Source organism: Myxocyprinus asiaticus, chromosome 17, assembly GCF_019703515.2.
Source record: "Myxocyprinus asiaticus isolate MX2 ecotype Aquarium Trade chromosome 17, UBuf_Myxa_2, whole genome shotgun sequence".
NCBI lineage: Eukaryota > Metazoa > Chordata > Actinopteri > Cypriniformes > Catostomidae > Myxocyprinus > Myxocyprinus asiaticus.
In genome coordinates this window covers 5,713,502-5,857,680 of record NC_059360.1, presented here as the reverse complement: position 1 = coordinate 5,857,680, position 144,179 = coordinate 5,713,502, and the positions used below count along the sequence as shown (strand labels likewise).

The window sequence follows — 144,179 nt, the reverse complement described above, 5'->3', positions numbered from 1 at the left end:
ATCTATTCTAGAGTAAATCTTATGGACTGATGAAAAAAATAATTATAGTTCAAAAGTCTCCAAATATCTGTAAGACCGAGAATTTTACACATCTTGTGAAGGGTCAGTGTTGCTCTAGGGGGCTTGCACACTTTTGCTTCACTATGATCAAGGACTGAGTCCATCCAAAGATTAAAATCTCCTCCCAATATTATATCATGAGGGGTGCCAGTGGCTTGCAACATCCCTTCAAGATCTATAAAAAAGCCCTATCATCAATGTTAGGTGTGTAAATATTAGTCAAAATTAAGCCTTTGCCCCTGAATTTCTGCTAAAACAATAATGACTCTTCCTAATTTATCTTTAATCTGTTTGAGACATTTGAACTGTTGAGACATTTGTAACTGTTTACTTATCAGTGTAATGACTTCCCTGCTCTTACTTGAGCCAGCACTAATGAAAACCTGTCCACCCCATAACTTCCCAAATTTTTCAGCTTCCTGCAGGGAAAGATGCATTTCTTGAAGAAACACTATATCATATTTCTTAGGCTTAAGAAGATAAATAACCTTCCTTCTTTTTATGGGGTGCCCCAACCCATTCACATTCCATGTGGAGAGTGACAATCCACTCATATTAACGTTTTGACATAGGAGAAAAAATAGATTGGGTGTCAAAAACAAAATTATAAAGATCACATTCCAACATTAGAGGGACAATCAAACCCCAAACTTCCCCAAGAACCAAACAAACAGAAAAAATGAAAAATGTGCACATTAACCCTACTCACGACAGCGCTAACTGGCATCCATCCCTCTAAACTCAAACAGTCCATGTACTGAGAGACCCCGCGACACTTTTGCTGTCGGAATGCTCAAGTCCGATGTTTCTATACAGATTTTGTGAGACAGAATTACACAACAAAAGATAATCTATAAAACAGACTCCAGCCAATAGGTGGAATAAACACAAATAATGTGTAGATTCATCCACATAACTGTCCCGAAGTAGTGTTCCTCCACAAAACAAACTTCAGCCGCTAGGTGGAACCAGCACAAAAAACAAACAAACAAACAATTTAAAAAATAAAATAAAATAAATAAACATTTAAAAAGCCGCTCATTTTCCTCGGACAGTCAAACGAATTTTCAGTTTGAAACTGAAATGCTACATGAGTGCAACAAATGACCTAATCACTCCAATTTCTTGCAAGAAATACTCCACAAAACAAACTCCAGCCAATAGGAGGCATAAGCACAAAGAACGTGCAGATTCATCCACAACACTGTCCTGAAGAAGTGTTATTCCACAAAACAAACTCCAGCCGCTAGGCAGAACCAGCACAAAAAGAAAAAAAAAAGTGCTCAGTTCCTCGAACAGTCAAGTGAATGTTCAGTGAGTCAGGCCCACTTGGCTGCAACGTGAGTACCACAAAATAACTTACTCACTCCATTGACTCACTCCATATGAAGGACAATAGTTGCTGTGGGCATGTGAATGTTTTACGGCCATCCTTAGCATCTATTCTCAATTTGGCCGGGAACATCAGTGCAAAAGAAACCTTCCGTTGATGTAAGCGTTTCTTGCATTCCTTGAATCACTCATGTTACAGCTTCACAGTAAGGTTCTCGACCCAATCTCTCTCTCTCTCTCCATCTGACGCTGGCATGGTCCTTTTATGCTGCTCTCCCCAATCTCACTACAATTAGAGACAGGTGTTAGTCATAACTTGGCACAGGTGTATGCACCCTTACCGCTCACTCTCTCCCGACAGACGCTCGACCACACCCCCGCTGCCACACATCCCATCGCCCCAATTCCGGCTGGGGAGACTTCCGGACTGCCAACCACTCCCCCCCATTTCTGGACAGGAAGTCGGGGGACTCCTCCCCCTCCACCACCTACGAGAGTACGGCCCCCAGCCCCCTGTCTGAAGCGTCCGTCTGTAATACAAAAGGGAGAGAGAAATTAGGTGCATGTAAAAGCGGCCCCCCGCAAAATGCGGCTTTAACCCGCGTAAATGCCTGTTGGCACTGCTCCGTCCACTGGACCGGGTCTGGAGCTCCCTTTTTAGTGAGATCAGTCAGCGGGCTGGTGACGTCCGAATAGTTAGGCACAAATCTCCTATAATAGCCAGCCAGCCTACTGTCTCACCTCCTTTTTGGTCTTGGGTCTCGGGCAGGTCACAAAATTACTGCCGTCTTGTCAATTTGGGGACGCACCTGCCCATGGCCCAAGTGGAACCCCAGATACCGTACCTCCATCCGCCCAATCGCACACTTCTTAGGGTTTGCTGTGAGCCCCGCCCGTCGCAGCGACCTCAGAACTGCCCTCAGATGCTGCATATGCCGCTGCCAATCATTGCTATAAATGATGATGTCATCCAAATAGGCAGCGTAAGCCGAATGTGGTCTGAGGATTCGGTCCATGAGGCGCTGAAATGTGACTGGAGCCCCAAACAAACTGAACGGAAGTGTCACACATTGGTGTAATCCGAATGGTGTGAAGAAATCCCTTTTTTCATGGGAAATTGGTGTCAAGGGGATGTGCCAATAACCCTTTGTCAAATCCAGTGTAGAGTAAAAACGAGCAGTGCCCAACCAATCGAGCAACTCATCAATACGAGGCATTGGGTAGACATCAAATTTAGACACCACGTTGACTTTTCTATAATCCACACAGAACCGTACAGACCCGTCGCTCTTAGGCACCAGAACAACCGGGCTGGACCAGTCACTGTGGGATTCCTCTATTACTCCCATATCGAGCACTGCATCCAATTCTTCCAGAACTATTTTTTTTTAATGTTCAGGCAATCGGTAGGGATGGGTATGTACCACCACCCCCAGCTCAGTCTCGATGTGGTGTTGGATGAGGTTCGTGCGACCCGGTAGAGGGGAAAACACATCCGCAAATTCTTGTTGTAGTTTGGCAACCTCTGCAAGTTGGCACAGTGAGAGATGGTCTCCGCAAGTGACCGGGGTGATGTGATTGTGTTTTGTGTTTACCTCCGGCCTGAGCTCCGCCCTCTCCGGAACTACTGTAGCCAACGTCACAGGGGCTGCCTCCCTCCACAATTTCAGGAGGTTGAGGTGATAAATTTGACGTGTGCCCCCTCTATCGGTTCGCTTTACCTCATAATCGAGTTCCCCCACTCGTCGTGTGACCTCAAAGGGTCCTTGCCACTTGGCGAGTAATTTGGAGCTCGATGTAGGGAGTAATACAAGTACCTTATCTCCCGGTGCAAATTCCCTTAGCCGAGTTCCCCTGTTATACAGTTGGCTCTGTCGTTCTTGAGCTTGGAGCAAATTCTCCTGTGTTAGTTGCCCTAAGGTGTGGAGTTTTGCTCTAAGATCAAGAACGTACTGGATTTCACACTTACTGTTCGAAGGTCCCTCCTCCCAAGCTTTGCGTATGACATGAAGCACGCCGCGCGGCCGTCGCCCATATAGCAGCTTGAATGGGGAAAACCTAGTGGAGGCTTGCGGGACCTCTCGGACTGCGAATAACAGGGGATCAAGCCATTTTTCCCAATTTCTAGCATCCTCGTGCACAAACTTATGAATCATGTTTTTGGGGTCACATGACGCCATGCAAGGAGCGGACATGTAAGCAACGAGCTCTGCGCACTTTGCTGAATTTTCAATTATTCTCATGTTATAATCTGGTAAAATTTGATACACCCAGTTGCACATTTGCCCTTTGTTGCAAAACATGGCAAAGAAGTCAAAATCCTCGGGCTCTGGAGACATTAAAAGACACTTACGTGTTCAGGATGAAAGCCCCGACAGGCCTACAGACCAGGGACTCGATTTGGATGGCATGGCGGGAGAAGGAATCCAGCGTCAGTTGTCTAACATGTCGGTGATGTTGACGAAGATTCTTGCTGACTTGGAGGATCTCGCTATAATACGTCAATCGATTACGGCGATGGAAACAAAATTCTCTGAGTTAGCTACAAGAGTGACTGATGTTGAAAAACGAATCGATTTTCTGGAATCTTCAGAGAGGGAATTAACCGCTAATCTGCCCGCGACCAAAGTTGATCTGGAACATCTCCTTGAAAAGCTTGAAGATCTTGAGAATAGAAACCGCAGGAATAATGTTCGAATTGTTGGAATTCCTGAGCATGAGGAGGGCAGAGATATGGTGAAATTCCTAGACGAGTTTTTCCCGAGTCTGCCCGACATAACAGGCCACAAGCTGGAAATCGAGCGAGCTCACAGAGTGCCAGCTCATAGATCTGCTGAGGGAGATAGGCCCAGATCGATTCTGGCCAGATTTCTGAGATCATCCGATAAAGATCTTGTGTTGCACCAGGCGAGGAGCAAAGGGAAGCTTTCTTGGAAGAACCATAATATTTTCTTGTTCCCGGACTTTGCGAGTTCGACAAGAGAGAAACGCGATCGGTTCAAGGAATGTAAGAAACTCTTACATCAGAAAAAGATCTAATTTGCTCTGATGTTTCCAGCCAAACTTTGAATAGAATGAAGGTCGGTCGCAAAGTATTCACATGTCCAAATCAGGCAATATCTTTTATAGAATCAATGTCTGAGTAAACCATTGGATGTTTCTCATGTGAGTGGGCCTGACTCGCTGTACAACTCTTGAGGAAGCTGGGCGACATTTTAGGTTTTTTGCGTTGGCTCCGTCGTGCGGCTGGAGCTTGTTTTGTGAATAACACTTTCCTTAAAGAAACTTTTGCATTTAAGTTCCCGGGCAGATTGAGAGTGGACACTATGGATGACCGCAAAATATCTACATGCTCACACAAAGGATGTCTTTTATAAAGCTGACGAATTGTGTAAGTCATGGTATATACTTTTATGCAGCCTCTGAGTGAATTGACTCGATCATCCAGGGAACCGAGGTGCCTGTTTTGTTTCTTTTTATATTGGTTCCGCCTAGCGGCTGGAGCTTGTTCTGTTGAATAACATTCCTTTGGAACAGCTGTTGATTCATCTGTTCGTTCTTCATGATTACTCCTCCTGCTGGCAGTGATTTGAGTTTTTTTTTTTTTTTTTACGAGACATTGGAATGATTACGTCATCCGTTGAACTCATAACAGCCAGCTCACTGAACATTCGTTTGTCTGTCCGAGGAATCAGAACGGTTTTATATCAGCTGGAATTTATTTTGTGGAAGATCACACCTTTGAGACGGTTCTGTGAATGAATATACACATTCTTTGTGTTCATTCTTCCTATTGACTGGATTTATTTCACAAAGTATTTTCTGTTATGTAATTTTGTCTCACAATTTGTGAGGCAAAATTGAGCAATCCGATGGCAAAGTTGTCATGGGGACTCGAGGGCGTTCATGGACCTTTTGAGTTTAGAGGGATTGTCGCTGGTTAGCGCTGTCGTGCGCGGGGTTAATGTGCATGTTTTTCTTTTTACTATTTGTTTTGTTCGGGGGGATGTTCAGGGTTTGATTGTTTGACTAATGGGGAATGTGGTCTTCATAATTTTGTTTTTGGCACACAATTTATTTTTTCTATTATATCAATATGTCAGTTGTACTATCTCTCTCCACATGGAATGTAAATGGGTTGGGGCACCCCATAAAAAGAAGGAAGGTTATTACTTTTCTTAAACGTAAGAAATATGATATAGTGTTTCTTCAAGAAACACATCTCTCCCCGCAGGAAGCTGAAAAATTTGGGAAGATATGGGGTGGACATGTTTTCTTTAGTGCTGGCACAAGTAAGAGCAAGGGAGTCATTATATTGGTAAATAAACATCTACAATTCAAATGTCTCAAGCAGATTAAAGATAAATTAGGAAAAGTAATTATTGTTTTAGCTGAAATTCAAGGGCAAAGGTTGATTTTGGCCAATATTTACACACCTAACGCTGATGATCAGGGCTTTTTTATAGATCTTGAAGGGATGTTGCAAACCGATGGCACCCCTCATGATATAATATTGGGAAGAGACTTTAATCTTTTGATGGACTCAATCCTTGATCATAGTGAAGCAAAAGTGTGTAAGCCCCCTAGAGCAACACTTCTTGGTCTTGCAGATATTTGGAGACTTTTGAACCCATCCGGTAGGGACTATACATTTTTTTCATCAGTCCATAAGATTTATTCTAGAATAGATTTTTTTTTTATATCCAAATCCCTCATTTCATCTGTTGTTGATTGCTCAATTGGAAACATCTTAGTCTGAGATCATGCCCTGGTGAGTTTAGAGGTGATGCCACATATAGAGAAAAAGAAATCTTATAGTTGGCGCCTTAATGTATCCCTTCTGCAAAATCCTGATTTCCAACAAATGTTAAAGACTGAAATCAATGTTTATATCCTCTGTGGGCATGGCTTGGGAGGCACTTAAAGTGGTTCTAAGGGGCCGGATCATACAGTATGCCTCATTCATCAAAAAATCCAAAGCACGAGAACTTGTGGAGTTGGAAGGAAATATTAAAAGTGCAGAGGCAGAGCTGAAGCGCTGTATGTCAGCTGATGGCCTCAGAGAATTGACCCGATTGAAATATAGATATAATACTATTTTGTTGCAGAAAGTGGAGTTTTGGTTATTCAGGGCAAGACAGTCATACTTTGAGTCAGGTGACAAAGCAGGGAAGCTTTTGGTTAGATATATAAAGCAGAGAGAGTCTTTTTCTACCATTCCCTCAGTGAAATCTGCTGGTGGTGAAATATTTACCTCAGCCATTGATATTAATAATGCCTTTAAAGAGTTCTATATTAATCTTTGTAGTTCCACGTCTTTGTCTACTGATGAAGATATTAGAAACTTTGTGGAACCATTAGATCTTCCTAAACTGACGATTGAGCAAAAAAACTCTCTTGATTCTGAGATAACCTTGGAGGAGCTTGACGAGGTAATTAAGTCCCTACCTACTAGCAAGGCTCTGGAGCCAGATGGTTTTGCCGCAGAATTTTTTAGATCCTATGCTACAGAACTGGCTCCACTTTTGTTAGAAGTTTATACTGAATCATTAAAGAACGGAAAACTTCCTCCAACCATGACACAAGCCCAGATCAGTCTGATTCTTAAAAAGGACAAAGATCAAAATGTGTGTAAAAGTTATCTGATTTCCCTGATCCAACTAGATGTAAAAATATTGTCAAAAATTTTGGCTAATCGATTAAGTAAAGTTATGACATCACTTATACATATAGATCAGGTGGGGTTTATTCGGGGTCGCAGCTCTTCTGATAACATCAGGCGTCTCATCAATATCATGTGGTCAGTGGTGAATGAACAATCTCCAATCGCTGCCATCTCACTTGATGCCAAAAAGGCGTTTGATATGGTAGAATGGGATTATCTATTTAAGATTTTGGAAATATACGGGTTTGGGAGTACATTTATTGGTTGGATTAAGTTACTTTATAGACACCCTGTAGCAGCGGTACAAACAAATGAATTAATCTCAGATTATTTTACTTTGAATAGGGGCACTCGGCAGGGTTGCCCTCTTTCCCCATTATTGTTCTGTCTTGCCCTGGAACCATTAGCAGCTGCGAAAAGAAAGGAGGATGATTTTCCTGGGGAGACAGCGGGAGGTGTGCCGCATAAGCTTCTGCTTTACGCAGATGATATTTTATTATTTGTCTCTGAACCTACTAGATCTATGCCTTGCCTCCACAGAATTATTAATTCCTTTTCCAAGTTCTCAGGATACAAAGTCAATTGGGCTAAATCCAAAGCTTTGGCTCTGACAGCGTACTGTCCAGTAACGGCTTTCCAGCCGGCCATTAAGTATTTGGGGATTTTATTCCCATTAAATTTGTCTGATTTAGTTAGTGTTAATTTTGACCCTTTAATAAAAAGGTTTTCGAGCGATGTCAGCAGGTGGGCTTCATTACATTTATCAATGATTGGGAAGGTTAATGTTATTAAAATGAATTGTATTCCAAAATTTAACTACCTGCTACAATCTCTCCCTGTAGATGTCCCCCTCTCTTATTTCAAGGAATTTGATAGCATAGCGAAGTCCTTCATTTGGAATGGTAAACGTCCCAGATTGCATTTTAATAAGTTACATAGGCCGATAGACAAAGGAGGGCTAGGCCTTCCCAAGATTTTGTTTTATTACTATGCATTCAGTCTCAGACATTTGGCTCATTGATCACTTCCACCTGAGAGAGCCCCTCCCTGGTTTGTTATTGAACAGGCAGTTCTTGCCCCTATGTCGCCATTACAAAGTATCTCTATCAAACTAATCGGAAAAGTTAAGTTACACCCCGTTATTTCGCATTTACACTCGGTATGGACTAAAGTGTCCAGATTGTTTAAATTGGACACTTATTTAAATGCTGCCTTGAGCATATGGCAGAACCCAAGACTGTGTATTGGCAGGTCTCCTTTCTGTTGGCCGGAATGGATTGTGAGGGGGGTTGCTACACTCGGTGACCTATATGAAAGTGGTTTGTTGAGATCGTTTGAAAACTTGGTCCAACATTTTGGGATCCCCAGACCTCAGTTTTATAGGTATTTACAACTGCACCACCTGCTTTGCACTATTTTTGGGAGAAGCACACACCCCCCCCTAAGGAGGCAGATGCTTTGGGAGAGGTGATTGCGGCTTTTGGAAAAGGTCATGAGGCATCAGTGTACTATTCCCTGTTAATTCAGAGTATGGGGGACGGAGCCTTAACGTCTCTCAAGAGAGTATGGGAGAAAGATTTCAACTTGGCATTGGAGGAAGGAGTGTGGGCTAAGATTCTTAAAAACGTTAAGTCTGCATCTAGTGATGCAAGGGTGCGTCTTATACAATTCAAAATTTTGCACAGATTTTATTGGACCCCCTCTAGACTGTATAGGCTTGGTCTTAAAGACACACCCACCTGCTGGAGATGCCAATCAGAGGATGGAGACATGGCCCATGTTTTTTGGTGGTGTGTCGAGATCCAGAAATTCTGGTCGAAGGTTCAGAATTTTGTGTGCGATGTGGTGGGCACTCGGGTTTCGTTTTGCCCCAGATTTTGTGTTCTGGGCGATGGGGTGGTCATCGATGTGGGGGATGGGCATATAGGGAACTGGGTTCTGACATGTGTGATGATTGCCAGGCAGGTTATTTTGAGGGGTTGGAGGTCAGCTGGTGCGCCCCCATATCCGGAGTGGTGCACGGAGGTGGGGAGGGTGGCAGCTTAAGAGGAGGTGTCATCTAGAAGACAGGGTGGCTTGGATAAGTTTGTTCGGAAATGGGGCAGGTATTTGGAGTTTTTGGAGGGCTCTCGGGTGGGGTGTGGAGAGAGTAATGTATTATAGTTTGTATGATTATTATGTGTGTGTATGTATGTATGTATGTGTATATATATATGTATATGTATTTATGTTTGTATATGTATGTATGTATATGACCACAGGGTTGTTTTTTTTTGGGGGGGGGGGGGCGGGGACGGGGAGGGGGGTTGTGGGGTTTAAATATTGATTTTTTATATATACTGTATATATATATATACATATATATATATATATATATATATATATATATATATATATATATATATGTTTACATTTCATTGTAAAAAAATTTAAATAAAAAATAAAATGAATCATGTTTTTAAGGGTTTTATTAAATCGTTCCACCAGGACATATGTTTGTGGATGGTAAACACTGGTGCGGATCGATTTAATGCCCAATAATTCGTAAAGCTCACATAGTGTTCGTGACATAAAGGTTGTGCCCTGATCGGTGAGGATTTCTTTTGGAATCCCCACCCAGGAGATTATTTTGAAGAGTTCCTCCGCAACACTTCGTGCTGAGATGTTGCACAGAGGCACTGCTTCCGGATATCGCGTTGCATAGTCCACTAGGACCAATACAAACGATGTCTGCATGCTGACCGCTCTAATGGCCCAATGAGGTCCATTCCAATTCTCTCGAAGGGGACCTCGATCAGTGGAAGAGGCTGCAATGGCGCTTTTGGGGTGGCCGGTGGATTCACCAACTGGCATTCGCAGCATGCCGCACACCACCTGCGGACATCGCCGCCAATGCCCGGCCAATAAAAATGGACTATTAGGCAGTTCAGTGTTTTTCTTTCCCCTAGATGACCCGCCATGGGATTATAATGAGCCGCCTGGAACACTATTTCCCGACGGCTCCGTGGTATTAAGAGCTGGGTTGTATTTTCCTTTGTTTGAGCATCCTGTGTCACTCTATACAACTGCTCATTTATAATTGCGAAATAAGGATATGAAAGTGCGACATTCGGCCGGAGTTGTTGACCATCCATCACTCTCACTTGGTCATAGGCGTGCTTGAGGGTTTTGTCTCGCGACTCCTCCAAAGGAAAATCCCCTTCGGGAAATCCCCTGAGGATGGGAGGGGCTGCAGCCTCTCCTCCCCCCCCATGTCATCCTGTCTTGGAGCTGATGAAGAAGGCCAGAGCATCACACATTTCTCATCTCGTCGCTTTTGTGCAGGACCCATCCACGCATATTCCCTTTAATACATTTCTGAATTGAGGCGGGAACTAACCACGGCCTCCACTCTATGCTTTGTTCCCCTAAATTTAAAAACAAGGGTCACCACAGGGTAGTGGTGAATATCCCCATGTACACATGTCACCCTCACCCATTTAGCTGTGCCCAAAGCCTCGTGTTGAACCAAGCATTGGTGGATAGTGGTCTGGTTACAACCTGTGTCCACCAAGGCTTGGTGTGTACTCCCCTTGATTCTTACCAGTATCCTGTGACCTCCAGCCCGATCGGGGGCAGCCTGTGGTGCATCAGGGATCCGGACTACAGTTCCCAGCTCCATCACAGTTCACTGATCCTGGAAGTGTTCCGGATCCCCGCAATGTCAGCAGGCCAGCCCAGGTGCTGCACTCGCACTTGTGGGGGCGGGTACATCCACCTGAGGGGGAGAGCGGGTAGACCCTGAAGTCGCCGCGAAAGGGATAAACTGGTGCATGCGAGGAGCCGTCTTCGGCAGCGGTTTCCACGCCTCCGGGGTTCAAGAACAGGGCCTGGAGAGAGGACAGACTGAGAGGGGAGAGGGGAGTGGGAAGAGATGAAAGAAAACACAGGGGGAGGGGAGAGAGAGAGAGAGCGCGCTCCTCCACGCTTGGGCACACCGCCATATGGTCCTCCGCCAGCTGGACCGCTTCCTCCAGCGACGCCGGGCAATGGCACTGGACACACTCAGCCATCCTTTCTGGAAGCTGGCGGATCAGCTGCTCCAGCACCACTTGGTCGACCACTTCCTCGACGTCGTGGTCCCCTGCCCGCAGCCATTTCTGGAAGGCATCACGGAGCCGCTGAGAAAAGGCAAATGGGTGACCGGCCCCTTCCATCTCCATCGAGCAGAACAGTTGATGGTATTTCTCTGGGCTCCGGCCGACCCGCTGCAGGATGGTCTTCTTCAGGTCACCATAGACCAGGAGATTAGCTGCTGGCAGTTGTTGTGCTGCAAGCTGGGCTTCCCTGGACAGCAGAGGGATGAGCTGGGCCATCCACTGAGCATGTGGCCAGCCCCAGATTTCAGCGGTACACTTGAACATGTTCAGGAAGGCTTCAGGGTCATCTTCCACCCCCATCTTCCACCCCCATCTTCAACAGCATGGTCGGGGGCAGGGGGCTGCTGTTGTCCGGGGTTGCTGCCGGGGCTTTCTCCTGGGTGAGGAGGCTCTGAATGACCTGTAGGTCCTCTGCCTGAACTCTAAGGACCTCATGGAAGCAGCATTCTCGATCCTGGCGGAGTTCAAGCAGAGCCTGTTGGTGGGTGTTGTTGGGCCTCATGTAGTCAGATAGAAGACAAAGGCAGGCCTAACACAGTCGTAAAACCTAACTCAGGCCCCCACATACAAGGTCATAAATTATACTGATAAAAATCGCGCCAAAATCAAACAAAGGGAGTCCAAAACAGACTACAAATCCCATGAAGCCTTGCTCACTAAAGGATCGAACTCTCAACTCCTATTGGATGAGGCACACAACAGAACATCCCGCAACCATGACATCATCAGGAGTAGAAATACCTCTGAAATGCTTCCGGGATTTGCTTCCAGCAACTTTGCTTGCGGTGGGTAGATGCAGCTCATCGCTGCTCTCAGGTGCAGTCTCGTGGCACAAGGAAGTAACGTCCGACTTGAAACTGTGGCCATACAATCTCCATCTCATGGAATGAGTTGGGATTACTCTGTGTTCAACCGAACACTCTAACGGATCCGAAGGAGACCGCCGAGCAATCCGCATCTTCATCCGTTTGCCTGCAGAAGTGAAGAGATTAAAGATTTCTCTTCCATCTTCAATCAAGTCGACGTTTCTGATTTCTCCGCCAGCCCGCCGAGAATCAGCAGCCGTACCGCCCGCCGACAGAGCGAGAAAACGGCCTCCCGTCATCACCCAAGCCTCGAGGAACCGAGTCTGAGTTAAAGGACGGATGAACACACATTCCACCTGCATCCTCATGCGATTCAAGTAAGAGGTTTACATCTGGGCAGAGATAGAATATTACAGTGTGTTATTCTTGTGTTTCAAGGTTTTTGCTTGTACAGTTTACGGACCGCCATGTCCGCTCGTTATTAATACTCAGGGTATTAATTATCACGAATTTGGTTTGCTGTATTGTGGTCCAACCACATTGGACTGCTGTGCATTTCCACCATCGCGGGTGAGACCGGCAAACTGAGTTTATCCATTAAAGAATCAAAGACCGGAATGGTTTACGAGCCATCCACCGCGTCTCTGAGTGATAAACTAACAGCTGCTTCCTCTCCCATGATCGCGAAACCGGCTTTGGGGCCGTCACTTTATTCTCTCTCTCTCTCTCGTACTAACCACACACACACACTCGCTCTCTCACACACACACACCCTCATGTGTTATAGGATTATTTTAGTTTCCATATCTAATCATATCACTGTTTAGTTTGTAGTTGTAAGTCGGAAGTTTATTGACTGCATTGTATTAATTATTAATTGATATTACTGCATAAATAAACTTTGTTATATTACAAAGTGAAGTGTTTTGGTTTGTTTTGCATACACCTGTGTCATGCTGACGGGATGTCAGTGCTCGGATTTAAGCCTTCATTCATTGTTTTTTTTCCCGAAAATCGATATTCGGTGCCCCGTCAACGATTCTCATCAATGATCTATTGATTTTAATCATTAATAATTATCTTTGATAACTATTAATTATTGCTAATAACCAAACCTGCTCCTAAACGTAGCACACTACATTTACTGGAGCCCCATATGAGGTTTTAATGAGTTAGATTCAGTTAATTAATTTAAATATTAATTAATAACTAAAGAAATAATTACCAATTATTTCTGATAGTAACACTGATCTAAACAACCAGTAAAGCCCTACAAAATAATTGGTGCCCCGTGTGAGGCATCCTACTTTGTCACAGTGTGTATGCATAAGAATCCAAAGTAATAACTTGAATCATTACTTCAAAGTTTGGTTCTGTTTGACAATTTACTTCTCACAACTTGCCAAACATAAGCCAGTGTGGTGTTAAAGTGCTCTTAAGAGTGAATTAGGGGTTGGTAAATTTACTATAGTCTGCTTAAAATCTGCTGTTGTTGTTATTTAACTCCTAACGCTTTCATCTAGATGTTACAGAGAGGTGCCAAGTCACTTCATTGATGTCCACCAAAGAGAGAACGCAGTGAAATTTGCACGTTACATAACAGTAGCCCGTAAGCCACAGGTCGAAGCCTCTCACCTGTGTGTCAGCATTATAGAAACTGTAAAACAACAAGCTATCAGAGCCACTGTCACAAGAATTTTTACTGCCCCAGTAAAATGAGTTACCAATCACCCCGCATGACTGGAGCTGAAGCTCCACAGAGGTTAGTCGACCCAGCGCTGCAAGATGTGGTCGCTGCTGACCTCCATCTCTCCATAGAGGAAAGAGATAACCTTAATGGCTACAATATTAGTCGTTGTGATGAAGCATTGCAGGAACTTGTTGATTATGTCAACAACCCGGTTGGGAAGCCAAAGAGCACAATCCCGGACCTAGTGGGCTAAATGTTCCTTCTCCATCACCGCAAAACCCAACTGCAAACCGCAGAGCACCAGGCCCAGCTCGCCCAGCTGCAGAGCAGCTACAAAGCAGTGCAGAGGGAAAATCTTAGCCTGCACCAAGACGTTAGGTGCACCCAAGCTGAGAAAGTCCAGGTACAGGAATATAATGCCCAGATGCAGGAGGAAAACGAAACCCTGCACAGGCAGCTTCAAGCTGCCCAGCTAAGAGTAGAGTCAGATCAGGTAAGTGCAGCTGAAATGCACAGCACAACATCTGACATAGAAGAGGGCCCCCTCTTTAGCGCTACGCGTAGAAATGTGCCCCTGAGAAACCCAGGGATACACGCTAGGAGCTGAGCTGCCCCTAGTGGTACAGTCTCTGACTTCATCCTCCAAGACACCTTTCAAGCTCCTCCAGCGGCCCGCTGGTTGGATGCAGGTGCCCCTTCTTACAGTTGCCCCCCTCAGTCAGTTTTCAGTCATGCCACCGTGCATTTCAAACCGACTGATTCCACACCATGGAGGGGGGACAATTATTTCCAAGCCCAGAGTGGTGTAAGCGGCTCAAAGATCCCATTAGTCAGGGAGCCGTTCGCAACCCGGGGTCCACCCCCGCGTGTCGACTGGACTCCTTCCCCACCACGAAGGGGAGGAAGTTGTCCTCATCACTATAGCGATCCGAGTGACTATGGTGTTTCGGATGACTCGGACGACCCGTGGTCATACCGCCACCAACGCTTGCGTATCCGACAACTCAAGTCCCTCGCAGGGGACATAGAATGCTTTGATCCAAGAAATTGAGATTCAAACATCGATAATTATCTTAGGGAAATTGAGCACTGCCTGGTTGACTTGCCTTACGCTTCGTCGCGTGAAAAACTCAAGCTCATATGGAAGACCACGGTAAGGAGTGTCCATGCGTTCATGGAAACGCTACCGACTGGTACACGAAACCGCTACTCAGCTCTGTGTAAAGCCTACGCGAGGAGTATTTGCTGAATATCGACGAAGCCTCCGCTACCATAGCTGCTTTCGCCATCACCCAGAAGAGGCACTTGCCTCCGCGTGAGTATTATAGACGCCTGAGAACCACGTACTTCCAAGGAAGTAACGCACCAGGTCTGGAGGAGGAATGAGCTTTCAAGTCTCTTTTCCTTCACAACCTCCACGAGTGCGTGCGATATGACGTCATGATGCACTGCAGAATGGGCAACCCCACCATGCAGGAAATCAGAAGGTACGCGCAACTGGCATGGGAGACACGCGTGCACCCTGCCCGAGGGCACAAAGGTGACGCCAGAGCCCTGGGGATCCAAGCCTCAGAATATGCAGACCTAGCGCTTGAAGGCAACAAAATGCCTCGCGTTAAGGTGAATGCTAGAACAGGACCCCAGAGGCGCCGATCACCCCACCAGAAGGGTAGGCAACAGAACCGGGGCGGTGGTGACCAGACACACCCCTAGGGTCATGGCAGGCCTAAACAACAAAACGTTCGCCGGCAGAAAGGAAAGGCGCGGTTCGAACGAAAACCCAAATAAGAAGGTGGGTGGGTAGAAAAGGTTTCAAATCCCCTCAGAGAACAAGATTTGAGAAAAGAAATGGAGGATATAAGGAGATGCTTGACTGAGTTAGTAACAAAGCTTGACGTGCTCCGTTGTTCACCAGGTCCGCCGACCTGCTCAAAGGAACATGGCGCTGAAACCTCGTCAGTATGACTAGATGATATACCCCCTCCCATTAACGCCAAAGTTTACTTTGTAGGTCGGGAAAAGGGGAACAAGGTCCAAGTTGCTCCCCAAAACAGTCACTCCTAACATGCCATACCCTCCTTTTCTGACCTTCTTGGGCGATCTGTACCGTAAGGGCAACGCCTCACACATGGGTCATTCCACTCCCACGCACTACCCGACACCGGTTCCGAAATAAGTCTAATGGGTTCCAACACCTTCGTAGAGGTGGCTAGAGCAAAGCTCTCCCTTGGCAAACCGTTATAGACAGAGACCTGCAACGTAAGCATCACAAGCTACACGCAAGATAGGTCGTCTATCACAAAACGGGCCTGGATTGACACCTTTCAAGGGATGATGCTAGTACACCTTGTTTACATATGTCCCATTAATACGGAACCACTGTTAATTAGCCAGGACTTACTGAACCGATTGGCTCCACTCATTGACTGCCATCGTGGACACGTGGGCTCAGGTTGATATACCGAGACCACTTGGTCCAGAAAACAGTTCGCCAGCTTCAGATGAACAAGTCGCCATCATCCAAAAATCCAGCAGAGATGACAACTCCAATAAGAACAATTACAGGTCCTGAATAAAACCCTTCAGGGTACTATAGTCACTGTAAATTTGCACTCCGTTCTTATCAATAACACTTTGCACGCTTTAGGGACTTTTGTCAGAGAAAACAACTTATGCGTGTATCGTTAGAGATCTAATGCAGGACCTCAGGGAAATTAGCTCCTCAGTCAACAGTCTGAGTGGTGGAAGGATTCCAGCTTACCTGGTCTCCCTAGACCTTGTCAAACAAATCCTTAGATCTGCTACTATCTCCATTGTGCAACCTTCACAGATACACCTGGCATATAGTTTTGGCATTGCAATTGCAATCCATGTAAATCCTCAGAACCTCAAAATAGGATTTATCCTCAATCTACCATCATAGGCAGAATATATACAGACTAAAGTCTGTATTTAATGTTGGTTTTCAGAGAGGTAATGCACACATTCACCTCAAAACACCACCAACACTCGCCTACCATGATGAGGACCCCTTGCTCTACCTTATCCCTAACCTTAACATGTGTATCAAGACAAAGGACATTCATTGGGTTTGTCCAAACGCAACCCCTTTGTTAGAGAGGTGACTAACTACCTCTGCGCCTAAGAGCCGAATTCCCTGAACAAGTGTCAAGGTAGCATGTCCATCAAAGATGAAGGAACAGAGACAAGGGTAGAGTGAGCAGGCAATCGCTGGCTTGTTAACACCAGCCACCGAAGTCATATGACTGCCATGATACAGCCACTAAACTAAGGCTACCAAACCAAACTGTGTTTTTAATGGTTCCCCAAGGAGCCACCGTGCACATTGACGATATTGTCCTCCATCATCTCAATGTCGACAAAAATGAAGCAGAAATTGAGATCATGGACCCATTTAGAGGTCACAACCTCACCATTGATGACACCCTTCAACAGCAGCTTCAGGCTGAAGGGACGGAATTAGTGAAGTTCAGTCTCAAACCGACTGGCTTGACCACTATATTTCCTAGTCACATAAGCAGATCGTCATCTTACCAAGAACACCCTATCAGTTTGGTTGCCCTCTGGCTCCTCCTTAGTGGTTGGATCATCGCAATTATTGCACACGCCATGTACAGGTACATTCAACACCTACAGGCCAGACTGGACTCACTCCTCGTATAGCCGCGTTTTACACACCAGTCTGAGCCCATCCCACATGTTAACCCCAATCATTTCCAAGGATAAGCCTTTTAAACTTTAACCCTCCTTTCCTCTAACATTTTGTTCCTAGTAACCAATGTCAGGTTCTACTTTGATTTTGTGTTATGACCAAAGAACAACCAAGGATTGTGTTACGATTAATGCTGTGCCTTCCAATAACTTGAAATGTTTATGTGTGATGAATGTAGTTTTAGTTTTAGCTAGAAGTTCTATGCCCAGATATGCCTCAATCTCTGTCCAGACAATAAAGCCTCTGTGAACTCTAATGAACTGTACGGACTGTGCAACCATTTTCTTTCCTATCCGGAATACATGGATGTGTAACCCACAGGTTACTGTGAACCGACAAGAACTGTCCGGCCCTTCAGTTGCTCTAAAGATGCTGGACAACAACCAACTCTTCAGACCAAAGGGGGTAACGTTGGGCCTCATGTAGTCAGATAGAAGACAAAGCCAGGCCTAACACAGTCATAAAACCTAACTCAGGCCCCCACATACCAGGTCATAAATTATACTGATAAAAATCGTGCCAAAATCAAACAAAGGGAGTCCAAAACAGACTACAAATCCCATGAAGCCTTGCTCACTAAAGGATCGAACTCTCAACTCCTATTGGATGAGGCACACAACAGAACGTCCCTCAACCATGACATCATCAGGAGTAGAAATACCTCTGAAATGCTCCCGGGATTTGCTTCCAGCATCTTTGCTTGCAGTGGGTAGATGCAGCTCATCGCTGCTCTCAGGTGCAGTCTCGTGGCACAAGGAAGTAACGTCTGACTTGAAACTGTGGCCATACAATCTCCATCTCCCTGGACAGGTTGAGATTACTCTGTGTTCAACCGAACACTCTAACGGATCTGAAGGAGGCCGCCGAGCAATTCGCATATTCATCCGTTTGCCTGCAGAAGTGAAGATATTAAAGATTTCTCTTCCATCTTCAATCAAGTCGACGTTTCTGATTTCTCCGCCAGCCCGCCGAGAATCAGCAGCCGTACCGCCCGCTGACAGAACGAGGAAACGGCCTCCCGTCATCACCCAAGCCTCGAGGAACCGAGTCTGAGTTAAAGGATGGATGAACACACATTCCACCTGCATCCTCATGCGATTCAAGTAAGAGGTTTACGTCTGGGCAGAGATAGAATATTATAGTGTGTTATTCTTGTGTTTCAAGGTTTTTGCTTGTACAGTTTACGGACCGCCATATCTGCTCATTATTAATACTCAGGGTATTAATTATCACGAATTTGGTTTGCTGTATTGTGGTCCAACCACATTGGACTGCTGTGCATTTCTGCCATCGCGGGTGAGACCGGCAAACTGAGTTTATCCATTAAAGAATCAAAGACCGGAATGGTTTACGAGCCGTCCACCGCGTCTCTGAGTGATAAACTAACAGCTGCTTCCTCTCCAACGATCGCAAAACCGGCTTTGGGGCCATCACTTTATTCTCTCTCTCTCTCGTACTAACCACACACACACCACCCACCACCCTGATATTATCCTGTAGGATATCTTGATAAACTGCGGAATTCATTTTTTCTCAATGATGGCAAGCAGTCCAGGCCCCGAAGCAGCAAAGCAGCCCCAAATACTTCACCACTGGGATGATGTTTTCATGTTGGTATTTTGTGCCCTTTTTACACCATACGTAGTGCTGCGTATTCTCCCCAAACAATTCAACCTTAGTTTTATCAGTCCACAAAACATTTTCCCAGTAGCGATGTGGAGTGTCAAGGTGGTCTTTGGCAAACTTCAGGCATGCAGCAATGGGTTTTTTTTTTTTTGGGGTGAGGTTGTAAAGCAGCAGCTTTTTTGCAAGGCATGGTCCATGTCAGCTGATGCTTCTTGTCAATAGCAAACTCAAAATGATAGCTTTTTATAACTCAAAGTAGTTCTAACCCACACCTCCAATCTCATTTCATAAATTGGATGCCAGATTTGCCAACTCCTGACTCTAATTAGCTTTTGTTGACATCATTATCCTTGGGGATAATCCTTTTTCCAACCTACACTGTGAATGTTTAAATTATGCTTTCATTATTAGTTAAAACAGGTTGTGTTTTATTCATTATTGTAACTTAGATGAAGATCAAACCAGATTTTAAGACAAATTTATACATAAATGCAGGTAATTCCAAAGGGTTCACATACCTTTTCTTGCCACTGTATTTAGATGACCTGCTACTTTATTGAAATGCTGGACATGATATGTAAGCACACAAATAGTTGAATAGAAGTATTGACTCACAAATGGCTTACTTATTATAGCTGTCTCTGCCTATTAATCTGGGATAGTGAAATTGTTTTTTGAAAAAATGATTCACATTAGCAAAAAAAAAAAAAAAAAGTGACTGTCTTAAAGATACCATGCCAAGGGGGGGTCAAGAGGGATCTTGGGATTTGGTTTCTAGCCATGTTCTTTTGTCTTCAGCAGAGTGATGATATATCAGCCAGGTGGTCACATATCCTGTTGGATCCCACTGGCTTGGAAACAGTCCATGTAGCTTAATAAACATCAAGGTTGATACTCGGTTTAACAATATGCTTGTTTAAGTCATGGTTATTGTCTTGTTCACATGGCTAAAAACATGCAGGGTTAACAAATGTGCAACTACAGGAAAAAAAAAGATGTAACAAAGATTTTCATGAAAGAAAAAACATAATCGTGCCTGGTAACAGTTGAATACTGAACTTTGCTATTTGCTGAGCAATGTGAATGTGCCGCCTGCCTGCGTAAGAGTGTCTTTAAATTGATGCAATACACTGCATATCACTATTTATATTTACATTTAGTCATTTAGCAGACGCTTTTAAAAAGCAACAAATGAGGAACATCACAAGCAATTTGTCATATAGGAGCTAACAATATACGCAGTATCACACTGCCAAGTTCCAAGAATAAGTTAAAGTTGTACAGAAGCTAGAACAGAAGTAACATGCAAAAAAGTAGACAAAAACAGAGGCCCAGATTTATTTTTAATTTAAAAAGGAAGTGCCTTTATGCCTGTGGTTCAGATAAGTGCATCACTCAATGCGTCAGTATACTGCATGATAATAGTGCAAAAAAGAAAAGACAAAGAAAGAGTGAAAAAATCAGCACACTGTTTAAATTTAATCTAAACTGAAATTTAGGCCATGTCCACACTAATCAATTTTTTGTTTGAATACGCATTAATTTAGCTACGTTTGTGGCTCTCATCTACACTGGAATGCATGAAAACAAAGACTTTCGAAAACACTCTCCATAAACACATACTTTGAAAAGAGATGACGTCATGAAACTGAAACTGAAAACGAGTTTTTAAACCTAAACAGATTAGTGTGGATGTGGCTTTAATCTAAGCATAGAATTCTAAATCAGAATCTAAAGAGAGGAATTCCTAATTATTGTATTATACTGTAGTAACTGTATTATCTAAGCTTCAGATGTCCATTTTTGTGTCTGCATGTTGATATCAGGCATACTGAAGAAGTACCGTAAAGTGATTTCTGTGTATATGTTGTTCTTTTTCAAATTTTCCAATCTGATGGTTATTATCTTTTAAAGTTGCACATAACTGGCAAAGTTTAAACTTGTTTTAGTGCAGTGGTTGATTGACAGCTGAATGGGTGGTGCTTCGCTGCTGTCCAGGATGTGAATTTCCAAAATGTCATATGGCAGGGGAAAATTTCTTCATACTCATGAGGAAAGCATTACCTGATTGGTTGGTGAAATGTTTTGGCTCTGACCTGTTATGTTGCTGCACACAACTGTTGTGTAACTTCTGTCAAAGGAGAATACTTAAGCAGTAAGTGATAGGAAGTCCGATTCATTTCTGTGAACCAGCTCTTTCGAATGGTTTGTTACAATGAAAAAAAAAAATTATTTAGCAGTTATAGTACAGTGGCGAGACGCCTATGCGGCAATCAGCTTCACCCCTGGCAACGGCAATCAACGGAGCCTCTCAGGCTGATCACTCGCACCTGCAGCAGATTTTCCCATCAAGAGGAGAGGGATATAAATGCCAGCAGGAGAATCAGAAGACAGAGAAGGACCTGGGAAAGGCATGCATGAAACTAACTGCCTCTTCTGTCTGTTCTAATTACAGGAAGCAACTGACTGCCCTGGGCTCTTCAAACCACCAGTGTTCATCTCCTTTGCCTCCACGCCCAAGACGCTCCAGCAGTTCCCCATACCCAGCATACATTCTGCTGCTACCAGCACAAGCTCCCCTTCACCTCACAAGCCTCTTCATCTTCCTCTTCCTTCTCTAAAAAGTGTGTGGAATTAATAAATTGCCCTCCGGGTGTTGTTCACTCGCTAACCTGTCTCGTTGGCCAGAGCTGGAATTCAGAGGAGCTGCTCTGTCTTCGGGGGGGGCTGCACGGGTGCCCCTTCCTGAGCCGAGTCGAAATGCCCAATAGCTCCTGACCAAACTGATGGATCAGGATGATGTTGAGGTGTACCTGCACACGTTCGAGGTGGTGGCCAAGCACGAGGGGTGGGAACCCGCTATGTAGGCTCAGAATATTGCACCCCTACTGAAGGAGAGATATCTGCTGTTAGTTCTGTGGATGAAGACCGAGCTGCTAATAGAACTGGCCCACTCCCATCCAATGGCCGGACACCTAGGAACAGAGAACACCACCCAATGGATCTGGGATCGGTTTCACTGGCCCGGCATGGATGCTGAAGTTCACTGGTTTTGCTGAAGCTGTGAAGTTTGCTAGTGGACTGCACCCCAGAAGCCATCACCCAGCCCCCTGGTCCCACTGCCAATCATAGAGATGCCCTTTGAGTACATAGGCATGGATCTCGTTGGGTCACTGCCGAAGTCCACCAGGGGACACGAGCATATATTTGTCATCATAGACTATGGCACACGGTAACCTGAAGCCATCCCACTTCGCAAGGCCACCTCAGTGAACATCGGCAAGGAGTTGGTGCTCCTCTTCAGCTGTGTAGGTATTCCAAAGGAAATCCTGATGGACCAGGGCACCCCCTTTGTCTCTCGGCTGATGGTGGAAGTATGCAAGCTCCTAAAGTTCAAACAACTCCGCACCTCAGTCTATCACACCGAGATGGATAGGTTGGTCGAGAGATTCAACCAAACGCTGATGCGGATGCTGCGTTAGGTGATAGCCGAGTATGGGCGCAACTAGGACCTCATGATTCTGTACGTGCCCCAAGCATCCACTGGCTTCACTCCCTTTGAACTGCTGTTCGGCTGTCAGCCGTGAGGACTGCTGGACATTGCAAAGGAGGCCTGGGAGTAGCAGCCGTCCCCCCACCGTTCCGTCATCAAGCATGTGCGGAACATGAGAGAGCGAATTGAGAGGGTCATGCCCCTGGTAAGGGAACACATGGTGGAAGCCCGGTGCACCCAGGAGTGAACTTACAACTGCCCTGCGCAGGCCTGCGAGTTCCACCCCGGAGACCGAGTCCTAGTATTGGTACCGAACGCCTCCTGTAAATTCATGGCATCCTGGCAAGGGCCCTATATGGTGACGGAGAAGGTGGGACCCGTGACCTACCGGTTGAGGCAGCCGGGAAGACAGAGAGCCAAGCAGATCTACTACGTCAACCTGCTGAAGTGATGAATGGAGACTGCTGTCCACCCCACCTTGATTATTATGGTTCTGAAGAGCAACAGCACCTACTGCTTCTGTAAAGACTTCAGGAAGCTGAATGAGGTCTCAACGTTTTTCAGATATCCCATGCCCCGTGTCGACAAAATGATACACCAGCTGAGAAGGGCCCGGTTTGTTTCCACCCTGGACTCGACAAAGGGATACTGGCAAGTATCCACCAGTGTATATATATATATATATATATATATACATTATATATACACACTGTCGCCGGTTTGTGGTTTGTCCCTTCTCAGACCACTGTCGGTAGGTATTCACCACTGCTGACCGGGAGCATCCCACACATATATATATATATATATATATTAGGGGGTCCGATACTGCGCTCATGTACTGGTACTCATACTCGTAAAAATGCTCCGATACCAAAAACCGATACCATCTGACATATGAATGGCATAACGTAAACATTCAGTGCACAAATTAAAATCACGTTATGTCTTAGTGAGATTATTTTACTGCAAAAGCTGGGATTTAATTATATAAATATATAGTTTGCATGAGCGGCGTGCTGCAAATGTGAGCACTTGTGAATGTGTGGAGACAATTTTGTGCTTTAATAATCACTTTGAGTCATATAGTGACCGGCTTCTTCTTCGGTGTCATCTTCTTCTTTGGTGGCGCATCCGGCTTTTCCGGAGCGGGAAGCTCGTCATAACTGACACCTACCTGTCGTAAAATCATCCGTGTCTTCTCTTACAAAACAGCAATTTTATCGTAGTAAACTCCACAAATAGTTCACTCCAAATGGATTGTTTAGTGCAATACATGTTGAAGATTAGTGGGCAGGCAGTCAGTTAATTAAATGACGAGCTGTTTCCTCACAAAAGCAGTTTATTCAGCGTAATGAAGCATCTCCTCCACTGACACCCATTCAAAAACAATGGCCTCTTGTCTCATCGCCAGTGTACTGCCCATAGAATGTCTATGGGACCATTGCGTTATGCTATTTTAGGCTAAGCTAGAAGGCTCCACTATATATAGAAGGGTTCTGGTCAGAGCTACTTGGTCATAACAACACAGAAACACTTCAAATTAAAGCTCCACCAAATAAAAGCTCAATTTAAATAAAACAATTATGACAGAAATGTAACATTTACAGTTATACTACTACTATTACAACTAATAATAATAAATCAATAGTAATTGTATTATATTTAAGCAATATGTTACATCTGTGATGCTCTGTAGTGCAGCACTTTATTTGATAAAATATAACTCCAATGTATTTTAGATTGTGCTGTGAGGTTCTGAATAAAAGCACTTAATTTGATAAAAAATAATACAATGTCATGTTGAAAATTAATTATTATACTTTCATTTGATTAAAGTTTTAATTTATTTATTTATTTAAACACCATTTGATGATAAAATTGAAATAAAAAGTTGATATGCAGTTCAGAAAAAAAAAAGTTATCGGACTCGGTATCGGTGAGTACCAAAAAAAGTAACGGTACTCGTACTCGGTCTAAAAAAAAATTTGTATCAGGAAATCCCTAATATATCGTATACTGGAAGAAAATAAGCTTCTTTCTGCTCTGACAATGTTCCCCAACTCTGAGGATTGGTTTTTCCAGCAGGACAATGCTCCATGCTACACAGCCAGGTCAATCAAGGTGTGGATGGAGGACCACTGGATCAAGACCCTGTCATGGCCAGCCCAATCTCCAGCCCTGAACCCCATTGGAAACCTCTGGAATGTGATCAAGAGGAAGATGGATGGCCACAAGCCATCAAACATGCCGAGCTGCTTGAATTTTTGTGCCAGGAGTGGCATAAAGTCACAAAACAGCAATGTGAAAGACTGGTAGAGAGCATGCCAAGACATATGAAAGCTGTGATTGAAAATCAGGGTTATTCCACCAAATATTGATTTCTGAACTCTTCCTAAGTTAAAACATTAGTATTGTGTTGTTTAAAAATGAATATGAACTTGTTTTCTTTGCATTATTCAAGGTCTGAAAACACTGTATCTTTTTTGTTATTTTGACCAGTTGTCATTTTCTGCAAGTAAATGCTCTAAATGACAATATTTTTATTTGGAATTTGGGAGAAATGTTGTCAGTACTTTATAGAATAAAACAAAAAAAAATCATTTTACTGAAACATACCTATAAATAGTAAATCAAGAGAAACTGATAATTTTGCAGTGGTCTCTTAATTTTTTCCAGAGCTGTGTATATATATATATATATATATATATATATATATATATATATATATATATATGCATCAGATTGTTTTCTCTCACTCCAAGACTGCTTCGATACCTCTCCATCATGAGCATAACGTATGTCAACCTTAATGAACGGTCAGAAAAAAAGATAGTCAAATATTATAAGAAAGAGACTGATCACATATGCTTACTGAAAATGTGAGGATGTACGCAAATGTGGGGAGGTAATTACCACAAGCAAAGATTCATTGTGGAGTTGAATAAGACACGTGGCCACAAACATGACTATCACGTTGCATGCACAGACTGTGGAGACTTCCTATTGTTTTAAATGTGGTCCTTCTCAACACTTTTTTTTAATCCCCTGAAATACTGTAGGCCCTAATGGCAATTTATAACATAACACTTTGTTTCTTATAAACTGTGAAAGTTGCAAGAAAGATAGTTACATGTATGGACTCACGAGTGTTCCAAGGCTCTTATTAATATATGAAAGGTTTTATAACGATGCTTTTGGGAAGCGTGCCATATAATAAAGAACTACTTAGGTGTGACTAATGGTTCTGCTTGGTGCAACCCAGCCAAGGTCTATTTTTATCCATTATATTTGTTTTTGTTTTCCTGATAATTATGTATTGTAGAGGTATTCCATTCCATTTATGAATGTACATTTCATATAGTAAAGTGCGCAATGTGAAAAACCCAGAGTGGATTTCGAGTGGGGCAATTACAGAATGCTTTGAGCAGGGTGCGGAAATCCACTCCGTTTACATACACTGCTTCTGTTCCTGAAGTCTGAAGCATTCAGTGCTACTATTTTTGTTTCCAAAATGGTAATATTTAAAAATTCTATGGCCCCAACAATGATTCCAGCTCAGGGGCCCCCACCCCCTAAGTCCGGCCCTGATTTATATCTCTCTTTAGGCAGACTTGTGAATGGCTTTCGGCTGCAAATGGCACTAAATGAAGCAGCATATAAAACAACAGTGAATGGGTCACACCCACTGTTGACTTGGGCCAGTAGCAGTAAGAAGGTGATTAGCAGCCAGTACAAAGCTTTCCTGAAAGTTCAACTAAAAAACACTTTCTTTTTGGCTAGATTTTATTCGAAATTACATCACACCCATTCGTTCTTCATTTTTTGCAAGAAGCATATTGGCGCCTTTATAGGGCCTATCCAATTGAACTGTACTTTCTCATTGAACATAGTGCATTTGTGACTAAGGGAGCTGCTTATTACATTACAACATAACCATCAGAATATTCAAAAAAGTAACAATAATTGATTAGTTTTGTTTCTTTATTATTCTTAATAATTTATTCATTTCAACCCAGCACTTTATAACACAGCTCTATGAAACATTCAGATATTTATTTTTTATTTCAAACAAAACGCTGCTGGTTTTTGAGAAGGGGTAAAACCTTTGTGTTGCAGGGGTGGCCTTCAAGACCTCCTGTCAACCTGTCACCACCACAGGCAGCTGCCACTTGCTTCATCACCGCTACATGCGTCTCCCACTTGCTCCGTCACTGTAGTAGTGCAGTCTAGCGCAGGGGTGTTGCTAGGGTTGGAAAAAATACGTAAAGGACAAGTAAAGAAAGGGTGTGGTGCTAAACAGTTTTTCACTGTGCCTGAAATAACAGTTTTAACAAGAATACTTGCATAACTTAAAATAAGTAGAAGTGAGCTATCTCTTGGATTCTGACACCATGTTTGATGCTTGATCTGACTAAAAAAAAAGGAAATTAAGAAATTACTGATATGTATTTGTTTACATGGCCTAGAAGTAAATGACCAACTCTATTTTCATTGTATGGATGACACCTGTTAACTTAAACTGGAATATATAAGAAGTCTGGCCCTTTAAAACATAGCTGTCTGCATAAATCAGTCTTCACGCACTGAGCTAATAAAGTGCACGATGTGGTCTTCTGCTGTTGTAGCCCATCCACCTCAAGGTTCGACATGTTGTGCATTCTGAGATGCTATTCTGCACTCTACAATTGTACAGAGTGGTTATCTGAGTTACCATAGCCTTTCTGTCAGCTCGAACCTGTCTGGCCATTCTCTGTTGACCTCTCTCATCAACAAGGCATTTCCGTCTGCAGAACAGAAGGTCCTTCCTCAGGGGAATTCGCCAGGGGGGAGCTGTCGTGAGGAGCGTGAGGTCCGAGCACCACGTCTGGGCGGGCCAGTAGGGTGCTACCAGGATGACCTGCTCCTCGTCCTCCCTGACCTTGCACAGGGTCTGTGCAAGCAGGCTCACTGGGGGAAATGCATATTTGCGAATGCCAGGGGGCCAGCTGTGTGCCAGCGCGTCTATGCCGAGGGGGGCCTCGGTCAGGGCGTACCAGAGCGGGCAGTGGGGAGGATTCTTGGGAGGCGAACAGGTGCACCTGTGCCTGTTGAATCGACTCCAAATCAGCTGGACCACCTGAAGGTGGAGTCTCCACTCTCCCCTGAGGGTAACCTGTTGTGACAGCGCATCCGCTCTAGTGTTGAGGTTGCCCGGGATGTGAGTGGCTTGCAGCGACTTGAAGTGCTGCTGACTCCAGAGGAGGAGACGGCGGGCGAGTTGTGACATACGACGAGAGCGCAAACCACCTTGGCGGTTGACATATGCTACCGTTGTCATGTTGTCTGTCTGAACTAACACATGCTTGCCCTGGATCAATGGCCGAAACCTCCGCAGGGCGAGCAGAATTGCCAAGATCTCAAGGCAGTTGATGTGCCAATGCAGTTGCGGACCCGTCCAGAGGCCGGCGGCTGCGTGCCTGTTGCAAACAGTGCCCCAGCCCATTTTGGAGGCATCTGTCATGACCACGACGCGCCTGGGGACCAATTCTAGAGGAACACCTGCCCGTAGGAAGGAGAGGTCAGTCCAAGGGCTGAAAAGACAGTGACAGACCGACGTAATGGCCACGCGGTGTGTCCCGTGGCGCCATGGCCGTCTCGGGACTCGAGTCTGGAGCCAGTGCTGAAGCGGCCTCATATGCATCAACCCGAGCGGGGTGGCCACCGCCGAGGATGCCATATGCCCCAGGAGCCTCTGAAAAAGTTTCAGTGGAACCGCTGTTCCCTGTTTGAACGCCTTCAAACAGGCCAGAACCAACTGGGCACACTCGTAAGGCGTGCCGTCAAGGAGACTGAGTCCAACTCCAAACCGAGAAAAGAGATGCTCTGAACCGGGAGGAGCTTGCTCTTTTCTCAGTTGACCCGAAGCCCTAGTCGGCTGAGGTGTGAGAGCACCAGGTCCCTGTGTGCGCACAACACATCTCGAGAGTGAGCTAGGATTAGCCAGACATCGAGATAGTTGAGAACGCAAATGCCCACCTCCCTTAACGGGGCAAGGGCAGCCTCTGCGACCTTCGTAAAGACGCGAGGAGACAGGGACAGGCTGAAAGGGAGGACTTTGTACTGATACGCCTGACCCTCGAATGCGAACCGCAGGAAGGGTCTGTGTCGAGGAAGGATCGAGGCGTGGAAGTACGCATCCTTCAGGTCTACCACCGTGAACCAATCTTGATGCTGGATGCTTGCCAGAATGCGTTTTTGCGTCAGCATCTTGAACGGGAGTCTGTGTAAAGCCTAGTTCAGAACTCACAGGTCCAAGATTTTTTTCGGTACGATGAAATAGGGGCTGAAAAACCCCTTCTCCATCTCGGCTGGAGGGACAGGTTCTATCGCGCCCTTCCGTAGGAGGGTAGTGATCTCTGCACAAGGCAGCAGCGTTTTCGTCTTTCACCAAGGTGAAGTGGACACCACTGAACCTGGGCGGATGCCCGGCGAAGTGAATCGCGCAGCCGAGTCGGACGGTCCGAACCAGCCCTCGCGACGGATTGGAAAGCGCAAGCCATGCGTCCAAGTTCCACGCAAGGGGGACCAAAGGGACAACATCATCGGACGTACCAGCAGGTGGGGCCTCGCGGCGGGACGGAGCTCGAGGTGCCACACCACGTCGTGGCCGTGCTGAGTCTAAGGACATCGAAGCACTTACCTGGCTCCTTGTGACCACCCCCGGAACAGCCTGAGATGGGGGAGAGCTGTCGGAGACGATGTAAACCTACAGGCCTTGGATGGGGGCTTTGGGCACCCGTGCCAGGTGGCGGCGCTCTGCAGGCATAGGTGCACCGCGAGCGCCTTTATCCACCGGGGGATTGCCGAATAGCCCTTGGCCGCCCCACCATTGAGGGTAGTGAGGGCGGGGAAGCTGAAAAGATCGGGACCGGGCAGTAAAAAGTGCCTCCCATGACCTTGTCAGCTCTTCATGCACTTCCGGGAAGAAAGGAACGGGGGCGGGGCGTGGCTTTGAGCTGCGCCGCGAGCGCAGGAACCAATCACCGAGCCGTGAGGGTTCAGGGAAGAGCAGTGAGTTTCACTCTAGCCGACGCTCGCGACTGCCCGGGAAAGCATGTCGTCATCTCCGCGTCAGCCTGTGACTGGGCAATCGACCCCAAAGGGAGGAGCCCAGCTGAGGCTTCTGATTGGACGAACCCACTCTCCGATGCTGCGCTCGAGAGCTCATCGCTTTCGCGGGCTCCGAATAAGAGGTCGAAATTGCCGTGAGACGAGCCGGCGGACTCACCTGGAAGCCCAATCGGGGCAGACGAGCGTGCTGGTGAATGGGAGGTCCGCGGGGGGATACCCGGTGAAGGCGGTCCCATTGGGGTCCCCAAATCGCCCCCAGTGCTAGCCGCGCTGGCCTCATACCCGTGGGTAAAAGGACCGAGGCGGGAGCCTCTGGGGTGGCTCGCTTTCTTACAAAGGCGAGCCGCGACCGCAACGTTGCCATGGACATATTCTCGCAATGAGAACATGACCATCCACGAACACTGTCTCCGTGTGAGCAGTGCCCAGACAGGAAAGACAGTGATCGTGACCATCAGAAGGCGAGAGATAATGAGCGCAACCAGGAATAACACACAATCGGAAAAGCATCTTTAAAAAGACGCATCTTTAAAAAGACGTTCCGTGTGTGCGCTCTTTTAGAGAAATATATACTAATTTAGAGGGGAAAAAATGCTCTTTCAGAAAATATACTCTCTAGTTTTTCTGCCGAAGTGCCCAGGGGCGTTCTCTGCAGTGCACCAGTGCAGAGGAGGGAGAAGCCGCTGAAATGCGCCATCAGATCCAGCAGAGGTGAATGAACAGTAGTATTCAGCTCAATGAGCATGACCGTTCGGCTCCGAAGAGAAAATCTGAATGAGTGGTTGCATACCAGCTCCTTTTATACCTGTATGTCCGGGGGAGTGGCATGCAAATACCACTCGCCAATTTTCATTGGCCTTTTATCAAAGACCAGAGGTGTCTCTGGCTCCCAAGAGTGACCCCTAGTGTCACTACATCGACACCAACATTGAGTGAGTGACAGATAGGGAACTGTGGATAGCCAGCCCATTTGCTGAAGCTCCGTTTTGTGACAAGTTTGGGCAAGAGAGATGCGGTGTCCCAAATGGCGCACTATATACTATGCAGTTACTATATCCACTATGCACTCAGCCATGTAGTGTATTAATTTTCAAAGTGTAGTATCATCCTAAATGGAACACTAATGGGTTTTTACTACATGGAAGGACTAGCTGTTTTTCAGCTGAAGGAATTAACGTTGCTGCTAGCTTTATCGTGTTAGCCAAATTCAGTTTAACACTTGCATCTCAAATAATGTACATATTCCCATAGTAAGTCTGATGGTAAAGCATTCAACCTACATTTGTAAGGTGCTGTCTTCACAGAAGTTTTGCTAGTTGTCACATTCACCATTAATTTCAATTGTTTTGTCAGGCTAGTTTCGCAGCCTCATTACTGCGCACCTTCTGCTATGTAGGGAAATCTGCGATCGCTGAGTGCATGAAGTGTCCAACATTCCACACTTTTTTCTTCAGTTGAAGAAGTACAGCATCTGAATACTTATATTACCCTTCTTTTTGCTGCATTTTCAGTGAAAACATTATACTTACACTGCTAAATGGCATAGAATAGTGCAGAAATGTGCGAATTCGGACACACCGTGAGAGAGAGGAAGAGAATCAGCCAAGCAAACAAAACCAAACACAGCTCCACTGAATCGTAATAAACATAACCTATGTGTTTTAAACCTAAATGTGTCTGAGTATTTCTTATGCGTCTGCTATGATGCTTGTGTGTAATATAAACAAAAACTAATGTCTCACTGTCGCAGCGCATGCAAAATAGCATATCATAACTGCTGCCCTGAAACAACTATCTCTGTGGCTCTGTAGGTGGATAAATCTCAGCCCAAAATCTATTAAATTACAATGTTGCTTTTGAGAATATTGGAGCATCCTTTGCCCTTTTCTACAATAATATCAATTTGTTTTTAATCTTGCATACTCTTCTCCATCTGGCTTGGAAAATATTGAATTACATTTGCATCAGGCATGAAACAGCACGATCCAAACCAAGGACTTGTGGATTTACTGCAGATGGAAAGATTGAGAGATAGTCAAGACAAGGGAGCAATTATCCTTGACACTTGATACTATGTGTAGAGAGATGAAGAACAACAGTAATTACTGATGAATTCATGTTACAGTCTTCAACTTACAATTTCAAGAATAGAATAGAATATAAATAGTTAACAGAATAGAGGAAATGCGTTCTGTACAAGTGAATGTGTGCTTTTTCAAACAACAGTGTAATCCTGATCTAAGTCTGAAATCTCAAAGACAAAATTATTCAGTACATATGCAGTACTTTCCTTCATTTACCTAATGGATTACAAGGTCAGCGAGGGAACAACCACATATTCAGTCACGCAAACACACACACACGCACTTGCACATGCAGGCACACACACACACACACACACATAATGGAGCAGACGTAAGCAAGGTGCAAAGGGTATTTAAACCTGTGCCTGTGTGTTTTGTGTGGTTTTGAGCAAGCAGATCGATCACCTCTCACAGGAAGACAAGAACAAAGGTAATATTTCAAATCAAATCACCTGAGCTTAAAGAATATCTTTAAAATGTACCATTGCCACATTACAAATTCTCAGAAGAATGATTATGGTGTGCATGTATATCAATATTATTTAATAATGTTTTTCTATTATAGCCATCATGTATTGGACCCTTAAATATGCTGGAGCAAGTATATTATTGTTGTTAATGCTTATTCAACTCGGACAACTATATCCAAGAAATGATATGACTAACTGTAAGTTTATTATCAATGACATAATTCAACTATTGTGGAGCCACTAAATTTGCTTTTACAATTATAATTTTAGATTTAAAAGCCTATGTTTGTGTCTGTTCATATATAACAGTTGGATGTGAGGAGTGCAAACTCAAGGAGAACAACATTTTCTCAAAGCCTGGGGCTCCTGTCTATCAATGTATGGGATGCTGCTTTTCTAGAGCTTACCCCACTCCCCTGAGATCCAAGAAGACCATGCTTGTCCCAAAAAATATCACGTCAGAAGCTACATGCTGTGTAGCCAAAGAAGTTAAACGGGTACGATAAAAACTAACAACAGCTGCTGACATATAATATTAAATATGACATTGTCAGATTCAAATATGTGGATAACAAATATTGGTTATGTATTTGTCTCCTGCAGGTACTTGTCAATGATGTCAAACTAGTGAACCACACAGACTGCCACTGCAGCACCTGTTACTATCACAAGTCTTAAAGATACATTATAGCATTCCTGATTATATTCTCTTATCTTCCTGTCATTTTTGCTCAAATGCATGTTTTCTTTACTTAAATTAGACTGACTATAATGTTTTTAAGGTGAACATGCTCTTATTATTTTGTTGTATAGCTGTGCCGATATATATTTATGTTCATTAGTTATGCAAATCTTTCAAAGTTCTCTAAACTTTAAACCCTAATGTTGTCATTACTGGAAAATCAAGTTGTTTTAATTAAACATTACTTGAAATGTCAATGTTTTGGGCTCATAACTCAGAGGTTTTAGCTCTATTGTAGTATCATTTATGTTGTTTTTTGTTTTTTTTTTGCAAAAGTTGTTTTGTGTGATACTGCCACCATTACATATATGCATTTCTGTGGAGAATTAAGTTTATGTTATGATTCACCTAGAATCAGTTAAAATATTTATTTGAGCTGTGTTATTGTATTATCTAAATTTGAGTCAATTTAATTACAATTATTAAGCAAAAACTATTAAAATAGCAAGTCCGAGTTTAGTCTACTTGCATAGTTAACTTAAATAATTAAGTTCATTCTATATGAACAGCAAGTTAAAGGGATAGTTCACCCAATAATAAAAATTCAGTCACTGTTTATTCATCCGTGTTGTTACAACCCTATATGACTTTCTTTCTTTTACTTAACACAAGGGAGAAATTGTGAAAAAATTTGTGCTCAGTGATGTCATACAATGGCAGTTTATGGTGACTACCTCTTCAAGCTTCAAAAGAAAAATATAAACAAAAGTATGATTCAGAAGTCTAATAAATTATTCCATGAGACTCATGATTGTTTTGAAAGCCTACAATAAGGTTTGGTGAGAAACAAACCAAAATCAAATGTATTATTTAGTGAAAATGTTCACTGATCGTTGATCTCCTGTGCTTATTCATGGTAGGGCATGAGAGCAACAGTTCACGCAGCTCCCACATTGGGGCATTCCAGCGAAAACTTAATCCTCATTTTGTTTATCTAAAAACAGTTCTGCCACAGTGATAGTGACAAAAGAACACAACACAGCAGCACACAAAACAGAGAACAGAACTTACTAAACATGTCTGAAGAGTTTGTAGTCAAAGTATTGATGCATTTCTATGCCCAGCCTTATTTTTATGAAAGATTTTGGACCGGTGTCAGTTCTAAGTTACTTGCGCGATGCCGAAAATAGAAAACAAACGATCGATAGAATGTACCAAGTCATATAGAGATATAACAACACAGGGGTGAGTAAACAATGACTGCATTTTCATTTTCGGGTTGAACTAATCCTATAAGTGAACTTAATTACACAAGTTTTGGTCATTACTCAATTAAACTGAGGGAACGAGTTACTCAATTCAGTTGAGTAAAGTCAGTTTATTAGGGTTTTCAGTGTATAGATTTTTATAGTTATAACTAATCTCTAGTCTCCTCTATTGTGATTAATTTCCATTTGTAAGTAATACAGAGCAGTAAAAATCACATTTGTAAGTGGAAGCCTACAAACCAATGGATCTTACACTATAATTTAGCGTATAGGCCTGTATCCCCAAACTAAATGCTTTATCCACTTATTCTTCACAATGATAAGAAAAAGGTTATTATTGTAGCCCATATCTGTTTCCAAATCATATAAAGGTTTTATATGTTTTGTCCAACTTTAATGATTATTTCTCATTCCTTTTGAATATAAAAGCCCTCTTTTATTTTAGCGCCCGCTGTCACATTTTTGTTTGCTGTTAAAAGAGTGTAGTGCTGTCACAGAGACCGGTGAGATATCTCAGGACACTTATTTCACTGATATCTTTCAGGGAGAAGGAACATTTTCTACATACCATTCCAAGAAAGAAAGAAAAAAAACGACTTTAAAGACAGAGAACAGAGTAAATTTGTGTGAATAAAACCAACTTTTAAACTGCTTTGTATTTAATAGATGAAATTGTATTCAGACAGAGATAAAGACATAAACGGTGGCCCACACAGCAAAAATAACCACATTTTCATTTAGTTGTATCTTTTAAATCACGATAAAAATCGACTGCAAGCTCTTTTCAGTTGAATCAATTTAGGAATTTTCTGTGGAATGGCGCCTAGCTGCAAAGTTAAATAAACAGAAAATAGGATTTTGTTGTCAACTGTGAAGACTGACTGCCCCCAACGCCTGCGCCATTGTCGGGGCGGTACGCGAAATTCTACTATGAAGAAGGTTACGTTATGAAAGTTAATTAGCTTTAATCAAATTTAATTAATGAGCCACAGTAACCTTCCTATGGCGACTGCTTCGTATATGAATATTAAACAGGTTGGGTCGACGTTGCTCAGTAATCTTCCAATCACGAAGTCTTTCTCTTGCATATTACTTAGGCCTTACCGATACTACTCCATAACTCTATAAAGGTGGAGGCATGGCTCATGAATATTCAGAGTCAAGCCTTGGTCGTAGTAGTTTGAATAATTTGGGCTGCTGTAGAGCGGCGAAGATGGCGGAGGAGGAGGACAGCAGGACCGAGGCTGTGGCCCTCAGACACAGATTTCAGAATCTAATCTCTGAATTAAAATCGAGTTCCCAGTCGCCGCTTGATGCCTCCAATAGCTTTTGTCAGGATTTCTGTCAAGTACGATTTTATTTATGCGTTTTAATGTCTTTGTTCATGGACGATGCTGCATGTTGGCATCGCTGCACAAACGATAAAACTAACAATTGCAATGCATGCAATTATAAATATGAGGGATAAACAACACTCTAAATCAAAGCTGTATGCTGGAAAATAAGGCATGATTGCAATTTTACAGTCAGTAAATCTTGCAGCCATGCAGTTTGTGTGTATGACCACAGCTCCTGGTGGCTAACTCGTTAGCCTATTGTAGCAGCAGCCTTTATTTTCACTCAGAATAAGGATGCATGCACATTTTTTTAGATACTTATGTTATAAATATATAGCTATATAAATGTTAAAGGGTGTAACATCAAATTATGATTTGTTATTCAAGTGTTCTTTATTGGAGAAAACTGCTGCAAAAGTACACAGATAGCGGTTTCTTTTTTTTTTTTATCAGAAATATTATAATCAGAAATGTAACTCATTTGGAAGGATTTATCCATCTGTTACAGATTTCTTTGAGCAGTAGAATAAGTCATGTTAGACACTCTCAACACTATTTGTCTGAGTAGGACGTGGCCTCCTCATCTGTAATGTAACAGGATCATATAATCACTGCAATGTTTTCAGCCTACACTGAAGCCCATATTCCATAGTTATTACCACTATTATAACATCCTTTAATTACTATTGACATAGGGCTGGATGAAATGCTTGCTAGGTCATCCACTCTAGCATCAGTATTTCCAATAATTCACTGGAGAATCACTGATCATCATGCTGAATAACAGTCCCAGAGAATAGAGGCAGGAGTTTCATTGTGGCCTTTGGCCTGATACTGGACTCTTCAGTTACAGTTGTTTTCTTCTTCTTTTTTATGTAATTTTTTTTTACATTTTTATTTATTTTTTGGTCCAGGTTTTGATGAATCATGGAAGTCAGTGGAAACCAGATGAGGATCCGGTGCCTCTTTTGGCAATGTACACAGTAGCTATAGTGTGTTATGCTGAGGCCAGACCGTTCCTCTGCCCTGAGTGTGAACACGTTACAGAGGTGCTAGACAAGTTATCATGGTATGTTTTTATATAGTTTTCTCTCTGTACTTGTAGACCATTATGGGTTTGCATGTATGGTCTGGGGGGTTAAAGTTCAGACTCTCATTCAGACTCTCAGTTAAAATATACTCAGTGTTTTACATGTAATTAAAGCTCAGACTCAAAATAAATAAATAGTTAAGTTAAACCAAAAAAGAAAATTCATTATTTACAGTCCAGGGCCTTAAATTCATTCCCCCCCCCCACACACACGTTCATACAGGTTTGCAACAACACTAAGGTGAGTAAATGATGGCAGAATTTATTTTTTTTGAGTGAACTATCACTTTAAGACTACAAATCAATACTCACCAGTTACATTAAAAATGGATGTTAAATGTTGATAAAATTAATTGAAAATGTTAACAGGAAATCCTGAGAGAGAACCCTGCTTATATAATATTTATATTAAAGACAGATAATAAACATTTGTAGGCTTGGGATCAATGCCTTTTTCTCGAATCGATAATCAAAAGATTTTCTCAATGATTATCGATATATATATCAGGATTTTTTCAGATATAAATAGGGACGCTCGTTACACAATAGTCTTTGTCTCTTCTTACATATTTCTCAACACAACTTTAAAAAATTGAGCAGCAGGGTAAATTAAAGGGGGTCGCACACCAGATGTGTCTGGCGTACAACATGGCGCATACTAAAATTCAAAACAATTATTTATTTTCTACAAAAGGTACACACACCGCCAGCACTCAGTGTCAACAATCTGAAGTGCCACGGACCGCAGCTCACATAGTTTTCCATTATATTTGACCCAAATCATTATCAATGGACAAAGATTATTTACTTTAGCCATCACTGGATGTATTATTGTTTATATGTATCTTTCATATAAACTACACAATGTATTTTCAGTTACAGGTATGTCATTTTGTGGTTTGACAGCTTGAATGAAAGACCTATTCAAGGCTACATACAGAGAAATTGCATAATAAACATCGCCATTTTTAATTGTTCCGTTTGCGCAATTACAACAGTTTTACTAACCTGCAAACTCATCAACGTCACTTAGTTAATTCTTGAAGAAGTACAAACCATCTCCTGTGCCGCTTCAACTCGTCCTGTGTGTGTGTGTGTGTGTGTGTGTGTGTGTCAATAATTGGTATATCGCCCTCTTGTGGTCTCCCAACGCTATTATGCCAGACTGTTAAATAGAGGCCAACTGAGTGTATTAGAAATAGGGCTGGCACGATTATGAAATTTGGGTGACGATTAATTGTCACAAATAATTGCGATTATGACAATTAATTGTCTGTTTTAGGGCTGTGATGATTAATTTGCTCATTAAGGACTTACACTATTAATTGTCATATAAATTGTCATAATTTTTAAGGTGTGCTTTTTTCTGCATGTGTGCTTCATACACCTTAAGAAGTCATTTTTACTTATTTCATTTCAAATATATAAATCAAATAATAAAATAGGAATATAATAAAGGCTTTAAAAACTTAGAAATGACATGAAAAATTATGTTTTAAATGTCAAAATATTTCTAAATACTTAAAATATGTCTCTCTTTTTGGTCAACTTTAGTTTTGGTCAATTTTACATTTACATTTGTTTTTTGAACTCATATATTTTAATAATTTTTCGAAATAAAAACCAAATATAATATATATATATATATAATATATTATATTATATTATGCAATAATATAATATATATATTTCCTAATTTCTTCACTTTCACATGTTATTTTAATGCTCTGATTAAACCCATGAGCCCTTATTTGTCATGAAGTGAAACCTTTGAGATTTCGTTTCATCATTTTATCACTCCACAGAAATAGAGATAAGCGTGCGTCTCCTCCTCTGTCATTGCGTGTATGAACCAGGAACATTTGCCATTACACAATCGTTTAAAGTAATACAAAAAAAAAAAAAACGTTTTTTGCGGCAGTTTGGCGCAAGCCTCTGCTGACAGCAGACCTCTGCGGTGCGGCTCAGTGACACTCAGACTCGGAGTTCAACTGAATGAAACACAAACACACCATTCATGGCATTTATACAGTATATTCGCTTAAAATCCACTTATTTGGGCATTAAAATGTGATTGGAACTTGAATGCCCAATAATCGCAGTTGTCTCAAATAACCGCGATCATACGGTTATTTAATAATCACTACAGGCCTAATTGGAAAGCACGCAAATTTGGCTACTAATTTAAATGTCGGCTAATTTTAATATATCAATGCCTCAAAAATATATAGATAAAATATCGATATTTTGTGACATGCCTAGTCGACGGATATGTTTTTTTAAAAAGTTGCAATAAAGTGCCTTGAAGAGCGCTGTTCGATTCGCTGTTTTGACGTATTTCCTACTCAAACAGGAATTGGGGCGGGACATGTCGAATGATCTGTTTTTAAAAATAGCTAGTAGGCATTAGTTTACAGCCACACTCACTCACACACCTTTCCAAAGTGCTGCTCGTGTCAGAGTCGCTTACCAGGAAAACTTGAGAAGCTATCTCAATACCGGCCCGCTTTTATATTTTATATATATATATATAAAATAATAATCATACACATTTAAAACTAAATCCCTCTCAACTGCCCCTCCCCGAGAGCCTTTCAAAAAGTTCAAATAACTGCCCCACTTCCTATTAAATACCCCCAGGTTGCCTAGCCTTCTATCTGACATTTCTTCAAATGCTGCCACCCTGCCCATCTCCGTGCACCACTCCCAAAATGAGGGCGCTCCAGCCGACCTCCATTCCCTAAGGATAATCTGTCTGCCAATCATAACACTGGCTAGAACCCAATTTCTTATGTATTTATCCCCTATATTAATGACCGCCCTATTGCCTAAAATACAGAGTCTGGGGCAAAATGAAATTTGAGTGCCCAATATGTCACATATAAAACTCTGAACCCTCAACTAAAATTCTTGGATCTTAACACACCACCAAAAAACATGAGTTGTGTCCTCATCTTCTGATTGGCATCGCCAGCAGGTGGGTGTATCTTTAAGACCAAGCCTATACAATCTAGAGGGGGTCCAATAGAATCTATGTAAAATCTTAAATTGCATAAGCGCACCCTTGCATCTCTAGATGCAGACTTGATGTTTTTTTTAGAATCCTAGCTCATACTCCCTCCTCCAATACCAAGTTTAAATCTTTCTCCCATAATCTCTTGAGAGAAGTTGAAGCTCCGTTCCAAAGACTCTGAATTAGCAGGGAGTAATACACTGATGCCTGATGACCTTTTCCAAAAGCAGTAATCACCACTCCCAGAGTTTCTGCTGCTTTAAGGGGTTGTATGCTACTCCCAAAAATAGTACAGAGCAGGTGGCGCAGTTGTAAATATCTAAAGAATTGAGACCTGGGAATCCCAAAATGTTGAACCATATTTTCAAAGGATCTCAACACTCCACTCTCATATAGGTCACAGAGCGTATTAATCTCCCTCACTCAGGAGACTTGTCAATACATAATTTTGGGTTCAGCCATATGGTCGAAGCAACATTTAAATAAATGTCTGAATTAAACATTCTAGACACTTTTGTCCATACTGCCTGCAAATGCGAGATAAAGAGGTGTAACTTAACTTCTCCAGTTAGTTTGATTGAAAGGCTTTGCAATGGTGAGATAGGGGCAAGAACTTCCTGTTCAAAACAAAACCAGGGAGAGTCTCTCAGGTGGAAGCGACCAATGAGCCAAATGTCTGAGACCGAATGCATAATAATAAAACAAAATTTTGGGTAGGCTTAGCCCACCTTTGTTAATCGGCGTATGTAATTTACTGAAGCGTAATCTGGGATGTTGACCATTTCAAATGAAGGAATTTTGGAATACAGTTCATTTTAATAAAATTAACCTTCCCAGTCACAGATAAATGTTATGAAGCCCACCTGCCCACATTGGCTCAAAAACCTTTTTATTAAAGGGTCAAAATTAACTCTTAACTAAATCACACAAATTTGCTGGGAATAAAATACTCAAATACTTAATGCCCTGTTTGCGCCACTGGAAAGCGCCCGGCTGAAAAGCCGTTACCAGGCAGTACGCTGTCAGAGCCAAAGCTTCAGATTTAGACCATTTAATTCTGTACCCTGAGAACTTAGAAAAGGAATGAATAATTCTGTGGGGGCAAGGCATAGATCTAGTAGGGTCAGAGATGAATAATAAAATATCATCACCTCCCGCCACCACCCCTGAAAAATCATCCTCCTTTCTTATCGTGGCTGCTAATAGTTCCAGGGCAAGACAGAACAATAAGGGGGAGAGAGGGCAACCCTATCCAAAGTAAAATAATCTGAAAAGAATCCATTCGTTTGAATCGCCACCGGGTGTCTATAAAGTAATTTAATCCATCCAATAAAAGTATTCCCGAATCCGTACATTTCTAAAATCTTAAAAAGATAATCCCATTCTACCATATCAAACGCTTTTTCGGCATCAAGTGAGATGGCACTGACCGGAGTCTGATCGTTCGCCACTTCCCACATGATATTGATGAACGCCTAATTTTATCAGAAGAGTTACAGCCTCGAATAAACCCCACCTGATCTATATGTATAAGAGATGTCATAACTTTACTCAATCGGTTAGTCAAAATTTTTGACAATATTTTAACATCTAGCTGGATCAGGGAAATTGGACGATACTTACACTCGCTTGGATCTTTGTCCTTTTTAAGAATCAGACTGATCCGGGCTTATGTCATAGTTGGCGGAAGCTTTCCATTCTTTAGTGATTCCGTATAAACTTCTAGCAAAAGTGGAGCCAGTTCTGTAGCATAAGATCTAAAGAATTCAGTGGCAAAGCCGTCTGGCCCCGGAGACTTGCCTGTGGGCAAGGCCTTAATTACCTCGCCAAGTTCCTCCAAGGTTATCTCAGAATCAAGAGAATTTTTTGCTCAGCCGACAGTTTAGGAAGTTTGTTAAAATAATAAGATAAAAATCCTTTAAAAAATAAGATTTAGTGTGTTTTAAATGGTTGATAGCAGTTACTTCTGTTTTTTGTTTAGTCATCCAAATTTAGGACCGTATTTCCTGGAATATACATCACATTTTTTTTTTTTTTTTTTGCATTGACTGAAAGGTCCTTCGACTTATAGTTTCAAAAGTTTAACTCGTAAAGATTCATTGTAATTTTGCAATTTATGTTGGAAATCATGATCTCTCATATTAAAATGAAGACTCCAGTCATATCAGTAACTTATAAAAGCTGTTTTATTATACATTGAGAGGGTCCACATATGGGGGCTGCCATGTTAGAATCACATGACCAGCCGAATACTACTCGCTTAATCTCAGTAACTGTCCTGTTATTTGACTCACACACTTTCACTCATACTGTGAATACTAAATTTTTACAATGGCATCTGAAACTGAAAACCTGATTTTAAATGATGGTGTCAGTGTCCAAGAAAAGTTACTTAGTGCACCTTTATAGTCCGAAGTGATCATTATTTTTACATAATTGATGTCGGCTGGTCAAACAAGCTGCACACCAAAACACAAATGCTTACAAACAGATGAAAACATCAGTCATAGAAACAGTAAAAGCTTTTTAAAGTGGCCTATTCAGAGTATTTTGCCTTTACAAAGTACTTTATCAAGGGCTGAAACTTTGCTTGGTGCAGAACAATCTGGATAATAATATGAAACATTGTAATAGTCCCCCTCTATGCAGCCTGAACTTGTTCAGAAAGTTTAATCTTTGTGAAAGCTGCGCTAAAAACAAGCTAGACACAGCGCAACGAATGAAGCAGAACGCAGGTGTCTCGATATGCATTTTTAAAAATGTGAAGTTCTTTCTAAAAATGTGCCGGTCCTGCGCAAGACAATGAAGGAAAAGCGAGACGCAGTGCAACGGTCAATGACATTCCTCCAGCATGTGTTTACATTGTGCAGGGCTCGACAATAAGGACTGCCTGATGGCCAGGGGCCAGTGTGAGAAAGATTCTGGTCAGTTGCTAGAACTGTCACTTGCCCGATCAGGCCAGTGCTGCATTTATAACATTAGTGCAAGCAAACAACAAGCGAGAGAGCACAAAAATTACACGGAGCGAACGAAGTCTTCTAACCGAGGAGTGAGCGCGAGTATATTTATCTCGCAAAGATGCGCAAATGCATAATATACTGGACGCGCCAAGGCACAGTCGTGTGCACGCACAAGATCGTGCAGACACCGAGTGCACTCTCCTAGCACTGTCCTCGCTCTTTTCCAAGTGTCTTAGCAGCGGCTATTACCAATGTGTAGAAAATAGCTGGAAAAAACCCACTTAATGAATTTCGTAGTGGGATTTAACGTCTTGTGCAACACTTTAAGTATCCCCACACATTCCGTGTTCACAGTGCGCGAAATCCCCACATCTTTCATTTTACATGTTGGTGAAAATTTTCTTTCCGTGCATATGTCTCATCATCTCTCTCCGTGCAGCGTAGACTGTTTAACATGCATGTGCTCTCGTAAAGGGACAGAGGGCAAGTTTTATTCCCACTGTAAAAAAACAAACACATTTTCTCTCATTAATTCGCCTTTAGAGATGAAGCGCCGAATGAGACGTAATAAACTTTGTTAAACCCCAGTTATACACGTATCTGGAAATCACGAGCTGCGCAATATCCAAAATGTAAGTATACATTTAATTAGGTAATGTTTCAAAATGTAAACATTCATTTGACATTATAATGGCGTCTGATATGAAAAGAAGCAAGATCACTATGGCTGTTAGGCTGTTAGAGCTGTTCAGCTGCAGGGTGAAGATGAATATTTGAAACAGTCTACTTCATATCATCCTCATAAAACACCTGTTACTTGTCTAATTTCTGGACCATACAGGTATTTTTGTTTTTGTTCTTTGTATATCAGTCAGTGTTGGTCTTGTTTGGGTTGTCTGATTTCATGTTATATACACATTGTTAATTCACAGATTAGGCCTAATATCTACCTACTGTATATTACACATCACAACCGATTTAGTAGCAAGTCTGTTCTCTCAGCCAATAATCAGATCTTTAACTCAGTGAATAATCTTTGATCCTTCTTGTGAAAACACTACACATGGGCAAATGTTGCATGACAGCATGACTAAACGGGTGACAGAAAACCCATCATCTCCTCCACAGAACTCTTGGCTTAAAAACACGTGTAAATGGCAGGACGGCTGAGGTTAATATGATGTATTTATGAATTTATATCTGTAAAGCAGATATCATATATGGGATTACATAAGGCGTAAATCATACCTTGCAAATTATAAATATGATTCAATTTTGGGGGACATTGTATTTAAAAATGTTTTCTCCCCAATTTGGAATGCCCAATTCCCAATGCGTTCTAAGTCCTTGTGGTGGCGTCGTGACTCGCCTCAATCCGGGTGGCGGAGGTCGAATCTCAGTTGCCTCCGTGTCTGAGACCTCAATCCGTGCAATTTATAATGTGGCTTGTTGAGCACGTTACTGCAGAGACGTAGCACGTATGGAGGCCCACGCTATTCTCCACGGCATCCAAGCCTTAACCCTAACCACACGCCCCACTGAGAGCGAGAACCACATTATAGTGACCACGAGGAGGTTACCCCATGTGACTCTCCCCTCCCTAGCGACCGGGCCAATTTGGTTGCTTAGGAGACCTGGCTGGAGTCACTCAGCACACCCTGGATACGAACTCGCGACTCCAGGGGTGGTAGTCAGCGTCATTACTCGCTGAGCTACCCATATGTAAAAAATATTTATCTTCGGACATATTTTTTAAAGCCATGATGGTAAAAACAGCTATTTGTCATTTTTGTGTTGGGGCCAGTGAAAATTTTGGCAGGGCCAGTAAAAATCTGAAGCACTGGCCCAACCGGGCCAGTAGAAAAATATTTCTTAGCGTTGAGCCCTGCCTTGTTCCAAATTATTATGCTCATGCCATTTTTGTTTGTTTTTCCGAAACAGTATTATTAAGGATTTCATTTTATCCTCAACAATTATTTTACAATGTGGATGTTATTACATGTGAAAGAACTGATAATGTCAACAGCTTTATTGATATTTTGAAAAAAACACAAAATATGTTGTTCCAATAATTATGCAGAATGCACTTTGAAAACATTCAGTGGGTTATAATGAACTCAAAACAGAAATCTGTCATATGTGCTGCATGGACAGATCATCATTTTTCAAAAAATAAACACAATTTAAAACAAAAAACATATTTACAGTTCAAGTTACATATTAATATATGAACTCTTCTTTGAGATGACTTCAACAACTCTCTCATCCATTGAACTTGTAGGTCCATGTATAGTTTCTGCCAGTATTTTATTTGAGGATGGCAGTATTGCCTCCCAGAGCTGTTGTTTGGAGGTATACTGCCGCCCACCCTCATAGATCTTCCTTTTAAGGATGCTCCACAGGTTCTCAATAGGATTGAGGTCAGGGGATGGTGGTGGCCACACCTTGATATTATGCCCATAGCAATCAAGGAGTCAATGGTGATTTTAGCAGTATGGGATGGTGCGTTGTCCTGCATGAAAATCATTTTATTTCAGAAGGCATGATTCTTCTTTTTATACCATAGCAGAAAATGGTCTGTTAGGAACTCCACATATCTTGCAGAGGTCATTTTGACACTGTCAGAGACCCTAAAGGAACCTACCATCTCACTTCCCAATATTCCAGCCCAAATCATCACTCCACCACCTCCTTGCTGACGTCTCAGTCTTGTTGGGACAGGGTGGCCATTCACCAACCATCCAGAACTCCATCCATCTGGACCATCCAGTGTAGCACGGCATTCGTCAGTGAATAATGTAATTCATGTAATTCTGAGCCCGCTGCAAACAGTTGTTTTTGTGAGCTTTGGTTAGGGGTGGCTGAAATGCAGCTTTATGCACAACTGCCAGCCACTGAAGGATCCTGCATCGAGAGGTTCTTGGGACTCCAGAGACACCAGCAGCTTCAAATACCTGTTTGCTTCTCAACAGTGGCAGAAACCTTTCTTAATAAGCCTTTATCTGATCGAATTCTTCTGTGCTGTGAATCACTCACAAATCTTTTGACAGTTCGATGATCTCTATTCAGTTTTCGCGATATATCAGTTGTTTTCATGCCTTTTGCAAGACATTGCACTATTTCATGCTTTTCATCTTCAGAAAGATCTTTCTTCCTCCCCGTATTGCATGAGAACTGTGACTTGCTTAATAATGTGGAACAACCTCTTTAAGTAGGTTTCCTTTTCACTAAGATCACCTGGCAAACTAATTAACTAACCTGTCTGAGATTGATACAGTTATCTTAAAACATATGAGAAATAAAACAAACAAACACTTTCTTTGAAAAACTAAAACCTGAATGTTTATTTTAATGAAATCCTACTGATATGTTATTTGCATAATAATTTGGAACATGGTGTATATAGGAAAACAATGGGAAAACACAGCAGACGCACGCAATTCGGGTTCTCGGGTACCGTTGGGCCCGGGTCAGGTTGCAGACCTCTAATATAGTTGTCATTGTAGCTTTGTAATTTCGAGCTATTAGTAATGTAATTAGTAATAACCTAGTAATGTTTTTGTGAATACTTCTTCTGACACATACAAACATTTCTATCAGTAAAATGTAACCTCTTTTGTGGTGGGGACAGTGGAAATGTTGGCATAGCAAGTGAAAATCTGAACTACTGTCCTGACGGGCCCAAGAAAGAAAAAAAAAGCGTCAGATATGAGCCAAAACTGGGGAATTGCTTGACTGTACACAGCAGACTAAGTGATTTTACTCAGTTGATGTTCTTGTTCCATTTTTAGGAGCTGTCTAAATCTTCTGCTGTCATTCTCTGAACAGTTCCCAGGTGCCTTATGGGAAGAGTTTCAATCTTCTGTCAAGGTCAGAGACAAGATTTACATGTTTTTATGTGGGTTTGCAGACATGGGCAATCAAATAGTGATGCAGAATAATACAAAACATAAATTGACACCCTGTCACACTGTTTATGGGTCTATTCTATTCTATCGTGAAATCACGATTCTTAAAATCGTCTCCGTGATCGTCTCCCATCGATTTTTAATTTAGTTAATAAAATTACACGTTTAGTTTAATATGCTAATCCAACAATAGGTATAGGCTATATTTGTGCCAAGTTTCACATGAACAGGTTTTCTCTCTGGGAAGTTTTGTCTCTTTAATTCTTTACGTTTAGTCTGTTATTGCACTGCTGCTACATTGAGGCGCTGCTTGTTCACTGTCAGATGTCAAATCCTCTACTGTGGGTAATGTTCCTATTATTGTGCATAATTCACAGGTTTATTTGTGAGATACTGTGGAGAGTATTTTTCAGGAGTCATTTTGCAGAATACATGTGTCATTGATAAGTTGTGCTGACTGTTTTAGTTCCTTTGTTGTTTTTTTATTTTGTTTTCAGAAACTAATACACATCGAATTAGCAACTAAATATGGTTCCGCTTAATAATAGGTGTTTTTACTATGTACTCATATTAAAATACTTACAATAAAATTTACTTACTGTGTAACTAGATGTTTGTCCTGCAAAATTCTCATAAGGTTTACATTTGCTACTACTGAGGTGGAGGTACAGCCATTGTTTTGAATTCAGCCAACGGGACATTCATTAGGCTAAATTATTTCCTTTTGCATTCCACAGAAGAAAAAAAGGTCATGTGTTTGGAGCGCCAGGAGAATGAGTAAATGATGACAGAAGTTTCATTTTTCGGTCTGCACGTGTTAATGATTTCTCTTGTGGCAGGTGGCTCATGGTATCTTTCAGGCACATGGGAACTCACAGCTTCACACCCTGTTCAGTCTAGCAGAGTACGGCGTGTGGACTGACACCACGCTGTGTAGCCTTCTCTCAAACAACATGCCTGATGTAGAGAAAGGTCAAATATCCACATAATCCACTGTCTACTGTATAATGTTCTTTTTTGAATATTCTTAGTGTTTGTTTTTGATCATGACTATTTGTTCCGTATTCATTGGTAATAATGACATTAAAGCTGAAGTGTGTAATTTCTGCACCACTAGCGTCACCAAATGGAATTGCAAAAATAAACATTGTTTTCCAACAACTTCCCAGAATACTCCCTCCGTCTGCCATTAGGCAAACAAACATTAAGTCATGCCACTGGTTGAGTCAGTGTTGCTGTGTCTGTCTGGTCGGGATGCTCAAACAAACAAGAAATCTCAATGCTCAAAGACTTTTCAGGGAAATCATCCTACATCTGGCATACTAATTGATGTCGCTACATTTGAAGATTGGATAGAAGCATTTTAACAGAAAAAATTACACACATTAGCTTTAATCTATAATTGTAATGCTACTATTGTTAGCTTGAATTGATGTGTTTTTTTATAGTTCAAGAGTTTTTAGTTCGAGAAGGCCCTGAACTGCTTCATATGCGAGTAAAGCACCTAATCAAACAGAAACTTGTGGAAAAAGCTGCAAGGCTTGCAAGGACCTGCACAAAGTTTCCTGAATTTGGAGGAAAGAAAAATTTCAAACAAATCTACCTTGTATGTCTGTGTGAAATTAAGTCACAACAAGAACTCATGCAAGAGGTGAGGATCTTTTTAAAGAATCAGTTGACTTAAATTGCATTAATGCTGAAGTTTATGCTTATTTAGAAGCCAGCTTTTCTAGTAATGTCATCCACCCCAAATGGTCACTTCATTTTCCTGGCAGAAAACATATCTTGTGTACAGCTAACAGTCTTCCTATTTTTCCCACACTTGCAGAAAGCTTCTAGCTCAAAATATTTTTTAGGTTGCATGCCCTGCATGTTTGTGATCTAGCATTTAGAACTGTGGTTTATTTTGGAGTGTGTTTTTAGTAATAAAAAGGCTCTTTTAGCTTCTCCAGTGACCGTGGGACATTACCTTAATATCCATCCATTATTCCTCCTGCCTGCATAATATTTTCTGTGCCACTGGTTGCCATATAACTTTGGTAACTGTATTCATTTTGTATTGTAGATATTAACTGGTTCTTCTCTAGTCTTGACTTTAGCAGCCCCCTTTTACATAATGTTTTGTATAGTTTTCTTCTGCTTGTCTTTATTTTGTGATTATCAGTCAGCTACTAAGAGGACAAGTAAAACACCCAGAAAGATTTGAGGAGATTTGGAATCATCATTACCTGACTCATCAAATCAATTAAGGCCTTAAAAAGATCACTAGTGGATAATCTGGAAGTAAAAACAGATTTTTTCACATGCCACATATGCTGTTTTATTTTCAATATGGTTAATAAAAAGTAACTAGTAAAATAGTAATGTTTACAGAAATATCAATGATAAGACTGTTAGCAACATGTCAGATTTACAGCTTTCTGTATCTATGAACCTTTTGTCATTGCATTATCTAGGCAATTACCTTTCATGTTTAAGTGTATTCTAAATTCTCTCTTTTATTTTGGGCAGATAAAGGAGGTAGACTGCAAAGATGCTCTGGACATGATTTGTAATTTGGAGTCAGAGGAAGACGAGAAAGGAGCTCTCAGTCTTTGCACAGCATTTTTTAAGCGCCAGCTTCTCAGTGGGGATGTTTACTGTGCCTGGTAAGCCCCTTAAGCTCCAAGTATACTTTGCTTGGAATTATTTGCACTAATAAGGTAGCCCACAAGGTGGCAACACTCATCATAGAGCCTTTGCTGTCACGAAGAAGTGCTAGAAGATGTAATTGCCTCTAAACAACAGGAGACGAAGGTGGAAATTTGTATATATTCCTGCAGAATCAAGTTAAAGACATCTTTATGGGTCTAAACTCCTGAAGAGAAATAGTTCAGTATCTCATAGCAGTCGTGGCGTGCATGTGCCATCTGCCTGTGTATGTGCACACAGTCAAATGAAGTATACTTTGAAAGGTGAGCATTCCACTGTATGAAGACGTTAAACGTTTGCTTCAAAACCGAACTATACTTTGTGCTTTTTTCTTTTTTTTTCACCCTGAATTTTCCTGCGAGTCTTGCCTGTTGTAACAGTCATCACTGTTTAAAAAGTACGTGCAGTAGTAAAAATGAAATATGTTTAATGCTTGAAAATAAGATCATTGTTTTCATTTTTATATTTATAATACTTATATTTGACTACAGTTGTTTAAAAACCAGTGAATGCACTGTTAATTTTAAGTGGATGCATACAAGTATTTATGTGTATCTTACAGGGAGCTGACACTGTTTTGGAGTAAGCTTCTAATTCGGCTAGAATCAAAACAGGTCTTCTTGGAGCAGTGCAGACTGTTATCACGCCTCTCTGGGAGTGTGTACCATATTCTGCTTCTCATCAAAGTTATTCAGGCTGAGGTTAGCAAAGTTTTAGTTTTTATGTGTTAATATTTTTTATGGAAAGTAAGGCAGTGGCACTCAGGTGACAATTACATTTTTTATTCTTCAGGTTGGAAAAGATGGACTTTCAGTGTGCATCGAAATGTGCATTCAAGCACTAAAAATAGGAGTTCATGACAACGAGGACTGCAATATCACTATCTGCAAAACAATCTCTTGTTTGCTGCCTTTAGACTTAGAAGTGAAACGGGCTTGTCAACTCACTGAGTTCCTGGTAAATCCATCTCTGGACTCTTTTTATGCTGTTGAGACACTTTTTAATGAACCTGACCAAAAGATCGAGGAGGAGGATCCACCCATTCTGAACTCACTACGCTGTGACCTGTTGTTGGCCTTAAAGACAAAGTGGCCTTTTGATCCGGAGTTCTGGGACTGGAAAACTCTAAAGCGTCATTGCATTGCTTTGATGAGTCAGGAGGCAACAGCGATATTGTCTGCTGACAAAGTTAGTGACAGTGAAGACAATGAAGGCCAGGATCCTGATGAGAGTGATTTTAGCCATCTACATTTAACCCATAGTCCAACTTATGAGTTAAGTGAAGTTGAAGCAGAACGAAAGAAGAAAAGAGAAATGAAGAAGATGAGAGAGAGGGGATTTGTGTCTGCTCGATTCCGTAACTGGCAAGCTTATATGCAGTATTGTGTGTTGTGTGATAAAGAATTCCTAGGACACAGGATTGTGAAGCACGCATTAAAGCATGTCCAAGATGGGATTTTTCATTGCCCAATATGTACCAAAACATTTGAAACTAGGGCGATTCTAGAGCCTCACGTAGCATCACATGTGAAACAGTCATGTAAGGAACGTCTTGCTGCTATGAATGCAACTAAGAAAGGTCCCAGTCTTGATACCAAGTTGACATCAGCTAGCAGTACCTTAATACAAGACCGTTACATTAATACTGCTGTGCAAGTCAAACAAGGGATAACATTTAGCAGTAACAATTTTTATACTTTAAACAGCACTCCCAGCAAAAATGCGAAAGGTAAAATTAGGGCATCATCTCCAAGACAAGGTGAACCTGTTCGTGATGTTAACAACACTAAAGACTGTTCATGCCCTGTTTCAAGCTGTCAAAAAGTTTTTAAGTACTTCAGGAATTTGGTTGCACATGTTAGGGCCCACAAAAATGAACAGGAAGCAACACATTTCCTAGAGATACAGAGCAAGAAGGCTACCTGCCAGTATTGTCACCGTCAGTTTGTAAATGTGACTCATCTTAATGATCACTTGCAATTACATCGTGGCGAGAAGCCATATTTTTGCTTTCAGTTGGGATGTAATTGCAGCTTTTCCTCTCATACTGAACTTCTTGTGCACAGAAAAGTACATGCTGAATTTCAGGCACAGTGTACATATCCAAACTGTGAGAAAGTATTCAGCGAGAGGTACTTACTGTACGATCATGAAGCACAGCACTACATGGTCTTCTCCTGCAAACGTCAAAACTGTGGCAAGGCATTCCGCACTCTGTCTGAGCTAGATCTGCATCAGAAAGATCACGCAAAGCAGGACCACTCTGCGATTGAGGAGGGCTCACATTCTCAACTGCCATCACCAGCTCAGACTTGTCTTGTCTTAGCACTGTCTCCAAATAGCCAAATAAATAAGGTTTCACAAGAGCCTTGTCTAGTGAAAATGAAATGCTCAGTTAAGCGCATGTTAGATACTGTTAAAGGTTCAGCAGAACAGCCTGAGCATCTTGTATCTTGCACAGCTCCGTTGACAGTAAGCAAAAATGATTTCCAAAAATCTGCCATTGAGCCTGATGTACCCGAGGCATCTTGTTGTCTCGAGAGTGCAAAGCAATTGCATCTTAAACCTTGCTATGTAAAACTGGAGCCTATTCCAATCAAGAGGGATGATCCTACCATTTTAAATGCTCTAAGGAATGCTGACAGTTTTACTCAATCGCTTTTGAAAGATGAGAAGTTGTTTTCTTTCCCAAGTAGTAAGCCCAAAATTTCCACATTGAAGTCTTCTCCCTCTATAACAGAGGTCAACAATGAGGAAAATCTGACTCATGTATGTCCATTCGAAACCTGCACACGAAAATACAGCACCTCAAAAAGTTTATCAAGACATGTTAAAAATGTTCACGCAGAGGCCTTTGAAGAGTGGAAGCTGTCAAAGAAATACAAGAGGATTGCACAAATTGCTGCAAGAAAGGCCTCATCTGAGGACACAAATACCAGTTCCCGGAAACCGAAGAAATGGACATGCCATTCCAAACAAACCTGTCAGCATGATGAGGGAATTGAACAGACTAAATTTCCTGACTCACTGATTCAAAGTCCTGCCTCCATTCTCTCTGGGCATGACAGTATGCAGCCCTTAAGTGCCAAGTTTTGCTCTCAGCTGGAAAGCACTCAAAGTGACACTGCATTACCAAATCAGACAGGACTGATGCAATTACCGATATCTCAGACATGGGCAACACCTTCAGTGGATAACATGGATGCAGGTTTTTCAGTACAGAATCATTACCCTCCTATGATTTTGTCCGAGAACCACGCCAGCCCATCATACCATTCTGGTGCAGTTTTAGATTACGCTTCTGCCTCATCTTATGATGGCATCACACATGTGGATGCCCACACACCCTCAAGTGTGATGAATGAAGCCTCAAAATACGTGTCAAGCTCTCTTAGGGTACTTCATGCCCTTAATTGTGATCAGACTTGTGACTTGTCACAGGCTGAATCAAGTGTTGATCTCGGATACAATCAGACTGGACACAAACATTCCAATGAGATTTCTCTCAGCACGAGTTTGTTGCATACTGGACCTTTGCCGGGGCAGAATTTCAGTCCATATTTTTCAACTTTCCCATCAGAGCCAAGTCCTATTTCAGTGCAGTCGCTGGGAAATTCAAACAAAGAAATGGGCACTGATGCATTATTCTCATCAGATATCAAATGTATGTCAAATCTTGCAACCCCTTATTTTAAGGAACAATCAGAAGATTTCTCCATATCAGCTTTTAATGACGTCCCCCTGATGGATGAGACAAGTCCAAGAGATTTTTGTAATCCTGAATTGTCACTCAATGGAAAAGAAGGACTCCATTTAGATGATCAGATCATTTCAAGTTCTTTTGAAACTACAAAAACCAAGAAAATCAAATCATCTAAGAGAACAAAATGGCCTGCCATAATACAGGATGGGAAAGTAATTTGCTGCAGGTGCTACAGAGAGTTCTCAAGTACAAAGTCACTTGGAGGACATTTATCAAAACGTTCCCAGTGCAAACCTGTTGATGAAATTGATCTTACTGCTGATTTACCGACATCATTTCTTGATTTTCTGAATGATCCTGATATTTCAACAGTACAAATGCCTTTGCCTACAAGTAACATACATGACCAAAATCACGAATCCTTCATCGGTCCACCATTAGAATCAAATATCTTTAATGCTAGCACTATAACAAGCACAACAAACATGCTTGGCACAAATTGCAGCATTCAGAACACTAATATGTCTACTCAAGACCCATATGAAATGATTCAAAATTCCACTTTCTTCCACCCATCTGTACCAGAGAAAGACATAGAAATCAAACATGAAGCTGAAATCACGCCTGCAAATACAGGTGAAGATGGCAAAATTGTAGAAATTGAAATGGCATTGGAACGTCTTGATTTGGTCGATATACTCAATCAGGACACATTTGTATCTAAGAGCAGTGACCTGCTGAATCTAAGCTCTAAAACTGAAACCAGAAATGATCAGTGTCACACAATTAAAGATGACGAAGAAAATAATGAGCAGAAAGTAACTTTAAAGCCTTTTAGATGTAAGGAAGGCTGTGTTTACGGGGCAATGACAAAAGAAGCCCTCTTTAAACACCTTTCCCGGGTACATGATTACAGTGAGGACAGGATAAACGAAATGAAGAAAAACCCTGACAAATTAGCACCCTACAGCTGTCATTTATGTTCGAAGTCATTTACCAGAACCACAGGGCTTAAAATCCACTACAGAAATGTCCATCGTTTTTCAAAAGAAGAATTGTCTTGCCTGAAAATTGGTCTAGGCGGGAAAAAAATCAGAAAATCTACAGCAGAGTCAGAAGGCGTGCATACCAGTCCCATCATTAAACAGGGAACTGACTCTTTACATGAGCAGTATCACCCCCAAATCAATCCAAAATTAACCAACACATCTTTAGATTCATCTGAAGATGTGCAAGGAGAAGCTGCCAGTGATGTCCAAGATGAAGCTGCCAATGTAGCAAGGAGAAATGAAAGCCCTACACAAGACTCCCTCAAAGTTTTCAGCTCTGAGACCTGCAGGACTTTGGAAGAATCACAGATAAATTCAGTATATCTTGGTGTGCTTTCAGATACATTTGTAAAACCGCTGCAGATCCCTTCTGTGAGCACAGAAAATCATGTTACTGACCCAAATGAGCCAGGTATATTTGCAGTGCAAGAGCTGAGTGGTGGAAGTCCCTATCCCTTTGGCACAAGGAGTGCTCCAGACAAAGTTACCGAAGGTGCAACTACACAGTTGAATGGACAAACTGAGACAAATTCAAATGTGGTGATGGACAACATTGATTCTGGTGATTCAAGTGGTACACTGGGTTCGTACAGGCCATACCGATGTGTGATTGAAGGATGTATGGCTGCCTTTTCAATTGAACAAAATCTTATCCTCCATTACAGGGTTATGCATCAGTCAGGAGATGAAAAAACTGCCAGTTCTAAAGAATCTGAAAGGGCTCTCCGAGTGCAGGAATACAAATGTCAAGTCAAAAAGTGCTCAAAAGTTGTGTCGAAGGTCACCAGTTTGTTGAAACACTATCTTTTACTTCACAGATGCACATTGGAAAAAGCAAGTGCATTGTTATCTGGTGTTGAGGTTGGCACATTTCAGTGTGACCAGTCAAAATGTTCGGCTCACTTCACATGTCATTTGAAGTACATTGATCATATCAAAAATGATCACAAGGCAATAAAAGTTTCAGCAGACGGGGACTTTGAGAGCGTGGACCTCACATTTCAATGTAAATTTGAAGGTTGTGACAGGGTTTATACAACCAAGTCAAACCTTCTACGACATCTTATGAAGAAACATCATGTAACTTTTAAAACCATGAAAAAAAATGGGAACGAGGATGATGTTCAAGCAAACAAGTTAAGCACAAGTGCAGATCCTAATGGAAAAGAGAATACTGCAAATAACAACATTAAAGTAAAGAGAAAGAATTCAAAACGGAAAGAGGACAACACACAAAACCATTTGATGACTTTTGTAAAGCCAGCCCTTAAATCCATTGATGAAGCATCTGCCATGTGCAATAAAAGATTTCCTCTACAGTACCCCTGCATGATTCAAAGTTGTGATTCAGTTATGAGTGCAGAGCAGAATATATTGAAACATTATACAACTCATGGTCTCACAGAACAGTTCATTGAGGATCAGAGGGGCCAGTTCATATTTTGCAAGAAAAGCAGTGATGAGACCAGGCCAGATGGTACCTCAAAAGATTCTGAGATGGAGCAAACAGTCCTTCGCGAAGATCAAACAGAGAATTCAAAGGTCAATTTTCAAGATGTAGGCCCAGAAGGTCCTGCAGAAGTTCAGACTGCACCAGACATTCAGACTGCACCAGATAGTACCTCAAAAGATCCTGAGATGGAGCAAACAGACCTTCACGAAGATCAAACTGAGAATTCAGAGGTCAGTTTTCAAGACGTTGGCCCAGAAGTTCCTGCAGAAGTTCAGGCTGCACCAGACGTTCTAGTTCATGAAAGTTCTACTGCCACAACCATGCCGGTAGTCAAAAGGAAAAGGGGTCGTCCACGTAAGTCGGAATGTAGAAACAAAATCTCTCTAGAGAGGAAGCTAAGTCTTAGGAACTGTATGTTGAAAGTCTCAGGATCTATATTGAACTCTTCTTACCATCAAGAGAAGCATGTAGAGAAAGAAGTTGCACTAAAACTTCGCAGGCCTTCAGAATTTGAGACATCCGTCCTAAAGTTCAATAAAGACTCTTCAGCCAAAAACTCTGCCAAGCGAAAAATAAATCCACGTCATTGGAAATCAAAGCAACAGCGGACATTTCAACCAGTCATCCGAGAAAGAGGTGAGGTCGAATGTGTTGTTAATTTCAGAAATCCCCTGAAGATCAAGACTGTGAAGAATGTTAAAATTGTTATGCATGAAAACATTTCCACATGTTCTGATCTTCTGCTAAAACAACTTCAAGACATGCAGCCGATGGTCATCCTGAAAAAGTGGCTGCACAGTTGATGGTTAGGTTAGAGACTGATATTTTTATTATTATTATTATTTTACAAGGCTTTGCACTCAGGACCACATACTGTATGTCACTGTACTGTTTGCTGCTGGCAAGCACATCCAGTTACACTCTTTCACACAGGAGCGCCTTAAGGTACCTCAGGGCCCATGGGCTCACCGTTCCGCGGGGCCTCTCAGCCAGTCGTCCCACGGACTGTTATTCTGTGAACATGCGCTACACAGACACTTGTTTATATCAGCATCTCCCTGCTGAATGCGGTTACATGCACTCTCCTCCTGCGAACGTCGACAAGGGAGAATAGGGTGATGGATGCCGTGAATGAGTTGTGGGCCCCTGGGCTTCAGCCCCTGAGTAAGCCCGTGCATTAATGCGCCCCTGCTTTCACACATTTATAGTAGTTTCAACAAATTGTTTGTTACTAAAATTTGATTAGTGGTTAAAATCTTTTGTACAACATTTTAAATTTTGATGTTCCATTAAGGTTGTGTCTAAAACCATTTTGTATTTCTGAAATTCTCAGATGAAAGAAATAGATGAAATCATTTTTTTAAATGTACAATTTTATGTAGTATAAAAAGGTATGATTGATATATCCCTGTGGGATTTGTATCCTTTTTTGTTGTTGTATAAATATTTATTTTTAACTTAACAGTAGTGTATTAATATACTTGTCTTCCATCTAATATTCAATTAAAATAAATCTGAATGCTCATGTAAATTGTAGCATCCACATGACTACTTGGTGTTGGATTGTGGTATTTTCAGTTTTGAGATTCTTTTGTCCAGAAACCAAGAATGGGGCAAAATGTTGAAGTGTGAACATTCAATTAAGCACATCAATGAAGAACAAAGTACAACATAGAAGAGAAATGGTTACAACATGTTTTAACAATTACAGCAAGTTCCACCACACTGAATGAAAATCAGGTTTGGACATCAGGCGGTCAGGTGGACATGTCTTTACAACCGGTATCTATCCAGCATGTGGTGTGCATTCAGTTTCCATCAATACTGAGAGCTTTCAGTTTACAATTTCATTGTAGCGTGTGCCGCCAAGTCAATATTTGTCACTCGCACATTAGATTTCATCTGTGGTTTAAAGTGTGGGTAGTATAGTTAACAGACAAATCTAAAACAATCACATGTGGATTCAACAGGCATTTTCTCCATGCTGAATTTTTATTTGTACTTTTTTCCCATTTAAAAACGAAGTGTAAAGTAAAAGTCATTGGAGGTGGGGAATGTGATGGGAAAATAATGTGCCAGACTCAAACCGGTGTCTGCCACATGAGCATCAGAACTCTACATTTCATCAGACTATACGTGAAAACTGCTGTGCTGACATGCAGTGTATTGTTATTTAATATGACTGCATATCAAATAGCTAAGTGTCTGCTGAAATGAAATGAAGAATGGCCCAAAGCATGGTAATTATATTTGCTCTGACTCTGAACTTAAATTCATTTTTGTCTTTGTAGAAGAGGTGACAGTTTTCAACTGTCTCACTACACTATATTAAAGAACTGCAAGGCAGCAACTACTTATCCTTATGCCGTCTCAAACTTGTATGACTTTTATTTTTTTGTGGAACACAAAAGATATTTTGAAGAATATATGTTTTTTTTTATTCATACAAGTCAAAAGGTTTAAAATCTTTCAAGCTCCAAAAAAAAAAAAAGACAAGCATCTTAAAGGTAATCCATATGATTCAAGTTGTTTAATCCATCGGTCTGCTCCAAAACCTAGTGAGCTTTCTCCGGAGGCAGAATTTTAAGGCATCATAGGCACGCTCCTGACGCAAAGTGTTTCAAAAGGTAGGTATCTTAACTATGCTGCCTCCTAAGATATCTAGTTTTTGCCAAATTCTAAGGTATCATTGTATTTATCCTTCCTGGGTAAGTGATCCCAGAATGCACTGTGATGAGCTTGGTGGAAAAAAAAATCTAAGATGGCAGACAGAATGAGAGAAATTTTGATTATAATTATACGTATAATCCATTCAATACTCAAATATTGATAAAAAAAATTAATATAGTGTTGTTCCTTTCATGCCTCCTGTATTGAAATAATTTGTGAGTTTCCCTGTGCTGTTTGCGAGAAGAGCGCTACTTGAATATCACGCGTTGCTGCCTTTGTAAAGTGTTCCTAATCGCTCTCCTATGAGTTAGGATGCTGCCACAGAAAACAGCTGCCTATGTAGGTAGGAGACAGCGAGGCAGCTCACTCATTTTTGGAAAAGACCCCATGTCTTCTGGAGCGATACGATTAATAAGAAAAGCTTAATTAGACTTCCTCGCGTATGACGCGTGCACAGAGCTTCTCTTGTGGATTCACCAAGGAGACTGCTGATGTCAAGATTCATAGTGAATAAAGTTACATTTTGGTCTGTTTCTCACCTAAAACCAATTGTATCACTTGCCTTTATGCCCTTTTTGGAGCTTGAAGGTTTTGGACCCCCATTGACTTGCATTGTACAGACATAAACACATATATTCTCCAAAATATCTTTGTGTACATTAGGAGTAAATCAAACTAGACAGCTTAATGGTGAGTAAATAAATGGAAGAATTATTTTTGGGTGAACTATCCCTTTAAGGCTAGAGAAGTACTTTTGAATATCCAGACCACATCACTACTTAGTAATAGTAATTCCTTACATTTATATAGTGCTTTTCTAGGCACTAAAAGCACTTAATACTGTAGAGTGGGAAACTCCCCAAACACCACAAGTGTGCTTGGTGTGGAACCTGCAGACGCTTTACTCAACTATGTTATGCACCAACAAATAGAAGGCGTAAAGGTCTAACCTCAAGGATCCCAATCATAAATGGTTCTCGCAACGTTTGGCAAACAGTCGAAGTCAGACCACATAACAGCTTCCATTTTCAGAAGATCATACTGCTAGCCTATTAAACTAGACTTGTTCTTCATTATTGCTCAATGCATATTTGTATTGCACATGGCATTTTGTAACATTTTCACAGTATGTATGTATTTTTTATTTTATTTTATATAATCATTTAACCCCTTTCCTGCAACCTAAGTTAGTCTAACCTTCATTTTGTGGTTCTATCTTAATTTCCTTTGGGGCTGGCAAAAAACAACTGCCAGAAATTCAACTCAATTTATTTCAATTCACATTGCATATTGTTCCAAAGCAGCTTTACAAAGAATAGTGCCTTACAAATCTCCTAGCAAGTAAGCCAAAGGTGACCTAAAATCCTCACAAGTACATGATGAAGATCCTTTCTGAGGACTAAGACTCAGCTGTGGAAGCCCTCTTCTTAAATTTATACAGAGTGTAGATTAAAATTGGGTCCCATAGCCAAACAAGTTGGGTTACAAAGTATTTTGATCTACGTGTAATTATTTCCTTAGTAAAAGTAACTGAAATTGTTAAGAGCAAATGCGCTCTGTTCAGTGCACTCTTTCACACTGTTGCGCTGGCCGTGACCGTTTTCCTCAATATCATTGATACTCGGTCTCACTGCGATATCAAGCAAGGCAGAGGCATGGCCAGGTGTGGAGGTGATGCGGTCAACGGGTCACTCCACTTGACATCATGACACACCGCTGTTATCGTGCACACTCGCCAAATAGAAAGATGACAAAGTATCAGAAAGAGCGAGGAGCGGCAGCAATGTGTTATGAGAGCAAGTTCAAAGTTTTGAGTCGCTCTTTATGAAAGTACTTTGTACTGTTGCGTGTCATGCAGTTTCTTCATAGCTCAGTCCTTAATAAATAGAAAGACATCAGTTAAGCATGATGAATAATGGTCAGCTTGACACTAATTTAACAATCTTATCTGTTCTGTAGAAAACTTTTACCATGGCAACCAGTATTTTCTGCCAAAATACCATAGGCTACTGAAATTATTGTTAAAATAAAATTTTAAATGCTTGCATTTTTGCATCTTTTCCTGACTAAAAGTTCCCACCAGGTTTATCTTTTTTATTTTGTATTATTTTTATTAACAATACCTGCAGTAACTAAGATATTTTTTGGCAGAACTACGGTTGTCAAGGTACATGTTTGTAGGGGTTACAAAATATGATGCTTTCCAGTTCAAAATGGATGCAACTGATTTCAAATTCAGCATTTCATGATCAAACATAAGAACACGTTACTGAATCTAAATAATGGACTCAAAGACTACAGCAAGACTGCTAGTGTAGTGAGGCAACTGAGTTTTGATTGTTTACAATTATTTGTGGTGGAGGCTTCATAATGGCTGCAAGAAATAGTTCACTACACCTAGAAACTAAATGACGATATAGCTGTATTCCTAACTACTGTATCAGTATTTTATAAGCATTATTAATAATGTAATTCTTATTCTTCATAGAACAATCTTTAAAGAATTGGCCATTTTGTTTTTTTTAAATAAACCACAAAACCATAAACCCTTCAATCAGACTTGTTTTATTTTGTGCTTTTTTTTTTTTGCTCTAGTCTAGTAGCCAGAATATTTATTAGAAAAAGATTTTCATTCAGAAATGGACAAAAGTATTTGTATTCAGTACAGTATGTATCAGACGTTATTACAACACATCTTTTAGAACAAATCACATCTTATCTCTCTGAAGAGGCAAACGAACAAAATAACCTTTGCGAAGAACAAAGACTGAGCTCTTTAGTCCAGTGCAAGCAATCCTGTGTGTAAGGCCACCAACTGCGATATCAATTAAGAAAAGAAATGATCTATTAGAATATGTACCATTTTAAATGGCATAATGTGTTTACTTAAAGGGATAGTTCACTCAAGAATGAACAGTCTCAGACCATTTACTCACACTCATGCCATTCCAGATGTGTATGACTTACTTTCTTCTGCAGAACACAAAGATTTTAAGAAGAATATCTCAGCTCTGTAGGTCCATACAATGCAAGTGAATGGTGACCACATTTCCAAAAGCTCCAAAAAGGAGATGAAGTCAGGATAAAAATAATCCATTAGACTCCAGTGGTCTAATCAATGTCTTCTAAAGTCATCCAGTTGGTTTTGGGTGAGAACAAGCTTGACTACACTTACTGTAGCATCATCTAGCGCTCTGCACGTGTCATGCTCTAGGAAATGTAATCAATCTTAAAAATCACGATTGTGCCTAGAGACTACTATGTCAAGATGTACAGTAAAAAAGGAGTTATATATTGGTGTGTTCTCACCCAAAAGCAACTGGATCACTTTAGAAGACATTGATTAAACTACTGGAGTCATACAGATTACTTTTATAATTTTTTTTTATATCTCCTTTTTGGAGCTTCAAAGTTTTGATCACCATTCATGCATTGTATGGACCTACAGTGAGATATTCTTCTAAAAATCTTTGTTTGTGTTCAGTAGAAGTCATACACATCTGGGATGGCATGAGTAAATGATGAGAGAATTTTCATTTTTGGGTGAAACTTTAAATAGTGAATACATACCCCAATTAAAAATGCTTCATTTAGAAAAGTCCAACAATCTCGCCACTCGCCGGGTCAAGATCAATGTCATAGAAACAGGGACGAGTTGGAAGGCCTGGAATAGTTGGCATCTGCATCAAAAAACAATATTTAAGTTTACAAATGGTACCAAATACCACTTTATTTGCATCATGACAGTGGTTCTTTCTTGAAAATGATTGAATTCATTATTTAAACAGGAGAATTGTTTGGTGGTTGAATAAAGTCTCTCCACACAGCGGTTTCTTTTAAAGTCAGTTTCTTTCGTTTTTTTGTATTACACTTATAAAATAAATGTCAGTATACCATGCAGAAAAGTGAATAATAAAGTATAATGCTACTAACTGTGCCAACTAGAGGGTAGAGAAATCCTGCCCCGACACTTGCACGAATGTCTCGGATTGGAAGAACAAATCCAGTGGGAACACCTTTCTTGTCAGCTTCATGAGAGAGAGACAGATGGGTTTTTGCCATACATATGGGTAAATTTCCAAAACCCTTGAGGGAGACAAAAAGCTGCATGAACATAATGCCAACCTCATGATTAAAGGATTAAATCTGGAATATGTCAACAAATATTCCAATATCTTCTAAATACTCCAAACTACCCCTCTCTTCTTTGACATAAGTTAAAGAAGTGTTATAAAGAAATGTTAGTTGAATGTACTGTGTGCACTTCAAAAGAAGTGTATATTTTAAAACTGTAAATACGGACCTACTTCATTTGTGCATTCTCTACTGGTTGGTATTTTGTTGTCCGGGAAAATACATCATGTGTGTGAATAAATTTGTTTTGTTCCCTCCTTCACGAGATATATATATATATATATATATATATATATATATATATATATATATATATATATATATATATATATATATATATATATATATATATATATACACACACACACACACACACACACACACACACACACACACACACACACACACACACTCATGAACATAAAAAGATTCAACAACTAAGACATAAACTGAACAAGTTTCACAGACATGTGACTAACAGAAATTGAATAATGTGTGCCTGAACAAAGGGGGGGGTAAAAATCAAAAGTCAGTCAGTATCTGGTGTGGCCACCAGCTGCATTAAGTACTGCAGTGCACCTCCTCCTCATGGACTGCACCAGATTTGCCAGTTCTTGCTGTGAGATGTTACCCCCACTCTTCCACCAAGACACTTGCAAGTTCCTGGGCATTTCTGGGGGGAATGGCCCTAGCCCTCACCCTCTGATCAAACAGGTTCCAGACGTGCTCAATGGGATTGAGATCCGGGCTCTTCACTGGCCATGGCAGAACACTGACATTCCTGTCTTGCAGGAAATCATGCACAGAATGAGCAGTATGGCTGGTGGCTTTGTCATGCTAGAGGGTCATGTCAGGATGAGCCTGCAGGAAGGGTACCACATAAGGGAGGAGGATGTCTTCCCTGTAACGCACAGCGTTGAGATTGCCTGCAATGACAACAAGCTCAGTCCAATGATGCTGTGACACACCACCCCAGAACATGACGTACCCTCCACCTCCAAATCGATCCCGCTCCAGAGTACAGGCCTCGGTGTAACGCTCATTCCTTCGATGATAAATGCGAGTCCGACCATCACCCCTGGTGAGACAAAACCGCGACTCGTCAGTGAAGTGAAGGCGGGTTTGTGCCCATAGGCGACATTGTTGTCGGTGATGTCTGGTAAGGACCTGCCTTACAATCTGCAGTCCTCATGCCTCCATGCAGCATGCCTAAGGCACGTTCAGGCAGATGAGCAGGGACCCTGGGCATCTTTCTTTTGGTGTTTTTCAGAGTCTGTAGAAAGGTCTCTTTAGTGTCCTAAGTTTTTATAACTGTGACCTTAATTGCCTACCGTCTGTTAGCTGTTAGTGCCTTAATGACCGTTCCACAGGTGCATGTTCATTAATTGTTTCTGGTTCATTGAACAAGCATGGAAAACATTGTATAAACCCTTTACAATAAAGACCTGTAAAGTTATTTGGATTTTTACAAAATGATCTTGAAAATACAGTGTCCTGAAAAAGGGACGTTTCTTTTTTTGCTGAGTTTATATATATATACATACATACATACATACATGCATGCATGCATGCACGCACACACACACGCACGCACGCACGCACGCAGTTGTGCTCAAAAGTTTGCATACCCTGGCAGAAATTGTGAAATTTTGGCATTGATTTTGAAAAAATGACTGATCATCGTCTTATTTAAGGGTAGAGATCATATGAAGCCATTTATTATCACATAGTTGTTTGGCTCCTTTTTAAATCATAATGATATCAGAAATCACCCAATTGGCCCTGATCAAAAGTTTACATACCCTTGAATGTTTGGCCATGTTACAGACACACAAGGTGACACACACAGGTTTAAATGGCAATTAAAGGTTAATTTCCCACAACTGTGGCTTTTTAAATTGCAATTAGTGTCTGTGTATAAATAGTCAATGAGTTTGTTAGCTCTCACGTGGATGCACTGAGCAGGCTAGATACTGAGCCATGGGGAGCAGAAAAGAACTGTCAAAAGACCTGCGTAACAAGGTAATGGAACTTTATAAAGATTGGAAAGGATATAAAAAGATATCCAAAGCCTTGAAAATGCCAGTCAGTACTGTTCAATCACTTATTAAGAAGTGGAAAATTCAGGGATCTCTTGATACCAAGCCAAGGTCAGGTAGACCAAGAAATATTTCAGCCACAACTGCCAGAAGAATTGTTCAGGATACAAAGAAAAACCCAAAAGGTAACCTCAGGAGAAATACAGGCTGCTCTGGAAAAAAACAGCGTGGTTGTTTCAAAATCAATGCCAAAATTTCACAATTTCTGCCAGGGTATGCAAACATTTGAGCACAACTGTGTGTGTGTGTACATATATATATATATATATATATATACTGAATATTCTTGCTTTAGTGATTTTGCATTGAAAATTAATTTATTTAAAAAAACCGAAAAAGTCAAACTGTACTCCAAATGAAATGACAAAGCTATTAAAATAATGAAGTGATCAATTGCTTTATGGGACAATCGATGAATCAATCATTCATACCTGTTTGCTGTACAACTCCACCTTTTGTTGGGCCTCTGGGAGGAGTTCAATGTCATCTGCACCATAAATCTTCTGTGCAATGTTTCTGATCTTATCTACAATGGGTAGCTGTCAGATACCAACACAAATGGATACGGAATCAATACTAATCTTTCAGTAAACTTACATTACTATTGTGTGTAACACTGCAAACTTGTGAAATGCCTACTATCTAGTAAATTGTTACCTCAGTGTCATAAAGATATTTAAAGCTGCTGGGTGAGTCTGCAGCATTTTGCACTGCTCTGGCGAGATCAACAGCACCAGCACCTCCATCAGCCCAATGAGAGCAGCGCACAGCATCAAACGCTCCTGCCTCTTTGGCCAGTCTACAGATCAGATCCAGCTCAGCATCTGTGTCTGTCCTGTGTACATAAGATTTCAGACAGGATTAATAATTACACAGCAATTTTAGGGTTAAGGCAAAAGTTAGTTTGGTTGTCCACATTGCTGATCAAATTAGTCATCAACAGTCTGTGCAGACTGTCCGCGTGTGGCCCAGATTTTCTAGACATGCGGACAGTCCTCATGTGAGTGCATTATTGATGCATGCACCTGCCATTGACTGTACTAAAAGAATATCACAAAACCATTGTAGTGCGCATGTGTCGAATGCACTTGTATTTACTCCTGGTCAAAAGAGTATAGTTTGATAGTAGGCTTGGAATCGATGCCTTTTTCACACATCGATAATCTGAAGATTTTCCAGATGATTATCAAGAGATATATATATATATATATATATATATATATATATATATATATATAGGGCTGCTCATTGCACAAGTCAACTTTCTGTAGCACCATGGAGCACAACTGATTTTCCATAAAATTTGACCCAAATCATTATCATTGGACAAAGATTATTTACTTTAGCCATCACTGGATGATATATTGTTTATATGTATCTTTCATATAGACTACACAATGTATTTTCAGTTACAGGTATGTCGTTTTGTGGTTTGACAGCTTGAATGAAAGACCTATGCAAGGCTACATACAGAGAAATTGCATAATAAACATCGCCATTTCTAATCGTTCAGTTTGTGCAGTTACAACAGTTTCACTAACCTGCAAACTCATCAACGGCACAGTTCATTCTTTAAGTACCAAAACTTTTGTAAATTTGGACTTACATCTCCTGTGCCGCTTCAACTCGTCCTGTGTGTGTGCTTCAGTAAATGGTATATCGCCCTCTTGTGGTCTCCCAACGCTATTATGTCCAACTGAGTGTTTTGGAAAGCACGCAAATTGGGCTTCTTATTTAAATGTTGGCTAATTTTAATATATCGATGCCTCAAAAATATATTGATAAAATAATGTGCCAATCAATAATCACTATTTTATGACAGCCCTCGCAACGCGGTTGACCGGGTGCGATACGTTTTGAAATGCAGAAAAAAGTATACTCGGGCCTTTAGCGCTATGATGATGCAATTTGATCCTTTGGGGGTAATATATTGCATAAGATTTTATGCAATATATAATTATTAGGATTATTATTATTATGTAGGTTAAGTGTGTAATTTCTGCGCCACTAGTCGCACTAAACGGAACTGCAAAAATAATGACAATCCCCATATGCCTTTGGCCAGCCAAATAGATAGTCTTGCTCCAAACTTGTACCATTGCTTGAGCCAATGTTGTTGCCATGTCAGGCTGGGATGCTCAAACAAACAAGAGTAATGCTGAAAATGTCAACCAACCTATTAATGGCTAACTTTGTCTAGCATTTTCACATTAAGTTAGGATAGAATGAAGTAATATTCAAAAACATTTATTTCTACTGAATAAGTTGAACCAGCAAGTACAGTCTTACTTGAAAGCATTGACAGCTACGACTACTGGCACTCCAAAAAGCTGAGCATTTTCCACTTGTTTCTTCATGTTACTACAGCCAGCTTCCAGCAGCGCCAGGTTCTGAAAGAAATCAGTTCATCATTAAGGTTTATGTTTATTTTTCAACTGATACCTAATAGTCCTGGAAATGTGCTACATTTTAAATCTCTCTTTTAATAATCCCTTTAATAGTGTTTTGACAAAATTGGCCAAACATAGTTTACACTATGTTCTCACTTAACAGGCAATGCAATTTATTGGAACATATTTACACCAGATTTACAGATTATCTCCTTTTTGTACACTCGTTAACAAACTGGCCAGCATTTCTACGCCTCTGCGAAATACTAACCAGAACCATTTCAAAGATTACATATGTTAAAAGATCAAGGAATGGCAGAAAATGAAACACAATCTTACCTCTTCAATATATTCTTTTGGCAGAGGCATGCCAGCCGTCACCTACAGATAAGATACAAAAAGAAAGACAACCCAATACACATTTTACAAACTGTACAAGGTTAAACTGAGCAGGTGAGTATAGCTTATTATAGGTTATATTTTTGTACTACTCTGATGGTTTTAAAAGGTGTTATTATCCTTTTCAGAGCTTCACAGCTGTGGGCACAATGAACTGTTGTCATTTTTTGGGTAAAGTATTCCTTGTCTTTTTTCCTCCAACTAGAAAGAACAGAGATTCATCTCAAACTCACCGTTGGTCCACCACCATGCATCTTCAGTGCTCGAACTGTGGCAACCAGGACCACAACATGAGGTCTGAGCCCCGAGTAACGACACTTGATGTTGAAAAATTTCTCCATACCAATATCTGCTCCAAAACCTGCTTCAGTGACTGCCAAAAATTGACAACAGACTAGTGTAAACTCTCCAAAATACTCACATATAATCAGTCATTCTTCAAACTCGTAATTACATGTCAGAAATGGTTTACTTACGTGAAGGTACAACAAATATCATCACTATAGGAACGGCACTTGTCAAATGAGATTAAAGGCCCAAAACGGTTGTATAATGCTTTTTAAATGGAAAAGTTACCTTTCTAGTTGATCATCTTTTCATTTGCAAACTTTTCTGTTGATTTTTGGCAAGTTTGCTGAATAAATTAACTGGTTGATATAAATTAGGACAAAGATGGAATATTGGCTTTGTTCTGAGTAACTTACCCACAAATCCCTGAGGCCCAACAAGTTTCAAAGCAATTTTATCAGCCAGGATTGAGGAGTTTCCATGTGCAATGTTTGCAAAAGGTCCAGCATGAACAAACACAGGATTTCCCTAAAAAGCAATAAGACAGTTCACTCAACATATTAGTTAATCATGAGAACAATAAATGAAGCCTCAAGGCCTGTGCATTTCGAAGAGATCAGGCATATAAACTTAAATATACACAAAACACGCACCGCAGAACGCACCTCAAGGTCGCGCACCTATCTCTCTCTCTCTCTCTGTTATGAGTCTCTCGTGGTATATTGCAAACATACGAGCAAAATCAGTTAGCATTTGCATTTTTACTAGCTGCACATTAAACAACGCCGCAGCACTGACTTTCCTGTAACACTTTAATGTATTACAACATTTAGTTATAATTAGGACGACCACACATTGAAGGCTTGTTAGTTGACATGTTTATTTTCACACATACACAAAGACATTGAGGGATCATCAGATGTTAATCAGAATCTAAAGAAGATCCCAATCTGCAGTTATTTCAAACACTAGCTGGTGTTTTGAAGTGAGTGAAGTGAGCACAATTATTGGTTTTAATGTCATACATTTATTATTACACATTTTCAGGTGTTAAGCTGCATGCTCAAAACAACGTGACATCACTGCAGCATTTGAAACTACACACTGCTACTCGTTGAAAAAAGTAGCTTGCTGAGCTCCTGTCATACTACTGAAAAAGTAGTTGATACAAAAGCAAAAAAAGGGGTGCTGAAACTAAAGAATGTGGAAATAGCATGGGGGTAATGGTCACACAGTCTAGTTGGGACAATGTTTTTTAATCGTGCTGTCACATACCTGACTGCATCTCTAAACAGACCTGATCTTGTCTTTGCAAAGAGGCTGCAACATTTGACTGTGTCATTGAAATGATGAATTTATTTAATGCATTACCAAATCGCACAATTAAGCAGACATTCAATAAGAGGCAAACATGATCGAAGATATTTCAAGAGAAAGGGTTATTGGCATGTGCCAGATTAGTAAAAAAGTGAAAATGTGGGTATAAACAAGCATTGTTACCTCATACATACAGCAGTTTGAAATTAAGATACTGTTTACAGCATAATGCGGCATACCGTTTTATTTTTTTCATGTTTTTCATCTTGCCGGTTGGTGGTCACAATGACTTTTCCATCAAAGTACCTCGGGAACAAAAGGTGAGGTCAGCAGATTTAGCTGGTTCCCATGGCTGCGCAACATTTGAAGCGTACCTGATGACGGCATAGCTTTGCTGTCATTGTGTCAATCTGACGACAACAATGATTTTTGGTTTAATTTTATTAACACCTTAAAATCCACTAATCCTCATAAATACGTGTTTTTCACATTATAAAAAAAGTCCACGGGCATGATGCGTATATTTTTAACCCTTTAAACTGGGATGGGCCCGCGAGAAGTGTCAAAATATTAAATACAGTCTTGACCCACACAAAATAGGTATTGTTTGAAAGCTTAGAATCTCTACTTTCCACTGCATACTGGTATTATGACTAAAACTGAACAAGTGCTTTGCAATTTGCAGACAAATCAGAAGTGTTCGGTTTTGATGATTTATAATAAGAAAAAAATTGCACTGTACATATTATTGCAATCAGTAAAAACTTTAAACTCATCAAATAGCCACGCGTCATATGTTGTTGGAAAGCTCTCAAAGAGTAGAATACAACCAGACTGTTTGTTTTACTCACAGCGAGTAATAGCCAAGTATGTGTTTGACAATTATGTTGGTGTTACTTATATGCCACTTTTTCGCTTATAACTTCACGAAAAATAAATGGAACAGATATCACATATTACTTTGAGGAGGTGATTGTCTTTCAGACAAATCCACACACAAGGTAATCTGATGCATAGATCATTAGATAATCCACACGAAGCACAATGTTACATATGGCCACCAGAAGATGGCGCCAAGGAAATGACAGACTCAATGAGCACGTTTACATGCACACCAATACGCTGACTACTCTCTAAAATCAGCTTATTTAAAAAAATCTGACAAAGCAATAAATCCACATTTACATTTTAAATAATCGCGTTATTCTCTGCTTTTGATGTCAATCCATGAAAAAAGCATGCGCTCAACACGTGCACAAAAGGCACATTTTGTTCATGTGGTGGAACCCTGAGAAAACTTCTTGATATTTTTGACTAAAACATTCATATTTATAAAAAAAATAAATAAATAAATAAATAAATATATATATATATATATATATATATATATATATATATATATAAATATGAATGTTTTAGTCAAAAATATCAAGAAGTTTTCTCAGGGTTCCACCACATGAACAAAATGTGCCTTTTCATAAAAATGTCAAAATAAATATCAGATGTTTGTTTAAAACTTCACGCTCAGTCTTGAGGGTCTAAAGGTGTCCGCTCTGTTTTATGGTCAACAAACAACAAAATAACTACCTACATGCTGGTCACTTACACCCAGTGACTTTGATTTGGTGAACAAAAGCATTTTTAATCATATTTTAAAACACAATTGTTTCACTGCTTATTTTTTTAAGAAATAACAATAGATTATTCTGCACTAGTCATGCCATCTCTTTTTTCAGGAATTTCAGATTTTAATGAGACTTTTTTTTTTTTTTTTTTACTCAGCAATTGAGAAGTGTTCATCTAGAAGAGGTGTATTCAAGTAAACGGTTTGTGTGAATTGCATTTTTATGTATTTTTAATTTAATAGATCAGGACAAAAATGAACGTCACTGCATTGCCACTTAGAACACATGGCCATAATATGCACCTGTTACCCTCTGTAATTGTATTTTATGATTAATTTTGTGAAAAGAATCCAGGTTATGATCATGAAAAGGTTTTTTTTCTAGATCGCTTGCCCACTGCAGACAAGCATTTTTTCTACTCCAATCTACTACTTGACCATGTTTGAAAGTGCGTGAAATATTTGAAAACTTGTGGCGTAAGTTTCATGTGAACACTAGGAAGGACAAGTCAACCTATTGCAAGCTCTGACACACCTGTTTTACAATGCTTTCAGAAAACCGCCATCTTTTTTCGCAGCGGAGAGAGAGCTCGCGCGCTCAAGGTTGCCAGATTGCAGGACTAAAGTGTCACCCTGGCAGCATATATCCAAAGTGTACAAGCATCCCAATCTGATTGGGGGATTTAACATATAGAAATCTGGAAACCTCACACACGTCGAAATCTAATTCTGACCAGCTAATCGCCCTTATTTAAAGTCTGTTTTTTATCAAACATATTAAAAATGAAATATTATACTTGCATGATTAGTTCTACAATACATGACACAACTGATCTAAAGGGGATGGTAAGGGGGGGATGGTGGTTTAACAAGGGGGATGCTTTTTGGTATTTCTTGCAACAAGGTGGATTCCATCCCCCCTCAACTCGAGCCCTGTGTGTAATTAGTTCTTATGTACAACGATTATGTTTTATTTGTTTGGAGAGGCTTTTGGACACATGGAGACATTTTTGGACACTATGATAAATTATTTTTGTAATGCTATAACTTTTGATTGCTTTGTTGTATCAACACAATTTTTTTCAGATACAGATGACATGATTCGGAACAAAAGAAGTTTTTCAGAGCCACCTTATTTACACCCAGAGATATATAATGTCAAATAAGAAAATAAAATAAAAAAGTACATTTGACAAATTTTTTGTTGTGATTTATACATTTTAAACCTAAATTATTTAAATGAATAAAAAAAAATAAATGTTTTTTTTGTTTTTTGTAAAAAAACTATGATGGAAACAACAACCCAATCTGTCCAAGTGATATTATAACTCCTCTCACCTCTAGTGTCTGCATGAGGTTTGGCTTGATGGCATCTCGCATGAGTACTGTCAGAGCTCCACACACTCCCTAAAACACAAACATTACAGAATCAAACACAGGCTAAATATCTTGACATATTAGTAAGAAAAAATTAAACGTATGGTAGCCGCGCACCAGGTCCTCTGTGGTCACAGGCTGACCACTGCGGCTGGTGGCCACCACCATTTTTGCAAGCCTCTGTCTCATGTCTTCCAGACTGGTGGTGAGAGCCAAAACTGCCATAATCTCACTGGCCACAGTGATGTCAAACTGGGCCTGCAAAACACACAACGTTCTGTGGTTACTGGACCTGGGCTTTGTTCTTTGTACCCGGATTTCACTGTTGACGATTTGACCCAATGGACTGTTGCGTTCTTCAAAGCTTATCTTGAATTTGCTGTAACACCAACAGGTCTGTAAACTCAAACCTGCTTGGGCACAGATTATCTAATGTAAACAGGATTAGCTTGCGCCTTTATAGAAATAGGTGATACTGGAAGTAAGCACCAATGCATCATTCTTACGAGAGCACCCTTTGAATAACAATATTAAAAAACAATATTGTTTGGTAATATATTAAAATGATTTTCGTTGTTTTCTGACCAAAATCTCTGTGATAAGATGCAGCACTTTGACTAAGCATAGCAGACAGGGAGACTTGTGGGAAAAATGACCATAAGCACTAGGCATGTTACGGCACACAAATTTCACAATATGATGCAGAAGCCTCACAATACGATAAAAAAAGGCGCCCACAATTTTTCACAAATTTAACTTATTCAAGGATTTGACAAATGTATTTTAAATCTTATGTGACACAGGCAACATAAAGCAGAGCTCTATGTAGAGAAAAATAAACCTTGAGAGGAACCTGACCTCTGGCTTTACGTTACATGTACATAATACAATATTATTTAGCGGTCTGAGCGAAAACCGATCAGCACATGTAATTCTTTTGCCCTTTTCCCCCAGTTTCACTTTGCATGTAAACTTTAGCAGCCTTACCGGCTTATCCAATGTGTTGTTCTCATAGCCGTTTACATTTCAACGTCAAAAGCAGAGAATAATAAGTCATGTAATCGCAGGTTTCTTACGTTGTCATTTTTTGGAATAAGCTGGTGCGTGTGATCACGCTCAGTTTCGGCTGGCTGTTAATTGCAACATGCTGCTGCTGTTTCTGCCTCGCAAATCCACTGATTTGCTCAGTGATGTCTGCGTAAATAAAACAAGATGTTTGATTTACTGTAGCACCGGGACATGACACCATTGTTTGGCAAATTCGACAAGCTGGAAGGTTACAGTCTACTTGCCGTTTGCCATCGGCCTTCAAGCTCTCAACTCGCCTATGTAGACTAGCTGCTCTGTTTTCCTGTGAGCGTTCATTGGCGTCTCTCCAGGGAGGAGACTGCCTCGCAGCTCTAAATGTTGAATTGCTTGGTTTTAATCACACTTATGTATTTATGTATCGTATGATATATATCAAATTGAGAGCATCGCTTCGTACGATACAATACGATATTTTTTTTATACCCCTAATAAGCGCAACAAATATGTGTCTAAAATTGCTTGTGATATCCGTGAAGCAGGTGCCCCCGCTCCCCAAAATATCACTATGCCCCCCCAAACGCAAGTAAAGCAAACAGTCGAACTGTACCGTCACGACACTAACCCTAAAGAAATACGCTGGAACGGAAGACACACATAACCCACCCCCCTTTTACTACACTACTGTAGTAGTCTTATGATTAATTGGTTACCATTGAGCAAAAAGGCATAAAACAATTCTTGTTATTAATCATTATCAGTCGAAATGAAATATGACTTCTGGGGAACAAAAAAGAATATATTTTAAACCATGTTGCAATCACTGATTTCCATACAATAGCAGGGGATCCTGCTTCAGTTTTTAAAGAGCACCTATTATGGTTTTTCAAATATTTACTTTCATGTAGTGTGTTATATAGCTGTTTGTGAATGTAAAAAAGTCTGCAAAGTTTCAAAAATCAAAGTGTACGACAAATGGAGTTATTTTTTTTATTTTTTTTTATTTTTCCCCCTTTTTCTCCCAATTTGGAATGCCCAATTCCCAATGCGCTCTAAGTCGCGCTCTAAGTCCTCGTGGTCGCATAGTGATTCGCCTCAGTCCGGGTGGCGGAGGACGAATCCCAGTTGCCTCCGCTTCTGAGACAGTCAACCCGCGCATCTTATCACGTGGCTTGTTGAGCGCGTTGCCACGGAGACATAGCGCGTGTGGAGGCTTCACGCCATCCACCGCGGCAACCACGCTCAACTCACCACGCGCCCCACCGAGAGCGAGCCACATTATAGCGACCACGAGGTGGTTACCCCATGTTACTCTACCCTCCCTAGCAACTGGGCCAATTTGGTTGCTTAGGAGACCTGGCTGGAGTCACTCAGCACGCCCTGGGATTCGAACTAGCGAACTCCAGTGGTGGTAGCCAGCGTGTTTTACCACTGAGCTACCCAGGCTGCCGACAAATGGAGTTATTGACTCCCAAAAGAAAGAACCGATTCTGAACATCTGAAACGAGTCGTTAGTAATTCCAGACTTCCTGTACTAACCTACGTAATTTGGTAACAAAAAACCCACCTCTGGTCTTCACTGGCTGCTCGTGAACAGCTTAGACCCGCCCTCAAACACTACACTAAGCGGTAGACCAAATCACAACAGACTGGGACATCTGACCAATCAGAGCAGAGTAGGCTCTCTGAAAGGAGGAGTTTAGAATGAATCCTTTAGAACGGATCATTGAATGAGTCGTTTGAGACACTGGGAAAAAAAGGTAATGCTGCAATTTAAATTATGAGAAAATTAAAGTGTTTTTTGACCTTGGATGCATGTAGATCTATTGTATGAGACCTTTAAAACAAAATTAGGCACATTTAAAAACCATAACAGGTGCTCTTTAAAGCTTATAAAAGCTCCCAAAAGTGTCATAAAAGTACCGTATCTTCCAGAAATAAAGTCGCACCGGGTCAAAAATCACATTGTTGAGAAAAAAAACAAAAAAAAAAAAAAAAAAAACAGATAAGTCGCATCTCTGTATAAGACGCACAGACAGAAGTTGCATGGGGCAGGCACTAAGACCCGGAAGCAGTCACCCAACTTCCATTCAGACGTTCAAATGTCAAATGCGCTCCGTGAAGATTACAGAACCTCAGAATCTACACATCGTATCACAGTGTTTTTGGGCTTATTAAAAATGGGAGGATTTGCTAGAAGTAATCGTGTGTAACAGTTTCTCATATTCTGTTTATGTTTCATGAAAGAAACACGACAAGTCAGTCACATCTGTTTATAACATCAGAAACTCTATGCTGTGCACAAGTAAACAGCTTTTATTTCAGCGAGTAAAACAGTATGCCTGTTGTATTAGATTTATTCATTAACGTTAGCGACAGTCTGTGGATATTTCCAACCCTCTTTGCAATTAATTATCCTGTTCACTGACTGAATGTTTTTACTACAAGTGTGATGAAACGTCATTTTATGGCTATGTGAGGAGTTGCGATTGTCAGCGGTCTAGAGTTTGTTAGAACAATAATGTACTGATGACAGAATATTTAAACTGGTTGCATAAAGTACTTTTTAAGGCAAAATATTCTTAATTGGCAACTTTAAAACGCTTCTACCATCACAATAACTGAAGTTTTCATCTGTTTTGGTATGCGTTTCACCAGCCGACATCAGTCACGTATAAATTATGTATACAAGTCACTTCAGACTGTAAGTCGCAGGACCTTTCAGATGATGAAAAAAACAACGTGACTTATATTCCGGAAAATACAGTAGTCCACGTGGCTCATGCATCATCTTCCAAATCTTCTGAAGGCATACAATCACTTTTTGTATGATGAGCGGAATTTACACACACTTTACTTGTAGAGGGCCTTATGAAATTAAACAATCAAGTAGGAGTGCACCGATTGATCGGCCACCGATCTAAATCATCCGATCTTTGTCTCAAGTCTGTGATCGGCAATCTGCCGATCGTGCCTAGAATCAGGGCCAATATTTTTTGCAGCTCACAGGAAATCACACATACACTGCTACTCTAATGAATGAGCGCTTTCTCAGCCCTTGATGCATGACAGTGTGGCCTCTGGAGGGTGAGTTGTTGGCAAGTATTCACGAATTTAAACTTTCAAACATACTGTTATTCAGATGAATATGCAGGTTTGTTTTTAAAAATGTGTAAGATATACACATTTATGAATATTAAAGTTGCCCATTTTCTAGAGTCATTATGGTAGTAATTCTGACTCGCTGCACTGTGAGCACGGAGAGGATGAAGAGTCTGCAAACGGGTATAAAAATGAATTAAACAACAAATTAACATGCGTATACAAATCTGAGTATATGTGATGTAACGCGAGTCATGACAATCAGACGCTGTGTTGAGCGACAGAGACTGTTTGAGTGATCATGAGCACTTTCAGCTTCACTCCCTTTAATATGCTCACTCGCGGTGTCAGTCAAACATGCACGCTCTCCAGGTGCTCTCAATATCTCATCAGTCACTCATCTCAGCTTTATTCTGTGAGGATCCCATTTTAAATCAGATTAATGTTGGTCACATTACCACTAATCACAGCAATTACATTTTAACCACAATGGCACTTCGTCTTCATGCATTTGCTTAATAATTAGTGATTTGTGTTCAGCAAAACGGCAAAGACAGTAAACAAATCATAGATATTAATGATTTCTCACTGGAGCATTTTTAAGGCTTGTAATGGATATATTTTTCTTATTTCTGAACGCATCTCTGCTGTGTGTGATGCTCTCATGGATTTTACAACTTACCAGTATGTCACAATGACCTTTTGATATTGACAACAGAGCTATTCATAACTGTTTCAAAACAAATAAATGTTAGCAATTGACAATTAAAGTAATTTTAATGTAATTTTGGTAACTTAAAGGTTTCATTTGTTAACATTAGTTAATGCATTAGGTATCAAACAAACAATGAACAATATAATTTTTACAGTCTTTATTATGTCAGTTAATAAAATTACAATTGTTCATTGTTTGTTCATGTTAGTTCATAGTGCGTTAACTAATATTATCTAATACAACTTTTGATTTTTAAAAAAGTAATAGTATATTTTATAACTAACATTAAGTTCATTTGTTCATGTTAACTACAGTAATGTTGTTAAATAATGTTAACAAATAGAACCTTTGTGTAAAGTGTGGGGCATAAACATCTAACAGCACAATTTAACAAAAATAAATAAATAAATAAATAAAAATCTGTATCACCCGATCTTGGTGTTAAAAAAAAAAAAAAATTTGGTGATCATATCGGCATTAAATTTCCTGATCGGTGCACCACTACAATCAAGTGTCTTGAATTTGGCAATCGGAGGGTTTTATTGCTTATTTATTAATATACTTTATATGAACCGTCTGTTTAGGAGTGTGATAAAGCTTACGGTTCTGGTGTAACCTTTCTCAGTTGGAGACTGGCCAATAGTTATTTTTCTCAGGAAACGATCATTTGTGTCCAGCACTGTAAGAAATACAAAAATTACATTTCAAATACATGTATATTCTATAACACTGGCAATGTTTTCAAAGATAAGCAATTTATAAAACATTTTAGATTTACTGAACCCTTCCATGCCGTTCCACGCACTGTAGCACTTAGCGGGTCAAATTGACCCGGCTTGTTAAATCACAGTTCAACAGTCATAGATTCGCACAAAAATGTAATATTAAGTTGATGTAAATTGATGTTAAAAGTTTAAATGAGTCAACTGACTCGTAACTGCATTCATGGGTATTAAAAAAAAAAAAAAAAACACACACTGCACCTCGCTGCCATGTAATGGACTCGGGGTCAATGTCCAGCCTGGCAAAGCGGGTGATCTCTTCCTCCGTTAACATGCTGGGGTCAGTTTTCTCTATGCCTAGTTTCTGTAGGTAGAACACACAACACATGCCACTGCTGAAGGAAAAAAATCAGAGGTAAAGCTTAAAGGGAAGAGTATGAAAAAGGCAAAATAAATATTCTTACTTTAAGTCTGTTGATCTGAACTGGGGAAAAATTCCTCTGATCTCCGCTCAAGGGAACCAAGCGATTAAAGAGAGCCTAGCGCAGTGAGAGATTATATTAAGCCACTGTTTTAGGGTTAATGAATGGATGTATGGAAATTATTTAATCTACAACCAATACCAATCAAAGAGTTATTATAAAGCTGTCATGCACATTAAACTTAAACAAAATCTGTGTTGGTTTTAGTTTCATGCACCTTGTCTTCTGCAGGAACAATCTTATTTTGGGTGAACGCCTATCAGAAGGGGTTTGGGCTGATGGAGTTACGTTATTTAAACATTGAACAACTTGTATGACATTTATCAGGCACTCTAAACATTGTATTGACAATACTAGTATTGAGTCATTTAGAGTCTCTTAATCTCAGGATCTCAGTGCTGGTAACTTCTTTGCCAGAATACTACTCAATGGCTGGTGAGTGAAATCTGAACATTTACAAACCAGTGGCTAAATCACAGACATTTTTATTGACATAATGCGAAATATAGTCGCATATGCAAGTGATTTACTTGCCTTATAAAGGGTTGCCACAGAGTAAAAGATCGATCTTTGGATTTAAGAATTGATATCTTGGGGGCCTGGGTAGCTCACCCAGTATTGATGTTGACTACCACCCCTGCAGTCGCGAGTTTGAATCCAAGGTGTGCAGAGTGACTTCAGCCAGGTCTCCCAAACAACCAAATTGGCCCGATTGCTAGGGAGGGTAGTCACATGGGGTAACCACCTTGTGGTCATGATTAGTGCTTCTCACTCTCAATGGGGCGCGTGGAAATTTGTGCGTGGATTGCACAGAGTCTCTATGGCGTCATGCAAAACGAGCCACATAACTAAAAGTTTTCCTCAATTTGACTTGTTGGGACACCTTCTGCTCTGTATTTTCATATTTTATATAATTTATTGTTACTCACATGTTAGTAACATAATCCTGCTCACTTGATAACCATGCAATCTGCCGCGGTATAAACAGTAGAGCAAAATTTCTACCAGTTGACATTTTTTTTTTTTACTGTTGCACGGTATACACCGTCATACTGTCCAGCCCTAGATGACATTTACTTACAAAAGCTAGCAGCTAATAATCAACACCAGTTGAATCATAACAGCTGAGCAGTACCTTACCTTATCAGACTGGGTGGCTTCATGGAAGATTCGAGCATCAATTGCAGCAGCTACCAGGTTATTAGCTGCTGTGATAGCATGAATGTCACCAGTCAGATGTAGATTAAACTAAAAAAGCAATAGAAGACCATCACTGACACTGAGCTCATGATGATTTCATACATCTGTATTAACTGAACTAACCAAGCTGCTGACATAAAATAATACCTCTTCCATGGGAATAACTTGGGAGTAGCCCCCTCCGGCAGCACCACCTACAGATATGACATTGGGAATTATGTAGCAATTTAAAGCTCTCAAAAACAGTAAACCTGGCTAAATGATCAGAATTTATTGCACATCTAAGGCCGTTTGGCACGTGGTACTGTATGTTGCACCAAAGATTTTGACTTAACTTTAACTTTGATAGTTTACAGTACAGTATGATTAAAACAGTACAACTAGGGGCCTGGGTAGCTCAGCGAGTATTGATGCTGACCACAACCCCTGGAGTCACAGTTGCTAGGGAGGGTAGAGTCACATGGTGTAACCTCCTTGTGGTCGCGATTAGTGGTTCCCGCTCTCAATGGGGCGCGTGGAAAGTTGCGCATGGATCGCAGAGAATAGCATGAGCCTCCACATGCTGGGAGTCTCCGCGGTGTCATGCACAGCGAGCCACGTGATAAGATGCATGGACTGACTGTCTCAGAAGCGGAGGCAACTGAGACTTGTCTTCTGCCACCCGGATTGAGTAACTGTGCCACCTCGAAGACCTAGTAAGTAGTGGGAATTGGGCATGCCAAATTGGGGAGAAAAAGGGGACATTAAAAAAAAACAAAAACAAAAAAACAGTACAACTTACCTTTGATGCCAAACGTTGGTCCTTGTGATGGTTGCCGTACACAAGCAAATGCATTAAGTTTGAGATGTGCGCCAAGTGCTTGAACCAAACCTATTGTAGTTGTGCTCTTTCCTTCTCCAAGAGGAGTTGGAGTGATTCTACATTTAAAAAAAAAAAAAAAAAAAAAAAAAAGTGTATACATTTTTTTTTTAGCTGCAAGCCAAGTATGCCATATCCATTACAAGTCAATTTAATTGCACATTGAGATCAATCTAGGAAAAACGGTCACAAGTAGAAATATAGCTGCAAGAAGTAATTACGGGGCCAAGCATGTAAGGAAATATGATTGGACATCACTGATTATGATTTCGAGAAAAGTAGAACTGCTTATTTTACAATTCAATTCATTATAAATTTTGAACAATAGGTGGCGGTCACCAAATTTATATGGCGCAGTCAGGGTGTGGTGACAATTACTCGTACAAAGTTTTATGTCTATATGCCAAAGCATTGCCGAGATACAGCCTTAGATCCTTTTAGGAGTCTTGCCATCTATTTCCTTGATGCATTATTCGAGAATCGTTTGGTCTGTCAGTATATAAAAGCTTTTGATGACTTCTTGGAGTTGAAAAAGTAGGTCACAATGGTGCACTGGAAGTATGGCCACCATGGCAAATTTGGTATCATCGTACTCAGTTTGACCCAAGTAAGCTAACAACACAAGTCTCATGACAATAGGCCAAATTTTTCTTAAAGTTATAAGCATTTTATTATATCATTTGACCACTAGAAGGCGCTGTCCCCAATATTTTTGAATACCTTCATATCTCTGATGACACAAACCAAATTTCGTAATTATATGCCAATGCATTTCTAAAATACAGAATTTTAAGACCATATTCAAAATAGCAGACACACAAAATTTGATATCATTTGACTCTGTATGACCCAAGAAATCTAAAGAGACCAGTTTCATGATTTTAGGCCTAACTATTTAAAAGTCATAAGCAAAAATCTGCATTTTTCAAAATTTCATGACCACTAGGTGGCACTGTGCTGAAACTGTGCAGGTACACTCAGGTCATGCTTGTGACAATACGCTAAAGCGCTGTGAAGAAACAGCCTCATCCATTTTGGTGTGCTCGCTGTTGAATTTGTTGATGTTGTATACAAAAACGGTTTGGTCTATGATCATAAATTCCACAACTTCGTCATGAACGTCTCTCTAGATAATATGTCAGATATGCTTAAAATCTTGCACATATGGTCAAGGTCAGAAGAGTTACAAAAATAGGTTTTTTAGAAAATTCAAAACACCGAAAAATCTAGTGGGCAGAGCTTCAAAATGAGGCAACCCATTGGGTCTCGGCATGACCCAAAGAATCAGAGTAAAAATAATTTCTAGTTCTTAAGGTTCAAAAGTTATAGGCCTAAATATGTTTGCAACTTTGAACAGTTAAGATGCAAGAGGGTATGAGTTAGAGAACCCAAATTTGGGTCAGTCACATTTGAGTGTCCTTGATCAGTGTGACAAGTTTTATCATTTTTCTATATAGGGTTCTATGGGCTGCCATAGACTTCAAGAGCGGAATAATAATAAGAACACTGACAGATACATTAGGTGCCTACACACCTTCAGTGCTTGGCCCCCTAATTCCTTGTTACATAATACAATTTATAACTTTTACACGATGGGTGGCACTTAGTGTTGGGTTATCTTCTCCATAGTCAGATCGTCCTATCGTCAGCCTGCGAGATCGCCAATGCACGATATTATCGCAAGGAGGGTGGGGCAACAGTCGACTTATTTACTCATTTATCTACTTATTTATTTACTTGTTTATTTACTCATTATTATTTACTTTTATAACGGAAAATGAGAATCATTGTCCATTTTGCGAGCAAAGATGTAGCTGGTGATAAAGAAAAATGTCAATTCGCCTATTTGGCAATATTTCGGTTTTAAACCAGATGCAAAAGGAAAGCCCGTGGATATCACATATTATATTTCGGAGGATTGGAAACTGGACGCAAAATGTCTCGAAACAACATTCATCCTGAAGAAACACACTGCAGAGGTACTGGCTGAGGGGCTGACGGAGGTCATGCACAATTGGGACATAGAGAGTAAAATTTCATGCATCACTACTGACAACGTGGCCAATATTGTTGCGACCATACGAGGGCTCAAATGGCCATGGATAAACTGCTTTGGCCATAACTTGAATGTGGCAGTCAATTATTCACTACAGAAGGAGAAAGCTAAAACTGATCGAGCTTTTGGCATCTGTCGCTGCATTAATAGCACATTTTCTCACAGCTGGCAGAGATGACGAGAGCTCCGCAAGGCACAGGAACAGCTGAATCTACCTCAACATAGTTGATATACCGTCATCAGCATATCTTAATTTATTGGCTTAATATATCTCTTGTTGCCCATACATTGTTAGTAAAAAAACAAAAAAAATAAAAAGAGAACAATGTCAGTCATAGACTAGAAATAGCCTAATCCTAATAGTACACTAATTAAATAATGACAATATTAATATGGCTCAAACAACATCTGTAGTAGAATGTGTCTCATTTATAACAAGCACTCTTGACATAATTTGTGAATATAGGTCTATCACCTTGCAGTTCAATTTTGATGTGGGATGTAGTTTTGTAGTCTGTTTTTAAAACATTTTCAATGAGGAGCAATCCTCATTTTTATAATCCTCACACGTGCGTGTCGGTGTCACAAGTGTCGGTTATATGCGATGTCGATGTGAAACTATGGCAGGGCAAATTAATTGTAATATTAATTTGATATTAATAATAGCCTAATAATAATAATAATTTAATACATTAATGGGAAAACGAGCCAAATATCTTTTTGATATCGTCAAAGACATCAGCTATTGGCGATATCTCTGACTATCGTCGATCCCCGATACCATCGTCTATCGGCACAACCCTAGTGGCACTGTCACCAAATTGTTTCTGCATCCTCAGAATATTATGACAATGACACAAAGTTGTCAATACGTACAAGTATCGCAAAGATACAGTCTAAGTTCTTGTTTGGCATCCTCGCCATAAAATTAACAATGCGTTAATCCCGCAAATGGTTTGGTATATCAAAACTCCTTAAGTAAATTTTGACCAGCACTGTCTAAAGATTATCTGACAAATCCAATGATTTGCATGATCCAATGATCGCTCTAGGATGAGTTAGTTTTCAACAATTCCAAATGGTGGACAGGCATTATGGCCAACTAAATTGATAACAACCCAAGGAAACTAAAGAGACCAAGTGCATGACATTAAACAATCAAATTATTAATTAAAAAGAATTGCCCCTTTGCTAAGCTCCGCCCCCTTTGGTTACGGCTTTTTTTCTTTTTTTGTGATTATTTATTGTTTGTCATTTAAATGCCCTGCATTGTTCTCCTTGTTAACTGTTTTTCATGTGAAGCATTTTAGAATGTCCCGGATAACCATTCCACTGTCAACCAAAGGAGTTGAGACAAGGACTTATCACAGACAAGCCTTTAAGTCACAAACACGCTTCCCTGAAGCGAACACGCACAGCGATAGTGTGTGCGAAACGGGTATGGTTCGAAATGGTTAAAGCGAAAAACCTTTCTGCAGTGCTGGAAGTTTTACACAGGGATGTGTACTAAGTGAGATGGCACCGGTCTACGTGCCCCCTTCTTAAATCTGCCTACAAACTGGCCACCCACCACAGCGTGACCCGTGGCTATTGCTGCCACAATTACTTTAAGCATGGATGGGGTAAGACCTGATCCAGATGCTCATGGAGGAATTGCAGGATTATTTGCAACAGGCAACCAACCAGGTCTTCATTATGAGAAGAGCACCATGTCATGAACAGATTCAAAACACACACACGTGGCACTATGAGTGGCAAGGGAATGTTGTGGGTCACAGAAGAGGAGAGATGCCTTTTAGATACATGCCTCAGTAAGCGTGATGTAATCAGGGCTGAAAATGCATTGCTCGCAACACACATTTGCTGAATTGTAGAATGCGGTGCAAAGGGGCAAGTATAGTTCACTGTGGTGCGCATAATGGCACAAAATACTGTTGACAGAAGTTTGGCCCAGGCTTTTCCAAGGCTGTTCTCCAGCCGAGGGCGAACTATGTGCCCAAGGTTTTGCAAGGTGCCTTGCAAGCATTTTTCCTCCTTCCTTTCAGTCTGAGGGGAACGTGATGTTTTCAAGGTTAAGTCTTCAAAACTATTAAATGAAAAATGAAACTATGGGAATTAGGTAGTGACCAATTTTTTATTTTTTTATTTTATCAAAACATATTTCAGATTCTTCAGATCCTGTGATGCTTAATAATCAATATTGAGGGAGTTCACATGTATGCTGGACACTTGTTGGCTGATTTTCCTTTACTATCTGGTCCAACTCATCCATGCATTTTATTTATCTATCTATCAGCTTGTAAATAAATATATATGTAGGCACAATCTACATCTGTCTACAAACTAATTTCAAGCATTTAAGCATACACTTTTAGATCAAAAGGTTTAAGATCATGAGAAACATTCAGTCAAGTGAGGTCAAACTTTTGACGAAGTGTACACTGACAAGCCAAAACATTATGACCACCTGCCTAATATGCTGTTGGTCCTCCGTGTGCAAACAAAACAGCGCCGACCCATGGACTCTACAAGACCGCTGAAGGTGTCCTGTGGTATCTGGCACCAAGACATTAGCAGCAGATCCTTCAAGTCATGTAAGTTGTGAGGTGGAGCTCCATGGATCGGACTTGTTGGTCCAGCACATCCCACAGATGCTCAATCGGATTGAGATTGACTATTAGCGTACTATTAGATTGGGGAATTTGGAGGCCATCATGAAATCTTCATCATGTTCCTCAAACCATTTCCGAACAATGCGTGCAGTGTGGCAGGGTGCATTATCTTGCTGAAAGAGGCCACTGCCATTAAGGGGTGTACCTGGTCTGCAACAATGTTTAGGTAAGTGGCACTTGTCAAATTGATTTCCACGTGAATGCTCTGACCCAGTCATCTGGCTAAAACAATTTGGCCCTTGTTAAAATCGCTCAGGTCTTTATTCCTGCATTCAACACGTTGACTACGAGAACTGATTGTTCACTTACCATCTTATCTATCCAGACCTTGTCATGCGGCCTTGTTAGGAGATGATCAACGTTATTTGCTTCACCTCTGATTGGTCATAATTTTTTGGCTCATCGGTGTATGAGCTTCAGCATTCAAGACAGACTTGAGATAAAATTTTCTTACCCAGTAACAACCACATATTTGCCATCAGGTTGAGCCTGCAGCCGATCAATTGTTTTCAGTTGGACTTTGGCTTTGGTCCTGCCATAGAGCTCAACCTCATCCGAGAGAAGACCAATTTCTTTAGCAACACAATCGATGGGTTTAGGCACAGAGGAGCGAGAAATGGCAATATCACTGCAGAGAATAATTAACATAACTTGCTATTTAAAACACAAGAACACAAAGACAACAAAGTCAAAGGTGAAGAAAACATGATATAATTGTAACAGCTTTGTGCTTAAAAGTCACACTAAAACCTGTGGTATATAGAGCACTAAAGAAATATATTCTGCTGCCAAGATAAAATATCATCGTAAAATTAACTGGGGAGAGTGGGGTAAGATCCACATTCACTTCTCTAAACAAGGAAAAGGTCAAACAAATAAATCTAATTATATTCCAGCATCTATATAATAGGGCCATAGAGGCAACTTGCCCCACACTATGTGTGAGCAATGTCACATCAAATGATAAACTGAACTACTGGGAAATAATTTAAAAAATCTGAAATATCAAATAACTAAAAATCACTAACAAGCTAAATTTACTTGAGAAGTACATTAAATAAAATATTTAGGCCATGTCCAAACTAATCCTTATGGAGTTTTGTCAGGGATACAAACTCATAAGAGGTGAAAAATGTGAGAAAGTCATGAGTTCCAGATGTATAATTTCTGTTAATTTGTTTGTTGTATTTAAAGCTTTTTTAAGTGTTTAAGCTTAAAGTAACCCTCTTTTAACAAGGAAAATCTAGAACATTTCACAAAAAATGTAGGGCAAATTAGCTTCAGAAAAGGTGACTTTACTTTAAAGCTGTAAAGCTTCTTTGAAACTTTGTGTGTTGTGAAAAGTCTCCGTTTACAATGCTGTTTCCAGTGTGAATGTAAACAGTGAAATTCATGTGTAAAAAAACAACAAAAAAAAAAACATTAGTGTGGACATAGCCTTAGACTGTATATGAAAGATAGATTCTCTGAATGCAAGGGTATTTTGTCTTACAGCACTGTCAGTTTTTCACTTGTTTAAAGAATAAACAAACAAATCTGCCTGTGCAGTTAAGGCGCGGTCACACATACCTCAATGGGGATCTGTGCGATCGTTAAATTAGCCACGTTTCCACTATCAGGTCAATGCGAGTCAGGGATATCAGCTGGTCCGCCGGGGCCAATAGCCTCAGACCTCGAGCCCAGAGACCAAAAATCAATCTGCATTCCCACCATCGGGCAAATAGCGCCTCAGAGTTGCCCTAAAACCCGCAACTAATACGCCGCCTTGGTGCCAACATCACACACCCCGCCCATTTCACAAGCAAGAGGGAAGCTCAAGCTGAGGTATCAGACTCTGGAGAATAGCTAGCCCTCGAAATTAACATGGTGGAGACTTAAGCTGCTGTTTGTTTACTTATTTTGGTCTTTGCTTGGTGGAAAGCGAGACCTGACTCAGCAAAACTCCACCTTTGAGATTGACCCCACCTCAATCGCAAGTTGGCCTTCTTTGGCCCAAGGGTAATCAGCGGGGCCAAAGGTGATGTTGGCCCTGAGTGAAACCCCGAGAAGGCACCATGAAGCCCCGAAAGTAACAGTGGTAATGCAACTGGCATGCAAACGAAGCCCTCATTTGAACCGATCGTGGAAACGTGGCTACTGACGTGGCTGTCGCCAACACTTTTGTTTTGTTATTAGCACAGTTGGTTTAGCCAAAATGAAGAACAAAATGAAAAATGAACCAAACCTTGGAACAGGTCGTTGCAGGTTGAGTTTGGTGTAATGTATGTTCCACTTCCCAGGTTCTTGTGCTTGAAGGAAACGTTTGGTACTCAGAACAGTGTTCTGAGGAAAAAAAAACAAAAACATGAAATTCTTTAAAAACTATAGTGAATATATAAATTATATTAAAAAAAAAAATCTTTTCTCTCATATTTTTATACATTTTGCAACAGGTGTGTGAACACAAAACGGTTACGCAAACTTGTGCACTCAACTGTAGATATAGACCAGGTATTTTGCTGATTGATATGTGTAAGACCAGTGTCTGTTTCTTGTGAATTATTTTTAAAATAGGCCTGTTGTGATAATTAAATAAATTGCCTAATCCAGGTTAAGAAAACTGTGCTTGTGCACTTCAAATTCCAGTAACATTTTACTTATTAATAAGAGAATTTTAAGCAAATATATAAATGCCATGAACTCCACATTTTTGAGTCTCATTTTCTGGTGTAATTACATTGTGAGCACTCAGACCATCTCACTGACCCACACCGCAGACGGCACTCAGAGCAGCTCCTGAAATGTGTATGTAAATGAAGCACTTCTGAAGTGCTCGTGGGTTTCATCGGAGAGCAAAGATATATTGCGTATAATATAAAATTAAAGCAATATCACATGAGCAAGAGTGCCCATCTATCAGCATGGCTGTGTTCAGGCCTTTTAGCATCAATGGTTTAGACTATTTAAAAACCTTTTAATAACTTTTTCCCAGGATGGTCTGAAAGATGATTGGAGGATCATCTGAGGAATGTAAAGAGTCTAGACTTGAGATTACAGGCCAAATTAATCAAATTGGTTGTTTTTAAGCATTTTTTAAACATTTAATAATATTTTTGTTCACTAGGCGGCCCCAAACATTTCAGGTACCTTCAGGGCATGATGTTGATTACACGTACCAAGATTTGTAACAGTGCGCTAAACGTTTGTAAAATACAGCATTTTACAAAAATTCAAAAGGTTTGACGCCCAATATGGCCAACATAGGAGCATTGGGTACCATTTTACTCTGTATGCCCAAAGGAATTAACCAATACCAGTCTCATGGTTATAAGCCAAACTATGCAGACGTTATAAGCAAAAATAGCCATTTTTCACATTTCCTGACCAATAGGTGGCGCAGTGCCAAAACTGCTCAGGTTACCTCAGGGCATGATGGCTATGACATTTACAAAGTGTCCATCCGGAGCCATTACACTGATGCACACTTCACAACACACACACACACACACACACACACACACACACACACCAGAGCCCTTCTACCAAGGGAGCCTACAAGCTTAGCATAAAATAGCATAACGCGGTGGTCCCATAGACATTTTATGGGCGGTACTGTCATAACACGCTAGATGACCCGTTACGTACTGTCCTATGATAGAGCCACGGAGGTTGTTATCTCACATAAAAATCTATGCACACACATAAGTGCTTCTGTGATAAAATTGAGAAAGGAACTCTTAATGCTTTTTGATGTACAAAACAATCCCAGATGGGACTTGTGATAGAAATCAAGTATTTTAAGTCTATGTAAGGCGCATTTTAATTACCACAGAAACAAGTCAAGTCTTAACTAATCACCAAAACGCAGAATGAGAAGTTTTTGTTTGCTCCTCATGTGAACTTCAAAGCGGCACTGGCATTGATTCCCTGAAACGAATCATGAATGCGGCTTCACTACTGCTGTAGGCAAGTGGATAGCATAGTCTAACGGCAGATTGTGGAGTTTGAGATTTAATGCCCATTGCAATGAAAATGAAACCTATGTGAGGACTAGTTCTTTCAATTAGCCAAACTCCCAGTTAGACTTTGGAAATTGTGCTATTTTAGTGCATTTCTATCTTTATACTGTGGAAAGCTTTGTTTGGAAAATGAATAAAGCATTATATTGTTTCATTTTCTTTTCTAAGCTGGAAATAAATGCATTTTGACCAGAAAAGAAGAATATATAGTGTCAAATTTCAGCACTTTCAAAATCTGCAATTAACACAGAAAATTATGTGATTAAATCGCAATTAAAATTTTAAACGACTGATAAGCAAAAATAGAAATTTTTCATATTTCTTGACCAATAGGTGAAGCTTAGCCAAAACTGCTCAGGTAACCTCAGGTCATGATGGCTATGACGTTTACAAAGTTTTGTTTCAATATGCTAAAACGTTGTCAAGATATAGCTTCACAACCACTGTGGCATGCGCTGAATTCACTGAAGTGGCATATGAGAACACTTTGGTCGATCAAAAAACTAACTAGTATCCCTAGATGATACATGCCAAATTTAGTTCAAATCGGTCATATTGCCTAGAAGTAGTTTGAATTTTGAAAAGAACTGCACTTGGCCCCTAATAAGAAAATAATTACGAATACAATGGGGTTCCAGCACCTTCTGTGCTTGAACCCCTAAAAAGAGTAGGCAACACAACAAAAAAACATTACTGATATAAAAGATAGTAACAACAGACAGTACTGATAGTAACAATATGTGTGATCTTCATGGAACAAGAATAATGTACCTGCATGAGCATGGCTACAGTCATTGGGCCGACTCCTCCAGGCACAGGTGTGATAAACGCTGCTTGATCTTTGGCAGAGTCATAGTGAACGTCTCCAACCACTCTCTTCCCACTGGGTCTGGTGCTGTCTGAGATGTGAAGTATATTAATTTATAAATAGAATTAAAGACTGACTCTTCTCTAATCAGTTAACTGCTGTCTAGTAAAGATTAATTCATTAATTCAGTCTACTGCTGTCTGATATTCAACAACTCATTGCTCTACAGCAGTATGAGATTCATTAATTCAGTTTACTACTGTCCGAGATTGCTTGATTGATTGTCACACTTAGAAGCATCTAACATAAAACCGGCTTTTGTTAAAACATACACATGCTAGACTGAAATGAGCATGCAAGTTCAACATACTCACCTGGAATAGTGTTAATACCGCAGTCAATGACCACAGCTCCATTCTTCAGCCACTCTCCCCGAACCATCTCCGCTTTACCAATCCCAGTCACCAGGATGTCTGCTTTTCCCACCTACAAAACAGCAATGTTCTTTCACTAATACTGAGGTATCATAGCTCTCACTTCAACTGCTATTTAACTAGTAACATCACAAATCAAAGAAATCTTCCACTTTTAAAGAGCTCATGACGAAATGAGGCATCAAATTTTCCTTGATCTTTGCACATACAAGAGTTCATTGTAGGGCTGGCCGGTATGGCCAAAAATATTATCACGACATTCTTTTCATATCGTTCGATATCGATATTTGTCACGATATACACTGCATTTAGAAAGTATTCAGACCCCTTCAGTATAAAGTATTCATTTAAGAATTATGGAGGCCACTGCGCTCGAGAACCTTCAATGCAGCCAAACTTTTTTTGTAGCCTTCCCCAGATCTGTGCCTTGACAAATCCTGTCTCTGAGCTCTGCAGGCAGTTCATTTGACCTCATGGCTTGGTTTCTGCTCTGATATGCATTTTCAGCTGTGAGACCTTATATAGACAGTTGTGGGCTTTTCCAAATTATGTTCAATCAATTGAATTTGCCACAGGTGTACTCCATTCGAAGTGTAGAAACATCTCAAAGATGATCCAGAGAAATGGGATACACCAGAACTAAATTTCAAGTGTCACGGCAACGGGTCTGAATATGTATGTCAATATGATATTTCAGTTTTTTCTTTATTAATACATTTACAAAGTTATCAAAAATCTGGTTTTTGCTTTGACATTATGGGGTATAGAGTGTAGACTGGTGTGAAAAGGTCTGGGGGCCTGGGTAGCTCAGCAAGTAAAGATGCTGAATACCACACCTGGAGTCGCAAGTTCGAATCCAGGGCGTGCTGAGTGACTCCAGTCAGGCTTCCTAAGGAACCAATTGGCCCGGTTGCTAGGGTGGGTAGTCACATTGGGTTAACCTCCTCATGGTCGCTATAATGTGGTTCTCGCTCTCGGTGGTGTGCGTGGATGCCGCGGAGAATAGCGTGAAGCCTCGACACGCACTAGGTCTCCGCGGTAACACGCTCAACAAGCCACGTGATAAGATGCGCGGATTGACGGTCTGACGCGGAGGCAACTGAGATTCGTCCTCCTCCAACCAGATTGAGGCGAGTCACTACGCCACCACATGGACATAGAGCACATTGGGAATTGGGCATGCCAAATAGGGGAGAACATACAAATAAAAAAAATAAAAAAAAGTTCCTTGCACTTTTCATTCTCCCTCTGTCTCAACAGTTCCCAGTAAATTTTAACCATCTAGTCTAATAAGAAAAGGCAAATACAGTGCTGTAAAAATGTATTTGTCCACATGCTGAATTCTTCTTTTTTTGTGATCTCATACTAAATTGTTTCAGATATTCAAACAAAATTTTACAAAACAAATGCAATGTGTTGTTTTTAAATGATAAGGCTATTTATTGTAGAAACCGGAAAGCTCTGAATGAACCAAAATGAAAAACATTTTGTTTCTAATCCCTGGAAGACACAAACCATTTTTATACACATTGCCCTTCAGGGCTTCTGTCAAACACCCTCAGTGAGAGACAGCTATAGACTGAGAGAAGGTATCTACACATTTCCTTCTTCAGTAGCTCAAATCAGAGGGCAGAAATGTAACAAAAAGAACCACAAAATAAAGCAATACCTCAGAGGCCAGGTCTGTAGTCTTTGAATGACAGGTTGTTACAGTAGCATGATTCCACATGAGAAGGTCGTGCATTGGCGCGCCCACAATCTTACTGCGGCCAATCACCACAGCCCTTTTTCCCGCCAAAGACACACCTGAACAAAAGATATTGAATGAAGGTAAATCATGAATTACTATCATCAAATAACATAATTCCATTCAAGTCAGTCATTTTGCCTTAGCATAGCTGTGATTTATTTATTTTTCTAGATCTATGATCTATTTGGGCTTACGACGGTTTTGGAAAACAAGGTCCAAAACAGTTTTGTGAACTGGATCAACTAATTTACTGAAAATATCAGAGAGACTCAAAAAAAGTAATTAGTTGATAAATCGGACATACAACTACTTTCATAAACTCTTAAGAGAGTTAAGCTGATTTCAGTGAATAATGACTTCAAATTCAGTCTCACATAAAGCTATCGTATGCCTTGGATTACAACATTCATATTCATGCATGAGTCGTATGGACTAATTTTATAGGGTGTTTTGAGATTTTGAAGTTTGACAGCCCCAGTTCTCTTTCACTTTCATTTAATGGAAAAGAGAGGCCAGGATATTCTTCCAAAAGTCTAATTTTTGTGTTTCATGGAAGAGTAAAGAATGACATAATTAGGGATGTACTGATACCGATACTGGTCGGAATCGGGTCTGATACAGCGCTCATGTACTTGTACTCGTGCTCATAAAAATGCTCTGATTAGGTAAACAGCGCACAAATTAAAATCATGTTATGTCCTAGTGACATTATTGAAGCGCAAAGGCTGCAATTTAATGAGATAAATATATAGTTTGCATGTGCTGCACGCTTCAAATGTGAGAGCTTGAGAATCTGTGAGCCAGTGTTATGCAGACATAAGGACACAAAGTGCTCGTATCTTTTAGAGATCCTTGTCTCATACACAGAAAACACCATCATGAGCACAGCATGCCTTGTTTGTAGCAGATGACAGCGAGCGGAGTGCTAATCTACTTTGTAGTGCGAGGGACATAAAGACCACATTTTTATTTAATTAAATAGCAGCCTTTCGCAGTTTAATAATCACACTGGATCATGTAGCAACCGGCTTTTCCCAAAGTGAGAGGCTACCGTCAAAAACACAGGAACGGAAAGGGCTTCAAAATAAAAGCATCCGCCAAAATAGACAGAAATATATCACTACTGTATAGTTATGTAATATTCACTGTAATACTACTACTAATAATAACAGTAATAAATTAATAGTAATTGTATAATATTCAAGCAATATCTCGCATCTGTTGCGCAGCACTTCATTTGACAAAAATAACTTCACAATAGGTTCTCAAAAAGATGGTATCAGGACACCCTAGACACAATATTCATCTTTTTGGGTGAACTACTCCAAAGTCCATATATATCCTACACTCAAATCTACACTGGGTTGTGTCTCACCTGTTTGTTTGATGAGCTCCATACATCCATTAGGAGTACATGGGATAAAACAGTCACCAAGATCACCACGTGCCAGTTTCCCTGCATTGATACTCGTCAAACTGAAGCAAAGCAGCACACATATACATCAATACACCACCATGACAATTAAAGCACTTTGAATTTTGCACATTCATCAATAATGCCATAATACAAACATTAAAACTTCAGAAAGCTTGAATTCTCTTTTGCATACCCATCCACATCTTTCTCTGGAGCCACAGTGTTGATAATCTTCTCTGTATTAATAGTGTGGATAGAGTCGAGAGGCAGCTGCACTATGAGCCCATGAACACTGGAGTCCTCATTGACTTCAATAACACTGCGCAAGACCTTAAGAATGTGTGACAGCAGCAAAACAGTCAATCTTAAACAGTGAGCATGTTTATATCTTACACCGATATAAGCCAACAAGTAAGGTCACTTAAAACACCTTAAACAGTGTTCTTTTATTGGGTTAAGGTCATAAGTATAAACTGATCGGCACAAATACGGTAGATCAGTGGTTCTCAAACTGTGGAAGCGCTCCCGGGTGGTACGTGACACGACTGTGGAAATTTAAAACACTAAAAATATTAAATATCTTAAATAATAATTTACATTGTTTTTTGTTTTTTATTTCCCCCATGTTTTATGCTTCCATGTTTTAGAAATATATCATAAAAATAAAATTTTTGATATATATATATATACACAACTTGAAAATTGGATGTGCATTATCTTTAGACTTGTGTGTGCGTAACGAGCTTGTGCGTAACCCACGTTGCATCAACATGAATTTAGTGCGGGAACAGGCTATAAGCACGTAATACCACTCCATCTTCTCAAAACTCCACAAAACTCATCTAAAATGAAAAAGCATAAATCAGACATTTTGTGATGGTTAAAGGCGCCAGAACTCAAGAGGACTGATCCTAGTTCTGACACATCGAATTCATCAAACAATGGAGATGATACAGCCGGCAGTCTGATCCAGACATTAACAGAACTCCTCGCGCTAACAAGAGCCAGAAAACGGCTACGAGGTGTACAATTCAGATTACCTCAGTTTAGGGTTTACCGTCACCGGCACGAAGGAGGACCCAAGGCCACAGTGCGTTGTGTTGCGAGATTCTCAGCAATGACAGTATGAAGCTAGCACATCTGCCACGACATTTGACAACAAAACATGTGACCTTAATGAACAAGCCAGTTGATTTTTTTCAGAGGAAATTGAACATGTTGAATCAAAGCAAGGCCACAATAAAAGGCAGCGCAACTGTTGTGTCCAAAGCGCAAGTATCTTCGTATTCAGCAAGCCTGTTGATTGCTAAAGCATGTAAGCCCCATGCTATTGGTGAAGAGCTTTGCTTACCTCTCGCAAAAGAGATGACTCATATTATGTGCAGTGAGAAAGCAGCAAAACAGTTGGATGTTGTACCCCTTTCCAATGACACAGTCACCTGCAGAATCACTGATATGGCAGACGATGTCAGGAGGACACTAACTGAGTGCATAAAAATGAGCAGGTGTTGTCGCAGATTTGGCCAAATTTCTTGTTTATGTTCGATACGAGTTTGAGGGTGAATCACATGAGGACTTTTGTTTTGTAAGCCCCTATCAACAAGAACAATAGGGGAGCACATATTTGATCTTCTGAATGGCTTTATTCAAGAGAATGGAATTGACTGGAACAAATGCCTTGGAGTTTGTACTGACGGTGACACGGCAATGACAGGTCGACACAACGTTGTTATTGCACAGATTAAAGAAGTTGCCCCAGATGTTAAGTTGACCCACTGCAGCATCCACCGCGAAGCCTTGGCTGTGGATTTAAAATGTGTACTAGATTCTGCTGTTAAAGTTGTGAATTTTATCAAAGCTCGACCCATGAATTCACGTCTGTTTAGTGTGCTCTGTTATGAAATGGGCAGTGAACATGAACAGCATTTGCTACATACCGAAGATGGTTATCAAGAGGCGAAGTGCTCAAGCGACTCGGTGAACTTCACTCCGAGGTGCAGATATTTTTGCATCAGCTGAAGTCTCCCCTTGCAACTCTGTTTGATGATCCAGTGTGGCTGGCAAAATGCGCCTTTTTGGCTGATGTATTCTCACGTTGGAATGACTTGAATTTGGGACTACATGATAAAATCACCGCAAGGAAGAAAAAGTTGCTGCTTTGCATCAACAAAGTCAAAGCAAGCAATGTCCCTGTTCCCATCCCTAGAGAATTTTCTGCGCACTACTGAAATGTCACTTGATTCTGCCATTCAAGATGTAATAGTTGTGCACCTCTCCTCACTAACAGAACAACTTTCAGAGTAATTTCCAGGGGAAGCAAACCCAGAGTGCACCAGAAATCCCTTTACAACTTATGTCAAAGGAATACCGCATGATCTGACATGTGCTGAACAGGAGAAACTCTTGGAATTATCATCTGATGGGCCTCATGTCAGAATTGAAACAAAATCACTTTTGAATTTTTGGATCCAAAGACAAAGTGCCCTCTCCTTCAAGGCTTTGGAGGTTTAAATGCCTTTTGCTACCTCCTACCTTTGTGAGAAAGGCTTCTCTGCTCTTACAGCAAGTGTGAGTAGGTGGTACTTGCAATGTCTGATTTGATCAGAAGTGGTACTTGATCTGAAAAGTTTGAGAACCACTGCTGTAGATTGATGCCCATTAAATCAATATTGCTCTGCATGTAAACACCTTTACCAGCGTTCTGCTCGCTTATCCAATGTGCACGTGTTGGGTGCATGTTTACGTTTTGATGTCAAAACCAGAGAATACTCCAATGATTCCAAATCTCATGTAAATGGCATACTGCCATTCTAAGCTGATTTTTAATAGTTATCAGCATACTGCTGTGGATGTAAACGCACTCCAAAAAAATCTGAGAAGGAATTAAAAGCTTTTTGGGAAATTATGCCGATATACCGTACCTCATTTTCAGTAGCAGTCTGTGGTAGCTTCACATGAACAGCATTGATCCCAACCTTAAAACCAAGAGAATTAGTCAGTACTTGCATATTCAATACTTTTAATTGAAATGTTACATTTTTTAACAAATATTTTCAGTAGATCTATGTGAAGCTACAGTGCCTAGACTCTAGGTGTAGGTGTAACTCTAGGAGTGGCTGTGGTTTTACCTCAGCAGCAGCTTTCAATTTCATCCTAATGTAAATGTTTGAGTCCTCTCTGTCTCCCACCTACAACAGACAATCAACATCCAAACAGGTAGCTAAAAAAAAGTGTTTTTTTTAAACTTGAGGTAATGTGATATTTTTTCATTAAGGGTAATCATATCTTGATGGACCTATCAAGACTTTTTCTCCCCAATTTGGAATGCCCAATTCCCAATGCACTCTAAGTCCTCGTGGTGGCATAGTGACACGCCTCAATCCAGGTGGCTGAGGACACGCATCTTATCACATGGCTTGTTGAGCACATTACCGTGAAGACATAGTGCGTGGAGGACTTCGCTATTCTCCACGGCATCCACACACAACACACCACACGCAGAGAGTGAGAACCACACATTATAGCGACCATGAGGAGGTTACCCCATGTGACTCTACCCTCCCTAGCAACCGGGCCAATTTGGTTGCTTAGGAGACCTGGCTGGAGTCACTCAGCATGCCCTGGATTCAAACTCACGACTCCAGGGGTGGTAGACAGCGTCAATAGTCACTGGCTACCCAGGCCCCGAGCCGGTTCTTTTTAGTGAATACATCAGTAAGAGCGGTTACTGAATTAATCTTATAAATTATGAATGTCAAATTCTAAATGAAGTACAACATTAGACTACATAACAGTCTAAACTGTCGCTGGAACTGTTCCCGTGTTTATTTAATGTTGTACTTCAGATCTGTGAGACTTCAGTCAGGCAGCGCAGTTACTGACTGCTTGTTCATATGACAATGTGTAGTTAAAGTTTTCATGTAATAAGTGGAAAAATTGAATTTCTGATTTGTTATATCTTTGGAAAAAAGGGACTCTGGACACCAAAAAAAAACAACAACAAAAAAACAAGAAAAGCGCTTGCCATCTCGAAAACATTGCAAAGATAGCATGACATGAATTAGTGCCTCATTTAATTGACCTCATTAAGTGACTAGTTATTCTCTGGTGCGGGTCATTTGACACAAGACCTGTGTTTCAGCTCCATGCTGCTGATACAGTAAATGCTGAGGAGATGTCAGTGTAGTTACAGCTGAATGTATTGACAATGCATTCATAGCACATTTTATTAATGTCAGCAGGTGCTGCAGTATGCTGTGTTATGAATTTGACAAATACATTTATGTATTTGTAAAACTTTCACAGTATTAAGAGCATGAAAAGCTTCTGATCCATTGTTACCACATGCAGGCTAACTTGTTAACATTAGAAAATGCATCAAAAGCAAACAAAAAACAATATTTTTGCTAACATTTTACAGTAAGGCATTATCAGTTAATGTATTAGGTATCATGAACTAACAATGAACTATACATTTTTACAGCATTTATTAATCTTAAATGTTAATTTATAAAAATACAATTGTTCATTGTTTGTTCATACTGCATTAACTAATGTTTATGTATACAACCTGGAATATTAAAATTGTATTGGTGTATGTTGAAATTAACAATGCCAAATGCCAAAGCTGTAAAAGTATTGTTTATTTTTAGTTTATGTTAACTAATGTAGTCAACCAATGTTAACAAATGGAACCTTATTATATAGTGTTACCATTTTTATAGCATTTATTAATCTTGGTTTGTAATGATGGGGGCGTGGCTGAGCGACGTATGTGGCAAACGAGTCCGGGAGAGGAAGAGCGGTAAGGATTGACACCTGGGGGGGAATTCTCTCTAACAGCTGTTTTGTGTTACAGTGAAGAGCTGGAGAGAGATAAAAAGCAGCCAGAGCCGCAGTTGAGAGAGAGAGAGAGAGAGAGAGAGAGAGAGAGAGACCTGAGTGATAGAACAGCATGGACTGCAATGACAGAGTGCTTTTCATTTATGTTTTGAGCTACTGAATTTTTGTTGTGTGTACGCTGAAAAGCGGCACGAAAATAAATAACCTGAAAGTGTGTAAGCTGGTTCCCACTTCCTCATTTCCCCTGAAATGACCTTGAGAGTGGTACAGGTTAATGGTGATTTATAAATCTACAATTGTTCATTCTAGTTCATTTGAGTTCATTGGAGTTCATAATGCATTAATGTACCATATATTAACATACACTCACAGGTCACTTTATTTGGTACACCTGTAATTCTACTTATTCAAGCAATTATCTAATCAGCCAATCGTGTGGCAGCAGTCTAGTGTACAAAATCATGCAGATATGGGTCAGAAGCTTCCATTAATGTTCACATCAGCCATCAGAATGGGGGGAAAAAAAATGTGATCTCAGTGATTTGGACCGTGGCATGATTGTTGGTGCCAGACAGGCTGGTTTGAGTATTTCTGTAACTGCTGATCTCCTGGGATTTTCACATGCAACAGTCTCTAGTGTGTTAAGAGAATAGTGTGAAAAACAAAAAACATCCAGTGAGTGGCAGTTCTGTGGACGAAAACGTCTTGTTGATGAGAGAGGTCAACGGAGAATGGCCAAACTGGTTCAAGATGACAGAAAGGATATGGTAACTCGGATAACCCACAACAATTGTAGTGGGTAGAATAGCATATCAGAATGAACAACATGTCGAACCTTGAGGCGGATTGGCTACAACAGCAGAAGACCACGATGGTTCCACTTCTGTCAGCTAAGAACAGAAACCTGAGGCTGCAGTGGGCCTAACATTTGTGTACCTCAGCAGAAATCCAGATTTGTCAGACCAGGTGATGTTTTTCAATTGTCTACTGTCCAGTATTGGTGAGCCTGTGCCCACTGCAGCCTCAGTTTCCTGTTCTAAGCTGACAGTATTGGTACCAGGAAGGGTCTTCTGCTGCTGTAGCCCATCCGCCTCAATGTTCGACGTCTTGTATAATCAGAAATGCTTTTCTGCATAGCACTGTTGCAACACGTGTTTATTTGGGTTACTGTCACCTTCCTGTCCTTGGACCAGTCTGGTCATTCTCCTCTGACCTCTGTCATTAACAAGCCGTTTTCACCCACAGAACTGCCGCTCACTGGATGTTTTTTCCCACCATTTTCTTTACACTAGAGACTGTTGTGCGTGAAAATCCCAGGAGATCAGCAGTTACAGAAATACTCAAACCAGCCCATCTGGCACCAACGTTTTTTCCCCATTCTGATGGATGTGAAAATTAACTGAAGCTCCTGACCTGTATCTGCATTATTTTATACATTACACTGCTGCACACAATTGGCTGATTAGATAATCGCTTGAATAAGTGTACAGGTGTTCCTAATAAAGTAGCCGGTGAGTGTATATTTTAATGTAAAAAAAAAATTTACTAGTATATGTTGGAATTAACATTAACCAAGATTAATGTGTGCTGTAAGTGTTGTTCACTGTTCGTTTATAACAGGGATTCCCAACCTGGGGGTTGCGAGAGCTTCATGGGGGGTTGCGAAGCTCTCTCTATTTTAAAGGTTACAAGAAGAAAAAAAATGGAATGTGTGTAAAAAAAATATATATATTTTTGATAATAAAGCACAATCAAATAGGGCCATTTTAAGTATTTTAATCATATTTAATTGTTTATGAGATATATGAAAAGACATTTAGTATGTCTAACATAGGCTGTTTTTTAAGGTGTGCATCTCGCAAGAGTGGTAAGGATGCAGGTTTTTTTTTTTAAAGACATGGTAAAACTGCTTGTTCTAATTTACAGTACTAATCAACAATTAAAACAACAGGTTAGCTAGCCAAACAAAATCAAAAGCGTCAGGTAGAAGAGAAAAACATGTGGTAAAAAGAAAGCAAGGATTTATTTAGTTTTATTTATTCATTTATTTATTAGTATTTGTGGATTTATTATGATTTAATTATCTGTATTGAATTTGGTCTCATTGAGGCTATGGAGAAAGTGTGAATTGAGTGTGTGATTTGTGGTAAGAGACTAGCAAATGAAACATGAGCAGACTGTGTGCGCGATAGTCACTTGGTGTCACTTGAACGCTAACGGAAATGCACAAGATATTCTCAATGTCATTTCAACATAAACAGATTGGCTGAATACATGAGATATGATGCATTTCAGTAAGATGTATTGTATCGTTCAATATGACCTCTGATATTCATTCATGTTTTTTTTCATGCTATAAATCAGAGCGAGAGAGAGAGTTGCTCCCCGCTCCCTTTGAATGGGCAGCTGCCACGATCTGTCACACACAGCATTAAAAAAAACTTCTGGTTCAAATAATGGAGCGCGTCACATTTGTGGAAATGTAGCTAATGGTAAAACCGTATATATATTATACGCAGTCTATATTAGGGTTGTACCGATAAATGATCTCGGGGATCGACAATAGTCAGAGTGATCGCCAATGGCTGATGCGCTTGAAGATGTCAAGACGATATTTGGCTTGTTTTCCCATTAATGTATTATTAGGCTATTATTATTATTATTACAAATAATCTGCCCGTAGACACACAGACACGCGCTTGAAGAAACACACTTTATTATATTTTTAAGAACAGATGACAGAAAAGCCATCTATGCGCATGTATGTTTGTTCGGAGGCGTGCAGTCTCATGGAACATGCGCATGTAAAATGTTCTCACTCTTTCCTTGTTTCTGTCTTCTGAATTTTTTGCTTTTGTTTTGCAAGAACAGTATCATCTATAAGTGCTGCAACTGACCTCAGACATCTCAGCTCAGGAGGTGCTTTGAGTTCAGTTCGCTTTATTTCCACAGAGCAGTTGATTGTGAACGCAACTCTGCAGCCTATACATCTGTGATTAAAACATTAAATAATACAAAAACACGTTCACCTCGAACCATGATTTATATTGCAGTGATTATCATAATTATAATTATTATTTTTACATTTATACTTGTTTTTGTCTTCATTTGTGTAAGTAATTTTCCGCCTGCATGTTTAGATGGATACTTGCCTGACGGTAAATGGAAAGATGGTTACTTATATCATTTTTTTGATCACTTCATTATTTCAATAGCTTTTTTATTTCGTTTGGAATGCAATTTGAATTTAGAAATGTATCTGATTTAAGTTTTTTTTTAAATCAATTTAATTCTCAATGCAAAATCACTAAAGCAAGATCCCTCAGCCCGGGGGTTGCCGATGTAATTGGATATTGCAATAAATATATATATATATATATATATATATATATATATATATATATATATATATATATATCTCTCATGAAGGAGGGAACAAAAATGTATTCACACACATGATGTATTTTCCCAGACAACAAAATACCCGAGGGGTAGAGAATGCACAGATGAAGTAGGTTCTTTGCCAGAGAGATGTTGCCCTTCACAACTGTTGTAAAGCCATCTTTCAAAAAGTTGAACACCACACATTTTAATTGCACTTAATTTTTTTCCCAGTTTCATTTGAATTTTTAGTTAAAATAAATAAAAAGTTCAAAGTTTGAAATCAAGGTGTCTTGCTTTATTGTGTAGGCTTAACACTAACCCTGCTTAATGAAAATTACCCCATAGTACCACCTAGCGTCCAACCCCCCCCCCCCCAACCATAGTCTATATGCAATTTGGAACAAAGACATTGCAATTAAATTATGTTTGTGTTCTCTGGAATAGACAGTCCTTTTTTTTTTCTCCAAAACAAAATTCAGTAAGTTATATTTAGGATTATCGCTGGCCATATCACATTATCCAACAATTTAACGCAAAGTTTTTTCCTCCATATCATTCTAAAAGATCCATCAGAGCACCAAACACCCTCAGATGGTGGGTAAATCCAGGGTTTTTTTCCTTTGGAAAACTTTGTACAATCAAAATAGACCCCAGAATTTTAGGGAGCTGACTAGAGCTCAAATAAAAAAAAAATTTAAAAAAAAATATAAAAACTTTAAATATACACTATATTGCCAAAAATATTCACTCACCCATCCAAATAATTGAATTCAGGTGTTCCAATCACTTCCATGGCCACAGGTGTATAAAATGAAGCACCTAGGCATGCAGACTGCTTCTACAAACATTTGTGAAAGAATGGGCCGCTCTCAGGAGCTCAGTGAATTCCAGCGTGGTACTGTGATAAGATGCCACCTGTGCAACAAGTCCAGTCGTGAAATTTCCTCGCTACTAAATATTCCACAGTCAACTGTCAGTGGTATTATAACAAAGTGGAAGTGATTGGGAATGACAGCAACTCAGCCACGAAGTGGTAGGCCACGTAAAATGACAGAGCGGGGTCAGCGGATGCTGAGGCGCATAGTGCGCAGAGGTCGCCAACTTTCTGCAGAGTCAATTGCTACAGACCTCCAAAGTTCATGTGGCCTCCAGATTAGCTCAAGAACAGTGCGTAGAGAGCTTCATGGAATGGGTTTCCATGGCCGAGCAACTGCATCCAAGCCATACATCACCAAGTGCAATGCAAAGCGTCAGATGCAGTGGTGTAAAGCACGCCGCCACTGGACTCTAGAGCAGAGGAGACGCGTTCTCTGGAGTGACGAATCACTCTTCTCCATCTGGCAATCTGATGGACGAGTCTGGGTTTGGCGGTTGCCAGGAGAACAGTACTTGTCTGACTGCATTGTGCCAACTGTGAAGTTTGGTGGAGGAGGGATTATGGTGTGGGGTTGTTTTTCAGGAGCTGGGCTTGGCCCCTTAGTTCCAGTGAAAGGAACTCTGAATGCTTCAGCATACCAAGAGATTTTGGACAATTCCATGCTCCCAACTTTGTGGGAACAGTTTGGGGATGGCCCCTTCCTGTTCCAACATGACTGCACACCAGTGCACAAAGCAAGGTCCATAAAGACATGGATGAGCGAGTTTGGTGTGGAAGAACTTGACTGGCCTGCACAGAGTCCTGACCTCAACCCGATAGAGCACCTTTGGGATGAATTTGAGCGAAGACTGCGAGCCAGGCCTTCTCGTCCAACATCAGTGTCTGACCTCACAAATGCGCTTCTTGAAGAATGGTCAAAAATTCCCATAAACACACTCCTAAACCTTGTGAAAAGCCTTCCCAGAAGAGTTGAAGCTGTTATAGCTGCAAAGGGTGGGCCAACGTCATATTAAACCCTATGGATTAAGAATGGGATGTCACTTAAGTTCATATGCGTCTAATGGCAGGTGAGCGAATACTTTTGGCAATATAGTGTACGTTCAAAGCTTTTGTAGTTAAAAAAAAAATATATAAAAATGCAAGCATAAATATCCATATAACTTCAATATTAGGTGAATATCCTATCCCACAATATTAATATCTTACATTTTTAGTTTTATATTTGCAATTCTCCATGTAGAATAAATGGTAATATATAACTTTTCTAAGGTTACTGATATGACTGGAGACTGGAGAGAAAATTACAATTCATGTCTTTAGAAGTTTTTTTTTTTTTTTTTATGAGGAAAAAATACTGTGTGCACCTTTAAATGGATGAGCTTAGCATCCACATATCCCTATGAAACGCGTCTGATCGGAGTCACATGGACATAATGGAATCTTATTGACTAGTTGACTAACAGCTCAGACACTGCACAGTCTAGTCGATTTTGAAAACTGGTGAAACAAATGTCATGTCAGACACTACTGTTCTTCAATAAACATTTCTTTCAGAAAAAAAAAGGGGTTAACATAGCTAAATATACCATAACACCTAAATCGCAATACTTATTGAATCTGCAACCAAATATTGTTGTAATATCAAATCAGAAGGTCTGTGGCAATTTCCAGCCCTACTGTTTGGTGGCGGTTGTTGCGCAGAAATTACAGACTTCAGCTTTAATGTGCCAACAGCCAAGACAGCTCACAAAATCAGTTGATGGATGGATGGACAGATGGATGCACAGACGGGTGTATGGAATTCAATTTTAGACAGATAAACTTTTTCCCACTGACCTGCAACACCACAAGGCCTGGTTTGAAATTGGGATGCAGGTTCCTCATAGCATCCACATCCTCCTTCAGCCTTTGTCTGACCTGACTAGAGAAATATAATGAGTTAATAACACAGCAAGCCACAGTACAACCAAGTAGGCCAATGCATTTTGTTTACAGTACAGGGTATAAATTGGGCTTGAGTGGCCGGAACAGAATTCAGACGTCATCTATAAAAAAATAAGGCAGCTCTTTTGTCAATCCACTCCACTTCTTGTTTGCTCCGGTCAAGTTTTTGTTTGATCCATTTTAGACAGTGGGCCTCGTTCATCATACACAAGCAGAATGATTTTTTGTGTAAATCAGTTGCAAAGCCATTCTTGTGCAAACTGTGCATTATAAAAGTTTTTATATATTCAAAATGTTAAGTTGGCACAAACAACATTTACACCAACTCCTGACCACATGCAAATTGTGCGTAAAAGACAGGACAGAATATTCCAAATTGCTGTGACTGCATTTTGATAGAGGTGAAATGAAATAGAAAAACAATAAACTACTAAAAAAAAAAATGTTAAAGAGGTCATGGCATAAGGAATCAAATTTAACTTGATCTTTGAACATTGGGCCTCATTTACGAAACTTCTGTAAATATATGAGCAAATTTGGAGAAATTTGCGTGTAAAAAGGATCTTCCGAAAACTTTCAGTCAGATTCACGAACCCTTCGTACTCCCCAGATTTGTTAGTAAAACGCGTGTATGTTAGTGAATTCCAAACATTCGTAAAGAGGGGGCGTGTACACATTCATTAACAATTATCATAATCCACACCCATGAAAGGAAGGCATTTATGAAGTGCATTCACATCGTAAAATGTTTATTTTCAAGCACAATAGCATAAAATCAATGAGTAAAAGTGTCAAATAACAGGATGGTTATACAGATTAAACAATTAGTATTCAGCTGGTCATGTGATTCTAACATGGCAGCCCCCATGAGCAGAGCTTCCATTCTGTTGTGTGCCGTCTGTTTGAACAGCACGGCCTGCGCTCATAGTCTGAGCCACTTCACCACCGAGCTCAGCCGAATACCAGTATTACTACCCTACATACAACTGTAATGAAACAATGTGGTATTTCACTGTTATTATGAAGCTTGAGTCTGGGGTAGTATACTGTGGCATCAGTGCAAGTGTAACACCATGTGAACTGCCATCTGACTTTAAAATTCGAGTGAATTAAAATTTTGAAAATATTATGGTAGAAATTCGAATTAAGTTTTTCTGTCCAACTGACAGCTCTACCAGTCACTGAAGATCACGCAATGTTTGCAAACGATGTGGAATTCAGACAGACAGATGCTTTAATTTTACACAAAGATTTGTGAGTTCTCTCAGAACTGGAGGTGTCAGAATAAACACTATTATTTCTGACATAGACTGACATAGCAGAAGTAGAAAGAGTAGTACGTGTAGTAGGTCATCACGAACGCAACCCATGAAACACGTGTTACCGCTGTCACATTGAGAGTCTGGCCAATTGCAAATAAGTGGTGTCGTCATTGAGAGCTCGCGCAGCTGCTCTGGAGAAACTGCACCGGCTGAGCCAGGTGGCTGCTATCCAATCGCTCTCGCGTTACTCTGATGGCGCCGTCTCAAGTCAGACAAAATTTCTAACCGACATGCACTGCTTCAAGTCCAGTGCTGATTGGTCTACATGAAGTCGAACACACCTAGCAACTCAGCACGGTGATGCGTTCATGTTGACTGATCTTAACTGACTGAATGTAACTGAAAAATATGTCGGCCTCAAAGTAGGTGGAACTCCAGGTCACACCTACCGAAATACCTGGACCAATGGCAAAAAGGTGTTTAGCAGCCGGAACAAAATTTTCCTGAAAGTTTGCCCTGTAGATCTCCCTGTTTTGGCCAGATTTACTTTTAAATGATTTCGTAAGAAGTGTGCAGGGACCTTCATGGTACCATCACCTGTCTGTATATTGATATACACTGCCTCCTCACTCTTAAAATGTGTTTCTTCGATAGCTTGACTTTTCACAACAGCATGTGTCTCATAGTACTCATAATTGTTTGTTTGTTTCTTAAAGCCATGCCAGCTTCGATGGCTATTTTCATGGCGAAAACCAGGTTAAAATAATAAAAGTAAAACTAAATAAGATGTTCAGGATTCATTTTTACTAAAACTCAAAAACTAAATCTGGATTACTTTTGTTGAAAATCTTTTCAAGGGTGTCAATGGAATAAAACAGTTTTCACACAGGAGTAGAAATATTACAATCCATTAAAATGTTTGACAGACAGTGGCCTATCCGACATCCGACATCAGCAACTTGGTCCCAGTGGTTATTAAAAGAGAAAAAACTCCTGGTCCCAACAGCAGGATTGATTTCATGTCATTTGTTTGTTTAGCACTGATCCCATTCTGACTGCCACTTGATTTTGACATATGAATTTATGATTGGTTTCAGATCTGTGGAATATATTGAGCACTTGAGTTCTGTAGATAATGCTTCTTTGCCAGTATTATCTGCTTGCTCATTTCCAGAGATTTCATAGTGGGCAGGTACCCAGCAGAAGATTGTTAAAATTTTGAGCTTCAAGGGATGACAATTTTATTAAAATCTTCAGAATTGCTCGGTGATCAGTTTTAATAGATTCTAGTGCTTCAAGGCATAATTTTGAATCAGAAATAATAAAAAAAAAAGAAAAAAAAATCCTGTTATTGTGCAGTCTCAATGAACTTCAGTGCCAACAGTAGAGCATTGGCCTCTGCAGTGAAAATTGAGCTTTGGTCAGGAATACGTATACCCTGATGTAGTCGTAGTACCCTACTTCTTTTGAGTTTAATACGATTTACAGTAACTGGATGTATGAAGAAAAGTCTTTCAGCTTATTTCAGTACACATAATTACTTTTGTTTGGTAATATATCAAAGGTGACATGAAATGCTCTTTATATATATATATATATATAGTTCCATTATCTTCCCTGAGGTTAATAATTTTGTAATATATGATCATTTTCCACCCTGTCTCTGGCCCTCTGTCTGAAATGCTCGGTTTTGGCCTAAGCGCCTCCTTAAAACTTCAACATAAATGTCTTTTCAGAGTTGTAACTTGACATTGTGTCTCTTAAAAGTGGCGAGATACATGACAACGGTCAAGGATGTCTGTCTAATGCATGTTTATATACAAAAATAATTCAAAATAGTCCTGATGGGTCCCCTTTGGTGTTAAGGAATATGGACGCCACACCATACCTGTTTGTCCTATTTTCTGTCTCAAAAGGGTACAAATTGACACCAGTGGACAGGGCTTTTATTGCACTGGGGATTAAGTTTTGAGTTCTGAAATTTACAGTATGTTTTTATAGTAGAAAGACCTCTTATATGTCAAAATACCAAGGAAAATTTGATTCCTCGTGACATGACACCTTTAATAAAGATATTAATGAACACTGGACAAACATTCTCATTTTGAGAGCTTTGGACTGAAAATGCTGATGCCATGATTCATCGTTCAAGGCAAGCATAAACATATCTTAACAGTGTTACAAAAAACTAAAACAAAAGGGTTGATTAATGAACTATCATCATTGTGTCTTTACTCAAGCTCTAGTTACTCCAGGATGATTATGGACTGTAAGGATGTGCATGACTACACTCAAATGACTACTAATCAATTCAATTGTTTTTCATAAATACGCCAATACTTGCCAACACTGATTCAGCGAATGCCTGTCATTTTATAGGATAGCCTAATGTACAATGAGAATAATTCAAGCAAAGCACAATTATACGTCCTATTTATCAGCAGCATTTAGTATCAGAATTTATCTATTGGAGTAATACTATGCTTTTGGACTGTTTTTCTGAGAATTTCTTACTTTTAGGCTAGTTGAAAATTTGAGCACATCCCTAGCTGACCGTAATGAGGATCATCTGGAGATCACATGCTGTTGGTCTTCTGATTATGTTCACTGAATAAAATGAGAAACACTTTCAAACTTTTAGAAAAAGATCCGTACTCCACTCCACGGAGATTGTGCCTCTCTATGCTTAGATCTAGGGGGTGCTGGGGTGGGCTTTGTAAATGTAGCATATTTCTTCAGATTCCCACCTCATGTCCGTACAGAGCATTTAACGATTTTAACACAAGCAATTCTCTTTCTAGAGCAAACAATCAAAGGTTACTTTGCGTCAACCCCTCAAAACAACCAGACACGTGAGCGGCTTACTGCAGTTCAACTCGCACTCTTATAAATGTTAAACTAAATAGCACTTAAAACAAGTATGGGTGAACATGAATCATAAAATCTTGAAATGTAATTAAATGAGTGTACAACTGCATCAAGCATGCATGGGAAATCAGCTTAAGAAAGAAAATCGCTTACGCTGAGACGTCTTTCCCACTGACGATTTGGGCTGGCATCGTGAGACTTTGTAAAATAAGCTTCTTGTATAAAGTTTGATTAGTGAGATAAAGTTGTATTCTGCAGTTTACGCTGTTCGCTGAAAAGCACGTGTCGAGCTCTGTGCCGTGTCGCGTTAAGAACTGAATCTGCCGTCACAACATTCGAGAATACTACTAAGTGCGCTTACGTTAGTCACGTGGGTGGGTGTTGCCGTCTGCACGAATCAGCATCATCCTTACTGATTTTTTTTTATTTTATTATTATTATTATTTTTTAAAATTTTTTATCTGGTTTGTGCTTTTGAAATAAGTGGACATTTTAAGTCAAATGTATGTTCTGTATTCCTCCACCTCATTTTATATATTTACACTGTATAATATCTGTATTTATCTGTATAAACCCTGTGTTTAAATTCACTTTTAAAAATGTCTTTATTAGCAGAGTAAATGAGCCCACCAAGGATTTTTTTTACTGCATGTTAAACATTAATCTATATCTATCTATCTATCTATCTATCTATCTATATATATATATCAGCTCAGTTGTTTGCACTTTACATATTTACAGATTTGCATACCTCTGAAGTTGAGATAGATAGGTCAGTCTGAGTTTTGTATGGACTTTGTAAAAGCTGCTAACAAACACACAACTGATCAATCTAATTTGTTTGCATGGATCAGACTATCAGGCCACAGGCAACCTCTAAAGTATGATAATGCAATCAATGTTGGCACCCCCACTTTATAAGAAAGTTGTTGGTTTCAGTTGTGGTTATTTTGACCATATATATATATATATATATATATATATATATATATATATATATATATATATATATATATATATATATATATAAAACTATGTAAGAATAGTTACATAAGAATTGTAAAAAAAAAAAAAAAAAGCTATCATATGGATTTGAAAGACTTGGAATATAGTGCACAAATAGAATGTATAACTTCTATGATAATTTTTATAGGGCTTTTCTCATTTTTTGAGCTGCAGCGGCTGTGAAATTCTGAAAACCCCCTTTGTGTCCCACAGCAAACAAAATACAAATTAAATAATAAAGCAATGAGTAAATGATGACAGAATTTTCATTCATTTCATTTTTAAATTTTGCCTGGGTTAAAGTAAAGGAATCCTTCAAAACGAGTTGAATAAAAATAGCGACGTTTAAAATACGAAAGTTTAAAATACAGATATGTTATGATTAGTTTTCCTGGATCCGACAGGATAATTAAGTTTTGATGACAGATTTTACATTTTTAATTGAAAGCTCCCTGCTGAAATTTTGGGTGGAGATAAATTGCCCTACAGATTAATTACAATAAATGATTTAATTGTCATTCAAAATAGCACTGTTAAGCTTAATACACATGGACCTAAAAAAGAGCCTGGAAACATAAATGTATGATTAATTTAAGGCTTTGCTAACAAATATTGCAGAGAGTAAAATTACATGAATATGATATTCTAGATATTAAAATACTTTCTGTAATAAAATATAGTAAGCAGGGCTCGAGTTGTGGGGGGATGCGAGGGGATGGAATCCCCCTTGTTGAAAGAAATACCAAAAAGCATCCCCCTTGTAAAACCACCATCCCCTTACCATCCCCTTTAGATTAATTGTGAATGTATTACTTAGAACTAATCATGCAAGTAAAATATTTAATTTTCTACATTTGATAAATAACAGACTTCAAATAACGTCAATTTGCTGGCCAGAATTAGAATTCAACATGTGTAAGGTTGCCAGATTTCTATAGGTGAAATCCCCCAATCAAATCTTGACACTTGTACAGTTTGAAAATATTCTGTCAGGGTGACGCTTTAGTCACGCAGTCTGGCAACCATGAGCACTCGAGCTCTCTTTCCACTGTGAAAAGACGTCGGTTCTAGGAAAACACTGGCAGGTATGTCGGAGTATAGCGATGGGTTGATTTGTCCTTCCTAATGTTTACATGAAACTTATGCCACTGAAGGTAATGCAAGATCTATTTCCTTTCGTTCCAGACCGCCAGAGGCAGTACTGAAAGCACTAGTGGAAAACTCTTGCGCTTGTGCTTTGATTGAGAATCGAATTAGAAAGTTGTCACCCCATGATGCATGATGTGTCTTTAGCTATAAAAACCCCTGAACACGTCAGCTTGACCTCTTCTTCATTATCGCTTGATGGAATCGATTGTGCGATATTTTGTGCAGTTCGTTTTTGAAGAGTGCTTCAGCTGACATCCACTTCAGCTGAATCCTCTGCGGAGGATTTGCTGCCTTCAAGCATCCCTATGTCTGATCGTAAGCGTAAGCAAACACTTCAGCATGACAAAAGGAATAAAAAAACGAAACCTTCTGATTTAGCACGCAAAGTGGAACAGCTGTCTTCTGCTGTACAACTTTTACTGCCGCTCCTGACTAGAGCTCACCCTACAACAGAGGCACAGGACAAAATGGAGCCTGAATCATGCACACCATTGTCACCAGCTATGCATGCAGAACAGGAGTTAGATGCAATGTCAGTGGCTGCCTCTGACTTGCTTTTTGGCACAATCAGTTTGCAACCTCAGTGATAGGTATAAGTCTGACTGTGGCCGAGTCACACCACTCTGACAGTGATAATGTGTCTGTCAAATCAGGTGGGACATCTTCAGTGGTAACATCCTTGGAGGGAACGTTGAAAGCGTAGCTCACCCGTATTAATCCGGACCCCCACAACCAGCAGTGGGCTCTGAGAATGTTTTTCTGCATCGTGCACAAAGAGCCTCCTTTATAATGCCTCAGTGCCATGATTTTACATCCATATTGGTGTCTGCATTACAGAGTTCATCAAAGGCCACTCGTCCTGTTCAACTGGCCCGCACACTGGCTGTGATGCAGAACAGGCAGTGGGTCTTGGCAGCATGCCACCGGTAGAACCCACTCCTTGAGAACATGTGCTGCCCCAATGTCGAGTGCAGACACACAGATGAACTACTGTCACAAGCATACAACTCCACAGCATGTCTTGGTCGTGTTTCTAATTCTTTTGCACACATGCTTGTTGCGTTGCCCTCCTCCCTGACCCTTTATTGATGGATCTAACTGAACTTGCGTTGAAGGCGATGGGTGTCATTACCAACCACTGCGGCACAGCTTTGGGCACTCTAGTGAAAGCATGGTATCAGGTTTGGCTGGCCCAATCCCTTGTGCCAGAGGTCTGTTGGAACAACTTGAGATGGTTGCCGCTAGTACCTGGTCGAATCTTAGGACCGGCAGCACAGGAAACTCTGGATTGGCGTGTTTCAATCTCAGAGACTCGTTCACGTCATGTAGGGACAGCTTCAGGCCCCAGGGCATCTACAGCGACCCCTGTTGCTCGCTATCAGAATGTTGGTGCAAAATCTACACTTAAGCCTCCTCATCAGTATCGCCGTTGGAGCCCCCAACCTCCACCTCCTCTTGCCAGACGTGGTGGCACCTTACTACGGGGACATCAATCTCACATGCGACACCAAAGAGACTACACCCGGAGGTGGAGCAGATGATATGGCGGACTTATGGGACCGCAGTAGTCGGTGTGTTTGCAGACAGTCAGACAACTCACTGCCTCGTCTATCTGACGGATGAGCCAGAATTATTTGGCCTGGATGCACTGGCTCACGATTGGCCGGATGTAATGTTGTATGCTTTCCCCCTGTTACCACTTATTTGGAGAACCCTGTGCTGTGTGCACGATTGTGGCCACCATCTGCTGTTAGCTGCTACTCAATGGCCTGCAAGGCCATGGTTCAGACCTTCCTGTCATTGTTTGCAGGGCCACCTTGTCCTCTACCCAGCAGATCAGATCTGCTGAATCAGTTGGAGGGGAGAGTTTGGCATCCTCACCCAGACCTGTTGAAATTGTTGGTGTGGCCACTGGGTCCACCGGGCCTCTCTTCCAGTGTTCACAGGGGGCCAGGGACACTGTTTTGAATGTTCGTGCAGTATCTACATGAAAATTGTATGTTAGTAAGTGGAAGGTGTTCTGTGACTGGTGCACCAACCATACCGCTGATCCACTACACTGTTCTGTAGGATGGATTTTAGATTTTTTGCAAGATCTTTTGGAGCTTGGACATTCTGCATCTACACTCAAAGTGTATGTAGCAGCTTTGGCAACCAACCATTCTGAGGTGAGCAGTGTGTCTCTTGGGACTGACGGGTTAGTTGTGGCCTTTTTGAAAGGGGCTAATGGTCTGTGCCCTCCACGGGGTGTGCGAAGCCCAACGTGGGACTTGAGTATGGTGCTCAATTCCTTGTCAAGCACCATTTGAGCCTATAATGGACTCTGATGTAAAATTGCTGTCGTTGAAGACTGCATTCCTCTTGGCCATTACAACAGCGAAGCGTGTGAGTGAGCTCCACGCATTATCAGTGAGCGCTCCCTGTTTGCGCTGGGGGCCTGATTTTATTAATGTTTCATTGTGGCACAATCCAGCATTTTTACCCAAGACATTGTCTCCACAATTTATGAATCAGCCCATTGTGTTGGCTGCTCTGCCACCAGATCAGGCTGACATGCGGGTTGAACTATGTCCAGTTAGGTTTTTGAAGGTTTACAATGACAGGACAGCAGCTTGGCACAAGACTGACCAATTGTTTGCTTGCTTTAATGATGCACGCAAAGGGATTGCATTCTCCAAGCAGAGACTAGCACACTGGGTGATGCAGGTAATTTCTCATGCATACAGGTCTTCAGGGCATCCTGTCCCCTCATCTATTCACTGTCACTCTACGCATGCTCTTGCAAAATCTTGGGCAGTGCTCGGAGGTGTATCGCTCTCTGAAATTTGTGCAGCAGCACAATGAGCTTCAGCCTGGACTTTTTCTCATTTCTACAGACTGAATGTGACTCCCCTGCCAGCAGTGTGTGTCACTCTACCTGCACTGATGCATCGCAAGGGGATTCCTCATGACTTCATAGGTATTCGTCTTCCACTAATGCTTTCAGTACTGCCTCTGGCGGTCTGGAACGAAAGGAAATAGAATGCTGGTTACGTATGTAATTGTGGTTGTTTATCTTAGTGGAAGACCGCCAGAGTCTCTGGTCACTCGGAATTCACGAGAATGATCTAAAGATCAAGCTGACATGTTCAGGGGTTTTTGTAGCTAAAGACACGTCATGCATCATGGAGTGACAACTTTCTAATTCGATTCTCGGTCAAGGCGCAAGAGTTTTCCACTGATGCTTTCAGTACTGCCTCTGGCGGTCTTCCACTCGGTCATAGAACCACAGTTACATATGTAACCAGCTATTTCAAAAGTTTCACGCACTTTCAAAAATGGCCAAAAGAACAGTTCAAGGAAATCTTTTATCTTTCTTTTAAAAAAAGAGAACAGAATGAAAGATATTGCTATGACAAGTGTAGCCTACAGTTACAACATGTACATGTTTTTAACTAAACAAAAATGTGTGTGTAGAACAACTTTTTTACACCACTGTTTAAGCATCCTTCATAGCTGACATGGTAACAAGCTGACCACTTCCTTTATTAGTTCAGTTATTGGAGTAGAAAAAATGTGTGTCTGTAACAGTGGGATCCAGAAAAAAAAAGTTTTTTATGATCAAAACAACGTGGATTCTTTTCACAGAATTCATCATAAAATACTATAACAGAGGGTAACAGGTGCATATTATGGACGTGTCATAAGGGTCAATGAAGTGATGCTCATTTTTGTCCAGATCTATTAAATTAAAAATACTTAAAAAAATAAATAAAAAAATTTGCAATTCACACAAACCATTTACTTGAATACACCTCTTCTATGATGAGCATATTTTCATATTTTCAAGTTATATTAATATTATTTTCTGGGTCTTAATGTAAAAAATGTCATGTGGTGTCCAAAAACAGTAAAAGAAAATCTCATTAAAACATGAAATTCCTGAAAAAAGAAATGTTGGCATGACTAGTGCAGAATAATATTTTATTGTTATTTCTTAAAACAAAAACAAAAAAAGCAGTGAAACAATTGTGTTTTAAAATATGATTTGGATGATTGTCCACCAAATCAAAGTTGTGGTGTAACCAACATGTAGGTAGCCATTTGTTGTTTATGTTGACCATAAAAACCATAAAACAAAGTGAACACCTTTAGACCCTCAAGACTGAGCGTGAAGTTTTAAAAAACATATGATATTTATTTTGACACTTTTATGAAAAGGCACATTTTGTTCAAGTCATGAGGTGTAACACTGAGAAAACTTGATATTGTTTACTAAAAATGTCATGATATATATATATATATATATATATATATACACACTACCGGTCAAAGGTTTTGAAACACTTACTCATTCTTTATTACAATTTTTTTTCACATTTTAGAATAATAGTAAAGTCATCAAAACTATGGAATAACATAAATGGAACTATGGGAATTATGTTGTGACTGAACAAAATCCAAAATAAATCAAACTATGTTATATTTGAGCATCTTCAAAGTAGTCACCCTTTGCCTAGAATTTGCAGACATGTACTCTTGACATTTTCTCAACCAACTTCTTAAGGTATCACCCTGGGATGATTTTTAAACAGTATTGAAGGAGTTCCCATCTATGTTGGGCACTTATTGGCTGATTTTCTTTATTATTTGGTCCAAGTCATAATTTCAAAAACTAATTTTTTTAAATTACATTTTAGATTTATAATGAAATAAATTAATATGGTGGCACAATTATATTGAAACCAAACTGGACACAAAGATTAAATTTCTGAGAACTTGACACAGTGTTTTAAACTAAATTTTTGTATGTGTATATAATTAATTTTTTAATTAAATTTATTTATCACACATTATATGTTTGCACATATACAGTGAAATTCTTTTTTTCACATATCTGTAAAAATGTAAATTGCATTATGATGCTAAAATTAATTTTAGATGACTTTTAATCAAATTCAGTTGGTCATTAAAAGTTGCTGGACAAATATGCGGGACATAATGCAGTTGTGATGGCAATGCTTTAGATTAGATGATTGATCAAAATAGCCTAATGAATATCAGGAATGTATCATATGTAAACCCTGATATTGCATCAATGTTTCTTTAATAGCTGTGCACACAGCATATACACATTGATGGATGGTCCTTATACTAAGACCAAAGTTTCCCCCACTACTTGGTGCAAGTTGCCAGCTTGACCAGGCCATGAAGATTCGCATTCGGGTCATAACCGGTGGCAACCTGCGATAGGCACAACATCGGGACCAATATTACAGTCCTATCAGAAGGGCAACAGCTCCCTTTTGATTGCAGTCCCTCGTCTTCTGATTGCATTTATTTGTGAAATTAAAATGACAGTAAGCTGGCTAATTTCAATGAATTGTCTTAATACTCTCAATACTAAAAAAAAAAATAGGGACATTTGGGAGGCGAAAGGTACACAATTAGTGATATACACACATTTCTGTATGGAAACGGCTTAAGGGCAGATTTATTTTGCGATAAACCAAAACTTATGCGACAAAGTGTTTTTCTAAGCATGACGTCATCACGCACACCATTTTTATCAATAAAAGGCCATTTGATTGGAAACAAGCAGAAGACGGCAAATTTCTTACACATTTTCACTTTATCGATAACAAAACTTTGCGAAAAGTGGATGGAAACTAGGTTATTGGTGCGTCCTTAGAAAAGCCCTTATAATAAATCTATCTCGGATTGATTGATGAATTCACTTGCAAAATGGATTGCTGTGAACTGTAGGCCAATGATTGGGTTATGTCAGCAAATATTTACGTATGCAATTAATTTGATTAATTAATCAGCATGCCATGTAATTAATTCAATTAAAACATTTTAATCGATTGACAGCCTTAAAAATAATAGAATCGAATCGTGACCACATTTCTGATTTCATGACAGGGCCAGATCTAGGAGGATACTGGAGTGGGCTTTGCCCCCCAAATTATAAGTGTACCACCCCCACCCAAGCGCAAGTAAAGCAAAGGATTGAATTGTATCGTCATGGTGCTAAACCTAACAAAATGAGCTTGGCGTGCATCACCTTGAACACGGTTTGGTATTGTAGTGGACATCAGGACAAGGTGGCATTGCAGGGTCCTCAGTTTACGACAGGGTTCCTCTCTAACTGTCATAGGAATGAAAAAGGGCTTCATTTAATCATAGTGGACTAACACAAACAAATGACAAGCAGACAACTGCCAGACACCTCTTGTGGGGCAGTAAGGAAGGCCCAGATCAACCTCCACACAGAAAGGGACTTCTCATTGGCCCACGAGTGGTATCTTATCGCCAAAATCATGTGCAACATCTCAAACCCACAATCCTAAGATTTGCGCTTAGATGGTCGTATAGAGGCAGCATTAACTTGCCATGTGGCAAAAGTTAAAACAGAGAAGCCATAAAGAAAGATAAAATGTGCATATATATGCCATAAAATGGACACCAGCTGCAAACATCCACTACATGTTAGTTCACAGAACTGTTTATGTAAATTGCAGTTGTTTGATTAGCACAATAGTTCACACAAATTGAAGTATAAATTTGTTAATGAACACATGGGTAATATTTAATCTTTCAGCATCATATTTAGACTATGCATTCAGAACAATGCCAAGAGTATTTTGCAAGTGGTTTGAAAAAAGAAGTAATGCATAGATAAAACTTTAAGGGCAGTGATCTAACTGTGAACTTTATGCAAATGAGTTCCACACTGAGAAGGCAGGTTGGGCCACACCTCTTGATGTCAGCAGCCAGTCATAACCCTAAAACGGGAAGGTGCCAACCTGGAACCTCCTCATCAAGAAATTATTATGCATCCTTACAATCAGCCAGACCCTTGTTCTAATTTTCTGGCTGGCGAGTCATAAGGCAATAACAGAATTTACAACATCAAGGCAATTACAGTATAACTCAGTGGCGTATGGGACACCGTTGCAGATTTACTTATCTACAAACTTGCTGTTTCAGAACAGAACTCAATTCTTGAATCTTTTCAGGATGCCAATTCCCCATTAATTAACATCACCATCAACCATTGGTCCAACATTTAAATATTCAGCGTTCGTCAGAGCTGAAGTGTGCGAGCACACCCCTCCCTCTCTCCCCACTGTGGGGAGATGGACTCAATAGTGTGTTGCAGCAGGTTCATGACAAATTTTCATGCTTGACGTCACTACTTGTGGGAAGGGTCCCATCTCGTGCTTTGCGGGGGGCCCCCAAGGATGCGTGGTATGCCCCTGGTAAAACTACTACATAAAACTACTTCTACTACTATAACTAAGTTCTGAGTCTCCGCCCTGAGTGGTGGGACACATAACAGTAACACCAAGTTCTGTATCTCCTGTCCCAAGAGACACTAATAGAATAACATCATCCAGTTTCTGAGTCTCCAGTCCACAGAGGAAGGGGACAAAACAGAGCACCAACAGTCTGAATCCCCTCACCGGGGAGATATCTACAGAAATACCAGTGACAAGGTTAAGCTCTGGTGAGCAAACCTTCTTTTAAAGTTTTGTGCATCTGTGTGTTCCAGATAAAGAACACACAGTCATTGCGCCATCATAAAGGCTGCATCTGCAAGTTCCAGATTGTGAGAACCGTCTCAGTGTTTTCAGGAGATCAACATTTCTCAGCTCTTTGTGTTTACATTAGTGTATACTATCAGTTTATGATTATCTAAGGCTATGTCCACACAGTCAGTGTTTGTGATTGACAACTGCATTTACTTAAAGGTGTGTATCTTGAAATGTCATGTTCATACGACATCTTACAGTAGCGGCTTGAATACTGTCTGTATGAATGAACAACTGAAATCTGCAAGAGGAAATCCTTCGCCACTGGAAGTCCCAGTTGCGATTCCCATTGAGAGGAATTTAACAGTGCGAAGGTAAATATATCAATAATATCACCTACAATATGCGCAATTAAAGTTGGAAAGATGCCAGCTTCATTTCTGAATGCCTTTTGCTTACCCAGCCACATTATTGCCACATTGAATGCATGCAATCATCATTTGAAGTCTGTTTGAAGTCAGAAATAAACATTATAATGTGATTAAAGCACTGAATCCAGCAGAAACTTCAGCATTATTGTCAGATTTTGAAGTGCTTATGACAGACATCACTGCTTTCAGATTACAGTGATAGGCTGCCACCTGGCATTTCCACTTTTCATTTGGATAACGTTGAGCATTTTGCAATTTTTCGACGCTCTCAACCACCCTCAACGCTTGCGCCGCACCTTTGTAAATTCCACAGTCCCTCTCACGAATGCGGTGCTCGTCTCCCATAGGAATGATTCAAAAACCTGCTCAGCTCAGCTCACCACGCGCCAGTGGACATGCTTGCATGAAAAACAAAACTTCATGGCCATGTCCACTGACTTTGCGCTTATGACGTATCGCTTAGAGCTGTGCTTAAGACTAAGACTTAACCATAAGCACTGCTAAAATAGGGCCCCAGATGTGCAGATTCTGTAATTGATTGCTTTTGTAATTTAGTCTGATTCTATACGATACCTACTGAAAAATTTATGATTATTAATTTGCAGTTTAATAAATGTAATATTTTTTCAGTACTGTCTATTTCTGCTGTAGTATAACTGTCCATTTCCTGTTTGCCTAAAGCACTTTGTAAACCCTATTTAGTACTTTACAAATAAAACAAATTATTTTTATGATTATTAATCAGATTGCAGGCTTACTGTTGCGCTGCACTTAAGCAAATAAATGCATGAACAAACAGTCGGCCCATCGTTAGGTATTAGAAATTAAAGGATTAAAGAACTCAACACCAGAGAAGTGTTGATTGATTTTTTTCTAAGTCAAGAGTAACAGCATATGAAATATTTCAGTTATGTTCCTCGTGGACAACAGTGTTAGATAATTGACCATTAACAACACTGTATAGTAGATAATTAGGTAATGATGATGATGATGATGATGATGATAATGATGACTATCATAAATGGTCTGTGCTAGAATATCTTTGGACAGTGGGCTGAGCATGTATGTACTGTATGTATGTGTACTTGTTTGTTTGTCTAAATTTGTTTAACCATCTGCCAGCCATAGGATAGGATTCACCCTGTTAAGAATTGAATAGTCATGGGACACTAAGATTTGTCCTCCCACAAAAAACAAAAACAAAACATTAATTTTGTGTTTATCAATATTTTATTAAAGTATTACCATTACAGATAATTTTTTAGTGGCATCATCTATAATTCTTTTATATGTACAGTCTCAGGTGATACTCCGTAACATTTTGGTATATCACTCTCATTAAGTCATATAAAAGAAAGTGAGATGATGCCACAATGCAGCCAACATTGAAAACACTGTTAATTAAATACCATGATCAATACAAGACTCGATATGAAATATGATCAATTAACATGTTTTTGATTAGTTCTTGGTCAGCCTTAACAATCTTTGTATGTCTGGCTCAATATTAATAGTCTGAAACTTCCTGCTATATCTCTTGAAAGGTTCACCCTCTGGTCCAACTAGAAACTTCTCAAAATTCCATGAAATATCATTGCGACTGATGGGGTTCCAGATCAGATATTTAGGGTCCTGCATGAATGACATTGGGTCATCATCTGGGTAAGGAAGCTTGTCTTTCAAATAGGAAAAGACAGGATGTGTATCACTCCCATTTACATTGCACTTCTCAAAAATGGTGAATGCAGGCTTATATCCTTCACCTGGACGTACATACTTCAAAGAATTCAGAATTTCTGCATTAGAGCAGTTCTCCTGGAAAATGACATAGAGGGCAAAATTATTATATGAATAAGAATCATGCAATAATCCTGCGAAAGGTCTATCAACACCAGTTCTACAGCATGAAGAGTCAAAATGTAAAAAAGTTTGTTACTTTGAATGAACTTGTAAGACTGTATGAACTAGGTAATTTGTAGATAATCAAATGGAATTGAAATAATAAACAAATTGTGAACTGCAATTGCTTATTTACAAACCTGGTAACCAAACTGGTTACAGGGAAAGCCCAGGACCACAAGTCGGTGAGGATATCTGCTCTGGAGCTCGTTAAGATGGCTGTAGTCCTGGGTTGTTTTCCCTCAAAGTGATGCCACATTCTCAATCAGCACCACTCTTCCTCTAAAAATATTGAAATCTATTGTTTCCCCTTCCAGCGTAGTTGCATGCAAGTCATAAAAAGTTTTGGCTATAAAAGTCATTGTGCAGTCTTGCTCTCCTCCGACATAATGGCATTAACAGTATGTCTTTTTTGTCAATTGTACAGGTCACATGATGTCATGTTTAATGTATGTCAGGTGACGTTAAACCAGTATTGGAAATGTGATACTCCAACCTCTTAAGAAGATACCTGTCTCAAGATTTGGAATTAAAGACAGGAGAAATGAAGACTAGTATATGTGTAATGTACATTTAAATAAATTTATTTTCCCAGTCTATAGCTAGAATAGTAATACTTGTTTTTATTTTTATCACTGGAGATGCCACTATAACCTTATTTATCAAGGTTCTTTTTCCAATTTATTGAGATAGTTGGTTCAACATATACAAATGTTATGAACATGTAATGTAATGAGAATGAGAAAAGGGTGACTTTGGCACATGCAACACTGCACTTAGCTCTGTGTACATTTTAGAAACTGTATCAGATTCCGCGCAATACATTTTTTATTATGTCTCTATCTCGATTACCCTGCATGTTATAAAAAATGTATGATCAATCAGGTTAATCATGTTCAGAATGACCAAGTCTAAAGGCCCAGGTACACTTAGTTCCGGATTGCGCCTGTTCGACTGCGTTGCCTTTATAAGTATACTCTTTTGATCAGAGGTGGGTAGAGTAGCCAAAAACTGTACTCAAGTAAAAGTACAATTACTTAAAAAAAAATATTACTCAAATAGAAGTAAAAGTGCTAACATAAATAATTACTTGTGTAAGAGTAAGAAAGTATCCAATTAAGAGAGTACTCCAGTAGTGAGTAACTCGTTACTCTCACAAATGACATAATGGACATTAACTCCCTAAATTCCATTACATAATACACATTTAACATGTATTACAGAATTATTATTTTTTATTATTATTAATGGAAATTCTGTCATCATTCACCATTATGTTGTTCCAAACCCGTATGACTTTCTTTCTTCCATGCAACATAATAAGGAGATTTTAGACAGAATGTTAGCATTGGTCACCATTTACTTTCAGTGAATGTGTTTTTTCTATATATTTTGAAAGTGAATGGTGACCAAGACTGTCAGTCTTCTCATTTGACATTCTGTCAAATATCTTTTGTGTTCCACAGAATACAAAGGGTCATACGGGTTTGGAATAACATGAGGGTAGAAAAATGATGACGGAATTTTAAATTATGGCTGAGCTATCACTTTAAAGGGGTAGTTCACCCAAAAATTTAAATTCTCTTATCATTTACTCTCCCTCATGCCATCCCAGATGTGTATGACGTCCTTTCTTCTGCAGAACACAAATTATGATTTTTAGAAGAATATTTCAGCTCTGTTTTATGCTCAAAAAGCACATAAAGGAATCATAAAAGTAATTCATACGACTCCATTAGTTAATTCCATATATTCAGAAGTAATATGATAGGTGTGGGTGAGAAACAGAACAATAATTAAGTAATGTTTTGCTAGAAGTTGTTCTCCCAGCCCAGCAGGGGATGATATGCAGAGAAGAATGTGAATCGCCAAAAACAAAAGAAGTATATGAAAGTGATCTGTTTCTCATCCACACCTATCACATCACTTCTGAAGATATTGATTTAACCACTGGAGTCTTATGGATTACTTTTATGCTGACTTATATGATTTTTTTTTAGCTTTAAAATGTTGGCACCCATTCACTTGCACTGTATGGACCAAAGGAGCTGAGAAATTCTTCTAAAAATCTTCATTTGAGTTCAGCAGATGAAAGAAAGTCATACACATCTGTGATGGCATGAGGGTGAGTAAATGATGAGAGAATTTTCATTTTTGGGTGAACTATCCCTTTAAGGGCTGTTGTCAGATCTGGATGAATTTGTCAATAAGAAGAGAGGTTTTGAAACCTTTCTAGTAATTATTACGGTGAAAATGTGAACAATGTCCCACAGGGACATTATATATAATGCTGAAATATAAACCAAAGCAAGATCATGTTTTTATTAATGCCTAATTTAGCTATTTCATAGCTTTTAGTTGTTAGATCAGTGTAATTACAGTTTTCAGTGTTGAAAGAATTTAGATCATTAGTTCTGTACAGCAGTACCGCCACTCCCTAAACACAGAGTACGCAGCCTGTGAAGGGCACCACGCGCAGAAATGCTTTCTATTCGAGCTCCAGTTGTCAATTATAAGTTCGGCAGAGCAAAAGGCATTTACAATTAACGTGGATGTTTACATGGATTTATACTGTTAATCAGCCTGAAGTAGCTGCAATAAATTCCAGCATCCCTGCGAGGGCACGGGGTTAATGCGTAAATACGGCTTATGACATGTGGGATGCGAGACAAAGTGCACTGATATATTGTTGCAGATTTAAAAATGTACACTTAAAAACTGATGTCACAACATTTACAGAATCACCCTGAAAATGATCATCACCATTACACAGAAAAGCCCGCGTTATCAACTTACCTCAGCATGCTGCTTTAAGTTGGAGCAGCAATTTGAATCTTGAAATATACGCTTGACTTGGTGTAAAATGGTGTTGCATGATGAAACTATTCTTTTTTCACTGTGCAGAGTGAAGAAAGTGTTTCACTTAGGGTGCTTTCACACTGGCAGTTTAGTTCGAAACACAGCACAGTTCGCATGAAAAATTGGTAATGTAAAAGCTGTCACGCAGACCAGGGAGCGCATCATGGTACCGAACCCAAGACTACCTGTAGGAAGTGGTCTGAGATCGGTTGCAATGGAACTGTAGCGCGATTCGCGTGAATGTGAAAGCAACTCGGACTCGGTTGCACACTTGTTCAGGAAGTAAAGTAACTGCGCACGCATTTTAGTCGATGACGACATCATTAGTTTCGACAACACACGAGGATCCACACATTCCTGAAAGTCCCAAAAAAGTAATGACACCACAATGACATAAAAGTACAATCAACACTATAAATACTGTCTGTCTATCTGGCTGGCTGTCTATCTATCTATACACCTTATAAATACTATATATAAATACTATTATCAATTATAAATATAGGGTATAATAGGAGATAACAGTGGCGATAACTTCACCTTGGACACGAGTGTAAGCGTGCAGTGTAAACAAAGATGCAAATTAATTCCTTGCAATTAGCTGTCTCCTCAAAAAATGCTGTTTGCGAGCAGCAGCAAGCCGCCTTTCCCTGGACATCTGATGAGTTATGCCATGAAGCACACATATAGGCAGTTGTCATTCACTCTGCTGTGCATAATGGCACCAAAATAACAAAAAAAACAAAAAGTATGATGAGTCTCGTTGTATTCACCATGCGTGTTTGTGATGACTTAAGATGAACGCAAACGGACCAGGGTTCGATAGAATCAAGGGAGTGTGAAACCAGACCAACGCTGCGGGGGGCACCGGGAAAAATTGCACTCGGAATCGGACCGCAGCAAACGTGCCTAGTGTGAAAGCCCCCTTAGTTAGAAGAGCATGATGCTGCAGCAGCGATGGACTCAGCTTGAGTGACTGTGACAGCGCGCACAGCTGTGTGAACTTCCACTGTTGTAAAAGTCCCATTCAATAATCTCTCTCTAATTAAAAAAATTAAAATTAAACCCAGTAATGTAACAACAGGAATGCCACCCAACGAAGTAAAAGTAATAAAAAAATTCATTAGAAATTTACTTGAGTGAGAGTAAAAAGTACTCACTTTTAAACTTACTCTAAAAGTATTTTTATTTCCAAAAAGTTACTGAAGTAAATGTACACAGCCCAGAACAGCAACAGTGCCACAGCACAAAACAGCAACAATGCCACATGTCAGAGTAGCAGTGCCACAGCCCAGAACAGCAACAGTGCCAAAGGTCAGGGAAGCAGCGCCACAGCCCAGAACAGCAACAGTGCCACAGGTCAGGGATGCAGCGCCACAGCCCAGAACAGCAACAGTGCCATAGGTCAGAGCAACAGTGCTACAGCCCATAATAGCAGCATTGCCACAGCCCAGAACAGCAACAATGCCACAGGTCAGATCAGCAGCGCCACAGCCCAGAACAGTAACAGTGCCACAGGTCAGAGAAGCAGTGCCACAGCCCAGAACAGCAACAGTGCCACAGGTCAGAGCAGCAGCGTCACAGCCCAGAACAGCAACAGTGCCACAGGTCAGAGCAGCAGCGTCACAGCCCAGAACAGTAACAGTGCCACAGGTCAGAGAAGCAGCGCCACAGCCCAGAACAGCAACAGTGCCACAGGTCAGAGCAGCAGCATCACAGCCCAGAACAGTAACAGTGCCACAGGTCAGAGAAGCAGCGCCACAGCCCAGAACAGCAACAGTGCCACAGGTCAGAGCAGCAGCGTCACAGCCCAGAACAGTAACAGTGCCACAGGTCAGAGTAGTGGTGGTTTGGGGATGCATTTATATGTTTCCATTGATCATGGTATAAATATTGGGATGGGGTGGGTGGGGGGTGTTGTACTTGCTTGTTTTGATTATTGGGGGGTTACCCCCCCCCAGAATCTACGCCCCTGAGCTTAGTCAATGGCAGGCGCATGCTCAACAATGCGCACAGACGAGGGGTGCGTCTCAGTCAGCTCCCTTGCTCCCTATGTCGTGAATCAGTATATTGTGAAAATGAATTCGGGCACTTGCAAGGGTGTTGATCCACTGAACACTGGGACACTTATGACTCAGTTACCTGCAACACGATAACGAGCCCACGCAGTCAAGCACAGCTGTTATTAATCAGCACCATCGCTATATAAATTACACTATTATTCATTTTTTTTTAAAGATATTCAAATGTACAGTGAAAGATAAATGACATTAAATAAAGAAATAACTATATAAAGGAGTGTATTTTAAACCTACTTTTAACAATTCTAATATTTAAAAGATTCCATTTATGGTCATTATGGATGAAAGACATAACAATCAACATCACTTTTAAAGAGAAAATAAGGCTTTGACATCAAATATTTACACTTGTGCTCATCTTCTAACGACTTGAGAGATTTTGTAAGACATAACTACATTTCCGGTAAGGGAACATAGTGAGCAATGATGCTCCTTGATTTTTATAGTACATTGTGGGATTTGGTAGGGAGCATACGTTTCAATGCACTGGAATGATTTTGCGATTGGCTGACTCCGTGATCAGTGCCCTGACTACTGAACTAGGGAGCTGATTGAGACGCACCCAAGGACTGTCAATGTGTTGAGAAAATATGACAAAATTTGCATCATGCATACTGTGCACTGAGCCATCAGCAACATGAACAACCAAATTATACTTTTGCCTTAAGATCTTTCATTCAAAGTGTGGAAGATATTGGTGTCATCAGCACTGGCCTGGTGTCCTGGTGCTGCCGATGGCCAGTCCATTGGTATATTTAAAAGTAATTTGATTTCATAGACTGATTTTAAAGTCAACAAGATCTTGAGGTTCTAAAAGGTATTCTAGAAACCATTCATTCTCATGAGTGATGAACAGGAGAGATGAGGAGGTTCTGAAACAACTGTGTGATGTGTTGAAGGGCTTTTGCCATTGCTTCATAAGGATGACAATGCCTGCCACAGTCCACGAACCAGTGGCCATGCCTGCCAAGGCCCACACCTGCCACGGTTCACAAGCCAGCACCCACGCCTGCCACGGTCCATGAGCCAGCGCCAAGAGGTTCCATGGTCTACAGGCCAGCGCCCACGCCTGCTACAGTCCACGAGCCAGCGGCCACACCTACTATGTTCTATGGGCCAGCGCCTGAAACCTCATCTATCCCGGAGCCAGCACCTGAAGCCTCGTCCGTCCCAGGGCCAGCACCTGAAGTCTTAGCCGTCCCAGGGCCAGTGCCTGAAGCCTCGTCTGTCCCAGGGCCAGAACCTGAAGCCTTGTCCGTCCCAGGGCCAGTGCCTGAAGCCTTGTCCGTCCCAGAGCCAGAACCTGAAGCCTCGTCAATCCCAGGGCCAGCGCCTGAAGCCTCGTCCATCCCAGGGCTAGTGCCTGAAGCCTCGTCCATCCCAGGGCCAGCGCCTGAAGCCTTTTCCATCCCAGGGTCAGCACCTGAAGCTTCGTCCGTCCCAGGGCCAGCGCCTGAAGCCTCTTCCATCCCAGGGCCAGTGCCTGAAGCCTCATCCTTCCCAGGGTCAGTGCCTGAAGCCTCGTCCATCCCAAGGCAAGCGCCTGAAGCCTCGTCCATCCCAGGGCCAGCGCCTGAAGCCTCGTTTGTCATGTCTGCCTTATCAAGCCATGTTGCCATGTCTGCCTTGTCATGCCATGTTGCCACGTCTGCCTCATCATGCCATGTTTCCAAGTCTGCCTTGTCATGCCATTTGCCACATCTGCCTCATCATGTTATGCCACCTTGACTGCTGCATCCCTGGCCACCTTGACCGGCGAGTCTTCACCCCATTAGTCACCACCGGCTCTGCCCTCTGAGTCTACAGCGGCTCCGCCCCCTGAGTCTCCAGAAAATCTGTCTCCTGAATCTCCAACATGTCAGGCTGCCTCATCAGCCTTGCCAGCCCACGTCTGTCTGGCCAGGGCACACTCCACAGCCCACATCTCTCTCACCATGCCACGCTCCACACGAGTGGTCTCCTGCCACCTTGCCTGGTCCGCCGGATCGCCAGTGGTCTCCAGTACCCTCTGGTCCCCTGTGGTCTCCAGCCCCCTCTGATTGAGTAAAGGGTTATCTTTTGTACCACATGCTGTTACCAATCTATTCTTGGTTAAAATTTAATTATTAAAATTTTTCTGAAATATCAAATTGAAGAGTTATTTTAATCCGTTAGCCAATACAACCCCAAATATACGATTTAAACCAAAGAGTACTTTTACACCAGTTATCAACAATCATTAGGTGAATACTTTTTTAGATTAGTAGAAGATGTAGATAAATTGTTTCAGGAACCTTGTGTCATAACACATAGAAATAAACATTGAACAAAGACACAGAGGGAAGCCTTGAAAATACTCACTAATGAGTCATATCTTACAATCCAACGAGCAGATAAAGCAGGTGGGACTGTTGTTATGAATTCTAATATATGTATTGCTAAAATAAAAGGGATGTTACAAGATGAGTGGTTTTATAAAAACTTCTATTGAATCTGACTGATAACTACAAAAAAATGAATTGATGGAATTTTACTAGTTGGTTTAAATAAGAAATGGATTAGTAAACAAGAATGGAAATATCTTAAAAAAGAACATCCTAAAATTCCGACTTTATATGCCCTGCCTAAAATACATAAATCCTTAGAGGACCCTCCATTTAGACCAACAGTATTGGGTATATGTTCACTAACTGAATCAATTTCAAAGTTCGTAGATTTCCATATTCAGCCTTTGGTTAAAACATTACCATCATATTTAAAAGATACAACTGAGTTTTTAAATAAATTAAAACATATTTCAAATTTGAGTACAATGGATTGGCTAGTGACACTTGACGCTACATGTCTTTACACTAATATACTTCACGATGCAGGTTTAAAAGCACTGAATTTCTATTGCATAGATCAAGATATCAAGGTACCTTTAGAATTCATAATGGAACTCTCTAAGATAGTTCTGACAAGAAAACGACTTCTTATTTGAAAAAGATCTCTACCTACAAATCCAAGGTATTGCGATGGGTACACCACTAGCACCAACCTATGCTAACCTATTCATGGGTAAATTTGAACAAGACTACATTTATCACAATAACTCTTTTAGCTCATACATTAAATATTGGACATGGTATATTGATGATTGTTTAATGATATGGACTGTTCAGAAAAAAACTACAGGCATTTGCTGAGATCATTAATTCCAGAGTTTCTAAGTTTACAATAGATAAGAGCTGTGAAACAATACATTTTTTGGATGTGAAGTTGACTAAGATGAATGAGTCATTACATACAACTGTCTTAAGCCAACAGATAAAAATACAACATTGACAGCAGATAGTTACCATCCAACTCCCCGAAGCGAAGCAATACATTTATGGCAAAAATTGGGAAACAGGAAGTGTCTCATATCTTCTGTGTGCAATGTGTGATTTAGATCAAAATTGAGATGTATGTTTAGTCTTGGAGATAATCACATGGATGTGACTATTTTGGGTCATGATCATAGCGCCACCAGCAGGAAGTGTGACTCTTACAACAGACTTTAAAATAGTCCTCTTATATTTCCCCAGATTGCTTCAAAATTGTTTAGAATAACGTAAAATTTCAAATGCACGTGTCCACCTTGCACTGTTTTCCGAAAGCCACCAGGTGGAAATGAAACCATGGTGCTTGGGCCGTCATCGCTGCTTGCAGATATATTTTATATGTTAAGATGCCCTTGCCAAAAAAAATATCGGTAAATTGTTACGACAACTAAAACTTACGATTAATGAACATAAGTCAGCTATCAGACTTCAAGATATAACCTCTCCAGTAGCAAGACATTTTAATGAGATGGGTCATAGCATTAAACAATTGGAATGCATAGGGACAGAAAAAGATCAAAGTTCTCATAGAGGAGGTAATTAAAATAATGAATTATTAAAACATGAGGCGTTCTGGATTTATACAGTCAAAGCACTAGCCCCGAATAATCTGAATGAAGAACTAGACCTAACGATTTTCCTTGCATCCAATTATAATTAAACATTCCATTGACGATATACATTCTTTGGCATAGGACATCATAAGAAATTCAAAATGTGAACAATAACATTGATTAATGACGGTTTACTATTGGAGTGCGGATCATCTCTTCATTGTATATTTATAGGCCTTATGTTCTCTTGTTCATTGTCCAGTATTTTGATTGTTTTAATCAATCCAGAAATGTTGTTCACGCTTCAGTTCACGTTTTTTTTTTTCCATAGTTATAGTCATGTCATGTTAAATCATAGTTCATGTTTGTATTCTTTTTAGTTTTATTGCTTTGCTACTTTCATGTTTTCTTTTGGATTTCATTGCACATAATTAAACTGCACTTGGGTACACAATCATCATCATCTTCATTTTCATCTGCTCATCTGCCATCACGTTACAGCAGGACAGGAAGGGTCAATCACAGTCATTTATTTTTACTGAATGAGGATTTTAAAAATGCTTTTATATACCTGGAGTCACAAGTTCAAATCCAGGGTGTGCTGAGTGACTCCAGTCAGGCTTCCTAAGCAACCAATTGGCCTGGTTGCTAGGGTGGGTAGAATCATGTTGGGTTAACCTCCTCGTGGTCGCTATAATGTGGTTCCCGCTCTCGGTGGGGGGTATGGTGAGTTGTGCATGGATGCCACGGAGAATAGTGTGAAGCCTCCACATGCACTAGGTCTCCACGGTAACGCGCTCAACAAGCCACGTGATAAGATACGCGGAGGCAACTGAGATTCGTCCTCCACCACCCTGATTGAGGCGAGTCACTACGCTACCACAAGGACTTAGAGCGCATTGGGAATTGGGCATGACAAATTGGGGAGAAAAGGGGAGGAAAAAAATGCTTTTATATTGGTTTTGATACAAGATGGTGCCACGGATGGCAGCCTCGGTGTGGAGCTCTCCATCTCTTTTGTTGTTTTTGTTTGTTTGTCCTGTGTTTAGTAATTTTTTTCCAATCAGTTTTACCAGGGATTAACTGCTGAACATTTGGCAACACATACCAAACAATCTTTTCCCAGTTTTTGACTATTCGAACGTTTTGCTGGACATTTTAGTCAGAGGCGCAGCTGTGTTGTTTAAGCGCGCTATGAGACACAAGCGAGGGAAGCGAGCCAGAGTGCTGGTCAAGCTCCATCAGCACGGCTTTTGAACAGCGCTGCCGAGTATTCATCTAGTGATCTCTGCTCTATTCCTAACAAAATAGATGAACTCATCCATACAAACAAGAACTTTTCAATCTCTGCTGCCTTATGCATCACAGAAACTTGGCTGAGTGAAACCATTCCAGACAGCGCGTTACATCTGCTGGTCCTCCAGCTTTTCAGAGCAGATCAGATTGCAGAGTTAATGGGGAAAATGAGAGGTGGTGGAACATAATTTTACATCAATGAAAGTTGGCGTACAGATGTAACAACGTTAAAGATGATGTGCTGTCCTAATTTGGAAGCCTTTCTACTCGCCACGGGGGTTTTCCTCGTTTATTCTGGTGAGTGTTTATATTCCTCCACAAGCGTGTGTGAGCACAGCACTGCAACCGCCGGCTGATTAGATCACAGAAACGGAACAACAATACCCAGACTCACTTATTATTATTCTCTGCGATTTTAACAAATGCCAACTTCACCCGTGAACTGCCAAGATACAAACAGCACATTACATGAGAAAGAAATATACTGGATCACTGCTACACAACATTAAAGGATGCATATCGCTCTGTCCCTTGAGCAGCTTTGGGACTCTCTGATCACTGTCTGGTTCATCACTTCCAACCTACAGGCAGAAATTAAAATCAACTAAACCTGTAGTAAGGACTGTAAAGATATGGACCAATGAAGCAGAGCTGGAACTACAAACCTGCTTTGACTGCAATGATTGGAGTGTTTTTGAGAACAGGGTGATCCAGACACCAATCTGGACGAGCTCACAGATACTGTGACATCATATATCAGTTTCTGTGAGGATATGTGCATTCCTACAAGGACATATTTAACATTCAACAATAACAAACCATGGTTTACAGCTAAACTCAGGCAGCTTTGTCAGGCCAAAGAGGATGCTTACAGAAGTTGACATAAAATCTTGTACAATCAGGCCAGAAACACACTGACAAAAGAGATTAGAGTGGCTAAAAGAAGCTACTCTGAGAAGCTGAAATAAAAGTTTTCAGCTAACGACCCTGCATCAGTATGAAGAGGACTGAAAGACATTACTAACTACAAGACATCATCCCCCAACTCTGTAGGTAATCAACAACTGGCTGATGACCTGAATGTCTTTTACTGTAGATTTGTAAAGCCCAGTCTCACACCCCACACCCGTTATAACCTTCACCTCACACAAACATCAACACCTCCTGCAACCACCCTCCTCCCCCATGCTACTCAACCTGCACTTAAGATCTGTGAAGAGGATGTATGCCAGGTCTTCTGGAAACAAAAGACAAGGAAAGCCCAGAGCCCAGACGGTGTTTCACCCACTTGTCTAAAATCCTGTGCTGACCAGCTGGCCCCCATCTTCACACAGATATTTAACAGATCACTGGAGCAGTGAAAAGTTCCCTGCTGCTTCAAACGTTCCACCATCATCCCTGTCCCAAAGAAACCTAAAATCACAGGACTTAATGACTACAGACACGTCACTCTGACGTCTGTGGTCATGAAGTCATTTGAGAGACTGTTGTTGGCCCAGCTGAAGGACATCACTGGACCCTTTCTGGATACCCTTCAATTTACTTATTGAGCAAACAGGTCTGTGGATGATGCAGTCAACATGGGATTGCATCATCTCCAGCAACATCTGGACAGACCAGGGACATATGCAAGGATCCTTTTTGTGGACTTCAGTTCAGCTTTCAACACCATCATCCCAGCTATTCTCCAGACTAAACTAAACCAACTCTCTGTTCCCACCTCTATCTGTCAGTGAATCACCAGCTTTCTGACAGATAGGCAGTAGTTATTGAGACTGGGAAAATTCACTTCCAGCACCTGTACGATCAGCACTGGTGCCCCCCCAGGAATGTGTACTCTCCCCACTACTCTTCTCCCTATACACAAATTACTGCACTGCCAAGGACCCCTCTGTCAAGCTCCTGAAGTTTGCAGACAACACTACTGTCATCGGCCTCATCCAGGATGATGATGAGTCTACATACAGAAGGTAGGTTGAACAGCTGGTTGTCTGGTGCAGTCAAAACAGTGGAGATGATAGTGGACTTTAGGAGGAACACCACAACATTGACCCCGCTCACTGTTCTGAACAGCACTGTGGCAGCATTGGAGTCATTCAGGTTCCTGGGCTCTACCATCTCACAGGACCTGAATTGGGTGACCCACATTGACTCCATTGTGAAAAAGGCTCAGCAGAAGTTGTACTTCCTTCACCAGTTAAGGAGTTCAACCTGCCACAGGCGCTGCTGATACAGTTCTACTCAGCAGTCATTTAGTCTGTCCTCTGCACTTCAATAACTGTCTGGTTTGGTTCAGCTACGAAATCGGACATCAGAAGACTACAAAGTATAGTTTGGACTGCTGAGCGGATTATTGGTTGCCCCCTGCCCTCCCTTCAAGAACTGTACACATCAAGAGTGAGGAAAAGGGCTGGAAAAATCACTCTGGGCCCCACTAACCCAGCCCACTACCTCTTTAAACTGTTGCCTTCTGGCCAGCGCTACAGAGCACTGAGCACCAGAACCATCAGGCACAAGAACAGGTTTTTCCCTTAGGCTATCCATCTCATGAACAGTTAAAACTGCCCCATTGAGCAATAATTATGTGCAATACACAGCTTAGTCTATTTATATTTATCCAACATATCATACCTGCCATAAAATTCCCTTGCACTATCTGTATATAACAGATTTGTATTTGTACATACGTATTTATATATATATTTTTTGTCTTATTGTGTGTGTGTGTGTGTGTGTGTGTGTGTGTGTGTATATATATATATATATATATATATATACATATATATACTTATATTTTCTATTCGCTTTTTATTTTTATTCATTGTTTTATTATCTCTGTCTTGTTGTTGTATTGTTGAATTGTTTGTGCACTGGAAGCTTCTGTCACCAAGACAAATTCTTTGTATGTGTAAGCATACTTGGCAATAAAGCTCATTCTGATTCTGATTCTAGATCCAGCTGATGCCGATTTCCATTCAGGTATGAATCCTTGAAATGATCAGTTTTTATCAAAAAATATTATCCAGTTTAAAAATGTCTCCAATGAGATATAAAATGGCAGGGCCCTATGGGTTTCTGGGGTCCTAGGCGAAATCATGAAAATAGGCCCCCTGGTATGAAAACTGTAATAATTTTAAAACATCCATAGAACCACTGGAAATGTGATGAGCAGATTTTAAAAAAAGAAAACACTAAAAAAATAAGCACTATACTGTATAGCTCAGTAGATGACAAATAATGTGTTCAATAGCTTTTTTCCCCAACATGAAGATGTTAGGTTAACATGCACATGCATGCATAAGGGAATATGTGTATTTTAGGTGCAATGACAAGTCACCATTTTATCGCCTTATTTTGATTGCCTTTCAAATTTTTACTAGAAGTACAAAGTGAAACCAGTGTATCAATTAATATGAGGTCATGGAAACTGCAAGTATGATAATACTGGGTAACATTTTACAATAAGGTTTGCATTAGTTATAATTAACAATACCAATATAATAACATTTTCCAGCATTTATTAATCTTGGCGAATGTCAATTTATTAAAATACAACTGTTTATTGTTTGTTCATGTAAGTTCATATTGTATTAACTAATGTTAACTTGTACAGTTTTTAATGTTAAAAATGGTCTTGTATACACTGGTGGCCAAATGTTTGGAATAATGTACAGATTTTGCTCTTATGGAAAGAAATTGGTACTTTTATTCACCAAAGTGGCATTCAACTGATCACAATGTATAGTCAGGACATTAATAATGTGAAAAAAAGGGGAAGACACCGCAGAGACCACACCCCGCCCAGAGAAGGGGGGGGGGGGGGTACTTCAAGTGGAAATACATTACATGGTCTTACCGAGTCTTGTCGGAAGTATGTCATGTGGAGAGTCGCATGGTAGGTCCTACCCAAGGGGGGAGGAGTTTCTACAGGCATGGCAACCGGAGCAGAGGGCCCTCTGCTCAAGGAAGACATAGTTTACCAAGGGCACATAGCCTGGTCAGGGTCTCAGGATCACGTGAGAGTAACCCAGACCAAACTCCAGGCATGATTCGCTGACAGAGAACACTTGCAGGTCCCTACCCTCTTGATTGGAGTGAGCGCAGTCAGGAGGGCAGTCTTGAAAGAGAGTGCCTTAAGCTCAGCTGACTCCAAGGGCTCAAAGGGAGCTTCCCGTAGACCCTGAAGGACTACAGAGAGGTCCCACGGGGGAACGAGGCGCGGTCTAGAGGGGTTCAACCTCTTAGCGCCTCTCAGGAACCTGATGATCAAGTCATGCTTCCCCAAGTACTTACCATCTACTGCATTGTGATGAGCCGAAATAGTGGCTACATACACCTTCAAGGTGGAGGGGGACAGCCGCCCCTCCAAACTCTCCTGCAGGAAGGAAAGCACCGATCCAACTGTGCACCTCTGGGGGTCTTCCTGTCGGGAAGAACACCACTTAGCGAACAGACGTCACTTCATGGCAGTTGATGTGCCAACGCAGCCACAGGCCAGTCCCTGCCCATCTTGGAGGCATCTGTTGTAACCACGACGCGCCTGGAGACCTGCTCTAGGGGAACCCCTGCCCGAAGAAATGCCAGGTCGGTCCAAGGGCTGAAGAGGTGGTGACAGACCGGCGTTATGGTCACGTGATGTGTCCCGTGGCGCCATGCCCATTTCGGGACTCGAGTCCGAAGCCAGTGCTGAAGCGGTCTTATATGCATCAACCCGAGCGGTGTGGCCGCTGCTGAGGATGCCATATGCCCCAGGAGCCTCTGAAAGTGTTTCAGTGGAACCGCTGTTCTCCGTCTGAATGCCTTCAGACAGTTCAGCACTAACTGTGCGCGCTCGTTCGTGAGGCGCACTGTCATCGAGACCAACTCCAGACTGAGAAAAGAGATGCTCTGAACCGGTGAGAGCTTGCTCTTTCCCCAGTTGACCCGAAGCCCCAGTCGGCTGAGGTGCCGGAGCACGAGGTCCCTGTGTGCGCATAGCAACTATCGAGAGTGAGCTAAGATCAGCCAGCCGTTGAGATACTTGAGAATGCAGATGCCCACTTCCCTTAGCAGGGCAAGGGCTGCCTCCGCAACCTTCGTGAAGACATGAGGGGACAAGGACAGGCCGAAAGGGAGGACCTTGTACTGGTACACCTGGCCCTCGAAGGCAAACTGTAGGAAGGGTCTGTGTCGAGGTAGGACAGAGACGTGGAAGTACGCATCCTTCAGGTCTACAGCCGTGAACCAATCTAGATGTCGGACGCTTGCTAGAATGTGTCAGCATCTTGAACGGGAGTCTGTGCAAGGCTCGGTTCAGTACTCGCAGGTCCAGGATTGGTCGCAACCCAACGCCTTTCTTTGGTACGATGAATTAAGGGCTGTAGAACCCTATATGTGACCCAGGGGACAAGGGAACCATTCTTTTGTCAGGCTTTTGGGTGCCGCAGCCTCCTGGGCCTGTGCTGCAGGAGGACGCCCTTGGCGACGAGCAGACAGGGTGTGTGGTCTTAAACCGCACCGAGGCAGGATGTGTTGTAAAACCTCCATCTGCTTCTTCACCGCTGAGAACTGCTGGGCAAAGTCCTCGAAGGTGTCGCCAAACAGGCCAACCAGGGAAATGGGGACATCAAGGAACCGTGCCTTGTCCGCTTCTCCCATCTCGACCAAGTTGAGCCAAAGGTGGCGCTCCTGGACCACCAGGGTGGACATCGCCTGCCCAAGAGACTGCGCCATGACCTTTGTCGCCCGGAGAGCAAGGTCGGTCGCCGAGCGCAGTTCCTGCATCAATCCTGTGTCAGAACTACCCTCGTACAGTTCTTTTAGCGCCTTGGCTTGGTGTAATTGCAGGAGAGCCATGGCGTGCAGGGCGGAGGCGGCTTGTCCAGCGGCACCGTAGGCTCTAGCTGTCAGGGACAACATAAACCTACAGGCCTCGGACGGGAACTTCGGGCGCCCGCGCTAGGTGGCGGCGCTCTGCGGACACAAGTGCACCGTGAGCACCTTGTCCACCTGGGGGATCACCGAATACCCCCTGGCCGCTCCGCCATCGAGGGTAGTGAGAGCAGGGTAGCTGAAAGACCGGGACCAGGCAGTAAAAGGTGCTTCCCACGATCTTGTCAGCTCCTCATGCACTTCCAGGAAGAAAGGAACGGGGGCGGGGTGTGGCCGGTGCCCCGTGCCCAGGAACCGATCGTCGAGCCACGAGGGTTCAGGGGAGAGTGGAGGGTTCCACTCTAGCCCAACGCTCGCAGCCGGCCGGGAATGCACGTCCATCATTTCCACGTCGGCGTGAGGCTGGGTGGCAGTTCCCGAAGGAGGGAGCCGAGCTGAAGCCTCTGTGTCAGACTGGATGAGCCCGCTCTCCGATGCTGCACTCGATAACTCATTGTCTTCATGAGGGATAGTGTGAGGAGCAGTCAGACAGTCAATCCAGATGAGCAGTAAGAATTAAAATTTTCTGAAAGAGAAGAATGTTTGATATGATACACAGTGTAAAATTGTTTAGTTATAATAAAAGTCTTAATACATATGCCAGATACCATTTTTGTCTGAGAGATATTTGCTCAAATCTTTCCAGAAAGATTTAACATTAACACATTCACAAAAAAGGTAAACATTTTCTTAATTTTGTCAATATGTTGAGAAGGCATATTATTGCAGGGATAGCATTTGTGTAATATTTTAAAAGACACCTCTTTAACTTTATTTGTCAATACATATTTATGGGGAGGAGACCTACCTAAATTCCAATTGACCTCAAAATAGCCATCCATTGAAAAGTAGATAAACTCAGCAAAAAAAGAAACGTCCTCTCACTTTCAACTGCTTTTATTTTCAGCAAACTTAACATGTGTAAATATTTGTATGAACATAAAAAGTTTCAACAACTAAGATATAAACTGAACAAGTTTCACAGACATGTGACTAACAGAAATGGAATAATGTGTCCCTGCACAAAGGGGGGGCTCAAAATCTAAAGTAACAGTCAGTCTCTGGTGTGGCCACCAGCTGCATTAAGTACTGCAGTGCATCTCCTCCTCATGGACTGCACCAGATTTGCCAGTTCTTGCTATGAGATGTTACCGCACTCTTCCACCAAGGCACTTGCAAGTTCCTGGTCATTTTGGGGGCAATGGCCCTAGCCCTGACCCTCCGATCCAACAGGTCCCAGACATGCTCATTGGGATTGAGATCCAGGCTCTTCGCTGGCCATGGCAAAACACTGACATTCTTGTCTTGCAGGAAATCATGCACAGAATGAGCAGTATGACTGGTGGCATTGTCATCCTGGAGGGTCATGTCAAGATGAGCCTGCAGGGAGGGTACCACATGAGGGAGGAGAATGTCTTCCCTGTAATGCACAGCATTTAGATTGCCTGCAGTGACAACAAGCTCAGTCCGATGATGCTGTGACACACCGCCCCAGACTATGATGGACCCTCCACCTCCAAATCAATCCCGCTCCAGAGTACAGGCCTCAGTGTAACGCTCATTCCTACGACAATAAACGCAAGTCTGACCATCACCCCTGGTGAGACAAAACCACGACTCGTCAGTGAAGAGCACTTTTTGCCAGTCCTGTCTGGTCCAGTGAAGGTGGGTTTGTGACCATAGGCGACGTTGTTGCTGGTGATGTCTGGTAAGGACCTGCCTTACAACAGACCTACAAGCCCTCGGTCCAGCCTCTCTCAGCCTATTGCGGACAGTCTGAGCACTAATGGAGGGATTGTGCATTCCTGGTGTAACTCAGGTAGTTGTTGTTGCCATCCTGTACCTGTCCCGCAGGAGTGATATTCGGATATACCGATCCTGTGCAGGTGTTGTCACACATGGTCTGCCACAGCGAGGATGATCAGCTGTGCTTCCTGTCTCCCTGTAGCACTGTCTTAAGCATCTCACAGTATGGACATTGCAATTTATTGCCCTGGCCACATCTGCAGTCTTCATGCCTTCATGCAGCATGCCTAAGGCACGTTCAGGCAGATGAGCAGGGACCCTGGGCATCTTTCTTTTGGTGTTTTTCAGAGTCAATAGAAAGGTCTCTTTAGTGTCCTAAGTTTTTATAACTGTGACCTTAATTGCCAACCGTCTGTAAGCTGTTAGTGTCTTAATGACCATTCCACAGGTGCATATTCATTAATTGTTTATGGTTCATTGAACAAGCATGGAACATTTTTTTAAACCCTTTACAATAAAAATCTGTAAAGTTATTTGGATTTCTACAAAATTATCTTTAACATACAGTTTCCTGAAAAAGAGATGTTTCTTGAGATGCTTGAATAGTTTTTCAAAGTGGTTATTAAACTTGTCATCAGTAACAGGGGTTCCTTGAACTAAGACACTGTTGGTCAGAGACATTGGATCAAACAGAGTTTGCTCTCTCTTTTAAAATGATTTTATTAACAATAGGGATGTCGACATTTACGACAATTAGATTTTTTGTGGTGGCCTCAAAATTATACTTTGGGAAAATTCTGATAGGGAACAACAGCTAGGATTGGGATCAATGCCTTTTTTACGCATCGATAATCTAAAGATTTTCCAGATGATTATCGATATATATCAGATTTCTTTCAGCTATAAATAGGGCTGCTCGTTGCACAATTGTCTTTGTCATTTCTAACATATTTCAAAATATAACTTTTGGTAAAGTGTGAGCTGCAGGGTAAATTAAAGGGGGTTGCACACCGGACGTAGGCACATTCTAAAATTCGAAGCAATTATTTTCTACGAAGGTACAAACACGCCAACAACGCTCAGCGTAAAATTCTGCAGTGCCACGGAAAGCATCTTGCATAGTTTTCCATTAAACTAGACCCAAATCATGATTGGATGATATATTGTGTATATTTATCTTTCATATAGCCTACACAGTGTATTTTCTGGTATGTTATTTTGTGGTTTGACAGCTTGAATGAAAGACCCATTCAAGACTACATACAGAGAAATTGCATAGTAAATGTCACCATTTCTAATCGTTTAGTTTGCACAGTTATATCAGTTTCATACACTAACCTGCAAACTCAACAACGTCTCTTCTTGAAGTACAAAAGCTTTGAACTGCCATCTATTGCGCCCAAGGAAATACCGGTTGTGCCGCATCAGCTTGTCCTCTGTCAGAGCCTGTCTGAAAGGGTAGCCTACAACGTTAGCATAGAACAGCATAGCACAGTGGTCCCATAGACATTTTATGAGGAGACAAGAGGCTGTTCTTTTTGAATGGATGTCTATGGAGGAGATGCTTCCCGATGCAGAATAAACTGCTTTTGTGAGGAAACAGTTCATCACCTAATGAATTGACCGCCTGTCTGTCAATCTTCAACATGTTTTACACTAAACAATACTTTTGGAGTGAACTATGTGTGGAGCTTACTACAGTAAAATTACTGTTTTATAAGGGAAGACATGGACTTTTTTTTCGACAGGTAGGTGTCAGTTTACGGCTTTCCCCATTAATTTGTATGGTATCCGCAAACGGAGACTTACTGTCATTAACGGCAGTTGAACGTTATGCTCTCTCTTATGGTAAAAATGCAGAGGTTATCATCTGTCTCAGCATCCACAGTTTTCCTGAGCAATCACTGGGCAGCACTGGCAGCGACTGGGGAACGACCTCCGTGGTCATGAGCACTGGCAGCGACTGGGGAGAAGGTGTCCTTTTCATTCTCCTCCTTTTCCAGCTGGGAGCGTAGTCACAGGAGCGGACAGGGCCACAGGCATAGGCGCTGGCTCATTGGCCGTGGCAGGCATGGGCGCTGGCTCATTAGCCATGGCAGGCGTGGGCACTGGCTCGTTGGCCGTGGCAGGCGTGGGCGGTGGCTCGTTGGCCGTGGCAGGTGTGGGCTCTGGCTCGTTGGCCGTGGCAGGTGTGGGGCAAGGAGCCGTGGAAGGCTTGGAGCAGGGAACAGAAGATGCAGGTTTTGGCCCGGGGTTCCTGCCATAATCCACTGTGTAAAGGGATCCGCAAAGTTCCAGAGCCTTCTCCACATATTCGCAGAGTGTCCAGTGAGGATCAGCCGGAGGCATCAGTTCCTTCAGTGCACTATTCAGACTGGTCCGGAAGAAAATCACCAGAGAGCGGTCTGGATAGTGCACTACATTTGCTAGCTCTAAAAACACACATACGTGATCCTCAACTGGATGGTCCCCTTGATTCAGAAGCAGAATTCTGACAGCCGCTAGATCCATTTTTGGTCAGTCTTTCTGTGACAAGGCAGACAAGGAATGAGGATCTAAACACAGCTTTTAATAAAACAAAGATGAACAAGGGAACTCAGGGTAAAAGGCAACAAAACACAGGGAACCAAGCACAGAACTTGACAACACATGTGAAGACTGACAAAGAAACCAGGGGAAACAAGGGCTTAAATACACAAGGGCAAACAAGGGAATGAGGAACACCTAAGGAAAACAATCAGGGGAAAACCAATCATGAAAGGAAACTACAAAGGACTACAAAACTAACAGGAAACAGGAACAGGGAACTAAACAAGAATTTCAAAATAAAAGTCTAAGAACAAAAAAAGGGAATACATGAGAGGAACACTTCCGTGTTCAGGAAAAAAGTCAATAGAAGATCTCTGCCTCTGTGTTGTGATACCTGTGCCTTGCGACTTGCTACAGTAAATGTTATATCACTCCCTTGTGGTCTCCCAATGTTATTATGCCAGACTGATAAACAAAAGGCCAGCTGTGTGAAATAAAAAGCATGCAATTTTGGCTTCTAATTTAAATGTTGGCTAGTTTTAATATATCGATGTCTCAAAAATATATTGATAAAATAATGTGCCGATCAATAATCAATTTATGACATCCCTTAATGACATTTTATCATTAAGCAACTGGCTAACAATATAAACCAATTGTCAAGGAAAAGTTTTTTATTCTTTTTCTGTTGTTGTTGATTTTCTCCCCTTTTCTCTCCAATGCGCTCTAAGTCCTCTTGATGGCATAGTGATTCGCCTCAATACGGGTGGTGGAGGACGAATCTCAGTTGACTCCGCGTCTGAGACCGTCAATTCATGCATTTTATCACGTTGCTTGTTGAGCGCATTAACGCGTAGACCTAGCGCATGTGGAGGCTTCACGCTATTCTCCGCGGCATCCACGCACAACTCCCACGCACCCCAATGAGAGCGAGAACCACATTATGGCGACCACGAGGAGGTTAACCCAATGTGACTCTACCCACCCTAGCAACCAGGCCAATTGGTTGCTTAGGAAGCTGGAGTGTGACTAGAGTCACTCAGCACTCCCTGGTTTCGAACTCACGAACTTGTTTTTCGAACGAAATTGTCAGTGTCTTTACTCGATGAGCTACTCAGGCCCCTTCTCTAGAAGCAGACTTGACATTTTTCAGAATTCTAGCCCACACTCACCTCCTCCAATACCAAATTTGAATAATTCTCCCATAATCTCTTGAGAGAAGTTAAAGCTCTGTCCCCCAGACTTTGAATTAGCAGGGAGTAATACACTGATGCCTCATGACCTTTTCCAAAAGCAGTAATCACCTCTCCCAGAGTATGTGCCGCTTTAGGGGGGTGTGTGCTACTCCCAGAAACAATACAGAGGAGGTGGCACAGCTGTAAATACCTATAGAACTGAGATCTGGGAATCCCAAAATGTTGAACCAAATTTTCAAAAGATCTCAACTATCCACTCTCATACAGGATATTGAGTGTAGTAACCCCCCCTCACAATCCACTTTGACCAGCAGAAAGGGGACTTATTAATACATAATTTAGGGTTCAGCAGTATGCTTGAGGCAACATTTAAATAAATGTCCGAATTAAACCCTCTGGACACTTTTGTCCACACCAAGTGCAAATGCGAGATAACGGGGTGTAACTTAACTTCTCCGATTAGTTTGATAGAAAGGCTTTGCAATGTTAAAATAGGGGCAAGAACTTCCTGTTCAATACAAAACCATGGAGGGGGTCTTTGAGGTGGAAGCAACCAATGAGCAAAATTTCTGAGACCGAATGTATAATAATAAAACAAAATCTTGGGTAGGCTTAGCCCACCTTTGTCAATTGTCCTATGTAACTTATTAAAATGCAATCTAGGACGCTTACCATTCCAAATAAAGGACTTCACTGTGCTATCAAATTGCTTAAAATAAGAGGGGGGGGGGGGGGGGGACATCTACAGGGAGAGATTGTAACAGGTAGTTAAATTTTGAAATACAATTCATTTTAATAATATGAACCTTCCCAAACATAGATAATGTAATGTTGCCCACCTGCCCACATTGCTCGAAAACTTTTTTATTAAGGGGTCAAAATTAACTCAAATCAGACAAATTTGCTGAGAATAAAATGCCCAAATACTTAATGCCCTGTTTGGGCCATTGGAAGGCGCCCGGCTGTAAAGCAGTTACTGGGCAGTACACTTTCAGAGCCCAAGCTTCGGATTTAGACCAATTGACTCTGTATCCCGAGAACGTAGGAAAGGAATGAATAATTCTATGGAGGCAAGGTATAGATCTAATGGGGTCAGAGACAAATAATAAAATATCATCTGTGTAAAGCAAAACCTTATGCGCCACACCTCCCACCAACAGCCCTGGAAAATCATCTTCCCTTATTATCGCGGCTGCTAATGGTTCCAGGGCAAGACAAAACAATAATATGGAAATAGGGCAACCCTGCCGGGTGCCCCTAACTAGAGTAAAATAATCTGAAATTAATCTATTTGTTTGTACCGCAGCTAACGGATTAAGTAACTTAATCCATCCAATAAAAGTATTCCCGAACCCATATATTTCCAAAATCTTAAAAAGATAATCCCATTCTACCATATCAAATGACTTTTCGGTGTCAAGTGAGATTTGCGTCCGCGACCAGAGTCTGATCTTTGCCACTGACCACATAATATTGATGAAACGCCTAATGTTATCAGAAGAGCTGGGGCCCCGAATAAATCCCACCTGATCTATATGTATAAGAGATGTCAAACTTAATACTTAATACTTTACTTAATCGGTTAGCCAGAATTTTTGACAATATTTTTATGTCTAGTTGGATCAGGGAAATAGGACGGTAACTCTTACACTTGCTTGGATTTTTGTCCTTTTTAAAAATCAGACTGATTTCTGTAGCATAAGATCAAAAAAATTCTGCGGTTAAACCATCTGGCCCCCGGAGCCTTTCCTGTAGGCAAAGCCTTAATTACCTTGCCAAGCTCCTCCAAGATTATTTCAGAATCAAGAGAATTTTTTTGCTCATTCATCAATTTAGGGAGTTCTAATGGTTCCACAATGTTTCTAATGTCTTCATCAGTAGACAAAGAAGTGGAACTATAGAGATCAAGATTTATTTAAAAGCATTATTAATATCAATGGCTGAGGTAAATATTTCACCACCAGCAGATTTCACTGAGGAAATGGTAGAAAAAGATGCTTTATATATCTAGCCAAAAGCTTCCATGCTTTGTCCCCTGACTCAAAATATGACTGTCTTGCCCTGAATAGCCAAAACTCCACCTTCCGTGACAAAAGGAAGGCCATCAGATGACATTCGGCACTTCAGCTCTGCTGTCGCACTTTTAGTATTCCCTTCCAACTCCACGAGTTCCCGTGCTTTGGATTTTTTGATGAATGAGGCATACTGTATGATCAGACCCCTAAGAACCAGCTTAAGTGCCTCCCAAGCCATGCCCACAGAGGATACTGAGGACCAGTTAATCTCCATATAGACATTGATTTCAGCCTTTAGCATTTGTTGGAATTCAGGATTTTGCAAAAGGGATACATTAAAGCACCAACTGTATGATTTCCTTTTCTCCATATGTGGCTACACTTCTAAACTCACCAGGGCATGATCTGAGACTAAAATGTTTCAGACCCCCTCAGTGAATTTAGTCTCCATGGCAGTGATCGATCGACGTATTACAGCAAGATCCTCCAAGTCAGCAACGATCTTCGCCAACATCGCCGACATGCACGACAGTTGACGCAGAATCTCTCCTGCCACACCGTCCAAATTGA

General features: G+C 40.6%; 4 protein-coding genes across 5 annotated transcripts; 2 read left to right on the top strand and 2 right to left on the bottom strand.

Moving 5' to 3' along the window:
• The first annotated feature begins 32,026 nt into the window (after nucleotides 1-32,026).
• On the top strand, nucleotides 32,027-33,147 carry cga (glycoprotein hormones, alpha polypeptide). Its single transcript, XM_051722459.1, has 4 exons — nucleotides 32,027-32,168; nucleotides 32,304-32,405; nucleotides 32,518-32,705; nucleotides 32,812-33,147. Exons 2-4 carry the CDS (start codon nucleotides 32,309-32,311, stop codon nucleotides 32,884-32,886), a joined length of 360 nt encoding a protein of 119 aa, XP_051578419.1. The 5' UTR covers nucleotides 32,027-32,168; nucleotides 32,304-32,308; the 3' UTR covers nucleotides 32,887-33,147.
• Nucleotides 33,148-35,367: 2,220 nt separating this feature from the next.
• znf292a (zinc finger protein 292a) lies at nucleotides 35,368-56,910 on the top strand. Of its 2 annotated transcripts, XM_051722401.1 has the most exons (8): nucleotides 35,368-35,506; nucleotides 36,410-36,564; nucleotides 46,350-46,428; nucleotides 47,306-47,438; nucleotides 47,915-48,117; nucleotides 48,978-49,114; nucleotides 49,720-49,858; nucleotides 49,950-56,910. In XM_051722401.1, the coding sequence occupies exons 1-8, from the start codon at nucleotides 35,372-35,374 to the stop codon at nucleotides 56,163-56,165; spliced, it is 7,197 nt and encodes a 2,398-aa protein (XP_051578361.1). In that variant the 5' UTR covers nucleotides 35,368-35,371; the 3' UTR covers nucleotides 56,166-56,910. The 2 variants fall into 2 exon arrangements, with proteins under 2 accessions (XP_051578361.1, XP_051578362.1); XM_051722402.1 differs by lacking the exons at nucleotides 35,368-35,506; nucleotides 36,410-36,564; nucleotides 46,350-46,428; ... (1 more) ...; nucleotides 47,915-48,117; nucleotides 48,978-49,114 and adding an exon at nucleotides 49,122-49,420.
• Nucleotides 56,911-60,581: 3,671 nt separating this feature from the next.
• On the bottom strand, nucleotides 60,582-108,410 carry mthfd1b (methylenetetrahydrofolate dehydrogenase (NADP+ dependent) 1b). Its single transcript, XM_051722415.1, has 28 exons — nucleotides 108,232-108,410; nucleotides 103,841-103,925; nucleotides 96,030-96,089; nucleotides 95,823-95,876; nucleotides 93,095-93,231; nucleotides 92,860-92,960; nucleotides 91,404-91,540; nucleotides 89,675-89,786; nucleotides 89,264-89,391; nucleotides 86,719-86,816; nucleotides 84,949-85,122; nucleotides 79,689-79,825; nucleotides 79,055-79,101; nucleotides 78,848-78,955; nucleotides 77,690-77,764; nucleotides 77,487-77,589; nucleotides 77,106-77,182; nucleotides 71,778-71,918; nucleotides 71,622-71,690; nucleotides 67,759-67,870; nucleotides 67,288-67,427; nucleotides 66,995-67,036; nucleotides 66,555-66,655; nucleotides 64,923-65,100; nucleotides 64,697-64,804; nucleotides 61,966-62,118; nucleotides 61,603-61,712; nucleotides 60,582-60,847 (listed from the first exon to the last, which is right to left on the bottom strand). The coding sequence occupies exons 1-27, from the start codon at nucleotides 108,267-108,269 to the stop codon at nucleotides 61,623-61,625; spliced, it is 2,805 nt and encodes a 934-aa protein (XP_051578375.1). The 5' UTR covers nucleotides 108,270-108,410; the 3' UTR covers nucleotides 60,582-60,847; nucleotides 61,603-61,622.
• Nucleotides 108,411-119,507: 11,097 nt separating this feature from the next.
• gpx2 (glutathione peroxidase 2) lies at nucleotides 119,508-120,769 on the bottom strand. The gene is made up of 2 exons (XM_051722458.1): nucleotides 120,220-120,769; nucleotides 119,508-119,995 (listed from the first exon to the last, which is right to left on the bottom strand). The coding sequence occupies exons 1-2, from the start codon at nucleotides 120,439-120,441 to the stop codon at nucleotides 119,642-119,644; spliced, it is 576 nt and encodes a 191-aa protein (XP_051578418.1). The 5' UTR covers nucleotides 120,442-120,769; the 3' UTR covers nucleotides 119,508-119,641.
• Between the last annotated feature and the right edge of the window lie 23,410 nt (nucleotides 120,770-144,179).

What these genes read in the sequence shown, in the direction of transcription:
- cga (XM_051722459.1), top strand. Translation starts at nt 32,309, where the DNA reads ATGTATTGGACCCTTAAATATGCTGGAGCAAGTATATTATTGTTGTTA. An exon ending in AAGAAATGATATGACTAACT is followed by an intron (nt 32,406 to 32,517) that starts GTAAGTTTATTA and finishes CATATATAACAG; the next exon opens with TTGGATGTGAGGAGTGCAAA. An exon ending in TAGCCAAAGAAGTTAAACGG is followed by an intron (nt 32,706 to 32,811) that starts GTACGATAAAAA and finishes TGTCTCCTGCAG; the next exon opens with GTACTTGTCAATGATGTCAA.
- znf292a (XM_051722401.1), top strand. Translation starts at nt 35,372, where the DNA reads ATGGCGGAGGAGGAGGACAGCAGGACCGAGGCTGTGGCCCTCAGACAC. An exon ending in GGGGATGTTTACTGTGCCTG is followed by an intron (nt 49,115 to 49,719) that starts GTAAGCCCCTTA and finishes TGTATCTTACAG; the next exon opens with GGAGCTGACACTGTTTTGGA. An exon ending in TCAAAGTTATTCAGGCTGAG is followed by an intron (nt 49,859 to 49,949) that starts GTTAGCAAAGTT and finishes TTTATTCTTCAG; the next exon opens with GTTGGAAAAGATGGACTTTC.
- mthfd1b (XM_051722415.1), bottom strand. Translation starts at nt 108,269, where the DNA reads ATGCCAGCCCAAATCGTCAGTGGGAAAGACGTCTCAGC. An exon ending in CTGCAACGACCTGTTCCAAG is followed by an intron (nt 85,123 to 86,718) that starts GTTTGGTTCATT and finishes TATTCTCTGCAG; the next exon opens with TGATATTGCCATTTCTCGCT. An exon ending in TGGAGTTGTACAGCAAACAG is followed by an intron (nt 62,119 to 64,696) that starts GTATGAATGATT and finishes GTCTCCCTCAAG; the next exon opens with GGTTTTGGAAATTTACCCAT.